The sequence below is a fragment of the Pistacia vera genome, unplaced genomic scaffold (genome assembly GCF_008641045.1).
Source record: "Pistacia vera cultivar Batoury unplaced genomic scaffold, PisVer_v2 Contig655, whole genome shotgun sequence".
Classification (NCBI taxonomy): Eukaryota; Viridiplantae; Streptophyta; class Magnoliopsida; order Sapindales; family Anacardiaceae; genus Pistacia; species Pistacia vera.
This window is the reverse complement of record NW_022196507.1, coordinates 125,715-246,101: the sequence shown is the minus strand read 5'-3', so window position 1 is coordinate 246,101 and position 120,387 is coordinate 125,715. Positions and strand designations below refer to the sequence as shown.

Genomic DNA, 120,387 nt, shown 5'->3' with positions numbered 1-120,387 from the left:
CTAGAAATGGAATGAGAGCAGCCAAGACACCATAGTTGGGCATTGAAGACAGGACATTTTGCAAACTACAAAACCATAAAAATAAAAACACTCTCAAAGATCACAAGAACACCAAATTTACCGTGGTTCACCTTTCACAATGGAAAGATTACATCCACGTTGAGCTCCAAGAATTTTTGGAGGCTCGCTGCACTACGAATCAACTTGTATTACAGATTACAAAACACTCTCAAAGATTCACCCAACTATCAATCTTAACTCAATCACTCAAATCTGAAATCTCTAGAGAATACTTGATCTAGTTTCTCTAAACCTGAAGAAAACACTATCTTTACCCTAAGATTATACAGATTCTCAACCCAAAAGCTTGACTACAAACTAACAATGATAAGAGTAAAAAATTGATCTGTCGTGAAAAGAGAGAGGAGCAGGAGAGATAAGTTTCTGCGCAAAAGACTCCCTTTATATATGTTGACCTCAAGATCTAATCCTGGCCGTTGGATCTTCTTCATTTCAGTGGCTATGATCTGTTCTCCTTTGCAGTGAAACGGCTGCGTTTTGATAAGTGAAATTCTGCAGAAACATTACAAAGGTTCTGCGCTTCAGATATTAACAAGTATGATTATGCTCTTAGTGAAAAAAACCTTACTTGATAGTTCCTACATTGATCTGTATGTAATTGCTGTGCCTGCAAAAGATAACAGATTTGCATCGAACATATGTATAAAATCTCGCAAAAACATCGAAAATAATCATTCTTGTAAATTTACTCAAAAGGTACAGTATATTATTTGCAGAAAACTCACTCCATCAGTTGAACGTAAAATTTTGTATCTTCGAAGTGTACTCGTTTTTCTACTTAAAACCTTCTGCTCTTTTTTTTTTTTTTTTTTTTCTCAGGAACAAAAAAGGCTCAGGCTGAATTAAGGATTCGTGAGAGGTGGAGTAAAGAAATATTTGAAATGTGTTGTTTTGATGAAAGAGTTGAGGTGCAAAAGAGAGATGAGGCGGAATAAATGTAAAGAATGTACAAGATAATTAAACAGAAGGACTTGAGGGTGTAGTAAAGAGATTGAAGGAGCTACTTGTGGTGAAGGGGTTAAATAAGGCAAAACGCCCATTTTGCCAGGGACCTTTTGTGGCAAGGATGGTTGACTATGGTTTAAAAGTAAATTTACAGGAAGCTCCATTCATATTTATAAGGATACACCCAATTAGGGGCGAGCGTAGGTCCATTCACATTACCAAGATATACCCCGAGAGTAACATTAGCCTTACAAAGAGGCAAACAAAAAGCCATACAAATAAATAATCCATGCCCTTAAAAGAAGGGAAAAAGAGAGAGAGAAAGAGGCAATCATGAATTTTAAGGGTAGGGATTGTCTCTTTGTATGGCTCTTTGTATGCCTCTTTGTAAGGCTAGTGTTACTCATACCCCAATCATGGCCGAGTGTCCAAGTACCCAATACTGTTCACAAAAAATTATAAAGATACCCTACTGTACGCAAAAAATAACAAATGTATCCTGTTCATATTACAATATACCCCCAAATGTCTACAAATACAAATACACCCTATAGTCTTATTACAAAAATTGCAAATATAACCTATGCGGTACTAGAGGTGGAAAAATGGCTCGACCCACCAAAAAAATTAATTTTTATTTTTATTTTCCCTTTGGTTATGGGAATCAACGGTTTTTTTTTTTTTTAAATCAACTCGCCGAGCTGTTAGGCCCAACCAGCCCGGTTGGGGATACCTGAGCCTAACTCGCCATTAAGCCTGGCCGGGTTAGGGTTGACATACCTAACTGTAACGCCCCACTTGAAGTACGTAGTTAAGATTTGTTGTATTACTTGAATGTTCATTGATTTATCCTCAATTGAGTTTGTATGTTGTTATTTTTGGTTGGTTGGCCTTTGGTTAAAATCGTATGTTGAGTTGGTTGAGTGTGTGCCCTGAAGTTGGTTGAGTTTTGGCGAATTTTGGAATTTCAGTCTTCTCCGAGGCGAGGAATAGTCTTCGCCACAGAGACGTACGCTCTGTAAATTTTCGCCCGGGCGATGGAAAGTTCTTCACCGCGGCGACGGGCCGACTGAAAAGTTTAATAAAGTTTCTATAGAATTTTTCATAAAGGTAAAATGACCATTCTACCCCTAATTAGCAGGAAAAGTGGGGAGTGAAATGTAAGAAAATTTCATGGAGAATGTGTTGGAGTTGGGGGTGTGATTGCAAGGAATTAAAGGACAAGGATGGAATTTCCAAAAAAGAGTAAGGGCAAAATGGGAATGATTGTGTATAAATTGAGCTAATAAGGGATTAAGTGTAGTAAACCCTTCATTTCACCCATTTCCACCGCCATTCCCATTCTCTATTTTCTTTCAATTCTCCACTCAATCTTCCAAGAATTTCTAAGGATTTTTGGGGTAGTTTTTAGTAGAGATTTCATCTAAAGCATCCTAAGGTAAGAATTCTTGCTTTAGATGTGAATTTGCTTATAGTTTGCTGAAGTCTTATGTTGTTATTGTTTAAAGTTGTAAAGAGAAGACAAGCTAAAAAGCGGAAGGAGAAGTGCTAGAGAAGTCACTTACTCGCAAGGTAAGTAAATCCAACCCAAGCTAAGTTTTAAGAACCCCTTTGAGTAGATATTTCTTTATGCATGTATGTATGATGTTTATTGAGGAATTGAGATGAGATGAGATGAAATGAGTAGTTATTTATGATTATTGAATATATGTGAGTATGAGAAGTGTTGAGATTTTATGATGTTGAGTTGAGTTTAATTGAAATTGAAGGGAGTTTTGAGGAAACCCTATAGAATTGTTTTTCATTGACAGCAACTTAGAGAGTATGAGGGAGTTTTCTCCCATTTTGGATGATTAAAGAGAGGAGAAGAGTTATAGTTAAAGTAGAGTTTTATATGCACATTAGTTGTATGATGAAATGCTTAAGAAAGGCATGAGTAAGAGTAGAGAACCTTAACTATTGTTACATGGCATCATTGCATTTCATAAGTGCATTAATGAGCATGAATAATCCATATACATTAATTATGCATTAGAGAAGTAGTTAGAAAAAGAGTAGAGAGCTTTAAGTGTAAGCTTCTCTAAGAGTAAAGAGAAAGAGAGAGATTAAGTACTAGAGAATAAAAAGAGAAAAATGCATAAGGAGAGTATAGAGTAGGTTGTGCGATGGGGAATCTGTGAGTAATGGGTAGAGTATTCCCGAATATACGCCGCAAAGAGAGAGCGGCTTGAGTATGAGAGAGAAAAGTGGTGTAGCCCGTGAGAGTGCATGCGGATGAGGGCTATACCCGAGAGTACCCGAGAGAGAGAGAGATTATACACTCACATGGCCAGGGTTTCAAATCCATGCATAACCGAGTCCGATCGGCTGAGAATGAGTAAAAGTCACAGAGAGCGGGAGCGAGTCCCGGCGGTGCCTGTAGTAAGATGGGGCTGTGACTTACAAAAGGGAGTTAGCAGAAAAGAGTTATGAGAAAGAGAAAATAGAGAGAATTATAAAAGAGAGAGTAAACGAGAAGAGAGTAATTGTAAGGAAAGAATTGAAGAAAAAGAGAGTTACAGGGATAGATAAGTAGAGGATTTACTTACTGAGTATTATGTGTGTTCACCCCGTTGTTTTTCTATGTTTTGTGGGATCTAGGTGAGGACACGGTCGGATGGGCGTCGACAAACTAGGAGAAATAGTTACACTATCCATTTTGTTTTGATAATTTTTGTACATGATACTAACTTTGTGTAAAGAATGTATATGTTTAATAAAAAAAAAAATTTGGGCCTAACTATTTATACTATTTTATATGTATTTTTATTACGTATATTTTATGATTATATGAGTAGAAAGCAGCTATTACACTAACCAGACCTTTTTTTTATTTTTTTTTTCTTACCTCTATGAGGTACACATAAATTACATAATATTAAGCTGTACACATAAAATTGCAAAATTATAAAATATTATTTGCAGAAAACTCACTCCATCAAGTGATCGTAAATTTGTTTTTTCTTCAGTTGTACTCCTTTTTTTGCTTAAAGCCCTGAATTCTGCTCTTTTTTCTTAGTAACAAAAAAGGCTCAGGCTAAATTAAGGATTCGAGAGAGGTGGGTGGAGTAAAGAAATATTTGAAATGTTTTGTTATGATGAAAGAGTTGATAAATGTGAAGAATGTGTAAGATAAATGGAAAAATTAGTTGTCTTTCAATCTCCAATCTTAGTTACATTTCACTGTGGCCGATAGTTTTTTTAAATTTTGCACTTTTAACATCAAAACATGCACATGCACGTTCACATTCTTCCATTGCCTTCGTATAAGCCAGGGAGCTAATTTTGTCAAAAAATTTAATTTATGCTAATAACATATTTGACTAAAAATAGTATTTTGTTAATTATAAATAATTAATTAAGTATATATTTATTAGAAAAAAAAGTATATGAAAATGGAAATTAATTTGATCAGATTGAAGAGCCGAATCAAGATATAAAATTAATTAAACGAGTAAATCACGTTTGAGATATATATTTGGCCGAACGACTTACACATACTCAAGGTTTGTCGTAACGACAAATTGGCACCTAAAAAGTTTAGAAACGATAAACAAGGACCTTCCGTCATGTGCTGTTAATGATTTTCGTTTGCTAATAGTGAAAAGACTAGAATGCCTTGATAGTTTGACATTTTAGTTTTTTATAAATTTAAAAATTTCTAAAAAACCCCCTAGGTTTGCTAATTTAACTAAACATCCCATTATATAAAAATTTTATAAAATGACAAAAACACCCCCACCACCCGTAGTGCCAGATTCCGACCACCACCGCCAGAATCTGGCCGAAAAATTGTGTTATGACACAGACCCGTCGGATCTATCATCTATGTCGTAACGCGTCGATCTGGCCTTTTCCGGTGAGATCTGCCACGGATCTGGTCGGAAAAGGCCATATCAACGGCCAGATTTGGCCGTCGAGGCCATAAAATGCCATCTTTGGCCATCGTTGACAGACAATGACGGTCACATCTTTGGCCGTCGCTGACGACCAAAGATGGTGTTTTACGGCCTCAACGGCCAGATCGACACGTTACAACAAATCTGTATCGTAACACAATTTTTCGGCTAGATTCCGGCGGTGGTGGCCTGAATCTGGCACTGCGGGTGGTGGAGGTATTTTTGTCATTTTTTAAAATTTTTATATATTAGGGTATTTAGTTAAATTAGCAAACCTAGGGGGTTTTTTAAACATTTTTAAATTTATAAAAAAACTAAAATATCAAACTGTCAAAGGTATTCTAGTCTTTTCACTATTAGCAAACGGAAATTACTAACAGTACATGATAAAAGGTACCTGTTTGTTATTTTTAAACTTTTTGGATACTAATTAGTTATTACGATAAACCTTGGATATGTGTAAGTTGTTCGGCCTCTATATTTTAGATCCAAGTTTTGAAGAGTAGGAATGAGGTAGAAATTGTGAATTTATTTTATTTTATTACTTTATTTTTTTGGCAGCTGTCAAGCTATCATTAATGAAGTAATTGGAGTTGTCAACTTCATAGATCATATGAGCACGTTTTTGTTTCTTTATCAAGTCACACGCCCCCAACATATAATATTTCATTAATGAATTAATAATTATGGAGGCACTTGACTGACACGTGTTCAATATTTCAATTGAAACACAATGTGCATACGGTCAAGTTTTTTGCCCGTTCAATTTACAAAGTTTGTTAGGGTGAAATCATTTTTTAATTATATATAGTTTTACATTATGATTTTATTGTGCTGTGTCATTTTTTAGTCAAAATGTCTAATGTTTTTAAATGATGTTCTATATATTGTTTTAAATAATTTGTCATTTCTTTTAAGCGTAGTTCAATCATAATTGAAAGGGTTTACAGTTATCTAAATTCAATATATAATATATCAAATTAAAGCACTATCTGATTAGTTTCTAATGATTTAAACCACTCATCAATTGAAATTTGATTAAACAAGTTATAACTAATTTACTACTGAATGTTCAGTAAAATCGAGAAATAGGAAAAACTGAAATATGTGTGATGATAAAATGAATGGTTCGGCAATGAGTTTACAGTTATCCAAATTCATCGTATAATATATTAAATTAAAGCATTGTCTGTCTTGTTTCCAAATATTCAAACTGCTCATTAATTAGAATTTTGTTGAACAAGTTATGAAAAATTTACTACTGATTGTTCAGTGAAAACAGAGAAACAAAAAAAACCAAAATGTGTATGATGATAAAATGAATGGTTCGACAGTAGGTTTATAGTTATCCAAATTTAGCGTATAACATATCAAATTAAATACTCTTTTGTCTCATTTCCACATATTCAAACCTCTTATCAATTAGATTTTTTTTTTATTCAGTAAGTTATGACTACTTTACTACTGACTGTTTAGTAGAAACCGAGAAACAGGGGAAACTAAAATGTGTGTGATGATAAAATGAATGGTTGGACAACGAGTTTATAGTTATCCAAATTTAGCGTATAAGATGTCAAATTAAAGAGTTGTTTGTCTAGTTCCCAAATATTCAAACCTCTCATTAATTTAGGTTTTTTTTTTTTTTTTTTTTTTAGCAAATTATGACCAATTTACTATTAACTGTTCAGTGGAAACAAGGGAAACTGAAATGTGTATGATGATAAAAATTAAACATTGCTGAGCATATTTTTTGAACAAGCGAAAGTAATTTAAATGGTGGAATTTTTAAAGATAATAACAGTGTTCAGAATATTACAATGGTTATGAATAATACAAATTAATCGGCATATTACAATGGTTTGACAAATTTTTGAATAGGCAATAGTAATTTAAATAAACATATTATTTCAATTAAACATTGTTAAGCATATTTTTTACATTGGCAAAAGTAATTTAAATGACAGATTTTTTAAAGATAATAACAATGATTCCATTTTTTTTTTAAGATAATAATAATGGTTCCACAACTTACAAATGGTTTACTAAAGCTACATGATTCGGCATAAAACATTATCTAATATTTGTGAAACAAATAAAATTGGGTATATTCAACAACAACTTCTTTTCACGATATATGTATGTAACATAAAAAAATATCAATAAAAAGAGAGAACAAATATAATTAAAGCTACATATCAATATTTTGTTTTCCTTTTTCATCACTAAAATTGAATTCATTTTTATGACACAAATCCTCGCCTGTTCATCCTGAAATGGTCGAATGATACCAATCCTCGCAGGTCATCATCACTTGATTTTCTGAAACATATGAAAATGAAGATGGAAAATATGGAGACAATAATTAAAGGACAATTCCACTGAAAAACGAAAAAAAATTCTAAACTAAACAAAGAAATACAATTAAATATTATGGAACAACATCAGAAAACTATTAAAAAAAAAAAAAAAAAAACCAACTACAATTAAATATCAAACATCAATTGATATTTGTGAAACAAATGAAAATCACTCTCCTTCGTTGAAAGCATCAGATATAACAAATATAATTAAAACTATATATCAATATTTGTTTTTCTCTTTCATCATTAAAATTGAATTCATTTTATAGCACAAATCTTCCTCTGTTCATCCTAAAATGATTAAATGATATCAATCCTGGCAGGTCATCATCAGTTGATTTCTCTAGATAGATGAAAAAGAAAATGGAAAAGATGGAAAATCGATGATGTGGCTATGTCCTTCTTTGTATTTCTCTTATAAGTATATTATACCCAAAAGGTAGGGTTTGCAGAAAACTCACCTCATCAATTGACCGTAAAAATTTTGTTTCCTTAGCCGTAATATGAAAAAGACTAATTAGTATACCAAAAAATTTCAAATGTATATAATGCTTGTTAGGGTAATTTTCAATCATATAAAGATTTTTAATTTTAAAAACATTAAATTTGGGATTTACAAAGAGATTAGGTGGGACTTAAATAACACCACTGCCGCCTAAATCCAATATATTTCTATTTTAAATTACTTAAAAATAAAAACAAAAAGACAAACAATACAACAAATATTTATCTAAAATACTTCCATCAGAAGATGTACAATTCAGAAGATGTTACAATTGTTATCATCAGAAGATGTACAATTCAGCACACCAAGCAACTTCGTGTGAATTGGCCTTTTGGGTGTTTCTTGTAAGTTATGATCTGGGGAAGAAGAAGCCATTGACTGTAAATCCTCCATCCACACAAATAGTCTGTCCACTTATGTACGAGGCTGCAGGTAGGCTAAGGAACGCCACCAAAGATGACACCTCCTTTGGCTCCCCGATTCGTCCCATTGGAGTTCGCCATTTTACTTCCTCCAATAATTTCTCATCATTCAGAAGCTGCAAGAAGAATAAATTTCAAAACCATCTAGTCCTGTTCAAACAATTAACGATGATGTTCATAAGCATACAAAGTTCTTGCTCTTACAGGTTCAGCTAGGGGAGTTCTGATAAACCAAGGCGCCACAGAATTGGTCCTTATATTGTCTTTTGCCCATTCACAAGCCAAATTTTTGGCAAGCTGATTCATGGCTCCTGCAGATAATCAGTATAAATTATTACATCCATTTATAGAAGCTAGCAGTAAGAATAATCAAATTATTGACATACCTTTTGTAGCAGCATATATGGATCCTACACTTACTGATACTACACCACAAACCGAAGACATGAAAATAATACTTGCTGATCCTGAAGCTTTCAGAAGAGGATGTGCAAGTTGAGACAAGTGGTAAGCGGACTCCAAATTGGTGGTCATGAGAAAAGAAAAGTCTTCAGCCTTGTACTCCTCAGTGGGTTTGGTCCTATTTGTCCCAGCATTGTTTATCTACAGAGGCACAATTAATTCAATAACTTTAATATAATTTTGAGACTTGAGTAAAACAAAATGGATTGTGATATACATACAAGGATGTTGAGTTTGCCGTAAAACAGAGAGGAGACTTGCTTCATTAACTTCTCTCTTTCAGGTCGAGATGATACATCACAGACTGAACCACTGACTTTGAAGCCTTTCTTTTCCCATTCACGTAAGCATTCCTTAAGCTCTGCTTCATTCCTGGAGCATGTATGGACGATGGCACCTAGCTCTGCAAATTCCTCCACAACAGCATGCCTGATTACAATAGAAACAGAATGATCATTACCATGAATCAGATTATTTTCACTTGGAGTCTAAATTAATCCAAAACAGATTATGCTTTTGAGCATATAATTCTGTAAAGTTGGATGGATGTGTACTCATTGTGTCCTAATTAACATGATTACTCTATTTTTGCATGCATTAGCCTCTAGATCTGAAGTATAAATTAACGGCTAACTTTCTGCAGGGGCGTTATCGCATTTTTTAACTGTCATACCCATGTTCTTTTGAAAAACATGATGTCAACTGAACTACCTATAATAACAAACCTTAATGAAAGTTCAACAACATAGAATAAGAGGCAAAGAGAAGAAAATTAAAAGAGACAAGGAAATATATATAAGAACCCGAGTCCTTTGGTTCCACCGGTGACGAGTGCAGTCATTCCCTGAAGACTCCATCTGTTGCACCCACCACAATTATTTGCCTGAGTCATTCTCTCTAGCTTGCGTTGCTATGTTTTGGAATGGCTTCGGATGATTACTTATATACTATCGATAATCAATTCACCTGTCAGCCACTGGTTAGTGGCAGAATATGAAAATGTGTGGCTAATATTACATTCTTTCAATAAAAGAAGATATGATTATCACTTATCATGAAAGCGATATCTCATATACCATCATGTGGCTGGTAGAAATTCATAGCTTTTTCATACTCACAAACCTTGATACCAGAATTAAGATGATTATTACTTTAAGAGTTCAAATAAGTTCCTAAAATACATTAACTTGGATCTCTTAAGAACTAGAGAAAATTAAATACATAATTCTTTGTTCACAGATTAACCACCAGGTGGCCAATTACCTCATACATATAGTAGTTCAATTATTGATTTGCCCGACAATTCAAGGCTATATTTAATATAACAACGTACAATAGAGATGTCAACACATCCAAGCAACTTCTTGGGAAATTGCTTTTTTATCTGTTTCCTATTCGTTATGTCGGGGGGAAGGAGAAGCCATTGACCGTAAATCCTCCATCAACACAAATAGTTTGGCCAGTTATGTATGAGGCCGCAGGTAGGCAGAGGAATGCAACTAAAGAAGACACCTCTTTTGGCTCCCCGGTGCGTCCCATTGGAGCTCTAGAATTTACTTCCTTCAAATATTCCTCATTACTCAGATACTGTCAGCAAACAAAGAGAATCAATATCAAAATAAATTTTTCTATAACTAGTTTCTAGTCAGATCGAACAATATTGATGATGATGCCATCTCTAAATTGTTTGAGGAATTCTTACAGGTTCAGTTAGGGGAGTTCTAATAAACCAAGGCGCCACAGAATTAGTCCTTATGTTGTCTCTTGCCCATTCACATGCTAAATTTTTCGCAAGTTGATTCATGGCTCCTGCAAGTAATTTAACAATATGATACTGTGTCAATAAATCCACTTATTCTTGTATTACAGTATATTGAATGTTTTTGAGTAGTAAACTACATGCCTTTTGTAACTGCATAGATGGATCCAAAGTTTACTGATACCACACCAGCAACCGAAGACATTAAGATAATACTTCCTGAACCTGAAGCTTTCAGAAGAGGATGTGCTAGTTGGGATAAGTGATAAACAGACTCCAAATTGGTAGCCATGATGAATGAGAAATCTTCAGCATTGTACTCTTGAGTCGGCTTGTATATACTTGTCCCAACATTGTTTATCTACACTCGCAGAATTAATATTATTAAACTGAATAAATCAAGTGAAAAGCACACAACGTACATTCTACATATTTTAGAAAGCAGAATGGATGGTGGCATACATACAAGGATGTCAAGTTTGCCATTAAACAGAGAAGAGACTTCTTTCATTAGAGACTCTCGTTCTGAACGAGATGACACATCACAAACTGAACCACTGACTTTAAAACCTTTAGTTTCCCAACCACTTATGCATTCCTTAAGCTCATCTTCAGTTCTAGCACATGTATACACATTGGCACCTAGCTCTGCAAATTCCTCCACAATAGCTTGTCTGACAGCAATACAAAATGAAAAACAAATGAATCTCTAATCTGAGCTCTCTTAAGATTTTAAAGATTTTACAATACATGTATTTTAGTGAGTAGTATGAAGGTTACTTAAAGAAACACACTGATCATTGGCTCGTAGAGAAGGTTCTCTTGATATATAATTTATTTCTACACATCAGTACTTAATTTCAATCTCAGAGTGTAAATCCTATCTACAAATTACAAATACAAAGAGTAAGGTGAAGAGAAGAAAATTGAAAGAGAGAGAGTAAGAACCCGAGTCCTTTAGTTCCACCAGTGACAAGTGCAGTCATGCCCTGAAGAGTCCATCTATTGCGCATGCCCAAGCTCCCTGCCTCGGCCATATTTTTCTCTAAGTGTGAGCTCTTCTTAGGAATCGTTTGGAAAGCGATGTTATCTATATTTATGCAACGGAAACATAAACTCTAACGTTAACTATTGAATATAATAATAACAAGTAATAAAGCATAAATAAATAGTCAAAATTAAATATAAAATAAAAAATACCAGGAATTAACGAGATTCGGTATTGAACAAAACTTGTAAACTAAAAGGTCCTTAAAGAAAAAACCCTAAACAAAAGAAGTATAATAGAATTACAACTTGGGATGCCTAATAACAATGATTTGGCTCTTTATATATAGGCTCCAAAAGTTTCTCACTTTTCAATTCTAATCAATGTGGGACAAACTAACCTTTTTTGATCTATTATATATAAGTCTCTAAACCTTTCTCTATTATCATTCTATCCCCAATCTTGCTAAAAGCCATTTTTCAACCATGTTTATGTCATTGGTTCGTTTGGAAAGTGATGTGCTGCCAGCCTCAGCCATACTTTTCTCTAAGTGTCAGCTCTTCTTGGGAATCGGTGTTATCCATATTGATGATTATGTCGTTGGTTAGTTAATTATTGGTTCGTTGGGAAAGTGACGTTATCTATATTGATGATTATATCATCGGTGAAACCGTGAAAACGAGACCGCAATTCCTTTAGTCTACCAACTCTACGATATTGAACAAATATAATTTTTAATATTCTCTTTAATGTTCGGTATTTAGGTCTAAGATCGACAAAAATATGACTTTGATATAATAATAAAGTGAGTTTGGATAAAAGTCATCGTAAAAAATTAGCTTAATGAAGGAAAGAGTCTAACTATATATATACATCATAATAATCCATTAATTTGATGATTTAAGACAAATATAACTCTTTATAAGCTAAACTGTTTGTTTACTATTTTTTGAGTTTATAAGCTGGACTTATAAGCCAAAAGAAATAAATTAGGGGGAAGATACTTTTTTTTTTTTGGCTTATAAGTAGAGTGTTTATAAACTAATTTGATTAAATATATTACCATATTATCCCTTTATAATTTTAAAATTTTATCCTATATCCTTACTTTTAAATAATGTAATACTATTTTTAGTCATTTTAATAATAAATCTAACTTATAAACCATATTTTATTAAATGCGTTAACGACTTATAAATATTTTAATCAAACACGTAACTGCTTCAATTTTAAATGCTTATAAACCATTATAAGTATTAACTTTATAAGTTAATTTTCATAAATTCAGACAAATATCAACAAAGATTCATTCGCCCCACATATATTTAAGTTGTCATCAAAACCTAAGCTCACTTGACTCCAACAGCTGGGCTGCAAGTTGGGTTCACAACTACAGGCCACAGATAGACACCCTATTTTAGCTTTGTTTCAAATATATTAATGGTTAGTTTTCGATTGTGATTTTGTGTTAAAAATCTTAATTTGAAATAAAAAATTTTATCTAAAAAAGAGTTGGAAAAAATAAAAATGAAAGAAAATGTATAACTTTTTATTAAACCAGTGGAGTCTATAGTCTTTTCTTATCCCATCATTTTCACTTCCATTTTGGATTAAAATTCTTAAGAAAGATAAGAACAGTTAATTTTTTTAACATGCCTGGGAGATTGTAGGGGATGATATTTTTGGAGCTGTCACGGATTTCTTTGTCCAAGGCCGAATGTTAAAAGATGTTAACGCCACTATTATTATTCTGGTGCCTAAAATGGAAGTGCCCATGACAGTAGGTGATTTTAGACCCATCTCTTGCTGTAATGTCCTTTATGAATGCTTTTCAAAAATTCTGGCTAATAGGAATATGGGATGCTTGGGAGATATCGTGGATGATACTCAATCAGCTTTTGTGCCCGGGAGAAAGATCAATGACAATGTGCAGGTGGTATAACAAGAGCTTTATGTAAGAGTGCCTCTGTTTGTGTTAACTGGTGGGATGAGATGGGATCTGGTGGTTAACTCATAGTAGTATCTGCTATCTTCGTTGGAGGGTGGGAAATCATGCTGTTTGGTTTTTGGCAGTCGCTAGAGGGGGAGCTTGGTCTTGATAAGCAGTTTAGTTTGGTTTTGTGTATATGTATCCAGACCTTTACTGTTTTCTCTTATGGTGAGGGAGATTTGCACATTTATGTAGGTAGCTTTGGGTTTCTCTCCACTCTTGGTTGTCTGGGCAACAAGTTGGAAAGCTGCTGGTCTATGTTTCCTCTCCTGTGTGTATCATTGGATTGCATGTTCCAAGTGCAGATTTTGAAGAATCTCGTTAAACAGGAAGTGTTTGTTGGTCAATGTGAGTTTGGACCGTCTGCAATTCTGTTTGGAATCACAAGTCGTGTTTTTCTTGGGCAGAAGGTTGGTTTTTAATTGGGAAGCCTTAATGAGGTCCTTACTGGTTTTTTGTTCTTGGAATCCCAGGACGTTCACCTCCCTGTGCTTTTCTTCTCTACTTGGCCTGCTTCTATGGGCATGGGCATACCTAAAGGATGGATGTTTACACTTGGCTTTAGTGGTGGGCAGGAAAAATGGATTAGCACCAGGGCTGACATATGGTTCTCTGGGCGTGCCTTGTTTGTTCTCTGGAGGGCTTTGAAGATGGAGCAACAAGGCATTTTCGGCTTGTACTGGTCTCTTCTTCGCAGCCTCATTTAAGTTTTCTATGGTGGGCCTTAACGGTGATTTTGTTTTTCTTGGGCCATTTTGACCGGGTTGGACTGCTTTGTGTTGGACCGGTGACCTGCTATGTGTATAGCTCTCGGAGAGCCGTCCTTGGACTCTTTTGTGCAGAATTGTAGATCCTTGTTTTTCCGGGCTTTCTGTTGTTGTAACCTTGGGTCTGACTAAAGTTTGTAGTCTAGCTTCTCTAGGTTGTACATTTTATTCTTTTATACGATTATCGGGTTTACTATATAAAAAAAAAAAAAAAAAAAAAAAAACCTGTATTTTGCATGATAACCAGCTAAATTCTTGACATTGAAGTTTAACTCTCGTTTAATTTGTGTGAACCGGGTGAGGATTCAAAGCCAGCGTTACATGCAAAATAAATTTTCATCTTCTCACAATCTTTAACATTACATGCAAAATACGAACGTTTCTTTTATATATATATATATATATATATATAACAGAAAACTTTCGTATAAAATATATATATATCATAAAAAGATCTTATAATAAAGTCATAATATAATCAATGAATGTTCTTTTTTATGATCAGAAACTAGACCCCATAAACCCTTTGACCACACCCCCGGAAACCAAGTATCACACACCCGCCGACACTTAAAGTATCAAAAACCCCCGGAACAGCAAAAATAATTAAGGCAGGGTTGCCAATACAAAAATAACCAAAACAAAATACAGCAACTGCAGACCAAGAAAAAACAAAAAAACCAGAAAACCTCAGCCCACACCAGCAGGGACTGCAACAACCAAAAACACACTAGCCAAGCAAATATCTGCCACGAAAGAGGGGACTGCAGCAGCCACAGACCCCATAAGCAGGGATTGCACCAACCATATTAACCCAGGATTGAATATCGATCTTATTTCCAAAAACAAACCAGCCCAGCATAACCCAGCCAACGTCCTGGATCCCTGTAACAGCAGCCACACTCGACTAGGACTAGCATTTAATTTGTAATAGTGATGCAACTATAACTTTATCACCGTGTATGCATATTAGAAACAAGCTCCAAGTCTCCACCAATGGAATTTGTTCAAACTTTAACTGATCGTGAATAATCAGCTACATTTACACTGGCAATCGACGCAATTCTTGCTGCTCCATCCCCATACCACTAATCTTCTGGGAAAACCGATCAAACGCATCCTTGATAGCTATGGCATTTTTATAGACTACATTTAAAGCCCATGCAACGAAAACAATATATCCGTTCGAGTGTGGGATGACAGAGATTAATGCCGCTAAAGCAAGAGAACCTGATATTGAGCCTATTCCATTGCAGACTTGACAGTGAGTACTCTGATATTGAAGTTTAAACTTCCGATAGTAGTGGATGATTGTGGCCACCAGAAAAATCTACATATTTATTGGATGCGTTTCGAACAGTGAATTAGTGGAGCCTTGTACATGCAGTTGTAAAACGCCAACAAGCAATGGAATGAGAACACCGAAGACACCATAGTTTGGTATTGACGACAGGATATTTTGCACACTACAAACCATACAAATAAAAATGATTAAACATATATGCTTCTTATGATATAGTAAGTATGATTATGTTCGTAGTGAAAGTAAACCTTACTTGGTAGTTCCTACATTAATCTGTAGATAATTGCTGTGCCTACAAAAGATGAACAGATTTGCATCAAACACATGTATAAAATCTCGCAAATATCAAATATCATCATTCTTGTAAATTTACTCAAAAGGTACGGTATATTATTTGCAGAAAACTCACTCCATCAGTTGACCGTAAAAGTTTTGTGTCTTCAGCTGTACTCGTTTTTCTGCTTAAAACCCTAAATTCTGCTCTTTTTTCTCAGGAACAAAAAAGGCTCAGGCTGAATTAAGGATTGGAGAGAGGTGGCGTAAAGAAATATTTGAAATATGTTGTTCTGATGAAAGAGTAGAGGTGCAAAAGAGAGATGAGGCGGAAGATAATTAAACAGAAGAGAAGGTTAAAGGATTTGAGGGTGTGGTAAGGAGATTGAAGGAGCCAGTTCTGGAGGGGTTTTATAGGGTTGTAACAAATTGCTACAAAGGTCCAATAGTAAAAGATAGTGTGTGTGAAAAGGTCAAAGGAGAATTAAGGTCCAGAATAGTTTCATTTCTAATCAATGGCATGTTTGTAGTTGAGTCATCATCCTAAGTATTATACAGTCAGATTGATATTTATTGCACCTGTAGTTGAGTCATCATAGTATACAGTCAGATTGATATATTTTTAATAAAAAAATTTTAATAAAATATATTTAAAAATATTTCAATTGGATACCATTCCCTCCCACGCGTCTTCCCACACCAAAACTCCCACGCGTCCTCTAGGGAATGGTATCCAATTGAAATATTTTATTAAAAAAGTATATGAAAATGGAACTTAATTTGATCAGATTGAAGAGCCGAAACAAGATATAAAATTAATTAAATGAGTAAATCACGTTTGAGATATATAGTTTAGATCAAAGTTTTGGAGGTAGAAATTGTGAATTTATGAATATTACACCTCCAAACAGGATGGACGTGTAGGTCAAAAGAGGAGACCAGGCCCCACTACGTAAAGCTCAGTTGGCCGTACTAAAAGTTAAAAAACAACGGAGTTGATTTGATTTAATTTATACATAGAATAACGTAATAAAATTTTCACCATTAAAATTAATTAAAGGAAGAGGAAGGAGTCAAGGAGCCCATTACGTAAAGCTCAGTTGGCCGTACTAAAAGTTAAAAAACAACTGGAGTTGATTTGACAACTTTGGATTAACATTATAGAATTGGTCAATTGGGTCAATTGACAATCCAACGTTAAGAATAAATAAACTTTAATAATTTGTTCTTAGCATAAATAAAAATTATGGACAACATTAGTTTCATGGCTCCTGCACCAATCAAACTTCATCAATCTTAAATCCATTACTCAATACTTAACCATTTATTATAATACTAATTAAAATTAATTACCTTTGGTAATTGCATATATGGATCCAACATCAACTGATACCACCTCACAAACCGAAGATATGAAAATAATACTACCAGCCCCGGAAGATTTCAAAAGAGGATGCGCAAGTTGGCAAAAGTGATAAGCAGACTCAAAATTTGTAGCCATGATAAATGAGAATTCCTCGGCTTTGTACTCTTCAGTCGGTTTGCATATATTTGTCCCAACATTGTTTATCTGATATCAATAACATACTTGGATAATTAGAAAACCACCAACTTTAAATTATTGAATTTAGAAATTGGAGGGTGACCTACAAGAATGTTAAGTTTGCCATTAAACAGAGATGAGACTTCATTCATTAGCTTCTCTCGTTCTGCTACGCTAGATGATACATCACAAACTGTACCAGTGATTTTGAAACCTTTGATTCCCCATTCACTTATGCGTTCATTGAGCTCAGCTTCATTCCTAGAGCATGTATGCACAGATGCCCCTAGCTCTGCCAGTTCCTCCACAACAGCATGCCTGATGAGTGATTCATGACACAATATTAAATGTTTAATAGTCAAATATTAACAAAAGAAACAGAATGTACATGTTCGTTCTTAATTATTTCAAAAAAATTTCTCTCCATTTTGTTGACTTATCACATAACTTCCTGGAAATGGACATATTCTTTAATAAATTACCACATTTAGAGCTTTCTGTGGGGGAAGGTAAAGCTAAAGGCATGTGAAAAGTTACCCGATTCCTTTGGTTCCACCGGTGACAAGAGCGGTCATGCCCTTAAGACTCCATCTGTTGTGCTCGCCACAGCTCACTGCGTCACCCATTCTGTCTTTCTTTTCTAGTACTTGCACTAGTGTTGGCTGGTTATTTCATCAGAAACCAGTTCTGTTATATGAGAGTTGAGAATGGAAGTCGGCAAATTCATCAGTCCAAAATGGCAACAACAAGTGGTTAAAAAAAGTAGGCGAGGACCTTAAACGATTATAAAGTATTGATAGTGCTTGGAGTGGATGCATTAATTCATACTAAATAACTATTTTCTTCACAAAGCTAAACTTAAAAAGTCTGAAAATGATAGTGGAACCAAAGGCAAAAAAAGAGATTTGAGAATTCATGATTGGTCTCCAATAGCGGCGTCGTATTTTTTTTTTTAAATCCTGGATAAGATCTAGATAAGCTGGTTGCAGTTGCACGTCACCCATCATATGGATGACTTCACTCTTCTGTAATGCTGGAGTCTACTGCACACATAGCATCATCATATGGATGACTTCACTCTATCCATTAACTTCTTTCCTTCTGCTCGAGATGATACATCGCATACTGTACCAGTGACTTTAAAACCTTTCATTTCCCATTACCGTATGCATTCATTAAGCTCAACTTCGTTTCTAGAGCATGTATGCACAGATGCACCCATCTCTGCTAATTCCTCCACAACAGCATGCCTGATGGGCGTTGTACATGATTAAACAATGAAATATTAACAGAATGTTAAATATGCTACTCAATGTCTCTCTAGTTAGTATATGAAACCACAGAGTACTACATCAGGGACAAGAATAACTGTCAAATGCCACTCAAATAATTTTAATACAGCCAACCTTAATGAGAATTATTTAGTAGCCACTAGCCTATAACAAGAAAAATAAAAAGAGAGGAGAACTGAGAGGAAGAAAAACCCGAGTCCTTTGGTTCCACCAGTGACAAGTGCTGTCATGCCCTGAAGATTCCATCTGTTGAGCCCACTGTAGCTGTCTGCTTGAGCCATTATCTCTACTGCTGTTACTTCCAGAAGTTCTTGAAGGTTATATGTTGATAGCCATATATATCGTCCGTCTAACTATTATTAACCACAACCACATGATAGAAGTAGAAGATGCCAAATCAGTCAATTTCAATGTAGACACTAGCAATCAAACCATGATAAGGAAATGCAACTAACACCACAAAATGCCTTGCCCAAACAAAGCAGACGATTAGATTGTGGAGTCTGGACGCTTTCTGATATTAGAAAGTCGATCCAACTTGTGGCTTGCAGAAGTTCATGAGTTTTGGCCACGAAACTTGTATCCAAAGACGATAATCGATTATTCATATTTTGTTAAACACTTGGGCTTTAAGTTTGGACACCAACAGAAATCAAGTAAAGATTGCCCCATAATCAAAGTTGTTAGAGAAATATTTAATTTATTCATTATGAAGGAAAAGATGTCCGGGGGATATATACAGATGGTAATAATATTATACTTACAAAGATTTTCATACAAAGTGAGATGGTAAAAAATGAATAAAAAAGTGAAACAAAAAGTCAAACTTATTAAATTCACTCTTTTATTTATTTTTTGCCACATCACTTTGTACGAAGATCTTTATAAAATTTCTTTGTAAGTGTAGTATTACTCTACAGATGGGCCAATGACATAATGCAGTATCTAAAGCTAGATATTACAAGAGGTGGGAAAGGCCTGGGCCTGGACCTTGAGGGCCCGGGCCAAAATAATTAGGGGCTGGTCATGGGCCCAAGACCAGTCTTATGGGCCTAGATATTTTTTTATAAAATTTTATTTTAACCCCTATATTTATTATCAATGTCATATTAAATAGGAGGATTTTGGATATTTTACATAAGTTAAAAGGAAATTGGGGAGGAGTAAACCTAGGCATTTGGGACTGGTCCCAAAAACCAATCCTAGGAGACTTAGTCCCAAACTCGGACTAGGCCCATGGATGAGGGACTGGTCCCTAGGTTGGGCCCTCCTCCAAGGCCTAGGCTTGGGACCGAGGGCCCAACCTAGGGACCGAAACCCCTTTGCATTTTTTTAAAAAGGTCATTTGAAAAATATTCAAAAACCCCCTGTAATTTGAAAATTGACAAAAATATTGAAGGTTAAATTGATGTTTTACACAATTTACTAATCTTGGAGTGTGGAACTAAATTTTCCAGCCTCTAAAAATTACATAGACCCCCCTATATAATTTTTATTAACCCCTTAAAAAAAGAAATTTTTCAAACCCATAAAACCAGTCGTATGGGCCCAAGACCGGTCCTAGGGATTGGTCTAGGCCTTGAAATTTCTCATGGGCTTGGGACTCATGGGACCAGTCCTGTTGGGACCAATCCTTGCCTAGGTCTAGGGAGGGGGTTTGGGCTTGGGCCTTGGAGGAGGGACCAACCCTGAGCTCGGGCCCTCCTCCATTGGGCTTGGTCCTGTCCTAGGACCGATTTTTTGGGTTGAACTTTTTGAGTCTGAGCTTAATTCCCACTTCTATTACATGGTTATTGGATGGAACAATTACACAATTATTACTCACGTTCTTTTGGAAGAAGCCATTCACTGGTTTACTACAAAGATACACTTAACTTCGGGTTTTGTTTATGTTTATGAGTTTTACAAACAAAACTTGATGTGAAAGATGATTATTAATCAATTTTTATTTCATCACGCAATTAAATAGTTGCCAGACTAGAACCAGATCAAGTAGGCCAGAACATGAATAACCCTCTTAAGGAAATACCAAACTTTTTCATTCGACAACTAGTTAGGTCAACATTCATGAATGATAGATAGGTAATACATGAGGAGTTTAAATCATGTTGGGACTTTTTATTGCTGGTGAAGCTGTCAAGATGGAATATGTCTCGGCCTACAAAGACATATTATCATGCATACATATGACCAGTGGGACTGCACATGGCCTTTAAATTTCGTAATAAAGACTGACCCAAGTCTTGAGCTGGGTGATTTTCAACCTCTGTTGGACATTTAACACACATCAAGCAAAGATTTCACAATCATCAAAGGTTTTGATGTACCAAGGTGCCACAGCATTACATCTTATGTTGTCTTTTGCCCACTCACAAGCCAAATTTCGTGTAAGCTGATTGATAGCTCCTGAAAACCAACCGAAAGTAAACAAAATTAAAATAAAGTTTCATAAAACTCTTCAACTGGACCACATGGACCCATAAATGATGCGGTGAAATTCACATCAGAAGGGTAAATTACCTTCAGTTGATCCCTGAACAGACATGTTTTTGAGTGAGACAAAACCAGACACAGAAGATGTAAATACAATGCTTGCTGCTCCAGATGCTTTCAGCAGGGGATCAGCTAGTTGTGATAAGTTAAAAACAGATTCAAAATTTGTGGCCATGAGAGTGGAAAATTCCTCTGCTGTGAACTCTACCATTGGTTTCCGGATATTTGTTCCAACATTATTAATCTACGAAAACATTAAAGCCTTGAACTTCATGTTGCACAAAAAAATAGTGGTTAAGAGATGGGAGGATTCATTTTAATTTTGGCACTTAAAAAGATCAACAATAGAAAGCACAAAATTTACAAGTAGCACTCTTATTAATAGAATTTTATACATAAACGGTAGTACGAAATAACTATATTGGGGTTCCGAAAGGACATATGGACAGGTTATACAAAAAAATTTTGAAGCATGCAAGAAATAATTAATGATCACCTTAATCATTAAATAATGACTTGGATGTTATGCATTTGGGTTTAAATTTTAGCTCAACTAATAAATAGCTCGTCTCTTACTTTCACTTTTCAACTAGGAAGTTGTCATTTCAAAAACCAATAATGTTTGATCTTATAATAATATAACATTCAATAGTTTGCATATATATAATTTTGTATTCATCACATATTCACAGCTGAGAAGGGGAAAATTATAATTTGCCGGAGCACATTGAAGTGAAAGCAGAGTAGCTAGCTAGTGAACAGAATTTGTGCTCCAGGATTTGTAGCGGGAGGGAACAAGTGATACCAGGGTATCTCCTGAAGTTTCCACCCCCAATTATGTGCTTCACATAGTCATGTTCCAATAAAAAGAGAGAGACAGTTGGTTTTAATGGTGATTTGCTGAAATGAGATTGTTTAAAGCATTTTAGTTGCTATTAATGTGTTTGGGTAAGCAAAAGAAGTTAGATTGGTGTGGTTAATGGCCTGAAAATCGCAGAATTTCTGGGTTCAGGCTTCGGAACTGCTGGGTTAGGATGAAGAAACTGGAGCACAGATTTATTTATATGTTATCCCATAAAATTCATACCTTTTGACACTCAAATAAATAGTTGAATCCCTTTATTGTATCCCGAATGAGTTATTACACTCGAATACAAGAGGAGGAAAAATAACTCCCCTCCTAATTTTATCATATCACTCTTAATAGTATGTGATTTGGTGACTTGGACTCCATCACTTGTTATTCTTGTTGATGTGACTTCCATGAATTTAGTGTCATATTCCTGCAAGTTATAACCAATTCAGGTTCTTGGGAAGAATAACCCGTTCACTGTAAATCCTCCATCAACACAAATAGTCTGCCCAGTAATGTACGAGGCTGCTGGTAGACAAAGAAATGCTATCAAGGAAGAAACCTCCTTTGGCTCCCCAATGCGTCCCATTGGAGTTCGAACGACTACCTCCTTCATGAAAGTCTCATTATCCAGATGCTGCAACCATAAAGAGATGTATGTCAATTAAACAAGCTCTAATTATTTTAAAACTGAGTTTGGTTATTGGACTTAATAATATTAATGCAGTAAAATTCCTGACATAACCATTAAAATGCTGACATAGAATGTAAACGTGTCAAGTGATTCTTACAGGTGCTGTTAGAGGAGTTCTGATGAGCCAAGGCGCGACAGAATTAGCCCTTATGTTGTCTCTTGCCCACTCACAAGCCAAATTCTTGGCAAGTTGGTTCATAGCCCCTGCAGATAAATAGATCAACATCAGTATCACCGCTAGCTCTCAAAATCAATCATCAATATTAAAACCAGTTAAGCTTTCAATATCGTAAATATAATGAAAAAATTTACCTTTAGTTGCTGAATAAGTGGCATCACCGCTTACTGATACCACACCACAGACTGAGGACAAGAAAATAATACTTCCTGCTCCTGAAGCTTTCAACAGAGGATATGCAAGTTGAGATAAGTAGTAAGCAGACTCAAAATTGGTAGTCATGACCACTGAAAAATCTTCAGCATTTTGCTCTATAATCGGCTTTCCTCTGCTTGTCCCAACATTGTGAACCTGGAGTTGCATAGCAAAATATAAGATAATGGAAATTTTGAACTATTTGCTGAATTACATCTGAGACAAAATGGATTTGGAAAGTGAAGAGCTATATACAAGGATGTTAAGTTTTCCATTGAATAAAGATGACACTCTATCCATTAACTTCTTTCCTTCTGCTCGAGTTGATACATCACATACTGTACCAGTAACTTTAAAACCTTTCATTTCCCATTCCCGTATGCGTTCATTAAGCTCAGCTTCGTTTCTAGAGCATGTATGCACAGATGCACCCATGTCTGCCAATTCCTCCACAACAGCATGCCTGATGGGGTTGTACATGATTAAACAATGAAATATTAACAGAATGTTAAATATGCCACTCAATTTCTCGCTAGTTAGTATATGAAACCACAGAGTACTACATCATGGACAAGAATAACTGTCAAATGCCACTCAAATAATTTTAATACAACCAACTTAATGAGAATTATTTAGTAGCCACTAGCCTATAACAAGAAAAATAAAAAGAGAAGAGAACTGGGAGGAAGAAAAACCCGAGTCCTTTGGTTCCACCAGTGACAAGTGCTGTCATGCCCTGAAGATTCCATCTGTTGAGCCCACTGTAGCTTTCTGCTTGAGCCATTATCTCTACTGCTGTTACTTCCAGAAGTTCTTGAAGGTTATATGTTGATAGCCATATATATCGTCCGTCTTAACTATTATTAACATACGCAAGATAACAAGTAACAATAATTGCATAGTTCATTGCTTACACACTCAAAACGTTTTTATATGGTTACATATTTGTTAACCACAACCACATGATAGAAGTAGAAGATGCCAAATCAGTCAATTTCAATGTAGACACTAGCAATCAAATCATGATAAGGAAATGCAACACACACCACAAAATGCCTTGCCCAAACAAAGCAAAAGATTAGATTGTGGAGTCTGGACGCTTTCTGAAATTAGAAAGTCGATCCAACTTGTGGCTTGCAGAAGTTCATGAGTTTTGGCCGCGAAACTTGTATCCAAAGACGATAATCGATTATTCATATTTTGTTAAACACTTGGGCTTTAAGTTTGGACACCAACAGAAATCAAGTAAAGATTGCCCCATAATCAAAGTAGTTAGAGAAATATTTAATTTAGAATATATACAGATCAATAATACTATATTTACAAATAAATCTTACAAAGATTTGCATACAAAGTGAGATGGTAAAAAATGAATAGAAAATGGGGATATATACAGATCAATAATACTATATTTACAAATAAATCTTACAAAGCAAAAAATGGATGGAAGAGTGAAACAAAAAGTCAAACTCATTAAATTCATTTTTTTATTCATTTTTTGCCACATTACTTTGTATGGAGATTTTTGTAAAATTTCTTTGTAAGTGCAGCATTACTCTATACAGATAGGCATATTACAAGAGGTGGGAAAGGCCTGGGCTTGGACCTTGAGGGCCCGGGCCCAAATAATTAGGGGCTGGTCAAGGGCCCAGGATCAGTCTTATGGGCCTAGACATTTTTTTATAAAATTTTATTTTAACCCTTATATTTATTATCAATTTCATATTAAATAGGAGGATTTTGGATATTTTACAGAAGTTAAAAGGAGATTGGGAAGGGGTAGACCTAGGCATTTGGGACTGGTCCCAAAAAACCAATCCTAGGAGGCTTGGTCCCAAACCTGGACTAGGCCCATGGATGAGGGACTGGTCCCTAGATCGGGCCCTCCTCCAAGGCCTAGGCTTGGGACCGATCCCAAACCTAGGCCCAAACCCCTTTGCATTTTTTCATAAAAGTCATTTGAAAAATATTTAAAAACTCCCTGTAATTTGAAAATTGACAAAAATATTGAAGGTTAAATTGATATTTTACACAATTTACTAATCTTCGAGGGTGGAAAAAATTTTCTAGCCTCTAAAAATTACATAAACCCCCTACATAATTTTTATTAACCCCTTAAAAAAAGAAAATTTTCAAGCCCATAGAACCAGTCTTATGGGCCCAAGATCGGTCCTAGGAACTGGTCTAGGCCTTGAAATTTCTCATAGGCTTGGGACCCATGAGTGACTGGTCCCATTTGGGACCAGTCTTGTTGGGACTGATCCTTGCCTAGGTCTAAGGAGGGGATTTGGGCTCGGGCCTTGGAGGAGGGATCAACCCTCCTCCATTGGGCTTGGTCCGGTCCTAGGACTGGTTTTTTGGGTTAGACTTTTTGGATCCGAGCCTAATTCCCACTTCTATTACAACGTTATTGGATGGAACAATTACACAATTATTACTACTCACGTTCTTTTGGAAGAAGCCCTTCACTGGTTTACTAAGCCATTCACTGGTTTACTACAAAGATACACTTAACTTCGGGTTTTGTTTATGTTTATGAGTTTTACACACAATACTTGATGTGAAAGATGATTATTAATCAATTTTTATTCCATCACGCAATTAAATAGTTGCCAGACTAGAACCAGATCAAGTTGGCCAGAACATCATGAATGATAGATAGGTAACATACGAGGAGTGCAAATTATGTTAGGACTTTTTATTGCTGGTGAAGCTGTCAAGATGGAATATGTCTCGGCCTACAAAGACATATTATCATGCATACACATGACCAGGGGTACTGCACATGGCCTTTAAATTTCGTAATAAAGACTAACCCAAGTCTTGAGCTGGGTGATTTTCAGCCTCTGTTAGACATTTAACACACATCAAGCAAAGATTTCACAATCATCAAAGGTATTAGTAAATTCTACTTGATTCAAACAGATTGCACCTCAATCTTCAGCCGGTACCACCAGAATAGCTAATTGATTATATTTTTATAGAAATCAACACATTATAACAAAATCTTTCCAAGGATACAACTCATAAAACTGCAATTAAACGAGAGAGATGTACTACAATCCAACTTATAGACACGGAAGAGAATGAAACACTGGGCTTAGCACTGCCAGGCATGACTACAGTAGAAGATATTACAATAAGAAAAATGCATGGGACAACAAAAGTCGGGGTGAAGGGGAGAAAGAAGTACGGAAAAGAGAAAAGGAAAAGAAGCATTGCTCCACTGGAAAGTGCAAGGCCTAATTTTAAAGGGCAAATTGACCACAGTTGAAGCCTAGAAATTCTCAGGCTTGAAAACGACATCTGTGAAGTTATGAGAAATCAACTGCCATCCAAGGTGAATACAGAGGCAAGAAATAACAGGAAAAAAACATTCTAATCATGAATTGGGTAGAAACCATTCACAGACATTCCCCCATCAACGCAGATAATCTGCCCAGTGATGTAAGATGATGCAGGTAAGCAAAGAAATGCTACCAATGATGAAACTTCTGTTGGGTCTCCAAGGCGCCGAGCAGGAGTTACAGAATATACCTCTTCCAAATATTCTTTTTTGCTAAGCACCTGGAACATGGAGGTCAAATGGCATTATGAATAAGTTCAATCTAACAAAAAACAACGTAAGCTAAGGTGAATAGGGAATTACTTGCTCCACCATTGAGGTTTTGATGTACCAAGGTGCCACAGCGTTACATCTTATGTTGTCTTTTGCCCACTCACAAGCCAAATTTCGTGTAAGCTGATTGATAGCTCCTGAAAACCAACCGAAAGTAAACAAAATTAAAATGAAGTTTCATAAAACTCTTCAACTGTACCACATGGACCCATAAATGATGCGGTGAAATTCACATCAGAAGGGTAAATTACCTTTAGTTGATCCCTGAACAGACATGTTTTTGAGTGAGACAAAACCAGACACAGAAGATGTAAATACAACGCTTCCTGCTCCAGATGCTTTCAGCAGGGGATAAGCTAGTTGTGATAAGTTAAAAACAGATTCAAAATTTGTGGCCATGAGAGTGGAAAATTCCTCTGCTGTGAACTCTACCATTGGTTTCCGGATATTTGTTCCAACATTATTAATCTACGAAAACATTAAAGCCTTGAACTTCATGTTGCACAAAAAAATAGTGGTTAAGAGATGGGAGGATTCATTTTAATTTTGGCACTTAAAAAGATAAACAATAGAAAGCACAAAACTTACAAGTAGCACTCTTATTAATAGAATTTTATACATAAATGGTAGTACGAAATAACTAAATTGGGGTTCCGAAAGGACATATGGACAGGTTATAGAAAAAATATTTGAAGCTATGATTACATTATAGTCCATGGATATGCCCCATAAGTTCAAAATGCATTTAGTTTTACTCTGTACGAGGCCCGTGAACTCTGTAAGAGATGTATGGGATGCTTGTCAATGATAGAACAAGTAACAAAATTAACCACGATAGAAACTTGATGATCCCATGATTTTGTAGTTTTGTAAAATGCATCAATAAACAATCACTATAGGCCAGCTGAGACAATGTACTAGAACTATAACCACATCTACAACAATTGCATGACTCTCATGGGCAAATAAACAAACACAACATACACAAACATAAATAATATAATCAAAGTGTAAAAGAGTAAATAAATATAGGACCTTACAAGGATGTTGAGCTTGCCATCAAACAAAGAAGACGCGGACTCCATCAAACTTTCTCTCTGATCTCGAACAGACACATCACACACTGACCCAGTAACCTGAAAACCTAAACCATTCCAGTCTCTCAAGCATTTGTTAAGCTCACTCTCATTCCTCGAACACGTGTGCACTCTCGCTCCAAAACCCACTAACTCCTCCACAATCGCTCGCCTTTACAAAACATACCCAGTTTCACATTCATATTAAACTCCACAAAACGAAAGAAGAAACAAAATGAGTACAAATGTAGGTGGAATTTTTTTAAAGTATGGTTGTATACCCTATGCCACGAGTGCCACCGGTGACTAAAGCGGTCTTGCCCTGAAGAGACCATCGGTGTCGGTGGGTTGAGGCGCTGTCACTGGGGCTTGGGTTGAGTGACATGGATATATTTGAGACCGAGAGGGGTTTGCTATGATAACGAGGGAATTTAAAGGTAGTTTGGAGCTTGAAAGAAAGGGTGAAATGGGGAAAGCCTTGGGCTTTGGAGATAAAGGAAGACGTTATGGGAATAGTAGAGAGTGTTGAAGGAGGTAAAATGATTTTTTCAGCCATTGGTGCGGGAGGCGTCAACGTGCTGCACTAGACAGCAAGTCAGCAATGCAAACGCTTTCTAGGAATTCAAAGCCTCCCCTTTGCTCTAGCAGCTTGTACAATTAGTAAATGTCAGATATAATATTTGATTAAATTTGATCTCAACTGTTACTAAATGATCAGAAAAAACGTCTGTGTTACGGTGGAAGACAAGACAAATAAAGAATGGTCTGTTCAACACGTACGGGTCGGGTGGGTCCTTGTTTGATTATGAAATATTCAACATAGATGACTTTGAAAGTAACTTCTGGGTTTTGGTTGTTTCACTCCATCTTCTACTAAAACGACATTCTATATATCAGACAAATGCTAAAGTACAACCAAAACTTTCTGTTCCCCATTACTTGATCACACATTCCTGTTGAAGATTAACATCCATCTTGAAGCTAAAAGGAGACTTATTTACGTAAATGATACTAGATGTACAAATAAATTTTATAAAAATTTATATACAAACTGATATGACAAAATAAGTAAAATTGAGAATATAAAACTCATCGTATTCACATTTTTATTCACTTTTTTATTTATTTTGTACCACAAAAGTCTATACATAAATTTTTGTAAAACTTATTATATATATATATATAAAAGAAACCTTTCAAGCTCCGTCAAATTTTACCCAGTCAAAAGTATTATTTTATGTCATTTGTAAATATAAAAGAAGCTCAACGAATTCAAACTGGATTGGAATGAATTAATGAGATACATACTTTGTAATATAATTCCTTGAACATTATTTCAGTTAATCTAGAAAGCAACTGATAATTCAAACATTCTCCAACAAAGGTCCCACGTTAATTAATGGTATATTTTAAGACAGTGAATGTTGACTCAATGACTCTTTCTAGAGGAAAGGAATTAATATCCGCATTAATAAATTAAATACCCTTTGAAATAATGTCATTCTTTATCAAGTAAGGTTTCGCAGCACTTGCTAAAACTGAAATGTCACGGAATGGGAATTTTCTTAAACAATACTCACCTCAATCATTGTAAGTAACAGTGTGTTAAATTCAAGCTTAAAAGCTCGCACTGAAACTCAATCTCATTCACCACCTCTCAAAACAAATGTGAAGTTTTTGTTCTACGGCAATAGATCGATCTTCGTCAAAATCTTATATAATTATTTTAATTATCACCTCCAGTATTCTATCTGATTCTTACAATAGCGATATTGACGAAGTAGTGAGTATAAAAAATGGATCAAGCACGATTTTGGATGTGGGCAAGCAGCAAAAGCAGTTTAGAGTCTAGTTTTGTTCTACCGGGTGCTAGTTCATGGGAAGAAGAAGCCTTTGCAGAAGATGCGGCAGGGCCTTTCGGTGCCTTCATATGGCCTCCAAGAAGTTATAGTTGCAGTTTCTGTGGAAGAGAATTCAAGTCAGCTCAAGCCCTTGGCGGGCACATGAATGTCCACAGAAGGGAAAGAGCTAAACTTAAGCAATCCCCTATATCCGAGAGAAACAACCTTTATCATCAAGAATATAATGGTGTTAATTATAACACTAATTCTAGGGAACTTCTTGCATCACTCTCATCTGTTACCGGGAGTGCGTATGATATTCAGTCTATGGTGCTTTCCGCCATCCAAGATCATCAAAAGAGGCCTTTTTACCATTCCCATTCATCCTCATCTGATTCTGCAGCTTCCTCTAGATCTTTAAACATCCTAGAGTGGAAGATTGAAGAAGATTATACAAAGAAGCAAAGTGACGTCGTTAGCTTAAATTTGAGTGTTGGGTTGGGAAACAGAGAGACGGCTTGTTACAAGAGAAGGAGAACCGATGGAGTACCATTAATGCCTTTCTTTCTCAACACAGCCACAGAAGAATTAGATCTTGAGCTCAGGCTTGGTCGTGATCACCCAAATTAATCCACAATCACTTTCTCTTGCTGTCTGTTTGTCCTTATATATTCAGTTTGTGTTCTAAGAATCTAAAGTACTATAGGCCTCTCAAACTTAATTCCACATGTTGAACTTCATGTGTTCGATCCCATCTCATTCAGAATCTGTACTACTATATTAGTGACTGTGGATTTAGTTCGAAGGATTTTTATCGGAAATATGATGGAAGTAATAATGGAAATGCTGAGTCCCTCTATGACTTTCCTTGCATAGACTATGAAGTTCCAAATGCAGGCTGAAGAAGTACATTTAATATTTTAGGTTTCTATATTTGTGTAATTGATATACCTGATGATAACTGAAATTTACACAGAGAGTGTTTCATGATTTCTCTTTATATTTGAGACCTTTCCGAACGTTGGAGAAAAAAAATTTGAATACACAGTCTATTTGAGATAACATGACACACCTTCCAAATTAAATTAAATTAAATGCTATGATCTATTTGACATAGCTACTGCATGAAACATAGGGCATATAGAGACTCTATTTAATTTTTCCGATTAGAAAACTGTTAGGGTCAAAAATCATCTTCAGCCTGACGAGGTCCAATAATAAAATAAACATGTTACGGCCCAAGGCCTCAGCCCAATCCTGATTGGGCCTACGCTTAAAATCATCTTGTGAATTACTCATTTTATGAGTTGGACTATTCTATCAGTTAAGTTAAATTGGGTTTCAGCCCATTGGCCTGCAACAGTCCATAAATAGGAAATCAGAATCTCATTCTATTTCATCTTCTACTAAGATTCTAAATTTTACTCAAACTATTAAACTTAACCTGATAAAGTCAAGAAATCATATTTCTTTCTTGATAGAGATTATCTCCCAAAATAGGACTTGGTGTCCTAGCAGGATTCCAACCCCTTGGGTTCACTATAAAAACAGAGGTTTGCCCTCTCATTAGGGGAGGGATCTCCCATAGTCAATCCACACTACTCAAAACCATCTATTTGCTCTTGAGGTTCTTGCTCTCAAGAACCCGACGCCTCCATCATAGTCCTAGCCTTCAACAAGACTCCTGGTAATTCTTCATCTCCTTAATTCTTATCAAATAATCTCTTTCAGCCTTGCTGACTTAAGCGTCAGAGTGCCTACGGCAAACACCACCCCGGTGTTTTCTGTAAGCTTCATGCTTGTCATTTCATGTGTGCAGGTCTAGCAAATTGTCAATGGCCTCAACCTCACGGGACCAAACTCTATTTTCATGATGGTAGATTTTTTGTATCTACAAAAACTATCGCAACTTCATCTATAAAAAAGCCAAGGAGATGGAACTAACATATAATCCAATAGGGGTTCCCTTAGTTTGTCTTTGTATTATTAAAAGATGATGACTAAGAAATAGTAAAGAGAGCCACTCCACATGAATCCATACGCTTATGTTCTGACTAACCTTTCTTGCCTCAAAGAAAACTTCAAAAATGGTTCAACAACTTTGTTGTATCCTTTCTATTCAATTATTCACATAACCCTATTTTTTTTTTATGTCTAAGAGAATAATATTGCATCATCAGTGAGGCAGTGTCTAGTTGTCCTTTTGTTTCTTTTTCTTCTTCTTCTTCTGTTTATGTAATTCGTTTTATATTAATTGCATCATAAAATGACAAGCTCTATAGTCCAAAACAAGAATAATCTCTTATGAAAAGCTTTTGAGAGAGAGACTCCCAAGTTGTGCTTTAATAACCATGTCGTATTACACGAGACTTCATTGCTGAAATTAGTGCACGATATAAGGCGACCATTCTGTGTTGTCTTTGTAACAAATGATGTCGCGATTTTTTTAAACTTAATTTGTTGGCTAATTAAGGTTAAAGAAAAAAAAAAAGTTTGAAATATTACACTTCCCACTATGATATGATTGCACCATATATACACGTATTTTCGATTAATCCGATTAATCTTTGTCCATTTCATGATCACCTACTTAAGTCTTAGGAGTCAAGGATACATACCTCGATTAATCCCTGTAATCACACCTTGAACCTAAAGGTGACTAGCAGGACATCTCACATCACTGTGTGCATTAACCATACATTCTAGTATTCTTCCTTCCACTTGAGCTATCCGAAAGTGGGAGCATGCTATATATAATCAATTCTATCAAAGCTTCGATACTCTTATTTTGGCCTTATTAAACCCTTAAAAAAAGCATTATTAATAAAATTAACCAGGTAAAACAAATTACTAGCTACAGTACTCAAAACATAGATGTATATTGTGACAAATTGATGAAAAAGAGAGATATATTGTATAGTTTTACGGAATATGAGTATAGTTATTTAATTAATTAGATAAATATTGTACCAAACGATCAATAGTACGTGTATTGATGCTGTAGACTGAAAGAGATAGTTTTCGTCTCCTCAAATTTCAAACAATGCGTTGGTTTAAATTTAAGTTAAGGGTCATCTTATTATAATGTTGATGTCAATTGCAATATTCCAGAAGAGGTTGAAATTAAAGTAAGCTGTCCATATAGCTTTAATCAATTTTACTAACTCAATAATACGTACATTCAAACTCTAATTGGATTTGAATCTCAGTGGAAGTATAATAAACCAGCAGATATGAGAAAAGTCTGATATTTCCAAAGACGAAAGTTTCAAACAAAGAACTTCTCTTTGAACCGTCTGGCAATGAAGAGTGATAGCAGAATAAATATGAATATGATCTCCAGTTGGATTGTACTGTAATATGGTGTAGCTAGATCTTTAAAGGATTGATCAAAAGAAAAGAAGATGAAGAAACGACAAAGTCCGTGGGATATAAGATTGAATCATATGGCACTGTTGAATGTATATATGTACGTAGTGTACATGCTGTCTTTTTAGAATTAATTAATATCAGACTCATGCTGATGAGTTCATGACATCTTCACTATGTCTCTGAAACATCCACATGGCGGAATTCTACAGTCATGGCTGGCGGTTGGCATCTTCGATTTTCATGGTGGCACCACCAACCAATAAGTCTATTTAATTAATTTAACCTTTTTTATTCTCCATTAATTACGTTGGGAAGTCCTTTAATTACGCTCAATCTAAAAAATATGTTGTTATATATAATTTTTATGTCCATTCATAATTAAAACTTTGATTTTTACTGTATCATACCTAATAATTTTAATACAAAAAATACTATACTAATATATAAATGAGTGAAGTAAACTTAAGAAATTAATTTTGGTGTATGTATAGCCTCAGCCAATACGTATTTACATATATAGAATGCAGTTCATTCGGCTGAAAATAGCATAAGGGAAAATGGGACTTGGGTTGGCTGTGATATACACAGCTCGATGTTTGCTCAAGGCATGTGTGACGATATAGAAAAACTTGATGCAGCATAAAAGATGATCATATTGGTAACATCGCCCCTTAGTCCTGGGCAACAAACTGTAATTAAAAAGATCAATGATGTTGCTGTATATTGATCTTTGTAGATGGAAACTTTGGTAGAAGTAGAATACGACCTTGCTTGTTATCTTTATCCTATATGCTCTCCAATAGCGCCCTGGCCTTTCTTCTTTATACTATTTGAGCCCTCAGATTTTGAGTCCAAAAACACATTAACAAATACCAACAAGATAGTATTATTCTACTCTTTTTTATACAAGAATAATTTTCAGGTCCGGTAAACCTTTAATATTATTACTACCCTAATTAATTACAAACCATTTGATGGCACTAGCAGTCAATGATTTCAAACACTAGATCAAATGGATCGTAAAAGACTAAAAGCGTTACAAATAAATATTATTAAAAAGCCATGACCTTAATCTGTAAGGCAACTTTTTGTCTTTTGGCTTAGTTGAATTTGTCTAATTATCTTAGAAGTTCCAGTTCATTTCTGAAGAAGCAGCAGCAGGCCTTAACCCTTTCAATATAAAATTTCCACTACCTTCCAGTTGACCATCTCTCTCTCTCTCTCTCTCTCTCTCTTTTTCTCCCGCTAATGGACTCTCATGATCAGCCGACACCAGAAAATCCAGAGAAGGTGACTTCAGATGAACAAGCTGCTGATGGTGCAAGTCCAGTTAGGTCTTATGACTGCACCTTTTGCAAGAGAGGTTTCTCTAACGCACAAGCACTCGGCGGCCACATGAATATTCACCGAAAAGACAAAGCTAAGCTCAAGCAAACTTCTTCCTCAAAGAATCAATTGGACATCTCCAAGATTAATCAACCCCCGTATTATTTTACACAGCCACCATCAAAGGATGTTGTGGCTACTACCACTCAAGACAGAAGCAGTTCGAAACGGCCTTGGATTCTTGGTGAAGAAAATGATGCCACGTCTAACACTGACAAAACACATGTTAGAGAAGTCCGACAACTACCTTTGTTTTCTGAAAGACCACTGATTAGTAGTCAAGTTCATGAGAACACTGAAATTGTTTTGTCATCATCGAGCTCATCGGGGTCGGAATTGGACCTTGAACTCAGACTGGGACCTGAGCCTCAGGACTCTGCATCAGCAGCGGCCACCAAAAAATTCTTCTGAATTTTAATATGATACGCACCATGATCTCTCTTGTTCTTCATTAATTTTTTTAACTGTTGGATGATTATGCTATATTTTCATTTTATCAGCCAACTTATTAAGTTAATTATATTGTTTTTTGCAACTTAATTTCTTAAGTAAGTGCTCCTATCTGAATTAATTTGCAATTTTATTGATTGATTTTTATGGTTAGTTTTTTGTTGTATTTTGTGTTCCTTTGTTGAGTGGATTGTTGGGATAATAGAGGAACTCAAAGATTTGGTCAAGATTTTTATGCCGACTCCCATGTACTTAATCAATGGAAGAAACCATTCTTCAAATTCAATATGTCAGGACAAAATTCTTAGCTCTAGTGAGGCACGACTGTAATTAATCAGGTCTCTTAGCTAACGTATATCATCCACATGAACCTCTAGAAAGCAACAAATGGACTCCTATTTATTAGGGTTTACATGTTATATACACTGGTGCTTCCGAAAAAACATCTAATATCGTAACCCTAGATAACATTTCAAAATCTAGCAAGTTTAAATGAAGTCTAAGCTATCTATATAATACATTTTTAGAGCTTCAATCTTCTTCTTCAAGTAGCTGCACCTTGATATTCCTTTGAGTTTTACCTGGAACTCAGGCAAAGTTGTATATCACTGTCTTCATTTCAAGAAATCATTTGCATGCACTCTAGTTTCATTATCACAAGTTCAAATATGTACATTATTCATACACAACGTAGCTCAGACTATTATTCATATTTAGCACATAAAACCCTTTTTTTTTTTTTTTTTTTTTGGCATATTATTTTTAGATAATTTTGTTCTCGAGGTCTAGTTTCGATGACTAAAGGATTGATGCCTCCAAAAGTATAAGTGTCATAGATTAAAAGGTTTTATCATTTGAATTATCATCACAACTTGGTTTCCTAAGCATTTATAATTAGCATTGAACAAGCAGTTTGTAATGGTAATTACATAAATACTTTGCTTTGTAGATAAATATTTGCCAATCGAATTAAATTCATCCTTGCAGAGTGACAAGCCTTTTCCCTTATTCTCACTAGAGAGGTCTTGACATAATATGTAATATCTAGAAGTATCTTATGGGGATTAAGTTCTCACTAATTGAACTTATCTTAAAGAAGGGGAAACTCATTTGGGGTTGTATATCATGAATATCTAAACTCAAAGATAGTACTGTAATTTTTGGATTGCTTAGGTGAAATTGTACATCTTATCAGGCTGCATTTTCTTTAATTCAAAAAGAATAATAAAATAGTTCAATATAAATAGAATTCCTCTTTCTTAAATATAGTGTGCGTGTATATATTAAGAACTCAATTCTTTTTTCTTTTTTGGTATATAAATATCTATACATGAAAATGTCATTGAATATTATACCGTTATGTGTGTTTCAAATATCAAATATGCAGCTTACTTGTATATGGCTATATGTAGTCGATTTTATTGTGTTTTTTTTTTTTTAAATGCGAAGCTCTTTAAACAAAAATTTAGTCAAATTCTTCGTATCAAAAACGATAAAATTATCTTTGTATGTTTATCGGTGACAATATATAAAGATGGGTGGGAAGAAATAGTAACACATATTCAGAAAATTCAAACATTTATATATATTATAACCCTACGTACGGGGAACATAGACATGAATGCTATATATATATATATATACTCGAATTTGCAAGTACTTGGAAACTCGCTAGGATGATCATTTCACAATGGCAGGAAAACATACTTCCATAGTTATGCAGAACAAGAGGGATTAATCAATGTGATGGCTGAAGCTTTTAACTATATACTTAGGAGATGATGTAGCTAGTTTCGATCAGCTCATGCCGCATATATAAACATATGCAAGAGAGGAGGCAAGTTTGAGATGCCAACTTTGTTAGAAAATTTAGATTATATATGGGTTGAGAAAATTGTGGACAAGTACTGCTTATAGCTTGCCTAATCTGTAAAGATGACTTATGTGATTAATATTTTCTTGAAATGGAGACGAGAAATTGTATTGCTTAATTAGCTGCCTGAATGCTTACAAGAGGCTCTTCGAAATGAGTTGTTAATGTGTAACCAATGATGGAGTCATGAAGCAGAAAATATATATCAGTTATTCTCATTAATCATTGTCTGCTACTGCTATATCAATTAATGTACACTAAACTCATATGTAAAATATGTAAGTATGATATTACTCGTATACTGGTATTAGATTACCTTAATTATTAGTGTTTCACACTGTCCAAGAATCCAGCAAATTAGGAGTATGAAGATATGATACTGTTTTCAGAAAGTGAAACTGTGAAAGAGAGCAGGGAGAGAAGCAATTTAACCAACCCATTGAGAAGTTAATGCAGTATTCAATTAGTAAAATGGCAGTATTCAATTAGTAAAATATTTGGTTTGGGTTGAATAGTGGCTGGTCTTAGTTTCTTTTTCTTCCATCAAGTAAACATTCAAATTAAGGCGTCTTCATAGACTTTAAGGCTAGTGGCAGTGCTCCACTTGACTTGATGTTGAGGTCTTAAATATTTTATACAAAATATCAACATTTGTTGGTTTCTTTAGCTTTCATCGCACAATTTTTCTCACCTAATTCTGTTGTCAAATGCCAGCATTTGTGACTGTAAAATGTATTGTTTATCATATTCAATCATATCGTTATTCCCGTTAGTATCCTGGTTGTCAACTTGTCATTTTCTTCTTGTCCTTATTATCTCTACCCCTTTCAAGTTGACTATCACACAAAAATTATACGCCTTGATTTACTTTATTTATTGAATAGTACCGGCCATTTGTGCTGCTCTTCTCAGTGCATTCAACTGATAATACATCTAGATTCATGCCTGCTTGTAAATGAAAGAAAACCATATTAAGCTTAGAATTATATCGTTCACTTAGAAAAAGGAGTCCTGGCCTTAAGCCAGTCCAGGTTTCGTGCTTATTACACTCATAAAACCATTCATGGGCAACGGTATTAAAAATATTAAACAGTATTTGCAAAAAATTAAATTCAGTGACCAAATATATATTGCAATGGATTGCCTCAGTCATCGTCAACGTATATTGTTTCCTGCTTAAACAACCCGCCGAACACCTTCCTCACTTCGGGCTTAGACTCAGTCTGCTTCCCTTGAGGCTTTGGTTCCTGCTTCGGCTTCAAAACAGGAGGCTTTGGTTTAAATTGTTTGACAACAGCTTTCTTGGGCGGCAGCGTCCTGGCTTTCGCCTGTCCCCTTACAGTAGCAATCTGCACTTGTGGTATCTGACTGGACTTTTGAACGGCAGTTGTGATCTGGGAACTAAATTTATCCCAAGAAAATCCTGAGCCAATATCTTTTGCTTTACTGAAGAGGCTATCCACTGAGGCCCCTGCAGCCTCTGCCTTCTCTTGGGCATCTTCAGCTAAACTAGATGCTCGAGCCTCTTGCTCAGAAAGTTTTTTCACCTCTTCTTCAAGCTTCTTTGCTGCCTCAGCTGCTTCACGAGCTTTCTCTGCAGCTGCTTGTGCCTCCTCCTCAGCTCTTGCTTTCGCTAAAGCTTCTGCATATGCTGCTCTTCTTCCATCCTCAGGAATGGCACTAAAAAGTAATATTGCATTGGGTCATGTACCTGTTCCTTTACAAACTACAAAAAAGTAAAGGTTTGGCATACATTTGTAGGCAAACAATAGCACAGCAACTAACCTGAAAAGTTCATCTACAGACCTTGCCGGGGCTGATGGATCTGTAAAAATTTTGACCACCTAAATAAGAAAAATATTAAACGTTCAGCCATTTATAAATAAGCCCTGGTTTCATGTTTCCCAAGCTTCATAAAAATAAATCAATGTACCTTATTTTCTGTCACTGCTGTGTTAGAGAAAACATTTGCCACCACTGATGCTATCTGGGCCTTTGCTACCTGATCATAATTTTCAAGAACATAAGACAAAATAGACATAAAGAGGAAAAGAAAATTTACTCCCCAATGATTTTTAAAAAAAAAGAAAAAAGAAAAAAGAAAAAAAAAACAACAGATATAACCGCATACATTACATTACTTTGTAGTCGTTTGCAGCAGTGCTTCCTTCAGCTGATACAACAACATTATATGAACTCTCAGGTGAAAAGTCTTCAGTCAAACTAGTCTTGATGAATGTATAGCTAACATCCGTTTCAATTAATTTTTGCAAAAACTCAGGTATGGTCAATGGCTGATTTCGTGAGAAGAGATTGTTCAAGAATGAAGAAATGCCATCCAGAACATTGTAAGTTGATGTCCCTGTTGTTGAATCATAGATGATTGCCACATGGCCAACTCCGGCCAACTGAGCAGCTTCGATTACTTGTAAGGCATCTGATGCAGAGACCTCAGTGGTGGCACCGTTTTCAGCAGGACCAATCGTCACCACAACTTTGCTAGCGTTTCCAATTGCTTTGGCAATTGATTCTGCATCTTGGAAGGCAGATTCAACAGCATTGAGGCGTTTTGATTCTTCATTTGATATGATCTGTGGTGATTATGCAGTGGAAGCAGGAAAAATCAGTGTAAAGCTTTCCCTGATCTAATCAAGTGACCATCACTCCCCTTTAAAGCCTTCATGAACATTTATCCACACCACACTTCTATTTTATTTGCAGGATCAGAAAATTGAGGTCATACCATTCCCGTAAAATGGACAATAATGTTACACGGCCAAATGGCAAATCAGTGGCTACCAAGTAAAAGATGGATATGAGATAAATTGTCTACGTGAAGGTGAAATCATTGAACATATTAAGTGTTTTAAGTTTAACCCCATCTTAACCCTATTGAAAATGGAGTCGGTTATTCCTCTATGTCTTTAGCTACAAGTTTGCTTTAAGATCTACCTGAAACAAAAGGTCCAGAATACGCAAAGTTTAGACCACTCCCTCCCCCTTCCATAAGAGGGAAAAAAAAGACCTTGATCAACTCATAATTGGCTTAGCAACCTAGTTGGGCAATTTCCACAATTTAACATGTCAAACTATTTATTGGACTGGTTCTATTAGAATGCAGCATATGGAATCTCTAGAATTGTATGTTCTATCCTCTATCTATCATTTCTTATTACAATTTACTAAAATTCTTCATCCAACAAACATGATAACCCACAATTTAGGCAGTTTAAGAAGCTAACCTTGTACTTTGCAGCAAGACGAGCCAAGTCCTGAGCAGCACCAAGGTCAGGCACACCAGCCCTAACACTAAAACCTTCACGTAACAAAGTTTGGGCAATGCGAATGCCAGCCAGTCCAGTTGCACCAGCCACAAACACAGTGCCAGGGTCTTTTCTTCTAGAGTTACCAAACAATAACCCACTTCCAGGGCTGCTCACAACTGGGATCAAAGACTTGACATCTGGTACCTTCCCAAAGTTGAAATTAAAAGGACTTGAATTCACGGAAACACCAGTTTCATTTTCTTCAGAGTTTTCACCCTTTGGTTTGCCAAGTTGAAATGATGAGAGAGGTCCACCTCTTTTGGCAAAAACTCTGAGTGTTGGGTTCTTGAGAATCAACCTTGAATGGGGTGTTGTGGTGAGAAGAAATGAATTGGATGTAAGTGTTGGAGCCATGAATAGAGTAAGAGATAGACTCTCCTTCAATGGAGAAGAGGATTGTTTTTGTGTATAGACACAATAGTCTCTTGGTGTTCATTCATCTGACAGTTCGAGTTTTGTTTGATACAAATATTATCTGGATGTGGAGGTAAGGGAATCCTAGCAAATGGTATTAAGCCACGTAGTCATAGTTTATCTACTGAAGAAAATTGTACACCAGACGTTTTATGACGCATACATTAGATGGAAGTTTGATGAAACAAAAGATATTGACTTCAATTGTGCAATACAGATACAAAAGAGAAAAGATCTGATCTTAGTTCGTACCAGCTTGGTTTATCCAATTGGTTACCACATGTTTGATATGCTTTGGCCCACAAAATCCATTAAGGTCAAATATAGTCAATACAAGTTTACAACACAAGTTAGTGGGCTGGATTACAGATTACTCTTAAAAGGGTGTGCTTATAAACATAATCTAGGTCATTTATGCAATTTCATATACTGATTCTAATTTCTGAAAATTACATACGATTTATGTTCTCAAAAGAAATTTCATCATCATAACTTCCAATACATGCGTATCAGTAGGTACTGACTTATTCATCAAGCATCGAATTGTCCGATATATAGGACTGAGTTTCGCATCCAATTTCTAAGAGTAAAAAGCACAAATATGATCAGAGTAAACCTTACCATTGAAATCCGAATGTAAATATTATGGGACAAAGCGCCGGAGAAATGCATCGAAGACCCACTTAACCCACAACAAACAACAGCTAAGCCACAACTTTTAATACCCAAATGCATTTAAAAAGAACTCCCACAAACGTCTCAACCAAAATATTAATTATTACTTATTGAAACACTACAATAACTCACATCCCATCGCATATATTCTGCTTCAAATAGCAATAGGCACTCCACTCAGCTTCAAGAACTTCTCCCAAAAACTAAAAATTCTTCAGTACTGACAAAATGGTGAGGACCTTAATTTAACTAGTATGGAGTACCATATATTGGTTCTACCCTCCAGGTCGGAGTACCTTTCTTTTTTTAATTATTAATAAAAAATTATAAACTTTGTATTAAATTACTCTAAAAAGGTAAGAACTTCTCACTAACTAATTATACCTTTGTTAACTTAAGAATCAAAACGCCCAATAATCTATAATCGGACACACATAATGCCGTATAAATCCCCAAAAATATTTTCAAACTAAAACTTAAAAAGAAAACAACTCAAATATTATGGACCAATAGCAACCATCAATTCAAGCGATCGTCCTTGTAAAGGAGCTAAAGTACACATATTACCAGCTCCTGCTACTATTATTCTAATTCCACTAAATTACCAATTCCACTTATATTTGTCAACAAACACAATGCATCCCAAATATTAACAAAGAAACTTTGAAAAAAAAAATATCAATTAATTGCCCCATTAAAATATCCTCTGCTAAAATACCCTCCCAAGTACACATAAATTTTCAACGCTGTAACGATCTGTTCATTGTCCTCCCATTTCAAAGTAACCTAACATTAACATGACATGATTCACATCCCAACAGGAAAAAATAATCGTTTAATCACTTATACAAATGATAATTCTCTGCAACTGCAAAGTATACAAATAAAAAGCAAATTCACAATATATACAAACATTAACAAGAAAAGGTCAAAAGAATCCATCAGGAACTTTTCCTGCTAACAAGAGTGCATATGAAAATCTTTGCACAAATCAAAGATGACCACAGCCAGTAGCTCAGAACTAAACTCAAGACAAGCACCTCCCATATGCTATGAGATTATCATATACAACTTACTATATTATTCATGCATATAACATGACACGATATATACTGCACAGACCTTACAGCTGATATCAACATCAGGACAGGACGAGTCCGAAAACTATAGCACCATGGAGAATATTAGAAAATTAAGTCCCAGGAACAACTCTCAAACTGCCATCCATAGAGAGGTTAACCGAAATAGTGAGAAAGCAGCTACCATAAATATACAAAAAGGATTCACTTATCGACACCGAGATTTCTTCTAAAAGAACCCTTAGAAGGATAAGAGTACTTCACCTGAATTGATGTCCAGAATGTAGGTCTGCATATGATGTGCTCAACCAAGTCATCTAGTTGACAAAATATTCATCTATCAATTGACCAGAAAGCTGATTTAGAGTCAGTCTCATATTAATGCAACTGACAAGACCCTTTTTAGGCTTAGTTTTGTTCTCTTAAGAAGAATAACAAGATCAATCAAACCTATAGACCTCATCAACTTCTACTAGTAGCACTACTCAGACTCAGATTTAACATCAGATAGGATATTGACACAAATATTTTTTCTAACAAATGAAAAAGTCATAAAGCACTAATAATCAAGGCAACGAGATGCCTTTCCCTTCACATTCAAACAACAGATAAAATCCCACAAAACAATGAAATCAATTCCCGACTAAGGGAAGACAATTATTACCAGAAAATTTAGCAGCAAAGTCTGCATAGAGTTGCACTCAAGAGATTAGCTCAGGAAATCCTCATTTATCCATTTCAGCTGCCAGCAGCAAACACAGACTACATTAAACAGTTAACAAAATATAGAATACTCCCATTCAAAACATGATTAACCTAGAAAATTAAGATACTGGTCACCAAGATTTAAATGACAAAATAACATCTGATGTTCCAAGACAAAAATATTTAGCGACTGTTGATCTTCTTTGCTTTAATGGATTCCAAAGCCTTATTTCGTAACTCAATCTCAAGCCTTTTCTGTTCAGATTCTGTCACTTCATCGTCACTTGGATGAGACTCCCTTCTAGAAATATGTTCTCCATCCGAACCATCAGCATCATTTCGATTTTTCAATTTGTGCTTCTCTGCACGTCGCTCTTCCTTTCTACGACGTCTCTCATCACGCCGTCGACGCTTTTCCTCTTTTCTTAATTTCTTTTCTTCCTTTCTCCTCCTCTTAGCATGCTTCCTCTCAGTTTCAGAATCATAACTGTAGTCATCATCTGAAGCCACTTCTTCCCTCTCATATTTATGCTTTCTCTTTTCCTTATTGTCAGCTCTGTGTTTGTAACTTTCCTCAGAACCAGAATCAACACTATCACTCCGGTTGCCATGATCCACTTTTTCAACGACCATTGTCGCATTTGCTGACTTACGCCGTTGATCACTTTCCTTGCCATTACTTGAACGAGAGTGGTTTCTCTCATCAGATTTTTTACTTTCTCCTGGGTACGATGACTGTTGCCTCTCACCAGGCAAGGTTGGTGACCTTTCTTGATCAAAAGTTTGAGGACGATCACCCCTCCCAGAGGATTTTTCACTGCCAGGAATGTGTTAAAATATCAGATAGCATACCTAAATTTAGTTCATGTATAAGTAATAATGTGAGCGATCAAATAAGTAAAATATATTGTATAGCAGAGACACGTCTACCTCTTTAAATCCTGGTTTTTCTTCCTCAGATCTATCTTATCAGGTTGGGTCCTAGATTCAGGGGGATGACGATCTGATGCTACTCTGTCTGGAGAATAATCTTCCTTTTGCATAGATCTACGTGATGACACGGATTTATGATCCCTGTCCTCCCCACAAGCATGAATGAAGTACAATTCAGCAAAATTGAAAAACTTAAAATTTCCACATGATAACAAGGAAAATCAATTCAGTAGTTATCAGAAAATAAGAACAAACCTAGTACGATTGGTATCTTTTTCTTCTTTACTTGTATCTGGACCACCTTGACGAGGTTTTTCTCTTGGTTTTTGTGGAGGACTCAAGCTGCCATAATGAATCCTTGCATGCCAGGTCTGCCTGCCAGGACTTTCATATGGACTTAATGACCTTTGGAAAGCAGCCAACAATGTATAAACACATATGTCAACAAAATGATGAAGAATTAAACATTAAAGATGTTATAGATAATATAAAAGCTGATATAAATACCTCCTATCTTCACTAGCACTCCTTTTCCTTGTTGCACGTGGAGGGGACTCTGATACAGTAGGAGACCTCTCTGGTGATGGTGAAAAAGCTGACATCTTACGTAAATCATTCCGATTCTTTGATTCTCCAGGTGGTGACCTCAGAGAGCTGGAACGTCGACGTGCAGCAGGAGAAAAACTCTCACAGACTCTGTACATGACATATTACAACTACTTCAGATATTCAAATAGCAAAACTTCATTAAAACATCTACTTAGAGAAGGTACATACCTAATTTTCTCTCCAGGAGATTGCACAGGTGATCTCCTATAGTCATTGGGAGATTTCCTCTTGATTGGAGATAGAGTCCTACGTCGTGGAGGAGATGGAGAACTTGATTCATAGGGTGAAGGAGACCTATGACGGGAAGGAGTCTGTGGTCTCATGCGGGCAGGAACAGGTGATCTTTGATGTATGGGAGATGTAGATCGATGTTGCGGAGTCAAAGGAGATCTTTGATACCGCCGTCGCACAGGAGAGAGTGACGTACGATGCACAGGTGAAGGGCTCCTACGACGCACAGGAGAAGGGGATCCACGCTGCACAGGTGAAAGGGATTCACTTCCCATGGGTGAAGGAGATCTACGTCGTCGAATAGGTGAAGGTGATCTACGGCGCCGAATAGGTGAAGGTGATCTACGGCGCCGAATAGGTGAAGGTGATCTACGACGCCGAATAGGTGAAGGTGATCTACGACGTCGAATAAGTGACGGTGACCTACGACGTCGAATAGGTGATGGCGACCTACGGCGTCGCACTGGTGACGGCGACCTACGACGCCGAACTGGTGATGGCGACCTACGACGCCGAATAGGAGATGGCGATCTACGGCGACGAACAGGAGATGGTGATCTACGACGCATTGGTGAGGGTGACTTGCGTCGAAAAGGTGAATGCAATCTACGCCGAAAGGGAGATGGTGATCTGCGAAGCGATCGTGACCTAGATCTTCGCCTTAAATAAGATGGTCTTCGTCTAGGAGAGGGGGAGAACCGAGGTGAATGCCTCCTACGAGGTGTAATTGACCGTCTTCTCAAAGAGTGGTGCACCCTGTCAGAAGAAATAGAGCGCCTTCGTGCATTAGGTGATCTAGACATACTCCTTGACTTGCGCCTGCCACTATTTGTGTATCAAATCAGATGCTACAGTTTAGAAGATTTGCATATATGTACATGAAAGATCCAAGTTAAAAAACATAAGCACCCATAACATATACATATATTAGGCTAGTAAAGGTTAAGACACAACAAACGTTGTACTAATCCAAATTAACCCAATATGGGGCTTAGAAAGGTTAAGACACAAAAAAAATATGGTACTGCTCCAAATTAACTAAATTTGGGTTTAATGCTGCAGCACAAAAATATAACCATACCCTGAATAATCTCTGGAATTGGAATGAGACTTGCTGACAGACCTGGAAGGTGAACCTCTGCACAATAACCAAAAACATTATGAATACACAATAATGAAACCAGAAGACTAACAACACATGGCAATCAATATAATTACCGATGAGGTGAAGGGGAATGACCAGCCGACTGTGGAGACCTAGAAACCCTGCAGGGAATTGATATAGCATCATTCTTCAAAAAACAACACAGTAATACTAGAATGATAAAAGTTATTTCCAGATAAGTACACCCTAAATGTGCTACTGAAAAGAGAAACAACAACCCAAGACTTGTCTAGCTACTAAATTACAATAAGTAAATGCCCCAACTTGAAGCAATTTTCAAATAAAACATTTCTAACATTGAGAAACAGAATACTGGAACTATTCTGGCAATTTTTCAACAGACTGACACAGTTACGTAAAATCTAAAAATCCTCCCCTACCCAGCGCAAAAGCACCAGTACAAATATATCTTTCCCGACATATATGTAAAAGCACTCAAAGTACAATTAATGTCTGAAACTTAGGAAAGCCATTTTACATTTACCTCCCAACTGACATGTACAATGTTGAACCAAAAAGAAACTCAAAATGGAACTCATAGGTGGGACACAATATGATCGATCATTTCAGCATTTATCATATAAACTATTCATTTCAAGAAATAAATAAATCGCCTACAATATTAACCAGTGAAAACGTTCAGATTTTGATAGTTATATCGCATATATGCATGTGAGAGTAATCACTTAACTTTACAATTGAACCCATATTAATTTGCCTTTTCAATGCCAAAAATTAGGTTTTCATATTACCAAACCTCATTTTTTATATGTATAAGAAACTAAACCAAACCTCATTCATTAAATGAATCAGCCAAACTATACCTAAAAATTAATTATACTCACAAACATGTCATAGAATTGCAATGTTGATCAGCCAACAACATTTTCAGCCCCTTTCCTCCACAAACTCTAATTAGATTAAAATGAAAGGAATTTTCTTTTATATTTCTAGTGCTTTCAAACTTCAAATTTGTCAACCATGTTTTAAACAATCAGCACCCATACAATCACAAATTTGATATAATCAATTCTACCTATGTTTCCAGATTGGATAAAGTAAACATATATCGCATGGATGGCCATATAAGTACCTATCTTGTTCTATAATGAATACAAAAAGAAGAACAATAACAAATGTTATTACATTAATGCAGCAACTTTAAACTCATACCTGCTCCTTCCTCTCACACCATTCCTCTCGCCAGGTCCTTTCCCATCCTCAGACCGGATACTTGCATCCTTTGCCAGCATAGTCTTTGTGTTTGGATCCAAAGCATCCGCAGCAGCCTTCATTTCAACTGCACCGTCCTACAGTAGTTTGAGGTAAAGGACATGAACCCAAATAATTGCAGAAGCTAGCTGAATGCCATGAGAAAGATAAGCGGTAGTTAAAACCAAAAACCCAACTCTAGAGACTGTAACTCCAGCATGAATAAACTATTATTACCATCTTCTTCAATCTCTCTTGGTCACGTTCTCTACTTTCCTTCTCTTTCTTCTTCTGAATTTCATTTGCTATCCTATCTGCCTCCAACTGCAATAACCCATGACAAAATATTAGAAAGCAGTGACACTATAAGTACACATTGAGCTATATCTTGATTTTACGGGGGAATGATCAACCTTTTTCTCCCTTGTTTCTTCTTCCTTGGCATCCAAGAACTGCTGAGGAACTCCACTAGCATTCTTTTGCGCACTGAGGAGAAGCGTCCAAAGCTCTTTCATAAACTTTCCAGTATTTTTCTCCATGAAACCAGTAAGTGATATCTGCACCTGTTTCCCATTCACCTCCTGCATTAAAATAACATAGAACAAGTCCCATCTCAATCAACTGATGTTAGGTTTGATATTATGGAATGTATATGTTAATATTCAGATCCTGTGCCGAGTAAAATGGTGTATACCACTGTATTAGTGGCCTAAAATAAAGGATTAAAGGAAGCAAGATCCATTGTGAAATATACTTAACCACATAAATACGATTTGATGGAAAAAATAAAACAAGATAACTGCCATTGATGTATAAAAAAGATAGTATTTCCAATCCTACTATCCACTTCAAAATCATATTTACCTTTCCATCAAGAAGGCCGTAAATGAAGTTGATGAGAACTTCATCTTCAAAGCCAAGTAGCTCAGTAACCCTATTAGCAATCCACGGTCTAATAACATCCATCTTCACTTTTGTCATGTCCACCTGAAACCATATAATTTGGCCACGTCGTCAACAAGCACGCAAGTTACAATTATATGGAAAACTCAATTTGATACTACATAGCATATAATTCAATTTTGTACTACTAAAATTCTCTGCATTTCTTACCTTTCTTATTTAAAAAAAAAAAAATCAGGCTTTTCACTGCCAGGATGTGTTAAAATATCAGATAGCATACCTAAATTTAGTTCATGTATAAGTAATAATGTGAGCAATCAATAAGCAAAATAATTTGTATAGCAGAGACACTTCTACCTCTTTAATTCCTGGTTTTTCTTCCTCAGATCTATCTTATCAGGTTGGCTCCTAGATTCAGGGGGATGACATCTGATGCTACCCTGTCTGGAGATATTCTTCCTTTTGCATAATCTACGTGATGACACGGATTTATGATCCCTGTCCTCCCCACAAGCATGAATGAAGTACAATTCAGCAAAATTGAAAAACTTAAAATTTCCACATGATAACAAGGAAAATCAATTCATAGTTATCAAAAATAAGAACAAACCTAGTACGATTGGTATCTTTTCTTCTTTACTTGTATCTGGACCACCTTGACGAGGTTTTTCTCTTGGTTTTTGTGGAGGACTCAAGCTGCCATCATGAATCCTTGCTGCCAGGTCTGCCTGCCAGGACTTTCATATGGACTAAATGATCTTTGGAAAGCACCCACAATGTATAAACACATATGTCAACAAAATGATGAAGAATTAACATTAAAGATGTATAGATATATAAAAGCTGATATAAATACCTCCTATCTTCACTAGCACTCCTTTTCCTTGTTGCACGTGGAGGGGACTCTGATACAGTAGGAGACCTCCGGTGATGGTGAAAAAGCTGACATCTTACGTAAATCATTCGATTCTTTGATTCTCCAGGTGGTGACCTCAGAGAGCTGAACGTCGACGTGCAGCAGGAGAAAAACTCTCACAGATTCTGTACATGACATATTACAACTACTTCAGATATTCAAATAGCAAAACTTCATTAAAACATCTACTTAGAGAAGGTACATGCCTAATTTTCTCTCCAGGAGATTGCACAGGTGATCTCCTATAGTCATTGGGAGATTTCCTCTTGATTGGAGATAGAGTCCTACGTCGTGGAGATGGAGAACTTGATCATAGGGTGAAGGAGACCTATGACGAAGGAGTCTGTGGTCTCATGCGGGCAGGAACAGGTGATCTTTGATGTATGAGATGTAGATCGATGTTGCGGAGTCAGGATCTTTGATACCGCCGTCGCACAGGAGAGAGTGACGTACGATGCACAGTGAAGGGCTCCTACGACGCACAAGAAGGGGATCCACGCTGCACAGGTGAAAGGGATTCACTTCCCGTGGGTGAAGGAGATCTACTCGCGAATAGGTGAAGGTGATCTACGCGCCGAATAGGTGAGGTGATCTACGGCGCGAATAGGTGAAGGTGACTACACGCCGAATAAGTGACGGTGACCTACGACGTCGAATAGGTGATGGCGACCTACGGCGTCGAACTGGTACGGCGACCTACGCGCCGAACTGGTGATGGCGACCTACGACCCGAATGGGGATGGCGATCGACGGCGCCGAACAGGAGATGGTGATCTACGACGCATTGGTGAGGTGACTTGCGTCGAAAAGGTGAATGCAATCTACGCCGAAAGGGAGATGGTGATCTGCGAAGCGATCGTGACCTAGATCTTCGCCAATAAGATGGTCTTCGTCTAGGAGGGGAGAACCGAGGTGAATGCCTCCTACAGGTGTAATTGACCGTCTTCTCAAAGAGTGGTGCACCCTGTCGAAGAAATAGAGCCCTTCGTGCATTAGGTGATCTAGACATACTCCTTGACTTGCGCCTGCCACTATTTGTGTATCAAATCAGATGCTACAGTTTAGAAGATTTGCATATAGTACATGAAAGATCAAGTTAAAAACATAAGCACCCATAACATATACATTATTAGGCTAGTAAAGGTTAAGACACAACAAACATTGTACTAATCCAAATTAACCCAATAGGGGCTTAGAAAGGTTAAGACACAAAAAAAAAAATATTAATTATTACTTATTGAAACACTACAATAACTCACATCGCATCGCATATATTCTGCTTCAAATAGCAATAGGCACTCCACTCAGCTTCAAGAACTTCTCCCAAAAACTAAAAATTCTCCAGTACTGACAAAATGGTGAGGACCTTAATTTAACTAGTATGGAGTACCATATATTGGTTCTACCCTCCAGGTCGGAGTACCTTTCTTTTTTTAATTATTAATAAAAAATTATAAACTTTGTATTAAATTACTCTAAAAAGGTAAGAACTTCTCACTAACTAATTATACCTTTGTTAACTTAAGAATCAAAACGCCCAATAATCTATAATCGGACACACATAATGCCGTATAAATCCCCAAAAATATTTTCAAACTAAAACTTAAAAAGAAAACAACTCAAATATTATGGACCAATAGCAACCATCAATTCAAGCGATCGTCCTTGTAAAGGAGCTAAAGTACACATATTACTAGCTCCTGCTACTATTATTCTAATTCCACTAAATTACCAATTCCACTTATATTTGTCAACAAACACAATGCATCCCAAATATTAACAAAGAAACTTTGAAAAAAAAAATATCAATTAATTGCCCCATTAAAATATCCTCTGCTAAAATACCCTCCCAAGTACACATAAATTTTCAACGCTGTAACGATCTGTTCATTGTCCTCCCATTTCAAAGTAACCTAACATTAACATGACATGATTCACATCCCAACAGGAAAACATAATCGTTTAATCACTTATACAAATGATAATTCTCTGCAACTGCAAAGTATACAAATAAAAAGCAAATTCACAATATATACAAACATTAACAAGAAAAGGTCAAAAGAATCCATCAGGAACTTTTCCTGCTAACAAGAGTGCATATGAAAATCTTTGCACAAATCAAAGATGACCACAGCCAGTAGCTCAGAACTAAACTCAAGACAAGCACCTCCCATATGCTATGAGATTATCATATACAACTTACTATATTATTCATGCATATAACATGACACGATATATACTGCACAGACCTTACAGCTGATATCAACATCAGGACAGGACGAGTCCGAAAACTATAGCACCATGGAGAATATTAGAAAATTAAGTCCCAGGAACAACTCTCAAACTGCCATCCATAGAGAGGTTAACCGAAATAGTGAGAAAGCAGCTACCATAAATATACAAAAAGGATTCACTTATCGACACCGAGATTTCTTCTAAAAGAACCCTTAGAAGGATAAGAGTACTTCACCTGAATTGATGTCCAGAATGTAGGTCTGCATATGATGTGCTCAACCAAGTCATCTAGTTGACAAAATATTCATCTATCAATTGACCAGAAAGCTGATTTAGAGTCAGTCTCATATTAATGCAACTGACAAGACCCTTTTTAGGCTTAGTTTTGTTCTCTTAAGAAGAATAACAAGATCAATCAAACCTATAGACCTCATCAACTTCTACTAGTAGCACTACTCAGACTCAGATTTAACATCAGATAGGATATTGACACAAATATTTTTTCTAACAAATGAAAAAGTCATAAAGCACTAATAATCAAGGCAACGAGATGCCTTTCCCTTCACATTCAAACAACAGATAAAATCCCACAAAACAATGAAATCAATTCCCGACTAAGGGAAGACAATTATTACCAGAAAATTTAGCAGCAAAGTCTGCATAGAGTTGCACTCAAGAGATTAGCTCAGGAAATCCTCATTTATCCATTTCAGCTGCCAGCAGCAAACACAGACTACATTAAACAGTTAACAAAATATAGAATACTCCCATTCAAAACATGATTAACCTAGAAAATTAAGATACTGGTCACCAAGATTTAAATGACAAAATAACATCTGATGTTCCAAGACAAAAATATTTAGCGACTGTTGATCTTCTTTGCTTTAATGGATTCCAAAGCCTTATTTCGTAACTCAATCTCAAGCCTTTTCTGTTCAGATTCTGTCACTTCATCGTCACTTGGATGAGACTCCCTTCTAGAAATATGTTCTCCATCCGAACCATCAGCATCATTTCGATTTTTCAATTTGTGCTTCTCTGCACGTCGCTCTTCCTTTCTACGACGTCTCTCATCACGCCGTCGACGCTTTTCCTCTTTTCTTAATTTCTTTTCTTCCTTTCTCCTCCTCTTAGCATGCTTCCTCTCAGTTTCAGAATCATAACTGTAGTCATCATCTGAAGCCACTTCTTCCCTCTCATATTTATGCTTTCTCTTTTCCTTATTGTCAGCTCTGTGTTTGTAACTTTCCTCAGAACCAGAATCAACACTATCACTCCGGTTGCCATGATCCACTTTTTCAACGACCATTGTCGCATTTGCTGACTTACGCCGTTGATCACTTTCCTTGCCATTACTTGAACGAGAGTGGTTTCTCTCATCAGATTTTTTACTTTCTCCTGGGTACGATGACTGTTGCCTCTCACCGGGCAAGGTTGGTGACCTTTCTTGATCAAAAGTTTGAGGACGATCACCCCTCCCAGAGGATTTTTCACTGCCAGGAATGTGTTAAAATATCAGATAGCATACCTAAATTTAGTTCATGTATAAGTAATAATGTGAGCAATCAAATAAGCAAAATATATTGTATAGCAGAGACACGTCTACCTCTTTAAATCCTGGTTTTTCTTCCTCAGATCTATCTTATCAGGTTGGCTCCTAGATTCAGGGGGATGACGATCTGATGCTACCCTGTCTGGAGAATATTCTTCCTTTTGCATAGATCTACGTGATGACACGGATTTATGATCCCTGTCCTCCCCACAAGCATGAATGAAGTACAATTCAGCAAAATTGAAAAACTTAAAATTTCCACATGATAACAAGGAAAATCAATTCAGTAGTTATCAGAAAATAAGAACAAACCTAGTACGATTGGTATCTTTTTCTTCTTTACTTGTATCTGGACCACCTTGACGAGGTTTTTCTCTTGGTTTTTGTGGAGGACTCAAGCTGCCATAATGAATCCTTGCATGCCAGGTCTGCCTGCCAGGACTTTCATATGGACTTAATGACCTTTGGAAAGCAGCCAACAATGTATAAACACATATGTCAACAAAATGATGAAGAATTAAACATTAAAGATGTTATAGATAATATAAAAGCTGATATAAATACCTCCTATCTTCACTAGCACTCCTTTTCCTTGTTGCACGTGGAGGGGACTCTGATACAGTAGGAGACCTCTCTGGTGATGGTGAAAAAGCTGACATCTTACGTAAATCATTCCGATTCTTTGATTCTCCAGGTGGTGACCTCAGAGAGCTGGAACGTCGACGTGCAGCAGGAGAAAAACTCTCACAGACTCTGTACATGACATATTACAACTACTTCAGATATTCAAATAGCAAAACTTCATTAAAACATCTACTTAGAGAAGGTACATACCTAATTTTCTCTCCAGGAGATTGCACAGGTGATCTCCTATAGTCATTGGGAGATTTCCTCTTGATTGGAGATAGAGTCCTACGTCGTGGAGGAGATGGAGAACTTGATTCATAGGGTGAAGGAGACCTATGACGGGAAGGAGTCTGTGGTCTCATGCGGGCAGGAACAGGTGATCTTTGATGTATGGGAGATGTAGATCGATGTTGCGGAGTCAAAGGAGATCTTTGATACCGCCGTCGCACAGGAGAGAGTGACGTACGATGCACAGGTGAAGGGCTCCTACGACGCACAGGAGAAGGGGATCCACGCTGCACAGGTGAAAGGGATTCACTTCCCATGGGTGAAGGAGATCTACGTCGTCGAATAGGTGAAGGTGATCTACGGCGCCGAATAGGTGAAGGTGATCTACGGCGCCGAATAGGTGAAGGTGATCTACGACGCCGAATAGGTGAAGGTGATCTACGACGTCGAATAAGTGACGGTGACCTACGACGTCGAATAGGTGATGGCGACCTACGGCGTCGCACTGGTGACGGCGACCTACGACGCCGAACTGGTGATGGCGACCTACGACGCCGAATAGGAGATGGCGATCTACGGCGACGAACAGGAGATGGTGATCTACGACGCATTGGTGAGGGTGACTTGCGTCGAAAAGGTGAATGCAATCTACGCCGAAAGGGAGATGGTGATCTGCGAAGCGATCGTGACCTAGATCTTCGCCTTAAATAAGATGGTCTTCGTCTAGGAGAGGGGGAGAACCGAGGTGAATGCCTCCTACGAGGTGTAATTGACCGTCTTCTCAAAGAGTGGTGCACCCTGTCAGAAGAAATAGAGCGCCTTCGTGCATTAGGTGATCTAGACATACTCCTTGACTTGCGCCTGCCACTATTTGTGTATCAAATCAGATGCTACAGTTTAGAAGATTTGCATATATGTACATGAAAGATCCAAGTTAAAAAACATAAGCACCCATAACATATACATATATTAGGCTAGTAAAGGTTAAGACACAACAAACGTTGTACTAATCCAAATTAACCCAATATGGGGCTTAGAAAGGTTAAGACACAAAAAAAATATGGTACTGCTCCAAATTAACTAAATTTGGGTTTAATGCTGCAGCACAAAAATATAACCATACCCTGAATAATCTCTGGAATTGGAATGAGACTTGCTGACAGACCTGGAAGGTGAACCTCTGCACAATAACCAAAAACATTATGAATACACAATAATGAAACCAGAAGACTAACAACACATGGCAATCAATATAATTACCGATGAGGTGAAGGGGAATGACCAGCCGACTGTGGAGACCTAGAAACCCTGCAGGGAATTGATATAGCATCATTCTTCAAAAAACAACACAGTAATACTAGAATGATAAAAGTTATTTCCAGATAAGTACACCCTAAATGTGCTACTGAAAAGAGAAACAACAACCCAAGACTTGTCTAGCTACTAAATTACAATAAGTAAATGCCCCAACTTGAAGCAATTTTCAAATAAAACATTTCTAACATTGAGAAACAGAATACTGGAACTATTCTGGCAATTTTTCAACAGACTGACACAGTTACGTAAAATCTAAAAATCCTCCCCTACCCAGCGCAAAAGCACCAGTACAAATATATCTTTCCCGACATATATGTAAAAGCACTCAAAGTACAATTAATGTCTGAAACTTAGGAAAGCCATTTTACATTTACCTCCCAACTGACATGTACAATGTTGAACCAAAAAGAAACTCAAAATGGAACTCATAGGTGGGACACAATATGATCGATCATTTCAGCATTTATCATATAAACTATTCATTTCAAGAAATAAATAAATCGCCTACAATATTAACCAGTGAAAACGTTCAGATTTTGATAGTTATATCGCATATATGCATGTGAGAGTAATCACTTAACTTTACAATTGAACCCATATTAATTTGCCTTTTCAATGCCAAAAATTAGGTTTTCATATTACCAAACCTCATTTTTTATATGTATAAGAAACTAAACCAAACCTCATTCATTAAATGAATCAGCCAAACTATACCTAAAAATTAATTATACTCACAAACATGTCATAGAATTGCAATGTTGATCAGCCAACAACATTTTCAGCCCCTTTCCTCCACAAACTCTAATTAGATTAAAATGAAAGGAATTTTCTTTTATATTTCTAGTGCTTTCAAACTTCAAATTTGTCAACCATGTTTTAAACAATCAGCACCCATACAATCACAAATTTGATATAATCAATTCTACCTATGTTTCCAGATTGGATAAAGTAAACATATATCGCATGGATGGCCATATAAGTACCTATCTTGTTCTATAATGAATACAAAAAGAAGAACAATAACAAATGTTATTACATTAATGCAGCAACTTTAAACTCATACCTGCTCCTTCCTCTCACACCATTCCTCTCGCCAGGTCCTTTCCCATCCTCAGACCGGATACTTGCATCCTTTGCCAGCATAGTCTTTGTGTTTGGATCCAAAGCATCCGCAGCAGCCTTCATTTCAACTGCACCGTCCTACAGTAGTTTGAGGTAAAGGACATGAACCCAAATAATTGCAGAAGCTAGCTGAATGCCATGAGAAAGATAAGCGGTAGTTAAAACCAAAAACCCAACTCTAGAGACTGTAACTCCAGCATGAATAAACTATTATTACCATCTTCTTCAATCTCTCTTGGTCACGTTCTCTACTTTCCTTCTCTTTCTTCTTCTGAATTTCATTTGCTATCCTATCTGCCTCCAACTGCAATAACCCATGACAAAATATTAGAAAGCAGTGACACTATAAGTACACATTGAGCTATATCTTGATTTTACGGGGGAATGATCAACCTTTTTCTCCCTTGTTTCTTCTTCCTTGGCATCCAAGAACTGCTGAGGAACTCCACTAGCATTCTTTTGCGCACTGAGGAGAAGCGTCCAAAGCTCTTTCATAAACTTTCCAGTATTTTTCTCCATGAAACCAGTAAGTGATATCTGCACCTGTTTCCCATTCACCTCCTGCATTAAAATAACATAGAACAAGTCCCATCTCAATCAACTGATGTTAGGTTTGATATTATGGAATGTATATGTTAATATTCAGATCCTGTGCCGAGTAAAATGGTGTATACCACTGTATTAGTGGCCTAAAATAAAGGATTAAAGGAAGCAAGATCCATTGTGAAATATACTTAACCACATAAATACGATTTGATGGAAAAAATAAAACAAGATAACTGCCATTGATGTATAAAAAAGATAGTATTTCCAATCCTACTATCCACTTCAAAATCATATTTACCTTTCCATCAAGAAGGCCGTAAATGAAGTTGATGAGAACTTCATCTTCAAAGCCAAGTAGCTCAGTAACCCTATTAGCAATCCACGGTCTAATAACATCCATCTTCACTTTTGTCATGTCCACCTGAAACCATATAATTTTCCCACGTCGTCAACAAGCACGCAAGTTACAATTATATGGAAAACTCAATTTGATACTACATAGCATATAATTCAATTTTATACTACTAAAATTCTCTGCATTTCTTACCTTTCTTATTTAAAAAAAAAAAAATCACAAGCAAAGTGCCTTCTGCAAAAGCTAGTAAAACAATTACATGAACCAACTGCTTCCCCCAATTCAAACTCTAACTACTTCAATTTCTTCGTAATTGAGAAAAAAGAAACGCATAATAAAACAACATATTAAAGGAACATAACAAACGTGTAAAAATATACACAATAAAATAAGAAATTGTGAGAATCAAACGAACCAGATGTTCCAGTTCAGCGGCGAATTTCTGCGATTTCATGAGCTTCGCTTGCTTGTTCGAGAACCGCGTATCTTGATCGGCCGAGGTGCCCTAATTAAACACGATAAACAAAATCGTAAAGTTATTATGTTAAAATGCAGAGATCTGGATCTAAAATCTAAAACAAAACTATTCAAGTGCAATAACATAGAAAAATGAAATTAGAGGAATGAGAGCTTACCCTGAAGAATCCGCCCGACATCTTCTAGGGTTTTGGGGGTGGAAACTGGAGACTGACGACAGGGTGAGTTGCCAAAGATGTTTAATAAGAGAATATTTGCGAAGAGAGAAAAAGATATTTGTGTAATGCACTTGAAATGTTTAGGAATCATCGAATCAGGGACCTTTATTCTGTATCGAGACGCTGTCGTTTTATGTTCGAAGTCTCCACTTTTAAAAATGCTAGAGTTAATTTAAACAATTTTTTTAATAATTTTCTTTTCAATTCATTAAAACCATAAATTCTTTAAAAACTAATTATTTTGTTGATATTCCTTTAGATCAAATATATTTCTAGATGCCACACGTGAGAGTACAAAATTTGGATTAATATCTTTTATATAGATTAAACCATCTTTATATTCAACCAAAAAAAAAAAAAACAATTTGGTCCACCAATTAACTAAATAAATTGTGGTATGTCACATTATAATGAATAATATATTATGGCCGAATGAGGTGATCAAGATTTTTGAATATATTACTCAAGAAGTTTTGAGTTTAATTCCCCTAGGTTGCTAATAGGAATAATTATCGGAGAGTTTATTCGATTGTTAACTTCAGATTTCAAAGGATTAATTGAAGTGTGCGCAAACTAGCGTATATATATAATATGTTATGCATTCTTATTTCATTTGGTAGTCATGCTTTTATTTTTATAAGAATTAAACTATAAGAAACAACATTAACTTGAATATAGGAAGACTCACACTAGTAATCTCTCATGTCGATTTTCCTTTGACCTCTGCAATTTTATAAAATCGTGAAACTGATTATAAATTGAACAAAGAGATTGATGGTTTTAATAAAATAAAATAAAAAATAATCTTTTATTATATAGAGAGAAAACGGTCACCAAAATAGATATTTTAAAGTAGTTAACACAAATATATATATATATATATATAGTTTTATTCTAATTAAACAAATATCAAAAGAGATTAATGATATCAGTTGGGCTAGTTGGGCTGAGTGGACCTTTAAGCCGCCCAGATCCCTGTTTTTATTCATTTTTACACAGTACCAAGATCAATGTATAAACTGATTGGCCCAATCAATTAATGCAGTTAGATTGATATTATCCATTTAGATTGATATCATCCACTTTGGTCCTAGTATGTACTAATTTGTTTTTTTGACTTCACATAATCCTCATCTACCCAAAATACATCTATTATATTGAGACGACTCAAGAAATATAAACTGTCCCAAAATTTTATTTGCCAACGATGTAGAATGGTATCGAATTCTCATATTATAAATTTTATGTCTTTCGTGAGGTTGTCACATCGTATTATAAGTCACAAGTTCAATTTGATACTAATGTTAATAGCTTAAGACTTAAATGGTTAAATGTATAAATCCTGCTCGTTTTAGGCTTATTTTGTATAAATTTGTTTTTAGGTTTCATGTAAGTGTTATTCACAAAAAAAAGAAATGTTACTTCCTAGTTAAAAGAACTCAATCCTCATAAATTGATTCAAATTTTATTACTAACTATGTAAAATGTGGTCATACACATTAAAAATCATGGTTTAGTATGTAAACTCATCTGATGATATGGAAACCCGGTTGCCATTTACTTATCTTTTTGTTTATGATATTATGGTACTATTTAGGGATTGAAAATTAGGCAAATACAATTTTTTAAAGGTTAAATTGTTTTTTGGTTGTGGAAATTTTAAGTGTTTTTTAATAATGGATTATTAAAGAGGTTTTGTTATAAGTAAAATATAAAATTTAAGATAATATAAGGCATTTTTTATTTTTCAAAACTTAGAAAAAATCCAATAATTTTAATTTATAAGATTCAATTGATCGTATATTATATTATAAAAGGGACGTGAAAACCAAGCAAATATAGATACTAATACACGGACACCTTCTTAGCAATTCAAAGTGGGACCTGCCACTTGAAGAAGTACGGTTCTGATCTTGTCGCTAATATGAACGGTGTAAAACTCGCTAGACGACTCAGACAGAGCGCCTCACTTCCTTACCCAAAAGAGAGCTTAAAAAAATTAAGACCCCTGCCAGATCTTGCCACGTGGACCCAACTCATATAATCGGATGCAAACCTATTTATATTCCACTCTTTATTCAAAATTTCTCGTCCGCCCCTCTCTCTCTTCTGATCTCCTCTCTCCGATCTCTCTCGCTGAAGCTCTCTCTCACTCCAAAAACATCTCACAATTAAATAAAACCCTAAGATTTTCCCGATGCTTCCCTGAATTTTTCCGAGAGAATTATCCTTCGCTTTCGATTCTATTGTTTTGCCGAGAAAAATTTATCGGAGGAGCTAGGGAGATTTTGAATTGAATTCAGATTGAAAAAGAAATGACGACATCGACGACCAGCACTGTGTACATCCGCGTCATCGAAGATGTCATTAGCAAGGTCCGTGACGAGTTCGTCAATAGCGGTCCTGGCGAGAGTGTTCTCAACGAGCTTCAAGGAGTAATTTTCTTTTCTTTTTCACATTTTCACGTTTTTAAGCTATGGTTTTAATTTCATTAATTTTGTGTTATAGTGTTAGTATAGGAGCTGTGATTTTTCGTTTTTAAAGATATTGATTTTGTTTTTGAAGAATATTGGTGTTTTGGTGGATCTGAGTAGGTCTAGGGTTTTGAGATAGTTTGATTTTGAGCTGTAGTGAAGCTGATCTTGGTTATTAATTATTTTTCATTTATTAAGGTTTGGGTTAATTTTGGTTTGCTAAGGTTTGGGTTAATTTTGGTTTGCTAAGGTTTGGGTTAATTTTGGTTTGCTTAGATTTGGGAAATGAAGATGATGCAAGCGGGAGTTGTGTGTGGTCCGATAGATAGGTCATCCGCGCCAAAGCCGGCACCAGGCGTAACTCCAGTTCACGATCTTAATGTACCGTACGAAGGGACCGAGGAGTATGAAACACCTACTGCTGAGATACTCTTTCCCCCGGTAAGTGTTTATTTCCCTGTGGAGTTTTTTTTCTTTATTCCTTATGTTGCAATTTCTCAAGTTTTGCTTGCATTTTTTACCTTGATTTTGTATTTGAGGATTTTTCTGTGGTTCTTTTTTGTTTGAAGATGTTGTACGTTAATTGTGAACTTTTGAAGTGATTTACGTGTCAAATTGTGTTGGATTATGGAGTTTTGACGTGGGTTTTCTAAAATATTGTTGCTTGGTTGTGAATTTTAAAGTGATTTGTGAGTCAAATTGTGTATGATTTTGGAGTTTTGAGGTGGTTTTTGGTTGGATTACTATTGTTGGGGTAAATTTTGAAGTAACTGATGAGTGAAATTGTATTTGTTTTTTTATGAGCTGTTTCCATTGTTTGCAGACGCCTTTGCAAACTCCCATTCAGACGCCATTACCCGGAAGCACTCCATTACCCGGAAGTACTCCATTACCAGGATCTGCGGATAACTCAATGTATAACATTCCTACTGGATCTAGTGATTATCCCACTCCAGTAAATGATTCTGGTGGCAGTACTGAGGCTAAAGGTGGAAGTGGAAATGGAAGGCCAAGCCCATACATGGTAAGAACAGTCCTAACAATACCATCATTTTTGTTGGTTATTATTTTGGAAGTTATTAATTCATATTCTCCCTATAAAATTGGGTGTATATGCACCTGTTCTTTCTCCTTTGTTAAAGCTGGCTCTTGGAATACTTTTTGGGGGCATAATTTTGCTGGCTAAAAGTTTTCTATAATTATTGTGTTTTCATAAGTTGCTTTTGGAAATTGGATGCAATTGATGACCTATTCTTTATTTTCTTACCACAGCCACCTCCTCCTTCTCCATGGACGAATCAGAGGACCCCTCTAAGTGTTGATGTTAATGTTGGTATGTACTTGTATGAGCATGATGGTGAAAATAAGCAATATATTTTATGATTTTAACAGTTCTTTAGTGATCAATGGCGTCTTGTTGTAGCTTATGTGGAAGGGCGCGATGAGGCGGATAGAGGAACCTCTCATCAACCCCATACACAGGTAATTCCTGTTATCTGTTAATATTGAAATTGCTGAGTGACCTATGGTTTCTGATTTAAGGAAAATGCATGATCAAAGAATTAGGAGTGACTATTTTCATGAATTTTTCTCTGTCTATCTAAAAAGTATGTGATACTGTTGCAACTGAAGTTGATTATCAGTTCTTGTATTTTGAGTGAATTCCAGGACTTCTTCATGATGTCATCTGGAAAGCGTAAACGTGAAGATTTCCCTACACAGTACCAGAATGGTGGATATAATATACCCCAGCAAGATGGAGCTGGAGATGCTATACCGGAAATTTTCGAGCTTGAGGTGTGTTTCTCCTTTCCATTGTTAATGATAATACAGTAGAACTTTTTTATTATTTATTTGTTTTTTGATGGATAGGAGGGGTGTTATAGCTACTTATTTTAAGCTAAGGTTTTTGTTTTACTTGAATTACTTTACCATATTTTATATACGAAACAATTTGAACATTCTACTAAATGTTAGACACTATATTCTTGATAAGTTTAACCAGTTTTCTAAAATTTGCTTGTAAGTAATGTAATTCCTTTTTTACCTTCCAGGCCTTGCTTTGCCTTCTCCATCTAAGTGATCTTGTATGATTGAAAGTTCTCATTTTGGATATTTTGATGAGCTAAATTTAGAAGAGTGAGACTGACTGCTTTATTTTGCCGATAGATTGCGAGCTTTGAGCCTACAACACTCTTTTCTGACAATTGCTTGCTTAAAGCCTAAATCAATTTTTAGTTTCTTGTTTTGGGCTGGTGTTAGTGAAGGCCTTTTAGTAGAAATGGGAAGGCATTTGAATTTTTGCTCCCTGAGTGAGGATGTTTTGATTTGATATAGCGGAACTTTTGATGTATGAAAACATGCAATGAACATTTTGACTAAACATCGAGATTAGAGAAGTTGAGTAACTTTGGCTGTTGTAGTACTGATAGGTGCTCCAAATGATATTGGATAAAATATTAGCCATGTTGATTGAACTCTATGATACAGCTGGTGTTATCTTCTCAACATAAAATGTGAGAGGATAATGTGGTCAACCATCACAATTTTTATTATTAGGTGAAGTATTTCACACTGTTATGTGGCCTTATTAGCTTTTAAGCTTTTTTTTTTTCTATTCAATCACTGAATCAATTGGTTATTGAGCTTCTGCAAGTTTTCATTTTCGTGTGAGAGTGACTTTATGTTTTTTGCAACTGGTACATGCTGTGAAGTGGCCAAGGAAAATACATATTTATGTAAAAACACAAAATTTAAGACTTTAGCTTGAGAAGGAATGAAATTTCTTCTGTGAGATTTGGTTTTAGTTGAACTGCTATAAACAGACAGATTTGTGTCCCAGCTTTATTGTTGGAATATTCAAATAGATGAAATTTTGTGTATGAGATTTATTTTTAGTTAAATTAAGGATGAAGGATTCTTCTATCTCATGTTTACTGTTCTAACATCTGAGTGTAAATTAGCTATTCATCATTATATATATACGCACATACATGCAAGCACACACGTATTTTGATTGCATATTCAAATATTGTAATGCTAATCTTCCAGGTAAGCCCAGGGAGTGGTTTCACTGGTAAAGGTAACACTGTCACCACCGCAAATAGGGAGTCCCTAGTGCATTCGTCCAGGTCATCTGTGAAGATTCCTCAACTGGATGGGCCAATTCCTGATCCTTATGACGATGTGCTTTCTACTCCCAATGTATGTATTATTGCTATTTAACTTTTAGATATAGTAATGTGGAAATGATGGCAATGCATTCACGGTGTTCCATGATTGGTGTAATTGCTAAAAAAGTGGTCTTATTTCGGCACTTTCAGGATTTTCATCAACTGGTATTTTTGAGGCGGCAACAAGTTTGCCTATAAAATAACTGTTTGATACTAAAAAAATCAGTGGTCTAGGTCTTGTATTGAGTGATTTGGTATATGCACACTATGATATGAACTGATTGAGGACATGTCTGTATCAGTATCCATGTTATCTTTTTGCCCTTTGAAGTAGATAATGATTGACCATATGATATCTGTACTCATACCGTGATTGGATGCGCATTTGCAGTAAGATTTAATTGTAATCTATCATCTTTGGCAAACTGACTGCTTTTCTGTCTCTTACTGGCACTCAATACTAAATGCATGCTTTGATTGTCATGAAAGATTCCAATTTACTAACCTTCAATTGCCTTTTTCTTCTTGGGGCATTATCCCTGCTTTCCGTCACATTGAAGATATACTACAACCAAGGGGTTGTTAGTGAAGACTACAACATAGTGAACACACCTGCTCCAACTGGTAAGCTTAGCTTGATGTCTTGAAGACCGTGTTTTATTTGCAAATGCGTGAATTGGTGTATGATATTCTCTTCTTTCTCTCTCTAGACCTACAGGCTAGTACTCCTGCTATTGTTGCACAAAATGAGGCTCTGGATGATGATGATGACGAGCCATTGAATGAAAATGATGATGATGAATTGGATGATGTGGATCAGGGAGAGGAGCTGAACACTCAACATTTAGTGTTGGCTCAGTTTGACAAGGTATTCTTTTGCTTATTCTTGGGTACACATCATTGATCATTATAACATGGTGGTAAATATCTTTGTGAATGAGCAAGGGTGGTCATGATTAACAAGATGCATTTTTGGTATAGGTGACTCGTACCAAAAGCAGATGGAAATGTGCATTGAAGGATGGAATTATGCATATAAACAACAAGGACATTCTCTTTAACAAGGTGCGCGTTTTAATCATGATTGATATTTTTCTTTTTATGTCCTTTAATTCAAAGTTTTGAGTTAGAAGGCTTTGATATGCTGTGCAGGCAACAGGAGAATTTGACTTCTGATTTGTTGAAGAGATGTTTGGTTGTCCATCACGTGGGGTGTCACTCAGAAGAGTGAATCGGGAAGAGTTGTTGGGTGTTTCGTAAATTTCCTTTTATAAATTTCTGAACGAAAGGTTGAGGGAAGGGAGTGAGATGGTTGGATTTAATAGCTTTTAAGACTGGTTGGACTGTTGACCTATGTACATAAAGAGGAGATTTTTTAGCCTTAAAAAGTTAAAATGGTTGGCTACTTATTGGAGTTTACCATTTTTCTAATGGAATCTGTAATTCTGTTTATGCCATATACATGGAAAGTTTGGTTAATTTACAAAGAGCATTGTTTGTTTATTTATGTTCATGCTGAATTGTTTTTTTGGACTCCTGTCCCTTTTTTCGCTCATTATTTGCTGTGATGAATGGAATTGCAAAAATAATGTTTACACAATACACAAAGCAAATCATTATCTATATTTTGGGTCACCGGTCCACCCACCTAATAAATGCAAATTTTTTGGAAAGTAAGCTGTCTTCACTAGGTAATGTATCAGCCCAAACTCTAAAGTAGATTCGTTTACATGGTTTTCTTATGTCCTTTTCCTCTTGGAGTCTGAATCTGATTCCTCTCCATCATCTTCTTCAAATCGTTCATACAGACATTCATGTTTTAATGAATATTAAGATTGGCCACAAAAGAAATAAAATTCAAAAACTTAGAATTACATCTTAATGTTTAAATATATTTGTTTTAAAGTAGTAAAACATTAAGAAAATATCACTTGTTCTATAACATAAATGGCCAAGATTCTAATTGTTAAAAGTCTTAGGGATGTGAAATTCGTAAAGAACACGAACACAAATGAAGAATAAAAATTTATCATTGAGCATCATTTATAATCACACATTTTGATTTAAAAACAGAAAACATAGTTGCTGGGTCTGCCACTGCCCTTTCTCCTGCAACCGACGACCCACCACCACCTTTCTTCTCATCACCGCTGCACTTTATGTCATTATTATTCCTACTTTTAGGGAACTTAAGCTCCTCTCCCTCTGCCAATGCTTTTGGCGATTCAATGAGCGGCGATAACAGAGGAATTATGGAGACATTACCAGAGGACGACGACGCATAAGGGTTTGTCACCTCATCCAGTTTAAGATTCGCCGGTGCATGCTTTTGAAGCCTTGTGGGTGGCTTCCCAACTTTTGTTCGACTCTTGGAAACAGCTTGTTTCTCAAATATGTTCTCACCGTCTTCCATTTCTTCAACCAAACTTTGCTTCTTCTCTTTCACACACACCCACAAAAATATCAAACTAGTTCTTCTTATTCTTAATAGAATGGCAGTTAAATTCTTGGCTTCAAGTTGTGGCTAATTAAGAAAAACAAAAAGCTAACAAGAACGTGTGACAGTCATTTAGTAACGGTCATTTACTGATAATTACACACGTTTATTCAGTTTTTAATGGCTGATAATAATTCTAGGAATAGGGTTATATCTTCAAGTCAATTAAACCATTAAACTCCGAGAAAATTAAGGTCTCCTCTTAATTTCATCAGTTTCTAAAATTGGCATCTCCCCCCAGGTAACAATGTTTTGTTGGTCTAACTTTAAGTCCTTAAATTTAGAAGCCATATGTATTTATGATTCTTCCGATTGCTAAAGCTTAACTATTGAGCCCCCAACCTGCAAACCCATTCACGGCTTTACTTAAATCATACAGATGAAAAATTGAACCTAAGGCTGTATGTCTATCTATATTATATTCAATTCATTCTTGGGTTATTAATATATTGTAACATTATAGAATTTGCTTATTTCTATTTTATGCCTTACCAAAGTTTATAATGTCCACGATATCAATAATAATTAAACTAAATTAATAAAGAATTTAAATATATGTTCAAATTAATGTGACATCCAAAAAATAAAATCATAAAAACCATTAAAGGAAATAATATTATAATAAGCCTATTTCAATATTCTTTTGGAAAATAATTTTGGGTCCTTAATATTTGATCCGTATAGATTTTGTCCCAAAGATTTGATTCTTGAGGGATTAAAACTTCCATCTCTAGAGTTAACACAAGGAGATTGGATTGATAATTGGGTTTTGAGATGTTTGGATTACAGGGAGATGGTGAGAGAGTTTCCAAGGCCTTTCAATTGCCTTAGGATGGAATTTGATTCCCTAATCTTACTTTGAAACAAGTAAAAGGGGGAGGTGGAGGTGGTGCCAAACCGCCAATCCCAAGTTGTGGCAAGCAGTGAAAGCAGACGTCTATCCAAGTCAAAAGTCAACCAAAACTACATATGCAAACAAAACTTGATAACCAAAACACAAGATAGTAAAAGCGGGAACCTTAACTGTCTACCGTCAGATCACTCTTTTCATGGCTTCCACTACTTCAATTCGTCCTCTCTTCTCCTTCAATCTCACACAATTTCACCGACCCAAGAAGCCAAAGTCTCTCTTCTTAAACTCTCACACTGATCCTAAACCATCTCTAAATTCTTTCTCTTATTTCAAGACTAAGAATGTCCTATCTTCAAAACCACTATTGCTCTCAACTAACAAACCAACATTCAGTGTAAAATTTCTGTAGAATCATTCTTTTTATTGTTTTAATAAATGGGTATTTTTTTTTTTTTTTTTAATTTCCTTCTTTTGTTTTTGGGTAGGTTGGAGCTCAGGGAGAGTATACTACTGGAGGAGATGATAAGTCGCCTATATCTGACGCAATATATCAAGAGGATTTTTCTTGGTCTTCTGTGATTTTGCCGTAAATGTTTTTCCTTCATTTCTTCATTTGATGTTTGTTTCTTCTGTTTTTTCGGTTAATGGGTAGTTCTGTTTTCTGGTGGAGAATTTTGAATTAGTCATTTTGTTACATAGCAACCTGTTATGATTTTAGGATCATCTGAATTCTACTTAAATTTACCTTTGATCTACATGTTATTTTGCTAGTACTTGCTCTTAAAATTTTGCTTCTGAAAGCAAAATAAATGGTTCTAAAGTGCTAACCAATGCCTAATTGATGGTTATGAAAAATTGATTGCCAATGCGCTTTGGTGAATAGTTAAGTGTGTTCAATTTCAGTGTGAGTGTCCTGTTGTGTTGATGATTAGCATAATACTGTGTCAAATTAACTCAATTCATTCAACATTCAGGTTTCTGTTCCCAGCTTTGGGAGGATTGTTATTTGGGTATGACATCGGTGCCACCTCTGGTGCCACCATCTCATTGCAGGTACTGATATGCTCTTGTGGGTTTTTTTTTTTTAGTTGTAGAGGTTACTGCTACATTTGAAGATACTTTTCATTTAAGCTAGAAGAAAATGCACTAAAAAATGTAATTCATTCTTATAATAATTGCAGTCAGCTGAGCTTAGTGGCACGACTTGGTTCAACCTATCGGCTGTTCAGCTTGGTCTTGTGGTATGGTTCATGTGTCACACTTAAATGAACTTATTTTTCATTTATGGAAACCTGCTGTCAATTTCTACATACACTCACCAGGGTGTATCTATATAATTTTATGTCAAGTTGCCTTGTATTTAGGTTAGTGGTTCCCTCTATGGAGCTCTTTTTGGATCTATCCTAGTGTACCCAATTTCAGATTTCCTTGGTAATCTGTTACTTATCATCTTCCTCTTAAAAGTTTGGAACTCATAAGTAAATCATTCTCACCCAGTTGTTTAAACTGACTAATAAAGGAAGGAGGCGTGAGCTTATAACAGCTGCTGTGCTATATGTGCTTGGTGCTCTAATCACAGCCTACGCTCCAGGCCTTGGTGTTCTCTTAGCAGGACGGCTGCTCTATGGTCTTGGCATTGGTTTGGTAAGTTTCTTGGTTTATGTTCACCTGTTTTTGTACAGTTACCTAATTCTTTTTGATGTAATTTATCATATTTTAATCATCGCTCAGACTGTCTCATTTGACAATTGACAGGCCATGCATGGGGCTCCTCTGTACATCGCAGAAACTTGCCCATCTCAGATTCGTGGAACCCTAATTTCTCTAAAGGAGCTCTTCATAGTTTTGGGAATTTTGGTGATTTTTTAACAATGATTTATGCTTCTATATTATGTTTATATTCTTTCAAGCAATGAGTTGAGTTGAAACATGATCCTATTTTCAGTTAGGTTATTTTGTGGGAAGCTTCGAAATTAATGCAGTTGGGGGATGGCGTTACATGTATGGGCTCAGTGCCCCTATTGCTTTGTTAATGGGACTAGGAATGTGGAGTCTTCCGCCTTCTCCTCGCTGGTTACTTCTCAGGGCATTCCAAGGAAAAGGATCCCTGCAAGAATACAAAGAGAAGGCCATGGTTGCCCTAAGCAAACTAAGGGGCAGGCCTCCCGGTGACAAAATATCCGAAAGGCAAATAGAAGATACCCTTCTATCAGTTAAGTCTGCCTACAGTGATGAGTCTGAAGGAAGCTTGTTGGAGGTATTTCAGGGGCCGGCTTTGAAAGCTTTCATAATTGGTGGAGGTTTGGTCCTTTTTCAACAGGTGCTTTGTCCTATTTGCTGGTCTGTGCTGCTATATTTATGTTTGCCTTATTTTAATCTACTAAAAAAATTTATTATGGAGAGAATACGGAGGAATTTGTTTTGCAAGCTGAATTACTGTTTAATTGTAACAGATAACAGGACAACCAAGTGTTTTGTATTATGCAGGTCCCATTCTTCAGGTACTTGATACATATGCTAACGTTTAGTGAAATGGAAGATATTTATTTACTTAAGTTTTACATAACCTTGTAATAACTTTTGCATTACCAATGCTCAAGAGTGCTGGATTCTCTGCGGCTGCTGATGCTACTCGAGTTTCTGTTGTAATTGGTCTGTTCAAGGTACCTTTGAAAATTATATCTCAAATCCTTCTGATTTAGGATGAGTGATGAATATCTCTGCTATGTTATTCTCTTTTGGGGCACTGAAAATTTTTCCTTTTTGTAATGGATTGATCCTGATCCTTTTTCAGTTACTGATGACATCGGTTGCTGTCTTCAAAGTTGATGATCTTGGAAGAAGACCCTTACTGATTGGAGGTGTCAGTGGGATTGTATGCATCTTGTCTTCTCCCAAATATTTGATTTTTCAGTGTTAGATGCCATAGTTGGTGGAGAAAATAATGGTCTGTTTTTCTGTATTATTTGGTTGACTACACTACAGGCGCTTTCCTTAGTTCTGCTTTCTGCATATTACAAAGTACTTGGAGGTCTCCCCCTTGTTGCTGTTGCTGCTCTGCTTCTCTATGTTGGTTGCTACCAGGCAAGAATTATGTCTTATGGTTGTTGGTGTTAATTACTCATTTTTCTCCATAATTAGCTACATCCCTATGGTATCAATGTATATTGACTTAGATAATATTATTCTAAGGAAAAGGAATTGGAAAATGTAGAAGAAGAAAGAATTGACTGAGTTTTTGTTTTCAGTTAGTAAGCTCAAGGTGAAGGTTGAATCTGATAGAGTGTTTGTTATTTAAAAATCATTTCAGATATCATTTGGGCCTATCAGTTGGCTAATGGTGTCAGAGATTTTCCCCCTTCGTACAAGAGGAAAAGGCATCAGTCTTGCAGTGCTTACTAACTTTGGTTCAAATGCTATTGTTACCTTTGCATTCTCGCCATTGAAGGTATTCATCCAATTTCTAGCAATCTATTCCTCTCAAAAGTTTTTCGTTCATTGTCTTTGATTCCTATTTTTGATCAACTGGTTTAGTGATGATCTGCATTAACATTCTCTAATTCTGCAGGAGTTGCTGGGAGCAGGGAACCTTTTCCTCCTTTTTGGTGCTATTGCCTTGTTATCAGTTTTGTTCATAGTCCTCATTGTCCCAGAGACCAAAGGTTTGAGCTTGGAAGAAATTGAATCTAAAATTTTGAAGTGAAACCTGACAAGGCACCAGTATACCAAAGATTATATTCGTATTTTTACATGTAACTTAGAGATTGTTTTCTTTCATTTTATGTTATTTCATTAACTCAGTTGTAGAAATTCCAAGTGTCTTCATGTTATGGTATTGATGCATGATGAGTATGAATAATTTATGCTAACTGGGTCTATATGAATTATGTATAAAAATGAATTTTTGTTTTGAAATTGGTACTTACTGAAGTTCATGAAATTCATTAAAAAGCAGAAAATCTAAAATCATTGCACATTGTTATTTTACTTGGTATCTAATATTTGGTTTGTCTGTATGCAATTCATGGGAAAACAGAAAACCATATTGCTGTAGAGTAATGTATTCATTTTGGTGGATTCATTATTGTGTCTGTTTGAAAGTTTAAAATGCTAACGGAAGGATATCAGCAATGTTTTAAGCATCTATGATGCAGTACACAGTATTGCATGAACGGATTGGCAATGGAGGTTCAGTCCTAGGCTCAACCTCTTCGGGCAGTTGTTTGAAGAAATTTTGTGCATGTTTGAGATTTTCGTAGCTTATAAAATGGTCACTACATAATCAACAATAAGACTATGAGTGAGCCAGACTGATAAGTGATTAAGTTTAAAGCTACAACAAATCCCAAATTGGCCCTTAGTTCAAGAATCACATACAAAATTGAAACAAGACTCTGAGTAGGAAGCAAAATAGTTAAAAGTTACTCAATTGTTCTCATATCTTTTAAGGCAAATCATCCGACTTGGTTATGACCTCTGGGATTACTTTTTAACTTTTCTTTGGTTATATTATAGCTATTCTAACATAGATATGGAGCTAGCTGTTGTGTTCAATTGAAATCAGATTGACTTACAGAATACAGTGACAAGTAGAATTAACAAAAGAACTACCAGTTTCATAAATTCTCAGAAAGTTGTAGATTGGTCCAAAGAAAGCCGTAATTGCATGAATGATATTTGATTCAACGACCTTCTTTGAGGACTGAATCACTAGTAGACATAGTCAGAGTAGAATTACTTTCGAACAATGAAGGAAATGACCCACTACTAGAAGCTTCATTATTAGTTATGAACACATCAATTGAACTGCTATCAGGTGATATATCTGGCAATGTAGCATCGCCATCCAGATACTGCATCAACTGTCTCATGTTAGGTCTTGCTGCGGGGTTAGGGTGTGAACAAAACAGCCCTAGTTTCAGTACCAACTCCATTTGCTCCTCTGCGTAAATACCTTCTAATCTTGGATCACTGGCATCGATGATAGCTCCTCTTTTCCAGTAATTGATTATCCATTCAACCAAATATACCACTCCATAACCTTGTTGCTCTATAGGCCTCTTTCCACAAGCCACCTCAAGCATGAAAGCCCCAAAAGCAAATACATCTGTGCTGGTAGTTGCCTTTCCAGTTCTAATAAATTCGGGAGCCAAATAACCGACAGTTCCCACCAATTTTGTGGTTTGTGGATTGCTACCATGATCATATAGTTTAGCTAGGCCAAAATCACCTAACCTCCCATTTAGTTCGGCATCCAATAGAACATTACCCGGTTTTATATCTCTATGTAGGACAACTTGTTCCCATTCTTCATGGAGGTAAAGAAGGCCAGAAGCTATTCCTCTAATGATTCGAAATCGCTGAAACCAATTAAGATTTGGCTCTGTATTGCTGTATAATATTTTGTCCAGGCTTCCGTTTGGCATATAATCATAGACCAAAATAAATTCTCTCTTTCGCCTGCAATAGCCGCGGAGTTGCACCAAGTTCCTATGCCTTAGCCTTCTCATGCTAACAATCTCAGCCACAAATTCCTTCATCCCTTGTTCCGAATCGTGAGAGACCCTCTTGACTGCGATTTGCTCGTTAGAAGGAAGGACGCCTCTGTAAACCTTTCCAAAACCTCCTTTTCCAATAAGCTCTTTGTCCTTGAAACCTCTGGTTGCTTTATAGAGATTCTTATAGGGGAACCTTTGAGGGCCATATTCCCTTTCCCAGTCTTCACATACTTCTTCATATTTCTTCTTCCACACAATGTAAGCAGCTACAATGACTACTATAAAAAACACAGCCACCGCTACTACAATCAAAACAATCATCAGTAGTCCAGGTTTCTTACTTGCTTTCCCGTGAGCAGGAACAGGAGGAAGCTTGGAGACATCAATGTTTTGTGCTTGTCCGCTTCTGTTGAAGCTCCATCCTAGAATATAATGGTCACTTGTAACTGTTCCAGTTGTTGCTGAGAAACCAACATACATAGAGTCCAAGAGAACTTCAGAAAGATTGAGCGGTGTTGACAAGAGAGGTCTTTCTGGTTTTGCGATTCGAATAGGAGAGAGAGTCACATTGAGTAATTTTTCAGCACCATCGTAGTCTATCCAAACCTGTATTGGATCTCCACTCATGAGCACTAAGCTTTTGTTCTTCCGTTCTTCATTCGAATAATAAGTTGCTGTAGCAGATTCATTAGAAATCAAGCCGTTCGCATCAATTCCCACATGGTTTCCATCTATGTCATAAAATTCAGGGCTTTTTACAGTATCAACCTCGATCGCTAAGATGTGGTTTGTAGGCTGGCCATTGTTTGTAAGATTGAAGAGTCCCAAATAATGACCTGCAACAGCGCCAGTAAAGTTCATAGACGGTGAGATGACGAAAGCTATGCCATGGCCTCCATTATTAACCGATTCTGGAACTATGGCAAAAACAAAATTCGTGGAAAAGGAAAGAGATTCAGGGGAAGATGTGTTGAATTTGAATGGGAATGGATAAAAAGCATGACCAGTTTGCCTCTCAGAAGTGTTGGTTAGCTGCAATAGACCATTGGGGTGGATTTCTGAGAATTCACCCAGATGTAATTTGGCTTCATGGAAGCCATGATTGTAGATGAACTCGTTTTCATTTTGAGATGAGCACAAGCAAATGAAGGATAAATTGAAAAGCATCCAAACATAAATCGATCGAAGAGCTGCAGCCATCACAAGAAACTAAAAAAAAAAAAAAAAGGTGAAAAGATTTTGTGAAGAGGAAACAAATTTTGCCGCTAGTTTGATTGTTTCAAATTCCTGAGAGCGGAATATTTGTTACTTACAGTACATTAGTGCTGAATATTTTGTTATTTAAAGAACATTGAAAAGATCAAGTACGTCTCTGATACTGTAGTCTTTCGAATGCAGGAACAGTGGAGAAAATGTGGACCTGCCAGTCGAAGCCCGTGAAGGAAAAGTCTCTCGCGTTAGGAAATGATCAAGTCAATTGGAAAGGACTAGTCTCTCGCGTTAGGAAATGATCAAGTCAATTGGAAAGGACTAAGCTTGAGTCTGCTTGGCTCATATTACCCAATGAATACTTGAAGTAAAATTGATTCTACTAAAAAATACTATGAACCAATGTACCTCTATATACTTCCTTCTAGTAACACGAGGAGGGAATCAGATAGCTGACCTCATATCTTGACATCAATAATTTTGAATATTGAGGGTTGATAGCTGCATGTGAAACAATTTCAGCAAAATTTAGGTAGAGTTGCATGGTAATGGGGGAAGTGATACCGAGTAAAACCGGGCGGCTCACGTTGTTCAATCATTCTACATGTGCACTTGAAAATGAGAGTTTGGGTCTTCTGTTTGTTTTGAGTAATCTTTATTTGCAAATCAATACAATGACAAGTAAAAATGATACAAGTGTTAGAATTATTACCTTAAGTTTAGTCTTTTCTCTTATTTTCTTTGTAACCTATTTATCTTTATCTTTTTGTTGCAATTTTTATTTTATTTTTTTGTGTGGTTCTCATAAAAGAAGTTATGAAAATAACATTCTCTTTTGAGTTTCTTCAACATATTGGATTTCCTTTGATTTATCATGGTATGAGACCATAAATTTGTGAAAGAAAGTGTAATTACTAATTACATCCATGTTTCTCGCGGATCCAACTTGACAGGATAGCTTCACAGGCTAGGAACTTATAGACACTCCGGAAAGGCGACAAGTTATGTAGTGTTCATAGAATATTGAAGCAGTTTGATACAAATGACCAAACTGCTACTCACCACTGATTGTAAAAGGGCTTTGTGTATCTTTAATTAGGACCATACATTAGTCCTCACATTCTAAGGAATGTTATTTATAAATCATATTCATATCTTATAAAATGCATTTTTTTTTTTTTTTTTTTTTTTTTTTGTGATCGTGGATGTTTAGGTCAGTTTACGCGTATCTCGCCTAATCCTCGAAGCCCTAAAGTTAAACGACTGGATAAACCCTCCAATGGCCACCCTTATTGACAATCGAGAAGAATCGAACTTAAACCTTTTGAGTAATACACTCAAGAGTTCCTATTATCCCACCCAGTTACTTAGGGGTGATTAACTTACAAAATACATCAGTCCTCACATTACAAGGAATGTTAGTCCTCAAATGCTGATTGTATAAGGAATGTTATTTTGTTCTCATTAGTCATTATAATTCTCGTGCACTCTTAACAAGATTGGTTGCATAGTTTGTTTGACCATAAATATGGAAACATATGGAACTTTGAGGACCACTTGCTTCAGTCTTTTCTAAGTCAGCAATGAGTCCAATGACTTGTATTAAGTATTAACGTGTTAATTCAAGTCTATCTCCTTTGAAAATGTTTTCATAAGCCAGATTAACACTTACTGTCAATCAAACTATGAGACTAACATATAAAAGTTCATTATCATATTCAATTACAATTATTCTTATTTTTTCAATTATATGATATTATTCACATATAAAATTATCAAATCTCCAACTTTTTTTTTTTTTTTTTTTTTAATCACAAATCAATAGTATTGAGTATCAAACTCACCACATGATAATTCCTTCTAAGATTCGGCACAATCAAACCCCATGAACCTGAATCATTCAGGGTGCATCCTGCATGTTGCAAATGATCCGACAAAAAACAAGAGCACCTTATGTAAAACTGATAGAGAAGTAGACTTATACATGAGTACGTTTGCAACATCTCTCTAATTTACAGTTGAAATAATTTTGATCAATTTTCCATATCACTGCATCATCAGTATCAAATTCCTGAGAGCTGAATATTACCCAATGAATTCTTGAAGTAAAATTGATCTTATACCAACAAATACTATGTGATAAAGTAAATTGATCTTCTACCAACAAATACGATGTGATAAAATGAGTTTGGATATAACTCACTCTAAAAAATTAGCTCAAGGGAGGAGAGAGCCCAACTATAGATGTGAGGAAAATTCAACTTCAATAACTCACGCTCAACGTGCAAGGCCGGGTCCAAACTCATCATCGCCTCAAAAGCTGGCTCAAGTAACAGCCTACCAACTTGACGATGTGGGACAATTCAACTTCAATACCCCCCCTTGACAATGTGTGACGAATTCAACTTCATTACTATGAACCAATGTACCTCTATAAACTTCCTTCTAGTAACACGATGAAGGAATCAGATAGTTGACCTCATATCTTCACATCAATATTTTTGAATCTTGAGGGTTGATAGCTGCATGTCAAACAATTTCAGCAAAAATTTAGGTAGAGTTGCATGGTAACGGGGGAAGTGATAGCGGGTAAAACCGGACGGCTCAAGTTGTTCAATCATTCTACATGTGCACTTGAAAATGAAAGTTTGGTCTTCTGTTTGTTTTGAATAATCTTATTTGCAAATCAATACAATGACAAGTAAAAATGATACAAGTGTTAGAATTATTATCTTAAGTTTAGTCTTTTCTCTTATTTTCTTTATAACCTATTTATCTTTATCTTTATCTTTATCTTTCTGTTGTAATTTTGTGTGCGTGTGTGTGTATGGTTCTCATCAATGAAGTTGTGAAACCCTAATATTCTCTTTTGAGTTTCTTCAACATATTAGGTTTCTTTTGATTTTATTTTTGTCATGATATCAGAGCATCAATTTGTTAAAGAAAATGTAGTCACGAATCCAACTTGACATATATTTATCTGTATTTTTATATTGTAATTTTTTTTTTGGTGGTTCTCATCAATGAATTTATGAAACACTAACATTCTCTTTTGAGTTTCTTCAACATATTGGGTTTCTTTTGATTTATCATTGTATCAGAGCATAAATTTGTGAAAGAAAGTGTAATCACATCCATGTTTCTTGCGGATCCAGCCTGACAAGATAGCTTCACAGGCTAGGAACTTAAAGACACTTAGGAAAGGCGACAAGTTATGCAATGTGCATTGAATATTGAAGTAGTCTGATGCAAATGGTCAAACTGCTACCCACCATATCAATGCTGAATGTGGAAGGGCCTTGTGGACCTTTAATTAGGATCATACATTAGTCCTTACATTCTAAGGTTGTTATTTATAAATCATATTCGTATCTTATATATATATATATATATATATCGAGGTTCTCAACACTAGCTTGTGTGCATCTCATCGAGGCCATGAAATTAAACGACCAGGTAAATCTTTCACTGACCATCCCTATTAGTAATCAAGAAGAATTGAATTTAAGACCTCACGAGGTAATACACCCAAAAGTTTTTATTGTCCCACTCGGCCACCCAGGAATGATTAACCTATTAAATACATTAGTCCTCACATGCTGATTGTATAAGAAATGTTATTTTGTTCCCATTATAATTTTCGTGCACTCTTAAAGATTGATTACGCATAGTTTGTTTGACCATAAATATGGAAACATATGGAACTTCGAGGAGCACTTGCTTCAGCCTTTTCTAAGTTGCAATGACTTGTATATATTAACGTGTTAATTCAAATCTATCTCCTTTGAAAATGTTGTCATAAGCCAGATTAACACTCACTATCAACCAAACTATGAGACTAAAGTATAAAAGTTCATTATTATGAGCTAAACGGTTATATTCAATTACAATTCTTTTTATTATTTCAATTATATGATATTATTGGCATATAAAATTATCAAAATCTCCAATTTTTTATTTATCACAAATCAATAATATTGAATATCAAACTCACCACATGATAATTACTTCTAAGATTTGGCACAATCAAACCCCATGAACCTCAATCATCTTACATTTGAATTGATATCTTCAGCGTGCACCCTGTTGGAGTTGTCAACTACTTCAACATTAATAGGTTATGCATATGCAATCGGGGTGTTATAATTTGAGGTGGGCCTGACTCCTCACCCAATAAAGCCTTATTGAATGGGAGGATTACCCCCTCTTATAACCCAATAAGCTTGAGTGTGCCTAGTCGATGTAGGACTCCAACACTCCCCCTCACGGTCAAGCCCATATGTTGGGTCATGCCTGTTATTGGAGGTAGTTGCTGGCTCTAACTCCTCACCCGCTGGTCAAGCGCTCAGCTCAACTGAACCTGGGCTCTGATACCATGTTATAATTTGAGGTGGGCCTGACTCCTCACCCAATAAGGCCTTATTGAATGGGAGGATTACCCCCTCTTATAACCCAATAAGCTTGAGCGTGCCTAGTCAATGTGGGACTCCAACACGGGGGTCCTGTTGACCGGTGAGTGGGCAGGGGTCGCAGGGGTAGAGCCCCTAAGCCCGTAGGCGGTTTGGGCTTTTTTCGTGTATAACCGCTGTATGATTTCTTTAAGTTATTAATTCTTTTTTGGGTTTGAGCTTAGAAATATGAATCATTATAAAACTAGGTTTAGTCTTTTAAACCTAGTATATAAACATATTTTTCTCTTGTTATGAGTGTGATAGCAATCATAGGGTAATTCATTCATTGTAAATGAAAGAGGTGAAGAAATATTGTAATAATATTGATTCAGTTGAACGTAGCCTATATTGGGTGAACCAAGGGTAAATCGCACGTATTATTTTCTCTCTTTACTTTCTGTGATTTGTTTGTATGTTATATTGGTTTAGTATTTGTCTTTATTTCATTCACACCCTGCATGATCTGACAAAAACCAAGAGCACCTTATGTAAAACTGATAGAGAAGTAGACTTATACATGAGTACGTTTGCAACATCTATCTAATCTACAGTTGAAATAATTTCGATCAATTTTCCATATGTTGAAATTCATCCACGTCACCGACTCAAATATTAAACATAAAAAAAAATTTCAGCCTACGCGAAAAAAAAAAAAAAATTTCTGGTTTGCCTCTTATTGTCGTCATGATAAACTTTTAATTATGATCAAGCTTCTTGTTGATGATATGGGTGATTATGGATCAGCTTCAAGATCAGATACTTACACCATATATGAATGTATGTATAGAGTGATAAAACTGATAACAAGTTTACTAAGATAATTGTTGAATGTTTACGAATAAGACACTTGAGTTCCTTGCATGCAAGAACAGTGCAGAGGAATAAATTTGAAAAATCAACTTAATAAGTACTGTATTAATATAAATAAGTGAGAACAATTTGCATTCATAACTGTTATATATGAAGTTAAAAACTTAAATTATAAACCACAATAATTCGATGATTGTGCACTGTTAGAACTCTCACGACTATTCAACAGCCTGTCAATTAAACCAAATAAATTTGAGCTTAAAACGAGGACTTGCTCATTGTACGTTTATAATTAACTTTGATAAGAACTTCCTTGCTGTGTTATATGGTGAGGAAAATTGGTNACTCGTTCAACTTAATAATGCATAATATGGTAAAAATCAGTTTTAACATTAATAACCTCTATGTTTTTGTTTTTGTGGCTACCAGTAATCAAAAACCAGCAATTTTAATTCTTTCTTCTTTTTCGTCTGATTTTATAATAATTTCTTTTTCCTCTTTTCTATGATGACCTTATACTGTCAAACATAATCAAAATTGTTCTTTTCTGGAATATAAGCATTCTTTTATTTACTTCATATGCTACATCTGAAAATGCTTTAAGCTGATCTTACATGATAAACTGTGTATCCTAATCATGAAAGCACAAAAATATACTCCAGCTAGAAAAGGGAAGATGTTTACAGCTGAAGTGCCATTAGTGATTGCTTGGACTGGGGACTTCAGATTCAGTTTCACATTCCAACAGGGTCCGGACTACTGAATCCATCGTTGGTCTCTTGTTTCGATCTTCCTCCACACAGGATATACCAATTTTAACCAATGCTGCAACCTGTTTCCCACTAAACTTTCCATTCAATGTTGGATCCACCATGTCCTCTATCCATGTGTTCTCTCCACATTGAATTTTCCTTTTCACCAATCTGGTGTATCTTGTCAGCTTCGATTCCTGCTCCTCACCATCCTCTACCACCCAATTTGAAAGCCTAATTCCTTTCACCATCTCTAGAATCACAACTCCAAAACTGTAAACATCAACTTTGGCAGTAATAGGATGATTCAGAGCCCACTCTGGAGCCATGTAACCTTTCGTTCCTCGAATCTGAGAGAATTCAGAACCATAGCTGCCCCTTTGAGACAACTTAGCCAGCCCAAAATCTGCAATCTTGGGCTCAAATTCACTGTCCAAAAGAATATTTTCAGGCTTCACGTCACAATGAATAACCCATTCCAGGCACTCGTGGTGAAGATAAGCTAAACCCTTGGCTGTCCCCAAGGCAACTTTGAACCTTTCTTTCCATCCCAGAAAACCTGGTGAGAATATGTGCTTGTCCAGTGATTGATTTTCCACATACTCATAGACTAAGAGTCTATGTCTGCCTTCTGAACAGTACCCCCACATTCTCACTAGGTTCATGTGATAGATTGTTCCAATTATACTCACTTCTGCCCAAAACACTTCTGTTGAACGTTGATGCATGGCTGGAAATGCAGCAGTTTAGTTAAAGTTTTTTGAATGTGTGTTGGCGGCAAAACCTGAACTGAAGTCTGCCAGGGGTGTATTTGATATGCTGCATGTTTAGCTCATTTTGTAAAAGTGTGATACGCATTACAGATTGTAAGGGATGTTCTGATGCAGTAGTTGTTAGTTGATATTAAGTGTGTGGCTTAGGATTAATTTAAGTTATTAAATGTCTGCAAAGTAGGTATAAGTCAGTGTAAAACTTTGCTTTATTAGCTGTAATGAAAACACATTTTGAAATGTAGAAAACGCAACTCTCTTCATTCAATTTAGCTCTTTTTCTTTTCTTTGTTAAACTCCAATGCATAAACAACAACATGGTATCAGAGCTTCGTTGATTCCAACCAAAAAAAAACTAAACATTTCTTCTCCAAAACAACTCATCCAGCTCTCCGTGAAACTGCATTGCATCAGGCCTAGTTTTTCTTGAAAAAATGACTACTCCAAGAACTTCCCTTCTACCTCCTGTGTTCAACGGTGAACACTACTATATTTGGTAAGTCAAAATGAAGGCTTACCTGAGGGGCCAAAGACTCTAGCAGTATGTAAAGGAAGAGAGACAACCCCCTCAGCTGGGACCAAATCCCACTCTCAATCAAATTCGAATGCATGAAGAGGAAGCATCAAAGGCTCCAAGAGCCCTGTCCCACATCCACTCAACTGTCACAGACCTTGTTTTCACAAGGATTATGGCATGCAAAACAGCCAAGGAATCATGGGACAAGTTGAGAGAAGAGTTCATGGGAAGTAACACTACAAGAAACATGCAGGTTCTGAATTCGAGAAGGGAGTTTGAATCTTTAAGAATGCAGGAGGCTGAGAAAGTGAAAGAATATGTTGATAGGTTGATGAACATCGTCAACAAAATCAGATTACTCGGAGTGGAGATGTTAGACAATAGAATAGTGGACAAGGTAATGGTGAGCTTTTCGGAAAGGTTTGAAGCCAAAATCTCATCCTTGGAGGACTCAAAGGACCTGATTTAGATCACATTGACTGAGCTGGTCCATGCTCTGTAGGCATAAGAGCAAAGAAGGCTCCTAAGGCTAGAGAAGGCAAATGAAGGGACAATGTTAGCAACCTATAAGGGCAAGACTGGACAAGGGAACTGCAGGAAGTTTGCTGGAGAAAAAAGAGGAAAAGAAAGGGCTAATAACCAGTGGAACAAAACTGGTGGGATGAAGAGGTTTCTTGCCTGTTCTCATTGCAAAAGAAAGGGACATGCAGAGCACAAATGCTGGTTCAGACCTGGTATACAGTGTAGGGTCTGCAAGCAGTTTGGCCATGTTGAAAGAGTGTGCAAAAACAAGGGAGAGCAATCCCAATAGCAAGCTCAAACAGCTGATGAACAACAGCCAGTGCAGGAGACAGAACAACTGTTTGTGGCCTCATCAAATCTGGTCCAAACCTGTGATGATACATGGCTAATTGACAGTGGGTGCACACATCACATGACAGCAGACTTGAGCTACTTTGTGAATATAGATCACTCTCATTGATCAAAGATTAAAGTTGGGAATGGAGAGTGTGTGGAAGTAAGAGGCAAGGGAGATGTTGCAATCCAAACTCCAAAAGGTACAAAGCTAATCTCAAATGTACTTTATGCACCTAATATAAGTCAAAGTCTTTTGAGTGTGGGACAAATGTTGGAAAGGAATTATACACTGCATTTTCAAAAACAATCCTGCATTATTCAACACAATAAGGGTAATGAGATTTTGAGAGTAAAAATGGTAGGGAAAAGCTTTCCAATAATGTGGAAAGTTACACCACACACAGCATGCAATGTTAGAGAGGATGAAACTAAAATGTGGCACAAGAGATTAGGCCATGTACACTATAGAAATTTGAGTGAAATGCAGTCTAAAAATCTAGTCCAGAATCTGCCTATTGTTGAGCAGCCGAGAGGTGTCTGCAAAGTGTGTCAACTAGGCAAGATGAGTAGGAAACCATTCCCAGTGAACCAAGCTTGGAAAGCCTCTGAAAAACTCCAGCTTATTCACTCGGATGTATATGGCCCCATGCAAACCTTATCACTCAATGGGAGCAAGTACTTTGTATTGTTCATAGATGATTGGTCTAGGATGGGGTGGATTTACTTCCTAAAACAGAAAAATGAGGTGGCTGGAACATTCAGAAAATTCAAACTAGAATTAGAAAATTTGACAAAAAAATCCATCAAAACCTTGAGAAGTGATAATGGCACTGAATACACTTCTCAAGAGTTTGAAAAAATCTGCATTGAAGATGGAATAAGACATGAATTCAGCAGCCCATACACTCCACAACAGAATAGAGTTTGTGAGAGGAGCAACAAGACAGTCATGGAAATAGCAAAATGCTTAATGGCTGAGAAAAAACTTCCCAAACCATTTTGGGCAGAAGCAGCAAACACAAGTGTCTACCTACTCAATAGAATTCCCACCAAAGCCTTAAAAAACTAAACATCTTTTGAAGCTTAGACTGGAGTCAGACCAGCAGTGGATGAACTGAAGATTTTTGGAAGCCTTTGCTACGTCCTAGTGCCACCTACAAAGAGGACTAAGCTGGAGGATAGGGTTGTGACTAGAATATTTATTGGCTACAGTAGCCAATCCAAGGCCTACAAGATTTATATTTCTGACTCTAGAAAAGTGGTGGTGTCCTAAGATGTTAAGGTTGATGAGAGAGGAGTCTGGAACTGGGAAAAGTGTAGAGCTGATGTAGATAAACAACCTCAACTGAGTGAGGTTCAACCTGATCAAATTGAAGAAGATTCAGGGGAGGAATCAGAAGAAGAAGTTGCTGTTAGTGGAACCAAAACACTTATTGGTGTGTATGACAGGTGCAACTTAGCACAAATGGAACCTACAAGTTATTTAGAGGCTGCACAATCAGAATCCTGGAGGAGTGCCATGAAGGAGGAGCTTGCCATGATTGAAAAAAACCAAATCTGGAAGCTGGTGGACAGACTAGAAAACAGAAAAGTTATTCAGGTGAAATGGATTTTCAAAAAAAATCTAAATCCAGATGGGTGAATTCTGAAGCATAAGGCCAGGCTTGTAGTTAAGGGATTTGCTTAGCAGTATGGAGTGGATTTCCTGGAGACATTTGCTCCTGTTGCACGACATGACACCATTAGGCTGCTACTTACAGTGGCTGCTCAATTCTCCTGGAAAGTATACCAAATGGATGTAAAATCTGCCTTCTTGAATGGCTGGTTGAATGAGGAAATCTACATTGAAAAACCTGAAGGGTATGTGATCCAAGGACAAGAGGGAAAGGTGTATTTGCTGAGGAAGGCCTTGTATGGCCTAAAACAGGCTCAAAGGGCTTGGTACAGCAGGATTAATGACCACCTGCTGAACTTGGATTTTGTTAGGAGTCCAAATGAACACACTCTATACATTAGAGAAGCTGAAGATGACTTGATGATCATTTCATTGTATGTGGATGATTTTCTAGTAATTGGAAGCAATCAAACTCAAGTGGATGAATTCAAGAAATCCATGCAAAGTGAGTTTGAAATGACTGACTTGGGTGGAATGTCTTACTTTCTTGGAATGGAGATTGATCAACAAGTGGATGGGATCTTTGTGAATAAAAAAAGGTATGCAAGTGAAGTTTTGAAAAAGTTCTACATGGAAAACTACAAACCAGTAAATCTACCTTTTGGTTCCAAACTTAAAGCTGTCAAAGGATGAGGATGGTGAGAAGGTTGATGAAGGATTGTACAGGAATTTAATAGGGTGTCTGCTGTATTTGACAGCAACCAGGCCATATTTGATGTATGCAACCAGTTTACTGTCCAGGTTTATGAGTAAACCAACTAAAACACACTTCAAAACAGCAAAAAGGGTGTTGAGGTATGTAAAAGGAAGCACTGATTATGGGGTGTGGTTCAAGAGATCAGAAGACTTCAGTTTAGTTGGTTATTTGGATAGCGATTGGGCTGGTTCGATAGATGATATGAGGAGCACTTTAGGATTTGCATTTTTCCTGAATCATGGTGCTATCTGCTGGCTTTCCAGGAAGCAGGAAACCGTGGCCCAATCCACAGCTGAAGCAAAGTATATATCAGCTGCTGCAGTTGTGAATCAAGCCATTTGGTTGAGAAAAGTCCTTGATGATTTGAAGCTGAAATAGAACAAACTACTGCCATCATGTGTGACAATCAATCTGTAGTAGCTATGGCCAAGAATCTTGTGCAACATGGACGTACAAAGCACATAAAAATAAAGTTCCATGCAGTGAGAGAGGCTGAGCAAAATGGTGAAGTGAAACTGGTGCATTGCAGGAATGAATTGCAAGTGGCTGACATTATGACCAAAGCTGTCTCCAAAGCCAAGTTTGAAGAATTTAGATTCAGACTTGGTGTTTCCAGCCAACCATCAAGGAGGAGTGTTGAACGTTGATGCATGGCTGGAAATGCAGCAGTTTAGTTAAAGATTTTTGAAGTGTGTTGGTGGCAAAACCTGAACTAAAGTCTGCCAGGGGTGTATTTGATATGCTGCATGTTTAGCTCATTTTGTAAAAGTGTGATACGCATTCCAGATTGTAAGGGATGTTCTGATGCAGTAGTTGTTAGTTGATATTAAGTGTGTGGCTTAGGATTAATTTAAGTTATTATATGTCCGCAAAGTAGGTATAAGTCAGTGTAAAACTTTGCTTTATTAGCTGTAATGAAAACACATTTTGAAATGTAGAAAACGCAACTCTCTTCATTCAGTTCAGCTCTTTTTCTTTTCTTTGTTAAACTCCAATGCATAAACAACAACAACTTCTTCTCCTTGATACAAATCTCCTAGTCTCTTGACAACCACCACCCTTTCATCTCCCAAAACACCCTTAAACACAGCCCCGGAACCTCCTCTACCAATCTCTTCTTTGAAATTTTTCGTTGCCTTCTTGAGTTCAACATAACTGAATCTCTTGAACTGAGTTGACAGTGCACGATATCCGTCTTCTAGTAAAGATGGCACACCATTTCTTCTATAAAGGAGCCACCAACCTAATAGAAGGAAGATAACTTCAATTGCACCAATAGCTAATGCAAACCAGTACATATAAATCCATCTCACTCTCTTGAAAGTATTGTCATACATGGAAGGTGATCCCATCATAATTATAGATTCTTGACATACAGGACTGCTGCCATTGAGACTATCGGGTTCTGATGCCTCAACACTGACTGGAAACTTCAAATATATGCTGCCTGGAAATGTTGGAGAACGGTAGCCATTGAAAAGTGCACTTTTTGTGTAACAAAGCCCTTCCTTGTTCAGCCTATAGCTAAATGCTTCACACTGGCAATCATCCAAGCATGATTTCTTGCAAGATTCCATTGATGTAGCTGTACTGTAATTGAGATCAAACCCATAGAAATCTACTTTTTGAACCGCGATAAATTTTAGTTGCTGTAAGTTTGAACAAGTTTTGTTGAACTTAGGCTTACAACCTTTGTTCCAATTATCCGGTTCAGTTACCTCATAGCCTAGAGGGCATGAGCACTTAGGCTCTGGTGTAGATACACAAATCCCATTTCTACCACAAATCCCATGAACTTTACATTGCTCCATAATAGCTTGCCATGAAATCATCCATGATCTTGTCAAATTGTTGAGGCTATAAAGCCTGAGATTCCTATCATAATCCACAGTTAGCCTTCTTTTGATCCCAAAGCCCATATCAAAAGCTCTAAATTGCCACATGTCACTTGATAAGAAACTGCCTGTTTCATCTAAAAAAGCTATTCTACTACTGTTATACGATGTTCTTCCATTTATCCACACATTATAATCAGGATTAGGCCAATACACCCTTGAAATATCGGGTCCATCATACATCAATCTCAATACATTATCATTATCAAAATAACACATAAAATACCCAGAAGCATAATTTCCTTTACCTAATCTGGAAATCACTTGTGTGCTCTTAAAGAAGTGTATCGGTAGGATAATCAAAGCTTTGCCATAGAATTTTACCATCTGCATTCGTTAAAAGAACATTTCCAGTAGCCAAAAGCTCTGTTCTCAAAGCACCAGTAGAGGTAGTGTTAGTCATCCAAATTACCGAATCATCAACATCGGTTAGCACCATGGCACAATTTCGCCGAAAAATAATTTTTGAGCCCTGCCTATTGACTGGTCTGTCACGGTTAGCCATCCAAACAACAGTTCTTTCTTTAGAATTGGTGAACCAGATTGAGAACCAATAAGCATTTTGACCAAGGCCATAAAACCCATAGGTGAAAGTTTTGTTTAGGGATGATAACACGTCTGAAGCATCTTCAACTGATAGTGAAGAGCCTCAACGCAACAAGTTTTGGCTTTTCGAAGTATTGAAAGACAAGAGTAAGGAAAAGAGAACAATAAAAAAAGTGGGAAATTTGGGAAATGGCAAGGATTGAACCCCATGCTTGTAGAAAAAGATGTTATGGGAGGAACGGAGTACAGGCTTTATGCGGCTCTCTTTCTTTGATGTTGTTTGAAAGTTTTAACTTTCCATCAAAAGTTTGACGGAAAGATCAATTTAATTTACAAAAAGAGTATTAACTAGTGTTTGAAATTAACTTGCATAAAAGCAAATGTTATAGTGTAAGGTATAGCATTAGGGAACCTTTGAGGTACAGTACTGCCAGCCAGTGGGGAGGCGTCTCAAAGGAAACCTTCTACATTAGACAACTGGACTTGTATCACTTGTCTACGTCTCTTTCTTTGGTGTAAATTTGAGACTTTAGTTGGCGGGCGGTGGACTTCTCGTCTGGTTTAGGAAATTTTTTTTAGGAAGTTTAAAACTTAACAAAATACCCTCGGCCACCCAAGGCAACTGGCGACTACTGGCCATTTCCACCAGCCACCACTGACAATCGTTGGAACAGTGCATGACCAGTCAGACATGGCTGACCGTGCATTGATTTGGCAGAAAACAGTCATATCCATTCTGACGGTTTTCAGCCTTCAATCTAGTAAAAAATAGCCAGATCCATGCATGGCTGGCTAGATCCAATCGGTCACGTGCTATTTTAATGACTGTTGGCAGTGGTGGCCAACGGTTGACAGTAGTCTTGGGTGGTTGGGGATATTTTTGGTATTATTTGTGTAAATAGAGAGAGTATTTATGTCCAAAAAATTAATATATAAGGTTATAGAAGTCATTTCGCATATTTGAGCTAATTGTTATTTAATAGACATATAAGAGCATGTGTCCAAAATGTTTATTAATTAAGGGTAGAATTGGTATGAATAGTGGGTTACCTGATAATAAAAAAAATAACACATTTTTTAGACGGTAATCGAATTACCCCCTATATTACCTACAATAATCAAATATTAGTATTAACGATTACTAGAATCTTTCATTACTTGACACCCAAATGTGATAATTGTTAGATTCAAAGATAGATTACCGATGTCATTTTTTATGACCCTGAACCAAATGCTATGATAGTAAAAACTTAATGAACCCACTCAAGTTTCAATGTCCCACCCATAACCCAATTGAGAATAATAGCCGCCCTTAATATTTAGTACATACTGGAATTCTAAAGCTATTGATACTATTAAAAAAAAACTGAATTAGATAAAACGAACTTATGCCTGTTGGAAACTATGTATATATATATGTAATTGTTGTGTGTGTATATAAGTGTAAGGCTGTACTGTTGAATTTTTAAGAAATAGAAATCGAAAATTGCATATATTTAAAACATGGTATCTGCAATCTGGCCACGCGATCAAAGAGCTAAAGATCAGCGATCTGAAGCTGAAGATCAAGACGATCTGACCAAGCGATTGGAGAACTCTGACGCTTATGATCTGGCCACGCGATCTAAGAACTCTGACACATGCGATCTGCAATTTGGCCACGCGATTGGAGAACTCTAACTCATGCGATCTGGCCATGTGATCGGAGAACTCTGACGCGTGCGATCTGGCCACGTGATTGGAGAACTCTGACGCGTGCAATCTGGCCACACGATCAGAGAACTCTGACTCTGCGATTTGGCCACGCCATCGGGGAGCTTGCACGCAGGTTTGAGACCTGCATGGGCCACCAAACTGTTGATGCTTGATTTTGGACACCAACGACTCGCATGTGTAAAGTGCTAAGAGAATCTTAGAAATTACATGTGATGGATCCATGAGATTTGAATATAGTGCTGAGATTATATATGTTGTAGAAACATAAATAATAGACTGACAAAAGAAGTTTTTATAGTGGTTCGGATGCTTAAAGCAACTCTTATACTGTTATTTTATTATTCTCTGACTATTTCTATGATATTGCCCATAAGACATACTAAGATGAAGAAATACTTTGCTTACAGTGAGAAATAATGAAGCTCAAATCTACGCCTAGCTCTCATATGCCGAACCTCTCTTTTCGTGAAGAGATGTGCTCAATGATGACCCCTTTTAGATCAATATAATGAATGCTTTTGCAAGTTGCCCTGACATGTAGGGACCATTCCTTAATTCTTATCTTTTTATTTCGATAAAGTTGGGACAAGTGTGCGCTCCTCATCCACTCATAGACAAAACTTGAATTTGATGGGTTGGTGACAGCCGTATCCCTTGTCTTGGGGCGACGTGACAACTTCTAGATGTTACAAAGCCTTTCTGAACTCTGATTGGTTCGTGCTGATATCAATGCGATTTTTTAGGCACAATAGTTACTATAAATGATCGTTTCTCATTTGGTTAGCATTCAATATCTTGAAAAATAGCCTTAGCATCTCAGAAAAGCCATTAAAAAGAGGGAAAACTGAAAGAAATTTGAAGAATTCATTTCTCTGATAAAACTGTGATAAAATACACAAAGGAATTTCAAGTCCTAAAGACAAATATGTTGGACTAAACCCTAAATAGAACTCAATATCAACATACTCAACTACATTATACTCCATACTTCTAATCTCAACAAAAATGTCCAAAAATTGAAATCCCAAAAGAGCTACTTGGAAAAATTCTTTACCAAGATTACCCTCCCTAATAAACCCAAAATTCCTGATAAAGAATTCTACCACTAAAATGCTAGGAAAACGCAGCGTTTTCAAGATCCAGAAAACCTTAATTTTCTATTCCCCAAATTAACCAAAAAACCAACCAAACAGTAAAGAAGCCATAAATAAAAGCCCTTCTCTAATCACCTTGATCTAAGCAAGAACACACTGAACTCTTGACCCGGGTACTCATCTAGGTTAATCAAATGAAACAACTCCGAGTCAGCACTTCCAATCGCGTGCTCATAATTCGCCCTCATGTACATGATCTCCTCCGCTTCTGAACCTGAAGACCCGAACCCGGCTGGAATAACACCCGTACCAACAGTCATGGACTCCATTGTCTTTAACATCAAACGATTATGCCCGCTCGCTTTTCTCCAAACCGCAAAACCCACCTTCCGCCCATTACAGTACATTATCCAAACCGGTACAGATCTGAGTGGGCAAGAACAGAGTTCGGGTTGGGCGCACTCGAGAGCAATCCGTACAAGTCCGCGACGCATTTCTTTGACGAGCTGGTGAGTGGGAATGGAGAGTTCGAGGAGAAGAAAGGGTTTTGTAGATTGACGTTAGTGTTGAACACAGAACCAGACATGGCCACGTCATTGACCGAAGATGGTACCGATTACCATGGACTTGGAGGGGCGAGAGGAGGCAATTGGAAGAGAGGTGACACTATCTTTGGGAGAGGTTGATTCTTGATCTTGGTTTGTGTTTTCATCTTCTTGATTAGTATTGGTGGTGGTGGAGGGTTCGTTGAGGTCGTCTCTTAAGGAGGTGCTGAATCGTTTCTTGAGAGGAGTTGTTTGCGCGGTGGAGGAAGTGGTGGAGGTGGGGAAGTGACAAGGGAGAAAGAATCGACGGAGAGCGTCGATCTTAGTCATTGCTATGGGTTGCTGAAGGCAGAGAATCAAGATTGAAGCTTGGAGAGTTGTAGCTCGATCTGGTTTTTTGAGGGTTTAAGAAAAATATAAAGGCGGGAAAAAGTGAATGTAGCCGTTAAGGTTCTTTCTTGTTTGGATTGGCAGGGGATAACTTCTCAGAGAGTGACACGTGTACAACCCAACTGTTGTCTAGTTTGTCTAGGGGGCACCCTGTTAATTACTTAATTAAGCTTGGATTATTAACTAAACTACTCTGATCAAAATTTAAGTCTCCAATTGTGGATTAAAACTAAAGAAAAAATTATTTTTCTAATATTAAAAGTACTATAACTATATTTTATTTACATTAATAATTAATTTATATATCACACAATAATTTTTCGTATTGAAAAAGACAATTAATAATATTTTGTATAAAATGTTAACATTTCTTATGTTAATAAAAAAATAACACAAAACATAATACCAACATAATCAAGTCAATATAACACAAGAGGAAGGAGGAAAATTTACCGTCACTTTATTTTCTTCTCAGTTCTCACACATAAGCTAGCAAATACATTGATTTATGCACGAGTTAAATCCTAATATCAATTAAATTAGAACTCTTAAGCAAGTGCTCATGGCGGTGTAATGCTGCGTTAATCATCTACAAAGATAAGTCTTGGTTCGGACATCCTATTTTGAAAAAAAAAAAAAAAAAAAAACTAGAACTCCTAACACTAATTAAATAAATCAAATACTAATATTATCTATCTATATAGATAACTCTGGTCTATAATAGAATAGACTAACAACATAAAAATACTAATAAAATTTATATGCTTAATTTAATTTGCAACAAGAACTCTAAATAAAGAAAGAAGTGTAATAACATGAGAGCGAAATTGTGTAAGTCTATGACAATGTACAACATGTCTGAGAGATGAAGAAGAAGAAGAAGAACTTAAATTATTGATGTGGAACTTGAACATTAAAGTTAAACAGATTCAACAGTCTCCTGCTTTTCCTCCGTTTTGGAATTGAGATCTTTTTCTTTCGACAAAAAACGGTATGTGAAGACATTGAAATATATAAGATTTAATACTTCAATGCCTGCAATAAAGAAATAGAAATACTCCAGGGTATCTTTGTTAAGATCAGTGCCACCAAGCCATGGAGCAGCTCCATTTTTCCCGGTTATTCCATGAATCACATTAACTAGAAGGGAGTTCAAATAACTTGCAATTGATAAGCTCAGAAAGAATATTGCTCCGGAAACAGTCCTCATTGATTCTGGCAATTTTGTAGTTAAAAATTCCATTAAGGCCACCGCGGCAAAGGCTTCTGTCAAACCTGAGAAGCAAAATTGTGGCACCAGTGCTAAAATACTCAGAGATGACTTAAATGACTTTTGTTCTAAAGCCAAGATCCTACGCTTCTTTTCAATAAAACCAGCTACCAATAAGCTGAGACTTGCCATCACAATACCAGTGTTAATTCTTTCTCTCATTGTCATTCTTCTTTTCTTTCCTGTCATTTTACGAGACAGAGGTACAATAATACGTTCATAAATGAATATCCATGATGAGAGTGAAAGCATTGATACTAGGCCCATCCAACCAGGTGGCATATTGAAACCCCCAATTATTGTATTAGTCTGAATTGCTTGAAGCATTCCAGTTGTGTTATTTTGGTCCATGGCTATGAAACAAATGATTCCTGCTACCCAAACTGGAAACATTCCTACCAACATTTTCAGTTGTTCCACTTGTAGCACGCTACATAACTTCCATTCATTCTTGGCCTTGCCTTGGTCATCCAATTCTCTTGGATTAAGTATCACAACAGCCTTGTCAAGGCACAAGAATCTATCACTGTGTGGAATATTTGTTGTCTCTGAGTCTGATGCGGGCAAAGGAGGATCGTAAAGGGAGGTTTTTGAAACTGAAGCAACAGTTACTCTGCGCTTCCTAAAAGCGGCTGTGATCACTTTTGCCATGTCAATAAAAACACTTCCTTGAGGCTCCTTGAGAATGTAAGTATGGTAGCCGATCAAGAAAATGATTATAGAGAGAAGAAAACAGCCGGTTGGTATGGCAAAGGAAAGAATCCAACTGACATTAGTCTGAATGTATGTTAGGGCCAAAAATTGTCTTGAGCTCGACGAGGCCCAATAATGAAATAAACATGTCACGGCCCAAGGCCTCAACCTAATCCCGATTGGGCCTACGCTTAAAATCACCTTGCGACCTACCCACTCTATGAGTTGGGCTATCCTATAAGTTAAGCTAAACCGGGTTTCAGCCTATTAGCCTGCAACAGTCTATAAAAAGGAAATCAGAATCACATTATATTTCCTCTTCTACTAAGATTTCAAATCTTACTCAAACTATTAAACTTGATCTGATAAGGTCAAGAAATCATATCTCTTTCATGATAGAGATTATCTCCCAAAATAGGACTTAGTGTCCTACTAAGATTCTAAATCTTATTTAAACTATTAAACTTAATCTGATAAGGTCAAGAAATTATATCTCTTTCATGATAGGGATTATCTCCCAAAATAGGACTTAGTGTCCTACTAAGATTCTAAATCTTACTTAAACTATTAAACTTAATCTGATAAGGTCAAGAAATCATATCTCTTTCATGATAGGAATTATCTCCCAAAATAGAACTTAGTGTCCTACTAAGATTCCAAATCTTATTTAAACTATTAAACTTAATCTGATAAGGTCAAAAAATAATATCTCTTTTATGATAGGAATTATCTCTCAAAATAGAACTTAGTGTCCTACTAAGATTCTAAATCTTATTTAAACTATTAAATTTAATCTGATAAGTTCAAGAAATCAAATTGCTCAGCCCAAAGGCAATGTTGCAGGGTCTAATGCCTCCCGATCCAATGGCTAGTAATGCAAGAGCCGCAAAGAGGATGCCCAGTTGCCAGTTCTCAGACTTTTGGCATTGACTTCCATTGCAGGGTGGCGGTCTAAAGTGAGGTATGCATGCCGTCAGGGTCATAACTCCCATACCCTATCAAAATAAATCTCAGATTCTTAATATACGCATTCTTGTTCCAAGGTTCAAAGTAGAATTCTAAATTTCTAATGGATTATAATCAACAAAAGATATATATTTACGTTAATACATCCACAGGCATGTGATGGCTATTTAATTCCACCACCTAACAAATTTAAGAGAAATTAATTGAACATTAAAGAATAATGATGACGTTCCAGATCTTATTAAATTTGATATTATGGCATGAATATTTGTACCAGAAAAGAGGATATGGAGCCGAAGAGGAGGGTGCGGAACCTGCCCAGGTATGTATCAGAAATCAAAGCACCTGGTATAGCTGCCAAATTAGAGGTTCCAGACCAAATACTAACCACATTAACCAAAAGTATACCATCCTTATTATATTTGGCATGCTACATCATGTATTCATGTGGTCATCCCACGTGTGAAAGATATTTTTCACGGGCTGAGACATCTATACCCTCTAGGGTTCTACTAACTTGCGCACGGTGTACACGAATGACGGAAGTGGGTGCTGCACACCGTGCGTAGTTTGATAATAAACGCAGGCTTCCTTCTTGGAAGAACAGTCAGCAGGTCAGCTCAATACATTAGCAATTAGATTAGTCAAAAGGTCAACATTTGATTCTGAATTGTTCTCTAAATTTGATGCTGTATTGCTACAAAAGGCCATTAGCAAGTTGCTGGTGTCACTGTCGAACACGTAAGTAAAGAATTAGTTGCCTTATCCACGGATTTACATCTCCAGATCGACCCTGTTCGATCCACGAATTTACACCTTCGATTGACCCTGCCAGATCCACAGATTTACATCTTCGATCGACCATGCTAGATCCACGGATTTACACCTTCGGATTGACCCTGCTCAATCCACGGATCTACACCTTCGGATTGGCCCCGTCTGATCCAGGATTTACACCTTCGTTGACCCCCTCGATCCATTGATTTGCACCTTTGATCGGCCTTGCCCGATCCTAAAGCTACACATTCAGTCAGCCAGACTGGTTGAAAGGTTCTTACACCTCAAATCGACAAGTCATCACCCAATCCACACAACGATCCATCCGACCTAAGGGCTGCTATCACTAATCCGCTGAGTCTACACTCATTCGATTAAATCTACTCTCTAAGCTAAATACTCTTTAACTTAGAGAGTGGAAGGCTAACATCTGATAAGGTCAAGAAATCATATTTCTTTCTTGATAGGGATTATCTCCCAAAAAAGAGGACTCAATGTCCTACTAGGATTCCAGCCCCTTGGGTTCACTATAAAAACAGAGGTTTGCCCTCTCATTAGGCATGCAATCTCCCATAGTCAATCTACACTACTCAAAACCATCTATTTGCTCCTAAAGTTCTTGCTCCCAAGAACCTAACGCCTCCGCCGTAGTCCTAACTTCCAACAAGACTCCTGGTAATTCTTCATCTCCTTAATTCTTATCAAATAATCTCTTTCAGCCTCGCTGACTTGAGTATCGGAGTGCCTACGACAAACACCACCCCGGTGTTTGTTATAAGCTTCACGCTTGTCTTTTCATTTGTGCAGGTTTAGCAGATTGTCAGTGGCCTCAACCTCACGGGATCATACCCTATTTTCATGACAATGGATTTTTTGCATCTACAGTTTGGCGCCCATCGTGGGGCCCTGACAATCATCTGCCAACGACAACTTATAACATGGGAGGCGACACGAAACTCCTTTTGACTGACAATGTTAATCAGAAAATCCCATCAAGATAAGAATTTTTTTTTTCTTTATTTTTCTTCGTTTGTTTTATCTATTCACATGCCATATTATATCTATTCGGCATATCGTAATTTATTTTATATTATATCCATTCAGCGGGTAGTATAAGACTTTGAAGCTCATATTATTGTTCTCAATTAATAATAGCTTCATATTATTGTTCTAAATTAATAATAGAATAATAATGTGTCAAAGTTTAAAGTGGTGTTCCTAAACCACTTGATTCATTGACTTTGCTTCAACAATCTCTCTTCTCTAATCCTCTGTTCAGATAAGGCAATAGCTTCTGTCTCTAACCTCTCTACACGCGCCTTTTCACTTCAATCATCAAACCACCAGGTGGTCCGCCACCGTCATCAGAGCTTTGCAATGCATTACCCGCCACAAAACCAGTCAATTTGTTCATTCAAGAAGATGCCGCAATACTTTAGCATCTCCAGGACCTCCGCTCCATTAGAAGGTAACTCAAACTCAACCAGCCTTGATCCAATCCCAATTCAACTTCACGGATATTTGCCACCACTTTGAAACCCAAACCCAAACCCCGTCCATCTGTTCTCCTAAAATCGCATTAACAGCTTCTCTAATCACACAGTGAAATCCTAAAAACATAGCAGTAATCCTCTCAAAACACCTAAAGTCATCTACTAAACACGAAGAGAAACCCCCCAAACAAAACCTGCTTAAGTGACGCCACCCCACTCTCACCTAATCTCCTTACCCCACCGTATTCCAAAACTCCAAACTCGAATCATCGCCCCTTCCCAACCAATACATGTCAACTCAAACCACCTCACATCACAATCTCTAGCACACATGTCACAAAAGCCCTCACGCTCCCAATTGTCTGCAAACTTTCCACTCCCCACTGCAACTCAGCACCACTAAACAACACGAGTAGTCCACTCAATGATATTTGGGTCTGCACATACGATATTAAAGTGCCTATTCGGATCAGCCCAAAAGTGAATCACGTGCCCACTCAACTTCAACTGGTTCAGCTCCGACATAAAAAGTAACACCCATCTCTCCACTCGGCCCAGCAAGCATGGGTGGTAGCACTTGAAGGGGAAATGTATGTGTCATTGTCTCCTTTTAACTACCAATCTATTTGGTTAAATCTTTCTCTATTTAGCTCATTACTTAAATACATGCAGCCCATTTTTCCATTTAGCTCACTCTTTATTCATTCCATAACACATGCACATCATGCATATTAACTCTCTATTCGACTATTTGCTTAAAACATGCATGCCATGCATGTCACTGCTCCAGCTTCAATCGAATGTTTTTAACTACAAAGTCGGTCACGCTGACTGGGCCACATAACCCTCAAAGGTTTCAACTACAAGTCGATCACGCCGACTCGACTGCAAGCTCCATACAAGCCCCATTTGGCATACACCATCGGATCGACCCTGTCCGATTCACAGATTTACACCATCGGATCGGCCCTGCCCGATCCATGGATCTATGCTTTCAGATCAGCCCTGCCCGATCCATGGATGTACACCTTCGGATCGGCCCTGCCCGATCCACGGATGTACACCTTCGGATCGGCCCTGCCCGATCCACTGATGTACACCTTCGGATTGATCCTGCTCGATCCACGGATCTATACCTTCGGATCGACCCTGCTCGATCCACGGATTTACACCTTCGGATTGACCCTGCTCCATCCACGGATCTACACCTTCGGATCGGCCCTGTCCGATCCACAGATTTACACCTTCGGATCGACCCTACTCGATCCACGACACACCTTCAGATCGACCCTGCTCAATCCACGGATTTACACCTTCGGATTGACCCTGCTTAATCCACGGATCTACACCTTTGGATCAGCCTTGCCCGATCCACGGATTTACACCTTCGGATCGACCCTATTCAATCCATAGATTTACACCTTCGAATTGACCCTGCCTGATCCACGGATTTACATCTTCAGATCGACCCTGTTCGATCCACGAATTTACACCTTCGAATTGACCCTGCCAGATCCACAGATTTACATCTTCGGATCGACCATGCTAGATCCACGGATTTACACCTTCGGATTGACCCTGCTCAATCCACGGATCTACACCTTCGGATTGGCCCCGTCTGATCCACGGATTTACACCTTCGGATTGACCCCGCTCGATCCATTGATTTGCACCTTTGATCGGCCTTGCCCGATCCATAAAGCTACACATTCAGTCAGCCAGACTGGTTGAAAGGTTCTTACACCTCAAATCGACAAGTCATCGACCCAATCCACACAACGATCCATCCGACCTAAGGAGCTGCTATCACTAATCCGCTGAGTCTACACTCATTCGATTAAATCTACTCTCTAAGCTAAATACTCTTTAACTTAGAGAGTGGAAGGCTAACTGTTAGGGCCAAAAATCGTCTTGGGCTTAACGAGGCCCAATAACGAAATAAACATGTCACGGCCCAAGGCCTCAACCCAATCCCGATTGGGCTTACGCTTAAAATCACCTTGCGACCTACCCATTCTATGAGTTGGGATATCCTATAAGTTAAGCTAAACTGAGTTTCAGCCCATTAGCCTGCAACAGTCTATAAATAGGAAATCAGAATCTCATTCTATTTCCTCTTCTACTAAGATTTCAAATCCTACTCAAACTATTAAACTTGATCTGATAAGGTCAATAAATCATATCTCTTTCATGATAGAGATTATCTCCCAAAATAGGACTTAGTGTCCTACTAAGATTCTAAATCTTACTTAAACTATTAAACTTAATCTGATAAGGTCAAGAAATCATATCTCTTTCATGATAGGAATTATCTCCCAAATAGACTTAGTGTCCACTAAGATTCCAAATCTTATTTAAACTATTAACTTAATCTGATAAGGTCAAAAAATAATATCTCTTTTATGATGGAATTATCTCTCAAAATAGAACTTAGTGTCCTACTAAGTCTAAATCTTATTTAAACTATTAAATTTAATCTGATAAGTTCAAGAAATCAAATTGCTCAGCCCAAGGAATGTTGCAGGGTCTATGCCTCCCGATCCAATGGCTAGTATGCAAGAGCCGCAAAGAGGATGCCATTGCCAGTTCTCAGACTTTTGGGCATTGACTTCCATTGCAGGGTGGCGGTCTAAAGTGAGGTATGCTGCCGTCAGGGTCATAACTCCCATACCCTATCAAAAATCTCAGATTCTTAATATACGCATTCTTGTTCCAGGTTCAAAGTAGAATTCTAAATTTCTAATGGATTATAATCACAAAAGATTATATTTACGTTATACATCCACAGGCATGTGATGGCTATTAATTCCACCACCTAACAATTTAAGAGAAATTATTGAACATTAAAGATAATGATGACGTTCCAGATCTTATTAATTTGATATTATGGCATGAATATTTGTACCAGAAAGAGATTGGAGCCGAAGAGGAGGGTGCGGAACCTGCCCAGGTATGTATCAGAAATCAAAGCACCTGGTATAGCTCCAAATTAGAGGTTCAGACCAAATACTAACCACATTAACCAAAAGTATACCATCCTTATTATATTTGGCATGCTACATCATGTATTCATGTGGTCATCCCACGTGTGAAAGATTTTTTCACGGGCTGAGACATCTATACCCTCTAGGTTCTACTACTTGCGCACGGTGTACACGAATGACGGAAGTGGGTGCTGCACCGTGCGTAGTTTGATAATAAACGCAGGCTTCCTTCTTGGAAGAACAGTCAGCAGGTCAGCTCAATACATTAATGATTAGTCAAAGGTCAACATTTGATTCTGAATTGTTCTCTAAATTTGATGCTGTATTGCTACAAAAGCCATTAGCAAGTTGCTGGTGTCACTGTCGAACACGTAGTAAAGAATTAGTCTTTAAGATCAAGTTTGATCATTATTTATAATAAGTAGACCACAACATTTTTTATCGTCTTTTGAAAACTACATGTTTTGTAGCAGCAATTTTATATTTGCAAGTTGCTGTGGTGAGTAAAGATTTTGTTGTTTTGTTCTTTCTGATGATGAAGAACAATTTCATTAGTTAGATACAGAAAAATTGAATCCATTGCTGCTTTGATAATCAACTGGAGAAATCATATGGTGAGCTTATACATATCAATGATCATCAGGGATTCAACATATATGTTTATAGTTATAAATAAGTTTGAGTTGATTACACCCAAGAAGTGTTTTTCAACCATTTGTAATGAGATTGCTGTTCTGATGTATTTACAAAACTACATTGTTGTGGTTCATGCGAAGAAGATTTTGCTGGAAGAGAGTTTTTTCTGTTATGAAATTAAGAGATTGAACTCTACAATGGGAATTGTAAGACCATGCTTAATGAAGAAGAATAGTAATGATCTTTACAGCTTCATGTTGGTATTACATTTATTGATTACATATTTTCCTGAGGACACTGGAAATCTTAAGCCTGGAATTCTAGAATTCACATTCCTCTTCTCATCTGGGTTTGACTCTCATATGCTCAAGAGCTCCACAACTTTGCTCATTGGAGGCCTCGAATGACGATCTTCTGCTGCACACAGCAGAGCAACTTCTATCATTCTATCAATCTTCTCCTCGTAGGATTCTTTTTCAGTCTGGATCAATTACTTTCCTTAGCCCTTCTGGTGTCATGTGCTGTTTAGTCGCCCATTGTACCAAATTATTGCACTCGTCGTAAGGATTAGCTGATTGAAAACCGGGGCTGTCTTTCCACTCAATAGCTCCAACAGGACAACACCATAGCTGTACACATCTGCTTTTGCATCTAATTTGGTTCATCATCCATTCTGGAGCCAAGTATCCTCTCGTGCCACGCACCTTGGAAAACCTTGTGTCATGCCGGTCTTTGAACAGCTTTGACAGACCAAAGTCGGCCACTTTAGGTTCAAGATGATCATCCACCGTATATTTTGAGGTTTCACATCACAGTGGAGCACCCACTCTAGGCACTCTTCATGTAGATGACAAACCCCTTGCATTTCCTACTGCAACGTTGTATCTTGGTTCCAGTCTAATTTGCTGGCTGAATCACTGAATAAGATTTTATCCAGTGAACCATTTTCCACATACTCATAAACCACCAACTTGTGCTCATTCTCAGCACAAAATCCCCACAGTTTCACCAATTCCTGTGATTGATCTTCCCTATGATGCTCACCTCCGCCCAAAATTCAGCATCTCCTTGCAAACACCTCCCAGTCTCTTCACGGCTATAACTCTTCGTCTTCCAGAACTCCTTGTAAACTGTCCCAAAGCCCCCAGTTCCTATCCTCTTGCTTGAATTCTTTGTTGCCCTTTCCAGTTCCGCATAAGTGAACGTTTGAAGCCCATGGCTAGTACAGTGATCCCATATTGGCCAATTCCTCATGTATGTGCTTCCTGAAGACATACCACCATGCCAAACCAATGCAAATTATTTCAATGACTGCGAAGGCACTCACGAGGCATCAAATATTTGATGTACGATTTCTTGCTGGTTTTTCCTCCCTCAGCATCATTACCTCCAAAAAAGGAGTTTCATTTGAACAGTTCAGGTCATTTGTCCCCACCTTCCTCACTCCAGAGAAGAGATTACTGTTCCTCTAGAATCTTTATATGCATATTTTGGGCTTTACTCGTTACACGAAAGCCATTTCGGAAATACGTTTCGGATAACAGCTGCCTTGCCCATCTGTCGAATATCCAAACCCTTGCATGTGCAATCACTTAGACACCGATTCCTGCATTCTTCAAGGAAATGTGAGCTAGCATAGGTAACCAAGTCATTTCCATAGAAATCTGTTTTTTAAGCAGCATGAAATCCAAATTAGTTGGATCACAAGTCAGATTAAACGAAGGAAGCAACCCTTGGACCAGTCTGAAGGATCATTTCTGTTGAAACCATCAGGGCAAATGCAAGTTGATTGCGGGCTGTAAACGCAAATACCATTTTCACCGCACAACCCATGAACATGGCAATATAAAGGTCAACGGGATCCATGAGATTTTCCATAGCCCGTGTTGAATCATCTAAACTATACAATCTCAAAATTCCATCATAATCTAATGTTAGCGCCTCTTTGGACCGACTCCATAATCAGCTGCTTTGAATACAAAATTATCACTTGATTCAAATGTCCAAATCATTTAGATTGCTTTTCTGGTGCTATTATAAGGTGTTCTGCCACTCTCAAATACGGTCACCTTTGTACTTGGCCAGTAGACACTTGACAATGAGACCATTGAAGAGTGAGATTCAAAACATTATTATCACGAATTTCATATTATAAACTCCCGATAAGTATGTGCCTCGACTTCTCATAGAGACCAAGGTTGGGTTCTTGGTAAATGGCTGAGATGGAAGGATGTGTCCGTGGGGATTTCAAACTCTCCCAGATGATCCCCTTGGTTGTTGTTGACCAGCACCAAATTTCCTGTTTCAAGAAGCCGAGCTTCGACACCTGCACTTGTTAATGTGTCAGTTGACCATACTACTGATTCATCTTCATCAGTCAAGACCAGATTCCCATTTCCGGAGGGTTAACCTGGAATACCTTCCATTACTGGCTTGTCTCTGTTGGCCATCCAAACCACGGTCTTGTTGACAGAGTTGAGTGAACCATATTGCAAAACAATATGCATTAGTGCCAACCTCGTAAAATCCACCAGAGAATGTCCCCTTTGGTGAAGCCAGGAAATCATTCTCTTTTGCAACAGCCAAGGAGCTTCCGCGGCTTAAACTTGGCAACCCCTGTGACCACGCTTGAGCCCAGGCCACTGATATTAATATCAAGAGAATGAAAAAATCAAGAAATCTCATTGTGGGGGGTTTTGCAAAAGATTAACTCTCGAATAATCTTTCTGAAGCTTGATAAAAGACTAAAAGGTTGCTTCCTGTAACAAGTATTATAATGTCTCAGACTTAATATAAAATAAAATTTATTTCCTGATTGGAAAACTACAGATTATATAAATGACTAAATAATTTGACATTTAACAAATCGTATGGACCACAAGGGGGCTTTATAACATTCTGACTTGCTTAATTGAAGACCAAAATGTAAAGGAAAGGATACTGGATAATATTCACCCAATATATGTGAAGACATTTTTATATATATTTATTTTAACGTAAGATTAGGTAGATTGATTAAAAATGACTTTGAATCGTACTATCTGACATTATCTCCTTGTCCTGATTTGTTTCAGAGTTATGTCAACCGCGATACTGCTTCAGATTTGCTGGCTTTTTTTTATACATGGGTTAACTTGATAAATTGGATTAATGTAAGATCATTATTTATCAAATCATTGCCAGGAACAATTTTTTATTCTTTTTCTCATAAATTAAACCGTTCATATATATATTTTTTTTAACTTTTCTCTGTGTCTCTGTGCATAATCAGTAGTCTGCAACTTGATAATGCATAATATGATAACAATCAGTTTTAACATTAATAACCTCTATGTTTTTGTTTTTGTGGCTACCAGTGATAAAAAACCAGCAATTTTAATTCTTTCTTCTTTTTCCTCTGATTTTATAATAATTTCTTTTTCCTCTTTTCTCTGATGACCTTATACTGTCAAACATAATCAAAATTGTTCTTTTCTGGAATATAAACATTCTTTTATTTACTTCATATGCTACATCTGAAAATGCTTTAAGCTGATCTTACATAATAAACTGTGTATCCTAATCATGAAAGCACAAAAATATACTCTAGCTAGAAAACGGAAGATGTTTACAGCTGAAGTGCAGTTAGTGATTGCCTGGACTGAGGCCTTCAGATTCAGTTTCACATTCCAACAGGGTCCGGACTACTGAATCCATCGTTGGTCTCTTGTTTTGATCTTCCGCCACACAGGATATACCAATTTCAACCAATGCTGCAACCTGTTTCTCACTAAACTTTCCATTCAATCTTGGATCCACCATGTCCTCTATCCATGTGTTCTCTCCACATTGAATTTTCCTTTTCACCAATCTGGTGTATCTCGTCAACTTCGATTCCTGTTCCTCACCATCCTCTACCACCCAATTTGAAAGCCTAATTCCTTTCACCATCTCTAGAATCACAACTCCAAAACTGTAAACATCAACTTTGGCAGTAATAGGATGATTCAGGCCACTAGGAGACATGTTTAACCTTTCGTTCTCGAATCTGAGAGAATTCAGAACCATAGCTGCCCCTTGAGACAACTTAGCCGCCAAAATCTGCAATCTTGGCTCAAATCACTGTCCAAAAGAATATTTTCAGGCTCACGTCACAAGAATAACCCATTCCAGGCACTCGTGGTGAAGATAAGCTAAACCCTTGGCTGTCCCCAAGGCAACTTTGAACCTTTCTTTCCATCCCAGAAAACTGGGGAGAATATGTGCTTGTCCCGTGATTGATTTTCCACATACTCATAGACTAAGAGTCTATGTCTGCCTTCTGAACAGTAGCCCCACATTCTCACTAGGTTCATGTGATAGATTGTTCCGATTATACTCTTCTGCCCAAAACACTTCTTCTCCTTGATACAAATCTGTTAGTCTCTGACAGCCACACCCTTTCATCTCCCAAAACACCCTTAAACACAGCCCCTGAACCTCCTGTACCAATTTCTTTTTGAAATTTTTCGTTGCTTCTGAGTTCAGCATAACTGAATCCTTGAACTGAGTTGAAAGTGCACGATATCCGTCTTCTAGTAAAGATGGCACACCATGTCTTCTATAAACGAGCCACCAACCTAATAGAAGGAAGATAACTTCAATTGCACCAATAGCTAATGCAAACCCGTACATATAAATCCATCTCACTCTCTGCAAGTAGTGTCATACATGGAAGGGGATCCATCAAATTATAGATTCTTGGCATACAGGATTGCTGCCATTGAGACTATCGGGTTCTGATGCTCAACACTGACTGGAAACTTCAAATATATGCTGCCTGGAAATGTTGGAGAACGGTAGCCATTGAAAGTGCACTTTTTGTGTAACAAAGCCCTTCCCCGTTCAGCCTATAGCTAAATGCTTCACACTGGCAATCATCCAAGCATAATTTCTTGCAAGATTCCATTGATGTAGCCTTACTGTAATGGAGATCAAAAACATAGAAAACTACTTTTTGAACCTCGATAAATTTCAGTTGCTGTGAGTTTGAACAAGTTCTGTTGAACTTAGGCTTACAACCTTTGTTCCATTATTAGGTTCAGTTACCTCATAGCCTGGAGGGCATGAGCACTGGGCTCTGGTTGTAGATACACAAATCCCATTCTACCACAAATCCCATGAACTTTACATTGCTCCATAATAGTTGCCATGAAATCATCCATGATCCTGTCAAATTGTTGAGGTATAAAGCCTGAGATTCCCATCATAATCCATAGTTAGCCTTCTTTTGATCCCAAAGCCCACATCAAAAGCTCTAAATTGCCACTTGTCACTTGATAAGAAACTGCCTGTTTCATCTAAAAAAAGCTATTCTACTACTGTTATACGATGTTCTTCCATTTTGCACACATCATAATCAGGTTAGGCCAATACACACTTGAATATCGGGTCCATATACATCAATTCAATACATATATTATCAAAATAAGACATAAAATACCCAGAAGACTAATTTCCTTACCTAATCTGGAAATCAGCTGTGTGCTCTTTGTAAAAAGTTGGTTGGAAGAAGTGGATCGCTAGGATAATCAAAGCTTGCCATAGAATTTTACCATCTGCATTCGTTAAAACAAGATTTCAGTATCCAAAAGTTCTGCTCTATAAGCACCAGTAGAGGTAGTGTTAGTCATCCAAATTACGAATCATAACATCGGTTAGTAGCATGACAACATTTTGCGGAAAGTAATTTTGAGCCCTGCCCATTGAAGGTCTGTCACGGTTAGCCATCCAAACAACAGTTCTTCTTTAGAATTGATGAACCAGATTGGAACAAATAAGCATTTTGTCCAAGGCCATAAAACCACAGGTGAAAGTTTGTCTGGGGATGATAACACGTCTGAGCATCTTCAACTGATAGTGAAGAGCCTCTACGCAACAAGTTTTGGCTTTTCGAAGTATTGAAAGTGTTAAAGCATTGATAATTTGCTGGAAAATTCAGTTAAGTTGTTTGTTTTTGAATTAGTTTCTTGGTGCCAAGTAGCAGTTGCATTCCCTTGTTTTCTGCTGAAACGGAAGCTGCTGGAGTTGTGCTGTAGTTGTTATTTTTTGTGACATGATTAGGTAAAATCAGCTTAGACTAAGGATGTATTAAGTTACCAACTTTGTTTTTGAAATTTAAAAGTCTGAATGGTTGTTGTAGTGGTAAAACAGTAAGCTTTATTGTATATATATTGCAAGTTACAGTATAATGAAATACAGCAGTTTACTTGCATTTTTTCTCCTTTTTTTCTAGAGTTCCGGCCAATACCATCAAATGGTATCAGAGCTTAACACCAAAACAACTGAAACTTCCTTACACTCAGTCATCAATCTCTACTCAAGAACACCTCCCATTTTCAGCCCAAAACAACCTGCACTGCACCTTTGTTTACCCTGCGTCAGACACAAAACTTGAAACAATGGCTGCTCAATCAGCCCTGATGTCACCTCCAGTATTCAATGGGGAGCACTACCACATATGGGCTGTTAAGATGAAGGCTTTCCTCAGGGGTCAAGGGTGTGGCAGGATGTGGAAAGAAAACAGGCAGCCACCTCCATTAGGACAGAATCCTACCCTGAACAAATGAGATTGCATGAGGAAGAAACAATCAAAGCACCAAGAGCTCTTCCACATTCATGCGCTGTGACAGACCTTGTATTCACAAGAATCATGGCATATGAGACTCCAAAAGAGGCATGGGATAAGCTGAGAGAGGGGTCATGGGCAGCACCACAACAAGGAACATGCAGGTGCTAAATTAAGAAGAGAATTTGAGATGCAGAGGATGCAAGAATCAGAGAAGGTCAAGGACTATGTTGACAGGTTAATGGGTGTTGTAAACAAGATAAGGTTGTAGGAGTGGAGTTAACTAATAGGAGAGTGGTGGAGAAAGTCCTGGTCAGCCTACCCGAAAGATTGAGTCCAAAATCTCATCTTAGAGGACTCAAGAGACATGGGACAGGTTACACTCACAGAGCTGGTTCATGCATTGCAAGCACAAGAGCAAAGAAGGCTCTTGAGGCAAGAAGATGTTGGTGAGGGGTCAATGATGGCAACTCACAAAACCAAACCAGTTCAAGGGAATAACAGGAGGTATGCCGGTGAAAGAAAGGGAAAGAAAGGAGTAATGGCCAATGGGGAAAACAGGTGGGATGAAAGAATATCCACCTTGTTCCACTGTAAAAGGAAGGGCACTTGAAAAAAGGTGCTGGTTTAGGCCAGGAATACAATGCAGAGCATGTAAGCATTTGGCCATATAGAGAGGGTGTGCAAGAGCAAGGGAGAGCAGTCCCAGCAGCAAGCACAAGTGACAGAGGACCAGCAACCAGAACAGGGAGCAGAACAGCTGTTTATGGCCTCCTGCAGTGCAACCAAACCTGCTGTGATGGCTGGCTAGTTGACAGTGGGGGTACAAAACATATGACACCACACTTGCAAGATTTTGTGAGATTAAACTCAGCACATCAGTCCAGGATTAAAGTGGCAAATGGTGATTATGTGAAGCAAAGGGGAAAGGAGATGTTGCAATCCAAACCTCCACAGGTACAAAAATCATCTCAAATGTTCTATATGTATACAAAATTACTCAAGCCTCCTAAGTGTAGGACAAATGTTGAAAATCATTATGTTTTACATTTTGAAAATCAAATCTGTCAAATTTTAGATAGAAGGGGTGGTGAGTTAATGAGAGTGAAAATGGTGGGGAAAAGCTTTCCACAAACTGAAAAAAACTGAACATAGGGCCTACCGTGTAAAGGTAGATGAATTTGTGAAATGGCATAAGAGACTTGGTCATGTCCATTACCAAGGTCTCAAAGAAATTCAGACCAAGAAGCTGCTGCATAACTGCCAGAATTAGAAGAGAGTGATATCATGTGCAAAGCTTGTCTTGGCAAGTTGAGTAGGCAATCCTTCCCCGCAAACCAAAACTGGAGAGCAGCTGAAAAACTGCAACTCATCCATACGGATGTATGTGGTCTATGGAAACTTGTCTTTGAATGGGAGTAGATACTTTGTGTGTATTCATTGATGACCATTTAGGATGTGTTGGTGTTTTCTGAGCAAAAAGGACAGGTTGTGGTGTGTATCAAAGAGTTCAAGCTTCTGGTGGAAAATCAAGCAGAAAAAACCATAAAGATCTTGAGAAGTGATATGGTTCAGAGTACACTTCTACGAGTTTGAGCAAGGTGCAAAGATGCTGGAATTAAGCACCAATACAGTAGCCCCTACACCACAGCAAAATGGAGTCAGTGAGAGGAAAACAGGTCAGTTGTAGAGATGGCTAGATGCATGGTGGCTGAGAAGAGATGCCAAAGAAATTTGGGAGAAGCTGTTAACACAGCAGTTTTTCTGCTCAATAGGCTTCCCACAAAAGCCTTGGATAGTAAAACACCCTATGAAGCATGGAATGGAGTTAAACCAACAGTAGAGAGGCTCAAAATTTTCGGGAGTATATGCTACATTTTGGTTCCAGCAGTAAAAAGGTCCAAGCTAGATGAGAAGGCATTAATTGGTATCTTTATAGGCTATAGCAGTCAATCTAAAGCCTATAGGGTATATGTTCCAGAAACCAGAAAAATTCAGATTTCCAGGGATGTCAAGATTGATGAGGATGGAGTATGGAATTGGGAAGAACAAAACCTGATGTAGAGACAAAACCAGGCTGGACAGAAGTGTACATGAGCAGATTTTGATTGATGTTGAGAGTGATGTGGAAGATGAAATTTCAGTTAGAGGTACCAGACCTTTAGCTGAGGTTTAGAGAGATGCAACATGGCTCACTTGAGCCAACATGTTACTTTGAGGCTACAAAATCAGAGGTGTGGAGAGTGGCCATGAAGGAGGAGCTTGCAATGATTGAAAAGAACCAAACTTGGAACTTGGTAGACAGACCTCAAAACAGAAAAGTGATCCAAGTTAAATGGATTTCAAGAAGAAGCTCAATCGGATGGTCAGTCCTCAAGACAAAGCAAGGCTGGTTGTCAAAGGCTTTGTCAGCAGTATGGAGTTGATTTTCTGGACACCTTTGCACCAGTTGCAAGGCATGACCCAATTCGGCTACTACTTGCAGTGGCAGCCCAATTCTCATGGAAAATATTTCAGCTGGACATCAAATCTGCCTTCCTTAGGATGGGCTGAATGAGGAGATATGTTGAGCAACGGAAGGGTATAAAGTAAGGGAAAGGAAGACAAAGTGTATCTCTAAGGAAGGCCTTGTATGGCCTTAAACAGGCACACCAGGGCGGTACAGCAGAATAAACAACACTTGCTGTTGGATTTTGTGAGAAGTCCAATGAACATACATTGTATGTTAGGAGATTGATGAAGATATTATGATCATTTCCTTGTATGTTGATGATTACTTGTGACAGGGAGCAAGCAAACCAACTTGAAGAATTCAAGAGGTCTATGTTTGATGAGTTTGAGATGACAGATTTGGAGAAATGGCTTACTTTCTTGGAATGCAGGTTCATCAAAGTTCAGCTGGGATTTTTGTTAATCAAGAGAAGTATGCGATTGAAGTGTTGAAGAAGTTCAATATGGAAAATTGCAAATCAGTGGATGTGCCTCTGGTTCCAAATCTGAAGCTGTCAAGAGATGAAAATGAAGAAAATGGTGATGAGGGACAGTACAGAGCTTGGTTGGTGTGTGTGTATCTTACAGCAACTAGGCCAGACATCATGTTTGGAACTAGCCACTGTCCAGGTTTATGAATCAGCCCAAAGAAACACATTTTAGAGTGCAAAGAGTGCTCAGGTATGTGAAAGGGAGCACAGCTTTGGAGTATGGTACAGGAGGTCAGAAGACTTTGGTCTAATTGGTTTTCAGATAGTGACTGGGGTGGTTCAGTGGAGGACATGAAAAAGCACTTCAGGGTTAATTTCTTCCTGAATCATGGTGCAATCTGCTGGATGTCGAAGAAGCAAGAAGAAACGTTTGCACAATCCACAGCAGAGGCAGAGTACATTTCAGCTGAGCTGTGTGAATCAGGCTGTTGGCTGAGAAAAATCTTGGAAGATTTGAAGCTGAAACAGAAGCATCCTACTGTGATAAGTGTGATAATCAATCGGCTGTGGCTATGGCTAAGAATCAGTCCATCATGGGAGAACTAAACACATAAAGATCAAGTTCCATGCAGTGAGAGAAGCTGAACAGGAAGGAGAAGTGAAACTGGTCCACTGCAATGGTGATGATCAAGTGGTGACATCCTAACTAAGGGATTATCTAAAACCAGTTTGAAAGCTTCAGGATCAGACTGGTGGTTTCCAGCAAAATTATCAGGAGGAGTGTTTAAGCATTGATAATTTGCTGAAAATCAGTTAAGTTAGTTTGTTTTTTGAATTAGTTCTGGTGCCAAGTAGCAGTGCTTCCCTGTTTTCTGCTGAAACGGAAGCTGCTGGAGTTGTGCTGTAGTTGTTATTTTTTGACATGATTAGGTTAATCAGCTTACTAGATAGGATGTATTAGTTACCAACTTGTTTTTGAAATTTAAAAGTCTGAATGGTTGTTGTAGTGGTAAAACAGTAAGCTTTATTGTATATATATTGCAAGTTACAGTATAATGAAATACCAGTTTACTTTCTGCATTTTTTCTCCTTTTTCTTTTTAGAGTTCTCCGGCCAAATACCATCAGAAAGACAAGAGTAAGGAAAAGAGAGCAATGAAAAAATGGGAAATGGCACGGATTGGAACCCCATGCTTGCAGAAGAAAAAAGATGTTATGGGAGGAACGGAGTACAGGCTTTATGCGGCTCTCTTTCTTGGATGTTGTTTCAAAGTTTTAATGAAGATCAATTTAATTTACAGAAAGAGTATTAAATAGTGTTTGAAATTAACTTGCATAAAAGGAGATGTTATTGGCTGAAACTTGAGAAGAGTAAGACAAGAAGTACCATGATTTCTTCTTGTCACATGCTGCAAGAAGAGAGACACTGTAAGGTGTAGGATTATGGAACTTTGAGGTACAGTACAGCCAGCCAATGGGGAGGCGTCTCAAAGCAAACCTTCAACATTAGACGACTGGACTTGTATCACTTGTCTACGTCTCTTTCTTCGGTGAAAATTTGAGACTTTAGTTGGCGGGTGGCGGACATCTCGTCTGGGTTAGGAATTTTTTATTATTTAAAAGATAGTGATAAATTGAAAAGTATTACGAGTTAGATAACCATCAAGAATTCAAGATTGACGAAAAATGTCATATTAACACGTTTGGTTTGCTTAAATTGTTAAGAGTATAAATAATTAACGGCATGTATGGCTTATTATTATTATCCATATTCTCAATTCTATTCTCCAAATAATATTTGACACATTATTCTAGAAATATTATCCTATTTTTAAATTATTTTTAGACCCCAAAAGGTTATTAACTTTATTAAATACCCCTTGAAAAAAAGTTTAAAAATTAACAAAAACACTCCTGTAACCCATACTTGTCAGATTTCGACAACCACAGTCGGTGGTAGCCGGAATCTGCCACAACGGTGAATTACCAACTGGAACTAGACGGTAATTCACTGATCTGGCCTTTTCCAGCCAGATCCACAGTGGATCTTTCGACCATCGACGGCCACGGCAGGCCGTAGATCTGGCATTTTCTGGCCAGATCTGTGGTGGATCTGGCCGGAAAATGCCATAATAACGTGTTACGACACAGATCCAACCGGTCTATGTCGTAACGCGATTTTTCAGCCAGATTCTGACGGTGGTGGTCGGAATCTAGCACTGCAGGTGGTGGGGGTATTTTTGTCATTTTACATATTGGGGTATTTATTAAATTAGCAAACTTAGGGGGTTTTTTTATAAATTTTTAAATTTTACCTCGTAATACTCCCATAATCAATTATCCAATACTATCCCCAAAATCCTATCCAAAATAATAAACCAAACGCACCCTAATATATTTGATTGAAAGAAATAAAATATTATTGGAGGTATTTTTATTGAATTATCCTTCATTTTTAATATTATTATTATTTAAAGTATTATTTTAACCCTTAATATTTGAGAATTTTGTTAAAACGTCACAACAACAAAAGTTTAAAACTTAATAAAATACCCTCAACTATCCAAGGTAACTAGCGAGTGTTGGCCATTACCACCAGTCACCGCTGGCAATTGTTGGAATGGTGCATGACTGGTCAGATATGGTTGATCGTGAATCGTTTTGGCAGGAAATGGTCATATCCATTCTAACCGTTTTCAGCCTTCGATCTGGTCAGAAACAGTCAGATCCATGCATACTGGTCGTGTGCTGTTTTGATGACTGTCAGCGGTGGTGGCCACTGGCCAACGGCTGACAATATGTTTAGTTAGATTGTTGAGTATAAATAATTAATATATTTGATTGAAAGAAATAAAATATTATTGGAGGTGTTTTTATTGAATTATTCTTCCTTTTTAATATTATTATTATTCAAAGTATTCTTTTAACCCTCAATATTTGAGAATTTAGCTAAAACACTTCAACAACAAAAGTTTAAAACTTAACAAAATACCCTTAGTCACCCAAGACAACGGGCGACTGCTGGCCATTACCACCAACCACTGCCAAAAATTGTTGGAACAATGCATGACCGGTCAAATATGGCTGACTGTGCATCGATTTGGCAAGAAACGGCTATATCCATTCTAACCATTTTCAGCCTTCGATCTAGTCAGAAACAGCCATATCCATTCTAACCGTGTAACCTGGTGCATGATATCCGTCTTCTAGTAAAAATCGCACACCATGTCTTCTATAAAGGAGCCACCAACCTAATAGAAGGAAGATAACTTCAATTGCACCAATAGCTAATGCAAACCAGTACATATAAATCCATCTCACTCTCTTGCCAGTAGTATCATACATGGAAGGTGATCCCATCATAATTATAGATTCTTGACATACAGGATTGCTGCCATTGAGACTATCGGATTCTGATGCCTCAACACTGACTGGAAACTTCAAATATATGCTGCCTGGAAATGTTGGAGAACGGTAGCCATTGAAAAGTGCACTTTTTGTGTAACAAAGCCTTTCCCTGTTCAGCCTATAGCTAAATGCTTCACACTGGCAATCATCAAAGCATAATTTCTTGCAAGATTCCATTGATGCAGCCGTACTGTAATTGAGATCAAACCCATAGAAATCTACTTTTTGAACCTCGATAAATTTCAATTGCTGTGAGTTTGAACAATTTCTGTTGAACTTAGGCTTACAACCTTTGTTCCAATTATCCGGTTCAGTTACCTCATAGCCTGGAGGGCATGAGCACTTGGGCTCTGGTGTAGATACACAAATCCCATTTCTACCACAAATCCCGTGAAGTTTACATTATTCCATAATAGCTTGCCATGAAATCATCCATGATCCTGTCAAATTGTTGAGGCTATAAAGCCTGAGATTCCCATCATAATCCATAGTTAGACTTCTTTTGATCCCAAAGCCCATATCAAAAGCTCTAAATGGCCACTTGTACCTTGATAAGAAACTGCCTATTTCATCTAAAACAACTATTCTACTACTGTTATACGATGTTCTTCCATTTTGCCACGCATTATAATCAGGATTAGGCCAATACACACTTGAAATATCGGGTGCATCATACATCAATCTCAATACATTATCATTATCAAAATAAGACATAAAATACCCAGAAGCATAATTTGAATGCTACAACTGATGAGGTATTATATTTCCAGCTTTATTTTGATGGAACAAAGAAATAATGCACCTCGATTGGTAGAGAGAGAGGATTGACCTCCTTTTGATGAATCATGCAGGTCAGAAACTGGATCATGCCAATTAATCGGAAGTATAAACTAGGGTTACTTCTTGAGACCCTTCGAGAGGAACTTCGTTTCAAACATAATTACAAAGTTCTCTGTGAATATGTTATGCTTGCAGGAATCAACGACAGGTTAGATAAACCTTTTTTTATCTGTACATTGATAATGGAAACAACAGTCATGTTGCTATCCTGAATTTTGCTAGTTTATGTTTGTGATCCCATAATTAGTGCAAAACTATTATAATGTCAGCTTTGTCTAGACCTGGCAAAATGGGTCTAGACCCGCGGGTCGGCCTGTACCCGGGTAAAATATATAGGGCATGGGTTTAATATGTTGAACCCGTTTAAGTTCTACCCGTACCCGGCCCAACCCGTTTTTTGACGGGTTACACGGGTAAACCCACGGGTGCCCGCGGGTACCCCTTTTTTGAAAAAAAAAACCCTAAGTCCCTGCCTAACCTATTAACGCTAGTACGCCACCCAACTGACCAACTCTAAAACAAACTCTCTTCTCTCTCGCTCCTCTGAACTGAATCTCTCATCACTGTCAGTGTTCACGTTTTCATTCTCTCAATCTCTCATCTCCTCTGTTCCGTGTTCACGTCGCCGATCGCCGTCATTCATCGTCGTCGGCTCGTCATCTCCTGTCTCTGTAGTCATCGGGTGTCGCAAGCTCGTCATCTCCTGTCTCTCTCCGTCACAAGCTCGTCATCTCCTGTCTCTCTCCGTCACAAGCTCGTCATCTCCTGTCTCTCTTCGTCGCAAGACTCCATCATTAAGGGTATTTACTAGACACTAGACAGTAGACTGTAGTATGTACTTGTGTAAAAATGTTCAAATTTTTGAGTTTTAGAGCCAAACTAGATCTAGATGTATCATTTCTAGTTATGGTGTAGTTAAACTAGACAGTGTTCTCGTTTTCTGTTTTATTAATTATGGTGATAGTGGCATTCTGCTACCATGGGTTCTAGGCTTTAAAATCTCAAGATGAAAAGGCATGAACACTTAGTTGTTATATTATCTATAATGGATTAATGGGTGGATCGATGGAGGGATGTTTGTTTTGAGATTTGAGAGAGTCATTTCTTGAGTTTGTATTCATTCATTGTTGTTATATATATATTTGCTATACTATTTATTGTTATTATACGGTGGAATAAAAGAGATTTATATTGTTATTATCATTTATATTTTTTCTCCTCTGTTTTCTTGAATTTATAATCTTATTGAACTTATGTGTTCTGAAACATTCTATTATCATCGTCAAACACAAATCATTGTTTCAATCTGAATTCTGACAGTTTAAAATCAAAAGAAGGTTTTAATGGGGATAGGATAGCAAATACGATTCATTGTTTTCCTCTTCCATGCTATCTGTTTCCATGCAACTTCATTATTGGTTTATAGGATACTTAATAATAGAGACTGTGGTAATAAGTGCTGCCCTGTGCCTCATTTGGTTGCTGGTTTAATCCAAGTGCCTTTTTCTGTGATATACATCCTGATGTTATTTCTTTCCCTCTTCTTTTTCCAAATGTGCTTTTTCATTGATCATAGTGTTGTCATAGCAGCAACATCCAGAATGCTTTCTAGAGGCTAAAGCTAGTCATAGTTATGTACATCTCTTTTATTGATTGTGCCAGCGGAATGGGAAGGTCAAATTCTAAGAGTTTCAATAGTTTTTCTTGTTTCCTAATAGATTATTGGTCAATCAATTTTGTGTTGTACATGTCTTTATCGAGTCTGAGTGGTTTTTGTTCATAAAACCTTCTGAATATTACTTTAGCAAATTATTCAAACTGGAGACTTCAACTTCTGACATGGCCATGCCTTTTTTTTTCTTTTTTTTAAAAGTAATGGTTGGATTACATTTATGTTTGTGGTGACAGAAGTTTTTGTATAACATTAAAAATTAGTAAAACACATCAGAGGCTTGTTAGATTTGTCGTGTTCCACTTGCTAAATTGATTGGGGTTTATATACCATTTTGCAGGTTGAGATCTGTTTGACATCCAACATCAGAAGATTCAGGACTGAGACAATTTCTTCAATAGATATTCATCATTTTGGTTAGACTCGTCTCTGCTTTTGTTTCAACTATTAGAGATGAAGTCAGGTTGAAATAAACAAGTTTTTGTGTTCACTTAACCTGAAAACAAGCCTCTAGAAACCTTTTTGTTTGTTGTAGATTATTGTGTAGGTTTCTATCTCGTAACACAGTGTGTTGGTGATTGGAGTTGGAAGTTTTGTTAAGCTAAAGCTAGTCATAGTTATGTAAAATCTTTCATTTTCGGTTACTTATGGAAATTACATTTCTCAAGAATAAAATCTCTAAGGCCTTTATACTATGCTTGTTTCTTAATTCCACTGTTGCCTCGGAGCTCACTTCGACCAAAAAATGCAGAATCTTTGATATGCACTCGAACTTTGCTATATGGAAATGAGTTTGAAGGTAACATGTTAACATAATATTTCTTATATTTTATTATTTACATTTATTAATATTTGTAATTGATCATTGTTTTGTAGATGATGAGGTGAATGATGATTCGAATGATGATTTTGATGTGACATTGACTAATCTCGAGACTGTGGAATCAAGAGACTCTATCACGCCCACTGTGGGATGAACATTTGTTGTCCTAAGAATGTTTTTTGTTGAATATTGGATTATGTATTTGTTTATTTTAGTTGGTATTTATAGTTTATTGACTTATTTTGTTTGTTTATGTGTAATTGTGTATTAGTGATTTTGTATTTATTTATTTTGGTTGGTATTTGTAGTCTTGTATTATATGTTATTGTTTGTTTATGTGTTAATTGTTTATTTTGGTTCCTATTTGTTTATATTCTTAATTGAATTGAATTTAGAGTAGTTTATTTAGGGGGTGTAAATGTAAAAAATTAAAACTGTAGGAATTTTGGGGGTGTAATTGTCATAATTGAACACTGTTAGGGGTGAAACTGTAAAACAAAAATCTGGAGAGAGAAAAAACGGGTCCACCCGCGGGTCCACCCGTACCCGTATAGGGTAGGGCACGGGTCTAATATTTTGGACCCGTATATCTCGACCCGTATAAGGGCCCGTACCTGTTTGACCCGTACCCGTTTGACCCGGCCCACCCACCCGTTTTGCCAGGTCTAGCTTTGTCCGCCTGGGTCAAGTTATTTAGGTCATCATTGATTTATAGGAGGGGAGGCTTTTGCAATAGAAATGTGTATAACTCCTTAGGAGTGTTGACTTTCACCATTTACCGATCAAGTAAGACTGGTTGTAAGGGGTAGGGGAACTACTCAAATTTGCTTCGATCCAACACCAAAAATTACACTGTAAGTGAATAGTATCACACCAAATTTGATGTAATACTATTCATCCACGCTAATTTGGTGTGACATTATTCATCTATTGTAAATATATTTTATTTCTTTATTTTTTTAATTTATATTTATATTAATTTTATTATTATTTATATTAATATTTATAATAATAAATTCATAATAATTATATAATTCAAAAAATGATGAAAAATTAAAAAAAAAATTTTATTTAATGCAAATATTAAACTACAATAACTCAAAATAAAAATTAACACTAATTTAAAAACATTAAAATTAAAAGAAAATACAACATAAACTAAAATAACAGTTTAGTATTCCAATAGATTAGTTTCAGATCTTCTAAAACCACCAAAATATTGAAAAGAACTATAGCTCACTATAGACAAATTAAGGGTATGGAAGATCACCATACTCTTTCAAAATGCATTAATTGATCATTTGTAGGAAGAATATACTAATTCGAAAATTAAATTACTATTAATATGAAATTTTACTTTTTTGTTGTTGTTGTCTTTTTTTATTTTGGTGGTATTTTATATTAGATGTAATATTTTTTTATATTAAATATAATGTTTATTTGATTATATAAATGTTTAATTTTATTAAATTAGTATAATTTTTATAGCTATTATTATTTAATAAAAATATAATTTTTAATATTTAATTAATACATATATAAATAATTAGTGAAATAGATTAATATAATACTCTTTCTTGGATGTTGTTTGAAAGTTTTAATTTTCCCTCAAAAGCCTGATGGAAAGATCAATTTAATGTAGAAAAAGAGTATTAAATAGTGTCTGAAATTAAATTGCATAAAAGCAGATGTTATTGGCTGAAACTTGAGAAGAATAAGACACCAAGTACCATGATTTCTACTTTTCACATGCTGCAAGAAGAGAGATACTGTAAGGTGTAGGATTAGGGAAGTTCTGAGGTACAGCCAGCCAATGGGGAGGCGTCTCAAACTCAAAGCAAAACTTCTGCATTAGACGACTGGACTTGTATCACTTGTCTACGTCTCTTTCTTCGGTGTAAATTTGAGACTTGTAGTTGACGGGCGGTGGACTTCCCGTCTGGTTTAAGAAATTTTTTATTATTTAAAAGATATTACATGTAGATTACCATAAGGATTAACGAAAAATATCGTATTAATACGTTTGGTTAGATTGTTGAGTATAAATAATTAATATATTTAGTTGAGAGAAATAAAATATTATTGGAGGTATTTTTAATGAATTACCCTTCCTTTTTAATATTATTATTATTCAAAGTATTACTTTTAACCCCTAATATTTGAGAATTTGGCTAAAATATCTCAATAATAAAAGTTTAAAACTTAAAAAAATACTCTCAGTTACCCAAGGTAACTAGCAACTGTTGGCCATTACCACCAGTCACCGCCGATAATAGTTGGAACGGTGCATGACTGTTCAGATATGGTTGACGGTGCATCGTTTTGGCAGGAAATTGTCATATCCATTCTAACTGTTTTCAACCTTCGATCTGGTCAGAAACAGTCAGATCCATGCATACTGGTCGTGTGCTGTTTTGATGACTGTCAGCGGTGGTGGCCAATGGCTGACAATAGTCTTGGGTGGTTGGGGGTATTTTGGGTATTATTAATGTAAATAGAGAGAGCATTTATGTCCAAAAAATTAATATATAAGGTTATAGAAATCATTTCGCACATGTGAGCTGATTGTTATTTAATAGACATATAAGAGCATGTGTCAAAAATGTTTATTAATTAAGGGTAGAATTGGTATGAATTGTGGATTACCCGATAATAAAAAAATAACACATTTTTCAGACCGTAATCAAATTATCCCAAATATTACCTACAATAATCAAATATTAGTATTAGTTGATTACTAGAATCTTTCATTATTTGATACCCAAACATGATAATTGTTGAATTGAAAGATAGATTACCGATGTCATTTTTTATGACCCCGAACCAATTGCTACGATAGTAAAAACTCATTAAACCCAGTTAAGTTTCAGTGTCCCACCCATAACCCAATTGAGAATAATAGCCGCCCTTGATGTTTAGTACATACTGGAATTCTAAAGCTGTTGATACGAGTAAAAACAAAAACTGAATTAGATAAAACGACATTATGCCTAATAAACTTGATATTCGGGCAACAAAATGATTCAAGTAATAATTTAGCTTCAAGAGATGGTGCACTAGTGGAGAACAAATTCACATTTCATCATTCATTAAATCACAGAAATGAGACTATTCTATCATCCAACTTGAATACAGGTTGGCCCCTCATTTGTCAACAACCCAATTGCAAGTCACAACTCAAAGAATATCTGTACAAATAAATGTTTTATACACAGTTAAATTGGGCTGGTCATCCTAAAAAAGCGTTTGCATTTTGGCTTATGCTTGATCCTCACACTTCAGAAGAGCCATCCTCTGTGACTTGGAGTGACCTTGCCGATTATTAAGGATATCAATGTAATTCCGGAGCCTATACCGGTCTGAGTTTGTGAGAGAAAATGGTGGGTTGAGTATGAGAGATGGTGCTTCCTTTAGCAGGAAGCTTATCAATTGCACTGCTTTTGAATACAACAAAGCTGCACTTTCCATATCACCCATGAGCTCATCTACCTGCCAAGACATACAACTTTTTATAAGAAATCTACTTTTTGAACCTCGATAAATTTCAGTTGCTGTGAGTTTGAACAAGTTCTGTTGAACTTAGGCTTACAACCTTTGTTCCAATTATCCGGTTCAGTTACCTCATAGCCTGGAGGGCATGCGCACTTGGGCTCTGGTGTAGATACACATATCCATTTCTACCACAAATCCCATGAACTTTACATTGCTCCATAATAGCTTGCCATGAAATCATCCACGATCCTGTCAAATTGTTGAGGCATAAAGCCTGAGATTCCCATCATAATCCATAGTTAGCCTTCTTGATCCCAAAGCCCACATCAAAAGCTCTAAATTGCCACTTGTCACTTGATAAGAAACTGCCTGTTTATCTAAAAAAGCTATTCTACTACGTTATACGATGTTCTTCCATTTTGCCACACATCATAATCAGGATTAGGCCAATACACATTGAAATATCGGGTCCAATACATCAATCTCAATACATTATCATTATCAAAATAAGACATAAAATACCCAGAAGCATAATTTCCTTTACCTAATCTGGAAATCAGCTGTGTGCTCTTTGTAAAAAGTTGGTTTGGAAGAAGTGTTCGGTAGGATAATCAAAGCTTTGCCATAGAATTTTACCATCTGCATTCGTTAAAACAAGATTTCCAGTATCCAAAGCTCTGCTCTATAAGCACTGGTAGAGGTAGTGTAGTCATCCAAATTACCGAATCATCAAACATCGGTTAGTACCATGGACCATTTCGCGGAAAGTAACTTTGAGCCATGCCCTTGAGCTGGTCTGTCACGGTTAGCCATCCAAACAACACTTCTTTCTTTAGAATTGGTGAACCAGATTGAAAACCAAAAGCATTTTGACCAAGGCCATAAAACCCACAGGTGAAAGTTTGTCTGGGGATGATAAACGTTGAAGCATCTTCAACTGATAGTGAAGAGCCTCTACGCAACAAGTTTTGGCTTTTCGAAGGATTGAAAGACAAGAGTAAGGAAAAAGAACAATGAAAAAAGTGGGAAATTGGGAAATGGCAAGGATTGGAACCCATGCTTGCAGAAAAAAGATGTTATGGAGGAACGGAGTACAGGCTTTACGCGGCTCTCTTTCTTGGATAAAGTTTGATGGAAAGATCAGTTGATTTACAAAGAGTATTAAATAGTGTTTGAAAAACTTGCATAAAAGCAGATGGTATTGGCTGAAACTGAGAAGAATAAGACACCAAGTACCATGATTTTACTTCTCACGTGCGTGCAAGAAGAGAGATACTGGAAGGTGTAGAATTAGGGAACTTTGAGGTACGGCCAGCCAGCCAATGGGGAGGCGTCTCAAAGCAAACCTTCAACATTAGACGACTGGACTTGTAACACTTGTCTACGTCTCTTTCTCGGTGTAAATGAGACTTAGTTGGCGGGCGGCGGACTTCTCGTCTGGGTTAGGAAATTTTTTTTATCTTTTTAAAGATAGTGATAAATTGAAAAGTATTCGAGCTAGATAACCATCAAGATTAACGAAAAATATCATATTAACACGTTTGGTTTGGTTAAATTGTCTAGTATAAATAATTAATATATTTGATTGAAAGAAATAAAATATTATTGGAGGTATTTTTATGAATTTTTCTTCTTTTAATATATTATATTCAAAGTATTATTTTAACCCCTAATATTTGAGAATTTTGTTAAAACATCACAACAACAAAAGTTTAAAATTTAATAAAATACTCTCAGCCATCCAAAGTAACTGGCGAGTGGTGGCCATTACCACTAGCCACCATCGACAATTGTTGGAACGGTGCATGACCGGTCAGATATGGCTGACTGTGCATCGATTTGGCAGGAAACGACCATATCCATTCTAATCGTTTTTAGCCTTTGATCTGGTCAGAAACAACCAG

At 36.8% G+C, this 120,387-nt stretch overlaps 15 protein-coding genes and 3 pseudogenes across 24 annotated transcripts; 4 read left to right on the top strand and 14 right to left on the bottom strand.

The window, feature by feature from the left end:
• Positions 1–8,147: 8,147 nt before the first annotated feature.
• Positions 8,148–9,570, bottom strand: LOC116111992 (tropinone reductase homolog At2g29170-like). Its single transcript, XM_031398165.1, has 5 exons — positions 9,517–9,570; positions 8,935–9,201; positions 8,638–8,854; positions 8,456–8,562; positions 8,148–8,367 (listed from the first exon to the last, which is right to left on the bottom strand). Exons 1-5 carry the CDS (start codon positions 9,568–9,570, stop codon positions 8,179–8,181), a joined length of 834 nt encoding a protein of 277 aa, XP_031254025.1. The 3' UTR covers positions 8,148–8,178.
• A 383-nt stretch (positions 9,571–9,953) lies between these two features.
• Positions 9,954–11,519, bottom strand: LOC116111944 (tropinone reductase homolog At2g29360-like). The gene is made up of 5 exons (XM_031398105.1): positions 11,421–11,519; positions 10,939–11,146; positions 10,617–10,833; positions 10,416–10,522; positions 9,954–10,300 (listed from the first exon to the last, which is right to left on the bottom strand). The coding sequence occupies exons 1-5, from the start codon at positions 11,507–11,509 to the stop codon at positions 10,112–10,114; spliced, it is 810 nt and encodes a 269-aa protein (XP_031253965.1). The 5' UTR covers positions 11,510–11,519; the 3' UTR covers positions 9,954–10,111.
• A 9,396-nt stretch (positions 11,520–20,915) lies between these two features.
• On the bottom strand, positions 20,916–21,360 carry LOC116111991 (tropinone reductase homolog At2g29260, chloroplastic-like). The gene is made up of 2 exons (XM_031398164.1): positions 21,149–21,360; positions 20,916–21,034 (listed from the first exon to the last, which is right to left on the bottom strand). Exons 1-2 carry the CDS (start codon positions 21,330–21,332, stop codon positions 20,916–20,918), a joined length of 303 nt encoding a protein of 100 aa, XP_031254024.1. The 5' UTR covers positions 21,333–21,360.
• Positions 21,361–22,218: 858 nt separating this feature from the next.
• LOC116111947 (tropinone reductase homolog At2g29290-like) lies at positions 22,219–23,886 on the bottom strand. Of its 2 annotated transcripts, none has more exons than XM_031398108.1 (5): positions 23,737–23,886; positions 23,297–23,504; positions 22,981–23,197; positions 22,766–22,872; positions 22,219–22,611 (listed from the first exon to the last, which is right to left on the bottom strand). In XM_031398108.1, the coding sequence occupies exons 1-5, from the start codon at positions 23,823–23,825 to the stop codon at positions 22,423–22,425; spliced, it is 810 nt and encodes a 269-aa protein (XP_031253968.1). In that variant the 5' UTR covers positions 23,826–23,886; the 3' UTR covers positions 22,219–22,422. The 2 variants fall into 2 exon arrangements, with proteins under 2 accessions (XP_031253968.1, XP_031253969.1); XM_031398109.1 differs by having other exon boundaries at positions 23,297–23,516; positions 23,729–23,790.
• A 2,416-nt stretch (positions 23,887–26,302) lies between these two features.
• On the bottom strand, positions 26,303–28,389 carry LOC116111946 (tropinone reductase homolog At5g06060-like). The gene is made up of 5 exons (XM_031398107.1): positions 28,018–28,389; positions 27,701–27,908; positions 26,912–27,128; positions 26,691–26,797; positions 26,303–26,608 (listed from the first exon to the last, which is right to left on the bottom strand). Exons 1-5 carry the CDS (start codon positions 28,290–28,292, stop codon positions 26,420–26,422), a joined length of 996 nt encoding a protein of 331 aa, XP_031253967.1. The 5' UTR covers positions 28,293–28,389; the 3' UTR covers positions 26,303–26,419.
• Positions 28,390–29,532: 1,143 nt separating this feature from the next.
• Positions 29,533–30,207, top strand: LOC116111990 (probable transcriptional regulator RABBIT EARS). Its single transcript, XM_031398163.1, has one exon. The coding sequence runs from the start codon at positions 29,533–29,535 to the stop codon at positions 30,205–30,207; it is 675 nt and encodes a 224-aa protein (XP_031254023.1).
• A 3,990-nt stretch (positions 30,208–34,197) lies between these two features.
• LOC116111989 (transcriptional regulator TAC1-like) lies at positions 34,198–34,776 on the top strand. Its single transcript, XM_031398162.1, has one exon. The coding sequence runs from the start codon at positions 34,198–34,200 to the stop codon at positions 34,744–34,746; it is 549 nt and encodes a 182-aa protein (XP_031254022.1). The 3' UTR covers positions 34,747–34,776.
• A 2,832-nt stretch (positions 34,777–37,608) lies between these two features.
• On the bottom strand, positions 37,609–40,537 carry LOC116111977 (protein PLASTID TRANSCRIPTIONALLY ACTIVE 16, chloroplastic). The gene is made up of 5 exons (XM_031398153.1): positions 39,901–40,537; positions 38,800–39,249; positions 38,592–38,660; positions 38,444–38,502; positions 37,609–38,338 (listed from the first exon to the last, which is right to left on the bottom strand). The coding sequence occupies exons 1-5, from the start codon at positions 40,336–40,338 to the stop codon at positions 37,804–37,806; spliced, it is 1,551 nt and encodes a 516-aa protein (XP_031254013.1). The 5' UTR covers positions 40,339–40,537; the 3' UTR covers positions 37,609–37,803.
• A 1,414-nt stretch (positions 40,538–41,951) lies between these two features.
• On the bottom strand, positions 41,952–47,992 carry LOC116111956 (serine/arginine repetitive matrix protein 1-like). 4 transcript variants are annotated; one of them, XM_031398121.1, is made up of 13 exons: positions 47,872–47,992; positions 47,421–47,588; positions 47,245–47,331; positions 46,969–47,105; positions 45,849–45,896; positions 45,712–45,768; positions 44,568–45,455; positions 44,298–44,486; positions 44,046–44,195; positions 43,788–43,931; positions 42,817–43,674; positions 42,417–42,508; positions 41,952–42,290 (listed from the first exon to the last, which is right to left on the bottom strand). In XM_031398121.1, exons 1-11 carry the CDS (start codon positions 47,986–47,988, stop codon positions 43,041–43,043), a joined length of 2,619 nt encoding a protein of 872 aa, XP_031253981.1. In that variant the 5' UTR covers positions 47,989–47,992; the 3' UTR covers positions 41,952–42,290; positions 42,417–42,508; positions 42,817–43,040. The 4 variants fall into 4 exon arrangements, with proteins under 4 accessions (XP_031253981.1, XP_031253980.1, XP_031253982.1 ...); XM_031398120.1 differs by having other exon boundaries at positions 42,417–42,469; XM_031398122.1 differs by having other exon boundaries at positions 42,417–42,489; positions 44,568–45,449.
• Positions 47,993–50,740: 2,748 nt separating this feature from the next.
• On the bottom strand, positions 50,741–57,574 carry LOC116111955 (serine/arginine repetitive matrix protein 1). Of its 5 annotated transcripts, none has more exons than XM_031398117.1 (15): positions 57,444–57,574; positions 57,224–57,313; positions 56,752–56,874; positions 56,301–56,468; positions 56,125–56,211; positions 55,849–55,985; positions 54,729–54,776; positions 54,592–54,648; positions 53,448–54,335; positions 53,178–53,366; positions 52,926–53,075; positions 52,668–52,811; positions 51,697–52,554; positions 51,297–51,388; positions 50,741–51,170 (listed from the first exon to the last, which is right to left on the bottom strand). In XM_031398117.1, the coding sequence occupies exons 1-13, from the start codon at positions 57,462–57,464 to the stop codon at positions 51,921–51,923; spliced, it is 2,736 nt and encodes a 911-aa protein (XP_031253977.1). In that variant the 5' UTR covers positions 57,465–57,574; the 3' UTR covers positions 50,741–51,170; positions 51,297–51,388; positions 51,697–51,920. The 5 variants fall into 5 exon arrangements, with proteins under 5 accessions (XP_031253977.1, XP_031253974.1, XP_031253975.1 ...); XM_031398114.1 differs by having other exon boundaries at positions 51,297–51,369; XM_031398115.1 differs by having other exon boundaries at positions 51,297–51,349.
• A 2,123-nt stretch (positions 57,575–59,697) lies between these two features.
• Positions 59,698–64,657, top strand: LOC116111972 (transcription initiation factor IIA subunit 1-like). The gene is made up of 11 exons (XM_031398147.1): positions 59,698–59,938; positions 60,254–60,418; positions 60,801–61,001; positions 61,250–61,310; positions 61,401–61,459; positions 61,646–61,774; positions 63,029–63,181; positions 63,711–63,774; positions 63,861–64,018; positions 64,132–64,215; positions 64,303–64,657. Exons 1-11 carry the CDS (start codon positions 59,819–59,821, stop codon positions 64,324–64,326), a joined length of 1,218 nt encoding a protein of 405 aa, XP_031254007.1. The 5' UTR covers positions 59,698–59,818; the 3' UTR covers positions 64,327–64,657.
• A 522-nt stretch (positions 64,658–65,179) lies between these two features.
• Positions 65,180–65,563, bottom strand: LOC116111988. Its single transcript, XM_031398161.1, has one exon. The coding sequence runs from the start codon at positions 65,561–65,563 to the stop codon at positions 65,180–65,182; it is 384 nt and encodes a 127-aa protein (XP_031254021.1).
• An 885-nt stretch (positions 65,564–66,448) lies between these two features.
• On the top strand, positions 66,449–70,415 carry LOC116111960 (D-xylose-proton symporter-like 3, chloroplastic). 2 transcript variants are annotated; one of them, XM_031398131.1, is made up of 14 exons: positions 66,452–66,894; positions 66,986–67,086; positions 67,475–67,553; positions 67,682–67,741; positions 67,865–67,931; positions 68,020–68,144; positions 68,256–68,357; positions 68,446–68,820; positions 68,954–69,001; positions 69,101–69,163; positions 69,295–69,375; positions 69,486–69,584; positions 69,811–69,948; positions 70,069–70,415. In XM_031398131.1, the coding sequence occupies exons 1-14, from the start codon at positions 66,697–66,699 to the stop codon at positions 70,201–70,203; spliced, it is 1,671 nt and encodes a 556-aa protein (XP_031253991.1). In that variant the 5' UTR covers positions 66,452–66,696; the 3' UTR covers positions 70,204–70,415. The 2 variants fall into 2 exon arrangements, with proteins under 2 accessions (XP_031253992.1, XP_031253991.1); XM_031398132.1 differs by lacking the exon at positions 67,865–67,931 and having other exon boundaries at positions 66,449–66,894; positions 67,998–68,144.
• Positions 70,416–71,095: 680 nt separating this feature from the next.
• Positions 71,096–73,201, bottom strand: LOC116111941 (L-type lectin-domain containing receptor kinase I.8-like). Its single transcript, XM_031398102.1, has one exon. The coding sequence runs from the start codon at positions 73,196–73,198 to the stop codon at positions 71,183–71,185; it is 2,016 nt and encodes a 671-aa protein (XP_031253962.1). The 5' UTR covers positions 73,199–73,201; the 3' UTR covers positions 71,096–71,182.
• Positions 73,202–79,165: 5,964 nt separating this feature from the next.
• Positions 79,166–86,818, bottom strand: LOC116111987 (annotated as a pseudogene).
• A 2,301-nt stretch (positions 86,819–89,119) lies between these two features.
• Positions 89,120–89,863, bottom strand: LOC116111945 (annotated as a pseudogene).
• Positions 89,864–90,842: 979 nt separating this feature from the next.
• LOC116111986 (protein NRT1/ PTR FAMILY 2.8-like) lies at positions 90,843–101,427 on the bottom strand. Its single transcript, XM_031398160.1, is given in 7 exon segments — positions 90,843–92,034; positions 92,676–92,881; positions 93,127–93,282; positions 99,237–99,482; positions 99,787–100,007; positions 100,482–100,642; positions 101,162–101,427. Coding segments are annotated over 7 exon segments (2,448 nt in total).
• Positions 101,428–102,248: 821 nt separating this feature from the next.
• On the bottom strand, positions 102,249–112,334 carry LOC116111985 (annotated as a pseudogene).
• Positions 112,335–120,387: the final 8,053 nt, after the last annotated feature.

Coding starts and splice junctions, on each gene's coding strand:
- LOC116111955 (XM_031398117.1), bottom strand. CDS start 57,464: ATGTCGGGCGGATTCTTCAGG. Junction 53,367..53,447: donor TCTCCTGGAGAGAAAATTAG/GTATGTACCTTC, acceptor TGTCATGTACAG/AGTCTGTGAGAGTTTTTCTC. Junction 53,076..53,177: donor AGTGCTAGTGAAGATAGGAG/GTATTTATATCA, acceptor TGCTTTCCAAAG/GTCATTAAGTCCATATGAAA.
- LOC116111944 (XM_031398105.1), bottom strand. CDS start 11,509: ATGGCCGAGGCAGGGAGCTTGGGCATGCGCAATAGATGGACTCTTCAG. Junction 11,147..11,420: donor GGTGGAACTAAAGGACTCGG/GTTCTTACTCTC, acceptor TATTGCTGTCAG/ACAAGCTATTGTGGAGGAAT. Junction 10,834..10,938: donor ATGGCAAACTTGACATCCTT/GTATGTATGCCA, acceptor CTGCGAGTGTAG/ATAAACAATGTTGGGACAAG.
- LOC116111956 (XM_031398121.1), bottom strand. CDS start 47,988: ATGACAAAAGTGAAGATGGATGTTATTAGACCGTGGATTGCTAATAGG. Junction 45,769..45,848: donor CATTCCCCTTCACCTCATCG/GTAATTATATTG, acceptor GTTATTGTGCAG/AGGTTCACCTTCCAGGTCTG. Junction 43,675..43,787: donor AAAAACCAGGATTTAAAGAG/GTAGACGTGTCT, acceptor CATTCCTGGCAG/TGAAAAATCCTCTGGGAGGG.
- LOC116111991 (XM_031398164.1), bottom strand. CDS start 21,332: ATGGTAGAGTTCACAGCAGAGGAATTTTCCACTCTCATGGCCACAAAT. Junction 21,035..21,148: donor TGTTCAGGGATCAACTGAAG/GTAATTTACCCT, acceptor GTTGGTTTTCAG/GAGCTATCAATCAGCTTACA.
- LOC116111941 (XM_031398102.1), bottom strand. CDS start 73,198: ATGGCTGCAGCTCTTCGATCGATTTATGTTTGGATGCTTTTCAATTTA.
- LOC116111960 (XM_031398131.1), top strand. CDS start 66,697: ATGGCTTCCACTACTTCAATTCGTCCTCTCTTCTCCTTCAATCTCACA. Junction 68,358..68,445: donor TCATAGTTTTGGGAATTTTG/GTGATTTTTTAA, acceptor TCCTATTTTCAG/TTAGGTTATTTTGTGGGAAG. Junction 69,949..70,068: donor TTGCATTCTCGCCATTGAAG/GTATTCATCCAA, acceptor CTAATTCTGCAG/GAGTTGCTGGGAGCAGGGAA.
- LOC116111990 (XM_031398163.1), top strand. CDS start 29,533: ATGGATCAAGCACGATTTTGGATGTGGGCAAGCAGCAAAAGCAGTTTA.
- LOC116111988 (XM_031398161.1), bottom strand. CDS start 65,563: ATGGAAGACGGTGAGAACATATTTGAGAAACAAGCTGTTTCCAAGAGT.
- LOC116111989 (XM_031398162.1), top strand. CDS start 34,198: ATGGACTCTCATGATCAGCCGACACCAGAAAATCCAGAGAAGGTGACT.
- LOC116111992 (XM_031398165.1), bottom strand. CDS start 9,570: ATGGAGTCTTCAGGGAATGACTGCACTCGTCACCGGTGGAACCAAAGG. Junction 9,202..9,516: donor GGTGGAACCAAAGGACTCGG/GTTCTTATATAT, acceptor GGATTAATTTAG/ACTCCAAGTGAAAATAATCT. Junction 8,855..8,934: donor ACGGCAAACTCAACATCCTT/GTATGTATATCA, acceptor GTGCCTCTGTAG/ATAAACAATGCTGGGACAAA.
- LOC116111947 (XM_031398108.1), bottom strand. CDS start 23,825: ATGGCTCAAGCAGAAAGCTACAGTGGGCTCAACAGATGGAATCTTCAG. Junction 23,505..23,736: donor GGTGGAACCAAAGGACTCGG/GTTTTTCTTCCT, acceptor CAACCCCATCAG/GCATGCTGTTGTGGAGGAAT. Junction 23,198..23,296: donor ATGGAAAACTTAACATCCTT/GTATATAGCTCT, acceptor ATGCAACTCCAG/GTTCACAATGTTGGGACAAG.
- LOC116111977 (XM_031398153.1), bottom strand. CDS start 40,338: ATGGCTCCAACACTTACATCCAATTCATTTCTTCTCACCACAACACCC. Junction 38,503..38,591: donor CAGCAGTGACAGAAAATAAG/GTACATTGATTT, acceptor TTTCTTATTTAG/GTGGTCAAAATTTTTACAGA. Junction 38,339..38,443: donor TCTGTAGATGAACTTTTCAG/GTTAGTTGCTGT, acceptor ATTACTTTTTAG/TGCCATTCCTGAGGATGGAA.
- LOC116111946 (XM_031398107.1), bottom strand. CDS start 28,292: ATGGCTGAAAAAATCATTTTACCTCCTTCAACACTCTCTACTATTCCC. Junction 26,798..26,911: donor TGTTCAGGGATCAACTAAAG/GTAATTTACCCT, acceptor GTTGGTTTTCAG/GAGCTATCAATCAGCTTACA. Junction 26,609..26,690: donor AAACCTCAATGGTGGAGCAA/GTAATTCCCTAT, acceptor TCCATGTTCCAG/GTGCTTAGCAAAAAAGAATA.
- LOC116111972 (XM_031398147.1), top strand. CDS start 59,819: ATGACGACATCGACGACCAGCACTGTGTACATCCGCGTCATCGAAGAT. Junction 61,311..61,400: donor AAGTGTTGATGTTAATGTTG/GTATGTACTTGT, acceptor GTCTTGTTGTAG/CTTATGTGGAAGGGCGCGAT. Junction 63,182..63,710: donor ATGTGCTTTCTACTCCCAAT/GTATGTATTATT, acceptor GTCACATTGAAG/ATATACTACAACCAAGGGGT.